Source organism: Schistocerca piceifrons, chromosome X (genome assembly GCF_021461385.2).
Source record: "Schistocerca piceifrons isolate TAMUIC-IGC-003096 chromosome X, iqSchPice1.1, whole genome shotgun sequence".
Lineage (NCBI taxonomy): Eukaryota > Metazoa > Arthropoda > Insecta > Orthoptera > Acrididae > Schistocerca > Schistocerca piceifrons.
In genome coordinates this window covers 190059405-190203583 of record NC_060149.1, presented here as the reverse complement: position 1 = coordinate 190203583, position 144179 = coordinate 190059405, and the positions used below count along the sequence as shown (strand labels likewise).

The following is a 144179-nucleotide window of genomic DNA, read 5'->3' as shown; positions in this document are numbered from 1 at the left end:
TGGTGTCTTGTGTGTCGATGGTGATGTGAACAACACAACATCTGGGCCCACTGCATGGCAGTCAGACAAGCTGACCACTCAGCTAAGGTGGTGGACATTAACCGTACTCATGTATGTGTCTGCACCATAGATTAATGAAATACCTCAACATCTTATGTAATGCATAATGCACTCATAACTGACTTAGGACACCTTCTAGTAGTATGAACATCTCCTTTCGCCCTGATGACAGCAGGACATCATGACACAGGCTCCACAACACACTGCAGGCGTAGGGGCACTATCATTGTCCTTGACTTCTCAACTGCCACTCACAGCTAGTGGAGACTGGGGAGAGCTGTGCCCAAGCTACGCATCTCCTACACAGTAGTGTCTTAGATGTGCTCAATTGGATTGAGGTCTGGTGAACTGAGTGGCCACAAAAGTACCCTCACGAGAAAAGTGTATCCCATGAACTGTTCTGGCAAGCGTTTACTGTGATGGGGTGGTGCATTGCCTTACTGAAACCACAACTCTCTTGTGGAATCCTGTAGGTGAGCAACTGGATACAAATGATCAGACAGTAGCTTCCTGTATCTTAGCTGGAAATGGGTAAGGTAATCATATCAAAGGACCTATTTCATCTTTTAGAAGCATGCTCCTCACAAGAATAATTCCACCACATTTCTGTTCAGTTTTACCCTACTGGTGAGCAGGATGCATCACATAATGTTGTTTATAATGTACTGATATCCTGCCATAGTTGTGTTTCAACACTTACCATGACCCACCAGTTCAGATGACCTCTTTGTATGGTTCTGGCATCCATTGATATTGTTCCTAATCTCCACACTAACCTGTATAACAGGTGACAAGTGATGAGCAGAGGAACATATGTAGCACAGTGGTTTCTGTACCCCATAACAAACAGGTGGTTCTTTTTGGTATCACTATTCATCAGTTGTTGTAGACCAGTTTTCAATTTGTGATGGATTTTATTTGTTGCACTGTGGCCCATCTATCTGAGATAGTCAATGGCAGCCCCATCATTCACTTGTTGTTGCCAAAGCAATTGTCTCTGGTGGTGACAATTTTTCTCAATAACAATAGCCAAATTTAATCAGTGAACACCATTGTGACAAAACTGATGGAATGTTAGAGTTTAATCAAGTGCCAATATAGATGTCAACAGAGGTTGATTATGATAACAAAAAGAAAGAATAAATCACATGAGGAACGTCTTAACACAATGAAAACATGGCTTAAATAAGGCAATATCTAATTCAACACAAACAACTGTAAATTCTGGAGCACAAATAGATCACAAGTTCACAAATCTAATATAATTTACAGTACAAAAGTGGTGTTATAGAAATAGCACAGTCAGATCATGAATAGGTTTAAATTATTTCAACCCTAAAATAAAATCATGTGCAATTGTATTATCATTTATATCAATTAAATACTGTATGCAAAAGCTCAAGAAATCACTTAGATAACTAATCACTTCAGCAATCTTGGAAGAAATTTTTCAAAACTGTTTGAAGAAAGCACCAATAAAACGGAAAGCAAATGCAAACCAGAAAATTATAGACCCATGGCTCTTCTGCTAGTTATACAAAAATATTTGAATGACCCTACACACGAGAGGTCAGGAGATTTAGTTGCATCATACCTGAAACACAGGAGTCAATATAAAGAAATTACAAAAATTTCAGGAGAGTGAATAAAATCTGAAGCAAGAATTCTACACTTTACTGTCCCATATGGATCCATACTTGGGCCATTGCTCTTCATTTTATACACAAATTACATCCTAAACACACCATGCTATTGTGAATATATACACGGGTGATACAGCTCTACTATTCAAGGATAATGACTGAAAATTTGAAAGTAAAATCCAACTTCAATGTAAATAATCCTTGCTAAAGGTTCACTGAAATCAATTTGCACAATAGCATTGCTAAAACACCTTGTTTCAATCTCATACCAAAAAACCAATGGTGCAGATGTCAACACTTCCATAGAATGAGTGCAGAGCAGAAAACTTCACACACACCAAATCCCTTTGGAATGTAACATGTAAACTGGGGTAAGAATACAGAATATATAGGGGGAAAACTCAGCTCAAACCTACATGTCCTGCACAGACTCAGTTACATAACTGACATTCTGTGGGAAATCATTTATACACTGAAGAGCCAAAGAAACATAAACCTGCCTAATATCATGTAGGGCCCCCACAAGTATGCAGAAGCATCGCAAAATGATGTGGCATGGACTCGACTAATGTCTGAAGTAGTGCTGGAAGGAATTGACACCATGAATCCTGCAGGGCTGTCCATAAGTCCTTAAGAGTACGAGGGGTGGAGATCTCTTCTGAACAGCACGTTGCAAGGCATCCCAGATATGCTCAATAATGTTCATGTCTAGGGAGTTTGGTGGCTAGTGGAAGTGTTTAAACTCAGAAGAGTGTTCCTCTAGCCACTCTGTAGTAATTCTGGACATGTGGGGTGCCACATTGCCCTGCTGGAATTGCCCAAGTCCTTTGGAATGCACAATGGACATGAATGGATGCAGGTGATCAGACGAGATGCTTACATACGTGTCACCTGTCAGAGTCATATCTAGACATATCAGTGGTCCCATATCACTCCAAATGCTCATGTCACACACCATTACAGAGCCTCCACCAGCTTCAACAGTCCCCTGCTGACATGTGGGGTCCATCGACTCATGAGGTTATCTCCATTCCTATACATGTCCATCCTCTTACACAATGTGAAATGAGACTCGTCCGTCCAGGAAACATGTTTCCAGTCATCAAAAGTCCAATGTTGATGTTGAAGGGCCTAGGTGAGGCATAAAGCTTCATGTTGTGCAGTCATCAAGAGTACACAAGTGGGCCTTCAGCTCTGAAAGCCCATACTGATTATGTTTCATTGAATGGCTCGCACACTGACACTTGATAGCCCAGCATTGAATTCTGCATCAATGTGTGAAAGGGTTGCACTTCTGTCACATTGAACAATTCCCTTTGATCATCATTGGTCCTGTTCTTGCAGGATCTTTTACTGGCCACAGTGATGTCAGAAATTTGATGCTTTACCAGATTCCTGATATTCACAATACACTCGTGAAATGGTCATATGGGAAAATCCCCACATCATCACTAACTTGGAGATGCTGTGTCCCATTGCTCGTGCACCAACAATAGCACCACATCCAAACTCACTTAAATCTTGATAACCTGCCATTGTAGCAGCAGCAACTGATCTAACAACTGTGTTGTACACTTGTTGTCTTATATAGGCTTTGTCAACTGTAGCACCGTATTCTGCCTGTGTACATATCTCTGTATTCTTTGGCGCTTCAGTGTATGTGTAAGGAAGGTGATTGGGCCCAATATATTTCCCTGGAGGATGCATATAAAATATATATTTAAGATCTGTTAATGTTTTACTACTAGTCTTTTAGAAATATGTGAGATTTCAAGTCTTTGCATCTAGTTTTCCAAGCATGACTTAAACCAATTCTGCCCTGTACACATTATTTCTAATATTTCTAACCTGTGTAGTAAAATTCTGTGGTACCGGTACACTGTGTCAAATGCCTTTGGTAGTTCCAAAAAAATTCCTGTTGCATTCTCGTCTTGTCTAGTGCTTCAAGTACAACTTTAATAAACTGTGCTATAGCTGACTGCGTACTTCTTGTGGGCCTGAAATCAAATTGTTCATTGCTTAAAAGATTGTATTTATTTAAGTACTTCATCAGTCTATTTTCGATTATGGTTTCTATTGTTTTGGAAATGCAAGATAATAAAGAAATTGGTCTGTGGTTTTCTACATTTTCTGGATCGCCATTTTTTTTTTTTTTTATGGTATTACTTTTGCTTGTTTCTGCTATTCAGGAAAGCAGCCAGACCTGAAAGTTTCATTAATTATTATTGTTAATGGGATTTTATGTTGTTTATACATTTCTTAAGGACACTGACTGGGATCTCATCTAACCCTGTGGATTTTTAATTTTTTAATTTGGGTATTACCAGTGTTACCTCTTTCTCTGTTGTTGGAAAGAGCACAATTGAGTGTGGTGTCTGGTCCTGGTGGTGTAGAACATAGGAGTCTGGAAATTCCTCTTGCAGTTTCTTAGTAATGCTGCTGAAGTATTCATTCACAAAGTTCGCTAGTCCCTTTGAGTTGCTTATGTGGACATCTTTGTTTTTAATCTGTGTTTCCACATGTTTTGGTCCAACATTTGCTGTCTCCTTTTTGATTATGTTCCAGATTTCCTTGTTTTTGTTATCTGCCTGCATTAATATTTTACTGTTTGCAAATTTTTTTGCATCTGTCAATACCTTTCTATACGTTCTGTAATTTTTGTAAAATACTGAAAAGGCTGGTTCAGTCTGGTTATGTTTGATGGATGTGTGATACCTTAGAGTTTCAGACAATTTTTTGGTACCTCTGGTCACCTATATATTTTTTTTGATTCTAGAATGAAACACAATGTTTTGGGGAATGTTTCCTCAAATTTTAGTTTGAATATTGTGATGAACTTATTAAACATTTTGTTTACCTTTGTTTCTGCATAGCCTCCCTCCCAGTGTTCATGTTGTAGCTGGAATGAGAACTGACATAGGTTTGGTTCTGAGAAGACCCTTTTGTATGAATTCAATTTAGCAGACTTTTCTATATAAATATTTGCTTTTAATATCTGATAGAGATAGTCTGATAGGCCTAGATTTTGAGCAAGTAACCTGCAGCACTTCCTTTCTATCTCTGTTGTCATAATGTCTATTATTGAGGAAGATTGTTTACTCACTCTAGTTGGACAGTTCACGAGTGACATTATGCCACAGCTGCAGATGATATTCAAGTATATACTACTACAATCATCTGATTTCATTGTGTTGATTTTTAAGTCCCCACATATGAGAATGTTAATTTTTCGACTAGATACCTTGTCCAAGCTCTGACTGAGTTTCGAAAAAAAAAAAAAAGTCCATATTACCACTAGGGGATCTATGCAAACAATATACAATTAATTTTTTGACATGCTTTTTTCTGATATTTCAACCACTGATAAATGAAAATGTTTGTCTTCACTTAATGCTACATGGTCCTTTCTGATTTTAAATGTAATACCTTTTTCATACAAATATGAGGGGGGACCCAAAAGTAACCGGAATCGTAATGCTGCACATCATGCACTTGTAATAGCAGGTTGCGCCACCAGAGGGTTGTAGTAGGAGCTCTGCTGAGTCATTCTGCCATGCAGCATCACCCAACAGTAAGAAGTGTGGTTTATTTGGCAGTTCTTTGAGTGTGCGTACAGTGCAGACATGACACAAGGAAATGGCTAGTTCTTACGAACAACGTGCGGCAGTGTAGCAGAAACTGTTTCGATTATTCAGACAGCCTACAAAGACCATGCTCTTAGTAAAACACAAGTGTATGAATGGTTTCCTTGATTTAAAAAGGGAGAAATGGTGGTTGAAGATCAGCCCCGCTCCAGTCAATCTTCAACTGCTCAAAGCAAAGACAACTTGGACAAAAGCCGTGATCTCATCAGTGAAGATAGACGCAGGACAATTGACCAACTCGAGAACTTGTCCAGGTTGCCCTGGAGCTCAATTCAGCGCATCTTGACCATTGATTTGGGGATGGGAAGAGTGGCAACAAAATTCGGGTCAGAGCTTCTTACTGGAGATCAAAGGGATTGTTGCGGTCAAGCCTGTCTCAAAACGAAGGACGCGTTCAAAGATGATCCACATTTTTTCAACAAAATCATTACAGGTGATGAGTCATGGTGCTATGGGTCACCTTGCTCACCTCGGCCAAAAATAGCTCGACAAGTGAAATCAAATGTAAAAACAATGTTAATATGTTTTTTTGACATCAAAGGGATCGTACACTCTGAATTTGTCCATGAAAACCAGACAGTAAACCAACAATTGTATCTGGAGGTTATGAAATGGTTTCCCAGAAGTGTGTCCCAAAAACGTCTGGCTTTGTGGGATTCTGGCGTGTGGTTCCTGCTTCACAACAATGCTCCCGGGCCCACAGCTTTAAGCATTCGCTAGTTTTTGGCCTCAACAAAGATGACTACCTTGACCCACACGCCCTATTCGCCGGATTTAGCACCCCCGGACTTCTTCCTATTCCCGAGGATGAAAAGAGACTTGAGAGGGAAGCATCTTGCGGATGTGGAAGTCGTAAAACGCAATGTCATGAAAGCGCTAGCAAGTATCAAAGAGGACGAATTTAAAAGGTGCTTTGAAGACTGGAATGAACGTTTGGACAAGTGTATTAATGCTAATGGAGAGTGCTTTGAAGGAGATGAAGGTTGTATTTGAAAACAATAAAGTATATGCTTTTTAGAAAGAAATTCCGGTTATTTTTGGGTCCCCCCTCGTACATGAACCCCCACCTTTCATGAAATTTCTACTATAGGAACAGACCAGATCGTAAGATGTTAATGGAAAATATACAATTTCTTCTTCCTTACACCAGTGTTCAGTGATAAATACAATGGACTGACTAGTGTTTACAATTCTAATTCTAGCTGCTGAACTTTATTCTTTATGGATTGTATAGTTTGATGAAATACTGTTAAACATTTAGTTCTACTTATCGTGGTGGTTTCCTCCTCTTCATGCCTGATGTTAATAAGTCCTTCAGGCGGGATGGTGGTACCATTTTTTGCCTGCTTGTTACACTACACATTTCACTTGCAGTTGTTTCCTCTCCTTCTGTTGGTGTTATTTCTGTGTCTTCTACTGCTGTTGTAGCTGTGAGTGCAGACAGACTTATAGTTGTTTCCTCTTCTTCTACTTGCGGTGCTTCAGTATGCTTTACTGCTATTGTTGTTGTTGTGAGTACAGATGGATATGCAGTGACAGTTTTCTCATCCTCTGTATCAGCTGGTAAAGAAAGTTACTGCAGGCCTACGATGGCCTTGGCTGTGAACAATGTTTTGCATGCCTTTTTTACTGATTGTGGTGTAACAGTGTCACAGTTCTCATTTCTATAATGAATACTCTTCTTCAGGAACACTTTAATTCTCTGACTGAGTAATGCTTTGCCTCTTTTATTCACATGCATGCCATGTGCTGTAAAGTGTGTGGCGACTATTGACCAAGTCGCGGTTAATATCTTTGTTTTTGGCAAGCTCTTTGCCCCAGTCAGTGGTCGCGCGCGAAAGTGTACGGACGTGTACCAAGAATTCAGAATGTAAACAACTGTATATGTGTGCTTACGAGAAATAAAAATAGTGTTTATTACATGTGGTGTAGCGTGCATCATTGGATTCGGCAACCCTACGACGCTTACCCATACTGGTGACCCCGAATTTTGTTCGCGAGTGCTACAACGAAATCTTATACCGTCGAACAGTACACAATGGAGCGCTTGCCGCCTGCTACACCGACCACGTGCCAACTAAGTGTTCCAACGGACGCTTCGGCATGGTTTTACAATTATCCACCGGGCGTCCGCAATAGCTCTACGCAGTTTCCGAACACATCGATTAGCTGTACTCAACAGGACAGTGTTTATACAATTCCACAGCCACGTGTTCCGAGTGCTCAACAGCCGACACAATGTGCTCAAACCCCAGTGACTATGTTTACAGGTTTCCCAAGTGCAAGTGTGAATTTTCCACCCGAATCAGTGACTGTACAAATCGAGCCGGACGCTCAAGACAGGAGAGTTCATATTTCTGCCGGAACTCCGGATTTTGCACCAACCCCCCCTACACCACCAGCATCCGCTTTACGAGTGTTTCCGACGGCACACGCCGTTCCTGCCGCGTGTGTTCCACAAACATTAGGTGATTTTAACTATTTTAATGCACCTGTAGGGGAGGGGCCCGGAAACTGTATTCCGTCGTTCGCCGCACATCGGTCGACTACGGTCGATTCTACCGCGCCGGTCCATTCTACGCCCGTCGGCGTTACTCCGTCGACCGCTCGATTCGTTGATTTCTCGACCAAGGTCGAGCCAGCCGCGCCTACCGTGCCGCGTGCCACTGACAGTGGCGGAAGCTGGTGCACCGCTACTGCACCCGAGACAATTACGTTGCAGAACTATGGACAGGGAGAGACAGTTTCTGATAAACATTTATGTCAAAACTTTCCCACCCGTTGGCCGAAGCTACCACCCCTTCGCAAGGATCACCCACGCACATGGTTTACCTTGGTCGACCACGTCCTGCAGCTACACGGCGTCGCCGACGACAATTCGAAGTTTCTATGCTTACTGTGTCACCTCCATGACGAACTGGATCTGATCTGCAACATTGTGGCTTCGCCCCCCACTACGGACAAATATGCGTTCGCCCGACGCACCATCCTCGAGCGACTATCCACATCGACAGAGGAAGCTATCCGCCTCATCAGTCAGGAATCGCTGGGATCCAGGTCCCCGTCCCAACTCTGGCGTCATCTCCGCGCTATGATTGACATGCATCACATGCCGGACATTACACTTTGGACCATCTGGTTGCTGAAACTTCCCCCGCAAGTTCAACTTCACCTTCTACATGTAACTTCGGCCCCACTAGATGCCAAACTGAAGATCGCAGACCAGATTTACAACATTCTGCCCCCCCCCCCCGCATGCCCCCCCAGGGTGCCCTCAGGCCTCAGGGGTTGGCACACCTGTGCGGCAGTTCCCATCCTGCAGTACAGAGTGCGCACGACTCGCTCCACGCATGCGCGCGGAGCCAACGCCGCCTGGCAACCGCCGCAGTAACTCCTCTCCTACCAGCACTACTACAAACAAGTCCCCCTCCACTGCCGCTTCGACCTCAACCAGCACGACGGGCGACGCCACGCGCCGCCCCGCTTGGTGTTATTTCCACTCCCGTTTTGGCGACGCGGCTAAGAACTGTCGTTCCCCATGCGCGTTCCCAAACTAATAACGCGACCCAATTCAGGCGCTACGGGCCGCGTTGAACCGCACAGACGCCTATCACTAAATACTTCTTCTCCTCACGCGCCAGGACGCTTGTACGTGAAAGATGCAGTGTCTTGCCTTTCATTTCTAGTCGACACGGGGGCCAAGGTTAGTGTGATACCTTTGTCCGCAGGTATTAAATTCGAGCTTCAGCCTTGCCCCCCGCTTTGAGCCGCCAATAATTCCCTGATCCGCTCTCATGGAATAACGAATTTAAGCCTTAAACTGCAGGACATTAATACGCCCTTACAGTGGACTTTCGTTATCGCGGATGTGGATGAACCCGTGCTTGGGGTAGATTTTCTCTTAGCCCACGCACTGTCACCCGACCTACAACGAGGTACACTAACCTTTAACTCGGGAGACCGTACCACCGGTTCAGATATCTTATCCCTCTCATCCGAAAGCGCCATTCTGCTGTGTGAGCTAGCGGAAACTGCTGTTGCAGTGCTTTCTCTTAGATCACACAACGACGAACTTCGGGACAGCAATGGGGCCCTCCGCTTACGCATCGCCGCCGTGCAAGCCAAGCTCACGGACGCGCGTAAGCAGACCGCCCAGCTGTCGCACACGGCCACGCCCCCAACCCCCGCACCACTTCCTCGCACCTGCAGCCGACGCCGCGTGACATTTCTACTGCCGGACAGAAGCTGTACCCGCGACGCTACCAGGTACCCCACCAAGCTCTTCAACAAGGACTACCAGTGGATCACCGCCACTGCTGCTGAACTGCCGGCCTTGGACACACACACGTGTGCATTACAGGTTAGTCACAGTGCAACGGGTGCTGGTCCAGCATCCCCATCGGTGTTCGCGATCAATAACGGTACTGTCCACAGAATAAATACCACAGAAGGCCCACCGGTACGTGCAAAGGCTAGGCGTTTAAATCCGGAAAAACTTAAACACGCCAAAGCTATTGTTCAGGAACTTTTAGATAATAAGACTATCCGCCCTTCTTCTAGTTGTTGGTCGTCACCCATTCATTTGGTGCCTAAGAAAGATGACACTTTCCGCCTCTGCGGTGACTATCGGGCGCTTAACGCCAGAACAATTTTAGATAATTATCCCGTCCCAAATATTCAAGACTTTGCTTCCCAGCTGCATGGGGCACAAATTTTCAGTGTAGTCGATTGTCATAAGGCGTACCACCAACTGCCAATGGCACCTGAGGACGTTGAGAAGACCGCTATCATCACCCCGTTCGGGTTGTTCGAGTATTTGTTTATGCCATTCGGCCTTAAAAATGCTGCACAGACGTGGCAACGGTTCATCGACTCGCTGGTTGGAAAACTGGACTTCGCATATGCGTACCTGGACGACTTGTTAATTTTTTCTTCCTCCCTCGAGGAACATGAACAACATTTAAATACAGTGCTCCAACTATTAAAAGCAAACGGTATCGCAGTGAACAATACTAAGTCACAACTCCGCCGCACCAGTGTCACTTTTCTGGGCCACAGAGTTTCGGGCGACGGCATCCGCCCCCTAACTGAACGGGTGGAGGCCATTAGTACGGTGCCTTTGCCCAAAGATTTTCAGGGCCTCCGCCGCTTCCTTGGAACGGTAAATTACTACCGTAAACATATTCCCCGCGCCGCCGACATACAAGCCCCACTGACGGATGCCCTCGCAGGAAAAAACACATCAGGGTCTCGGGCGGTCACGTGGACTCCAGATATGCGTCGCGCATTTGATAATCTAAAGTCAGCCTTACACACAGCTGTTACGCTTGCTCACCCCATTCCTGATGCTCCCATCTCACTTACTACAGACGCAAGTGATACAGCAGTGGGGGCAGTACTTCAGCAATCCGTGGGTTCTGTTGTACAGCCGCTTAGATTTTTCTCCCACAAACTGACCGCTTCCCAACGTAAATGGTCGACCTTCAACCGGGAACTGTTTGCTATTTACGCTGCTATCAAATATTTCCAAGACGATATCGAAGGTCGCCATCTCGTGGTATTTACCGACCACGAGCCATTGGTTTACGCTTTCCGTAACCCAGGTAAGGACTCATCCCCGAGACGTTTTAGGCATATGGACCTTATATGTCAGTTTATGAATGACATACGTTACGTCAGAGGCGCAGACAATGTCGTCGCTGATTTTCTGTCTCGGGTGTCGGTTTTATCTTCACAACTGGACCTCAGTGAGCTCCCTAAATTGCAGACAGAGGATACTGAACTCGCAGCATTGCGTTCCGATATCAAAACAGGACTCAAACTAGAGTTACGGACACTTCCTGGGTTTTCATCACCCATCTGGTGCGACATTTCAACAGGACGCATACGCCCGGTGATTCCTGCACCTCTCCGCCGGGACATATTTAATAGTATCCACGACTTGGCACACCCTGGCATTCGCGCCTCCGCACGTCTGGTATCTGAACATTTTGTTTGGCCCGGGGTGATAAAACAGTGTCGCAGTTGGGCACGAGCATGTGTGGCTTGTCAGCGCGCAAAAGTAGGACGTCATGCACAGCCCCCCATGGGTACGTTCGATGTGGCAAAAAGAAGATTCCAGCACATACACATCGATATCGTCGGGCCCTTACCCCCCTCAGGCCCCTTCCGTTACATACTATCCGCAATTGACAGGTTTACCCGCTGGGTAGAGGTAATTCCTCTCACTACTATCACAGCCGATGCAGTGGCCCGAGCCCTGCTGTTAATGTGGATCTCGCGCTTCGGCTGCCCAGTCTCTGTCACCACCGACCAGGGCCGCCAGTTCGAGTCTGCCCTCTTTCGACAGCTTTGTGAACTGTGTGGGGTGAAACGATTTAGGACTACAGCATACCACCCCCAGAGCAATGGGCTTGTGGAACGCTGGCACCGAACGCTTAAAGCTTCCCTGATGTGCCACGGAGGTGAGTGGGCCGATGCCTTACCATGGGTAATGTTAGGCGTTCGGGCCGCGTACAAAGAGGACCTTGGCGCATCCCTGGCAGAGGTACTGTATGGAGAACCCCTCACACTCCCAGCAGAGTTAGTTGAGCCTTCACTTCCTCCAGATCAAATCTGCGACTCGACATTCGTCGGGCAGGCCAAGGAGCTAATTGCTAACATCCACGTGCCGCCTCCTCGACCACACACGCCCCCTCCCGTATTTCTGCATAAGGACTTGGCGTCGTGCACTCACGTCATGGTGCGTGATGACACCATCCGACCGGCACTCAGACCTCCATATACGGGCCCGCACAGAGTCATATCACGGCGTACCAACACGTTCGAAGTGCTCATTAACAGCACGCCTCAAACGGTATCCGTCTGCCGCCTCAAACCTGCATGGACTCTGGGAGAACTGCCCAATACCCCTCCCAGTCAGACCCCATCCCCTGCTGCACCCACCTCGCATGAGGCATCTACCGACAGTCCATGGATGAGCGACGCCCATTCTCACACGTGTGACGTTCCCCACTCCCAGTCGTGTGACAGTGCTACAGGTGCGTGTGACATTCCTAGGCAGAGTGATGCGTGTGATGACTTACCCTCCTACAGGCAGCCCCTCGCCTCTCCCCTGTTAGGATTCAGTGATGTATCAGGGACCAGCCTCAGAGCGTGTGATGTCACCGATGACGACTCGTGTGGAGATTCTGTCAACCCGTATCAGGAAGTGGTAGTGAATGTCAACACAGATCTTATTTGCAGCTCTAATGTGTTTTTTGTTATGCAGCCGGGTAATGTGTACATCTTCTACGAACAAGCCAGCTTCCCCAGTGACAACTTAACTCACATTCATCTCCTCCAGTCTGTCCCCTTGCCTGTTGGTACTGACCCATCAACGGTCAAAGTCCTACGTACCGCCACAGGCATTCAGATCCGCTATCCTGGCCCCTCACAACCCACCATCCCCTCCCCAGACCCCTCAACTGCTGTACGAGGATTCACCCAGTCAGGCAGGACCATCCGCCCCCCTCGCTGGCTCGAAGACTTCAATTACTAATGTAATGTAATGTAAGGTATGGTTTCTGATTAAACACCCTCTCCCTCCCCCCTGGGTGTTCCCTTTACATGTATGCCCCAATATTTATGTTTGTGCTCCACACTCTAGGGGGGGGGGGGCTAATGTGGCGACTATCGACCAAGTCGCGGTTAATATCTTTGTTTTTGGCAAGCTCTTTGCCCCAGTCAGTGGTCGCACGCGAAAGTGTACGGACGTGTACCGAGAATTCAGAATGTAAACAACTGTATATGTGTGCTTACGAGAAATAAAAATAGTGTTTATTACATGTGGTGTAGCGTGCATCATTGGATTCGGCAACCCTACGACGCTTACCCATAAGTGCACTGTTTCCAGGTCATCTATGCTGAGGAAAGAAGTATTTGAATTGAACAGGTAAATCTGTGTGTGAATCATGTTGACCTTTTGAATCTCTTTGTTTATAACAGAAGGTGCCATAAGGTCATGCCTATGTGATATGCCTATCACAATTGCCTTTTACTCAACTATTTTACTCAATGTTTCTCTTAGAATTGTGGCTGCAATTTTGAGTTTGTTTTTGTACACATCATTTGCACCACCTAGAATCACAAGACACTGATTTTTTAATACACTGGATGTAACGAAAGTGCTCCATCAGTTTGGAAATTGCACAGAGGTAATGAAAGATTCAGCTTTTGCTTGAGGATTTTGGTTAGAGCTGTCACACTGATTTCTAGAATTTTTTATATACAGTAGTTATAGGTAGTGATTCCATGTTTAATAGATCATGTTTGCAATATCTGGCACTGCTGTGTCAACTGATTTATGCTAAAAATACATTTTTTTGTGAAAAATATTAGCAGTTTTAATTGATATTTACATAATACTTAATCTGAAAGATCAGTCAAAAATGTTCAGTAAATGGTGTCACAAAACAAAGAAACCAGAATTAAAAATTACATTCCTTAATTTGCATTTATAATAACCTCCTTTTTTCACAATACACAATCAATAACATTCACAGAAGCGCTGAAACTTGTCAGCGAAGGTTTGTTTTAGAACTGACTGAAGCATTCATGATACACACGCAGCTTTGTATGACAAAAGAAATGTGGTTGTGACAGGTGTGCACTGTAACTGTGATGGATGTAGATCAAATTGGTAACACCAGGCTGCATTCCCTGTGGTGATATTTTTCAGGGAAAATGTCAATTTTCAGCCCACAGAGTCCGTTCTTCACATGCGCATTAATATCTTATACATCTCTGTCACATTTTTTTTACAATATAACAAAATGTGATGTCTGTGCATTGCTTCCTTGTAGTATGTATAATTCTCCTAGCATATGATGTCTAACTGGCTCTGCATACACATCCCTGTCAGTTCAACATCTTCAACACTATTGGCACTACTCAGTTTTTGTCTCGATGCACTGATGCACTCTATGATTCTGTAGCTAAAATAACTACCTGTAACTCCTGAAACACCTGTCTAAAAGATGCTATTGCATGAACACTGTGAATTACTTTTACTTTTTGCCAGTAAAAACTTCCTCTCTTAAAGATGAGTAACCCCAAATTTAATTATTTTATGGCAATAAGCGAAGTTTTCAGCTTACTGATATTTTTCCTGTCTTATCATTGGAATGAAAAAATGTGAAAGTGACTGAAATTAACATAGTAAAATGTGAAAACATCTGTAAAACATTATTACTTCCAAATTTCAGGTATTTGAAACTGTCAAAAATGAACACAGTGCAGATACAGCAAATTAGAAGACTATAATTTTTTGTATTTTTTTCTCTCTCTTTCCTTTCACAGCTCAGTTCTACACCAGCTGAGAAACACATAAAATGTGATGCTGAAATTCTTCAATATGAGTTACAAGGAAAACTGACCATAAATACACCAATTAATGATCTGTTTCTTTACCATCACATGCACTGGTCCAACTGTTAACTGTGTCTAACAGAGTTCTCTCTAGAACCACTAATAATAAAGAATGTTAAGTCTTAACCCGTATCTGTTTACTGTGTGATAAGGAGCTACCCATAGCCACTCCATCAGTTTGTTCAAGATTTATTGTCATATTCTGACATCCCCGTACTTTTTCATTTAATGGTGATATTTTTGAACAGGCGAAGGATAGCTATACATAGCTCTTTATCGCCCAGTGTTGCCAATTTCTTCATAGAGGACTTTGGGTACAGGGCACTGAGCACTTCAGGTTTGAAATTAAGGCGTTTCTGGAGATACAATGGTGACAGGTTTTTTTTGTGGTCGGCAGCAGATACATGTCCCTCAGGCCCCATTCACGTCTATCAGCCCAACATGCTATCATTGTTATCTGTACCATCCTACAGAGAAAAATTACGAAATATAAAAGCGCCATTAACTTAGTTTGATATAAAACTCGATAAGATTTTTACCGCATCTCTCTCCTCCCATATATAGAAAGCAAGTACCATCTACAGGCCGGCATCAAGCACATGTGACAATCCTATTAAATATACAGGTACTAATCAACTGCACAGACTAGTTTAAAGCTTCATCATCTGTACTGTAGGAGGATGACCGCATCCCACAGACTATCCTGTAAGTCGCTTACTCTAACAAACTTTGTACACTGCCATACATTTTGTTTTTCTTTCATGACTTCAAGGTCTGAGTCAGGTTCTAAACTGACATGAACACGTTCTGATCCATGGCCCGTCGCAGAAAACTAGACCTCGCACTGTGACGCAACTGAAGTCATTCAAGAGGGCTGCTGTGATGTCAGCTGATGATGTGATTGACATCATTCATGATGGCTGCTCTGACGCCAGCTGATGGCGCAAGTACCGTTACCCAAGATGGTGGGAAAGTGCCAAATGTCACCTGCCAAGCGCCCCTGGTGGGCAGTTTGATTTTTGGAGGGAAGTAGGTCAACTCGGCTACCTCTACCTTTAAACTCATCTGTCACAGTGACGAAATAGGTGATGGCTCTGCGTGCCGTTTTGACTGATTCCTCATATTACACTCATGTACTGTTCCGGTGCTAGCCATCCCCAGAAGGTGTCACCCATCCAAAAAACTCTTTCTCCAACTCAAACAAGCGTCGTCCGTCAATCAGGATGTGGGAACCAACTGCGTGTCAGTGAATGGATGGGATGGAAAAGACACCACCGAAGTACTGAAATAATAAGCATTACAGTTGACAGTGTGAACGATTTTAGCAATTTTACAGTAATTTCAACACCAACCGATGATGTGACAGCATGTTTCCCAATTTCAGTATCACAGCTAAAACACTCCTTTTCCTCTTTGCGAGTATCATTGCGAATGTAGATAGATGACTATGCAGTACATCCATTAATTGTTAATTGTCGAACAAAAATGGTTCAAATGGCTCTGAGGACTATGGGACTCAACTGCTGAGGTCATTAGTCCCCTAGAACTTAGAACTAGTTAAACCTAACTAACCTAAGGACATCAGAAACATCCATGCCCGAGGCAGGATTCGAACCTGTGACCGTAGCGGTCTTGCGGTTCCAGACTGCAGCACCTTTAACCGCACGGCCACTTCGGCCGGCAATTGTCGAACACATACATAACCAAAGTATACAAGATAGCGCTCTAAATATTTTAGCACCTCGAGCGTGGTGCCTAATTTACGATCTATCTCTATGCGGATGGGAGTCACAGAGCATTTTCGCAGTCTTAGGATAAAATTAGAGACTAAAACGCCTCCTCACACTGTCTTTGACCAGCCCGTCCTGCAGCACCGTTACCGGGTTTATCCGCAGCAGACTGGAAACAGACCGCTACATTCCACGTCTTGTGAACGGATGGAGCTAGCCAAGTCCTCACCCATCAAAGTACATAAGATTTCTCCTGATGTTGAGGAGGTTAGCAACCCTTATCTGCGTATAGTAACAGATTCGAAAGTGTTGTACCTGGAAGGTATTGGTAAGAGAGAACATAAACACACGCACTCCTAAGGCTACAACGTTCCACACTTAAAACAGGCTATAATGTTAGATTGCTTGAGTTTACGACCTATCAGTCGTGTGGAATTGAGCACTGTTAATATTCCTATGTAAGAAATATATTTCCAGCGCATGACATACATCCTTCTTGTACTTTTCTCTACGATAAATTATGGTATCGAACCGTAGAACGAGAAAACTACACCGACATACAGGAAACAGAGCAGACGCTCTACAAATGTGGAATATGTGGGATGGAGGCGACTGGATACAATCTAGTACAGTCCTATACTATACCTCCCGATCAGTGCATTTGCATTAGGTGTTGGCTTGTGTACTTCATTTACAAGCAATTTTAGAAGATGGAACGAGAGGTTATGTCATCATCGCATGGGTAGAACTGACATTAAAAAAACTGGACAGAATTGCGAAAAATACGTATATATTGAAGGGATATAAAATGTGGCGAAATTGAGGTAGTACTTACGTGTCTTCAACTTGGCGCAGAACAATTTGTACATGGGAACAAGCATGCGACAGCAAGAGGTATCCAAAAAAACATTGACATGGAAGCGAAGGGAACCAGGGAAACAATCACTTTTTTCCGTCGAGGTAGCATTCTACTACATGTTCATTGAGGTAACAGTGACACGCTCGAGTTGGCGACTGTATTTGACTCTTTTCGAGAAGACAGAGAATCATCTGCCCCTGAACTTACTTACATCTGTATTAAAGGACGACGTAGAGTGGTTGGATTGGTCGGTTGAGATGGAGTTATAATGATGTACTATTTAAAGGTAGACTGATGATGCATTCTAGAGAGAGAGAGGGAGAAGTTGCTGCAGGTCATTTGACCATTTTTTTCCTGGTGTTCTGACAGGATGCATCAGTTATTTGACATAGCCTGTGTTCGACTCGTATACAACCGCTTGTTCTGTGTGGGTCTTAGAGCAGTATGTACTTGCGATCGTTAACAGTAAACCTCTCGGTTGTCAGAGGACTTCCATCTGACATGTAATGAAACGTGACACAGTCCTCTAAACGAACCGAGATTTATGCAATGTACTCCATTCCCCTGTCACATGTTAAGTATAAAATCGATACAGCAGATTCATAATTAAGTTAGCAATAGGTAGTTGTGAGACACTGCAATCCCCTGTGTATACATCTGTTGACAGATGTGCTGTTTACAGAGTTAGTGGCGGCATGACTTGTAATTTCACTTGTCGGACACCGCTGCTATGCGTTTATCTGTTTCCTTTCTAAGAGGTATTCTTCGTCACTAACGATCATTTTATATAGGACTGATGTGGGTATAGTATAATTTCTGAACCGTGAACGGATACGGACAGTAGACGCTATACATCTCTGGAAAACTATATTTTGCATGTATCACACAGAGCCACCGTTTTAAGCAAATAGTTTTCTCGTTTTATGGTTGGATACCATAGTTTATCGTAGAGAAACACGCAAGAAGGATGCATGTCATGCCCTGGAAATATATTTCTTACATTGGAATATTAACAGCACTGCATTCCACACGACTGATAGGTCGTAAACTCAGGCAATCTAACATTATAGCCTGTTTTAAATGCGGATATAGCCTTAGGAGTGCCTGTGTTTATGGTCTCTCTTACCAATACCTTCCAGGTACTGATACTAGACTCTAGGACCATACTTTAAAATTGATAGCGTAGTTGATTTATGTAAAATGTTTCGGACTCCATCCGTCTAGAGGTCTATCATGCATAAAAATCACCCGTTTCTTGTTGTTCTTAACCATCTGCTATTACATCGCAACAATTTGGAATCTGTTCCTATACACCGATAAGGGGTGCTAACATCCTCTCCATGGGAGCATCTGGAGAAATCTTATGTACTTTGATGGGCGAGGACTCGGCTAGTTCCATTCGTTCACAAGACGTGGAATGTAGCAGTCTATGTCCGGTCTGCTGCAGATAAATGGCTCTGAGCACTACAGGACTTAACATCTGAGGTCATCAGTCCCATAGAACTTAGAACTACTTAAACCCAACTAACCTAAGGATATCACACACATACATGCCCGAGGCAGGATTCCAACCTGCGACTAGCTGTCGCGCGGTTCCAGACTGAAGCGCCTAGAACCGTTCGGCCACATCGGCCGGCTGCTGCAGATAAAATCGGTAACGGTGCAGCAGGGCGGGCTGGTCAAAGACAGTGCGGGGAGGCGTTTTAGTCTCTAATTTTATCCTAAGACTGCGAGAATGCTCTGTGACTCCCATCCGCATAGAGATAGATCGTAAATTAGGCACTATGCTTGAGGTGCTAGAAATATTTAGAGCACTGTCTGTATACTTTGATGATGTATGTGTTCGACAATTAACAATTAATGGATGTACTGCACAATCATCTATCTACATTCGCAATGGTACTCACAAAGTGGAGAAGGGGTGTTTTAGCTATAATACTGAAATTGGGAAACATGCTGTCACATCACTGGTTGGTGCTGAAATTACTGTAAAATTGCTAAAATTGTTCACATTGTCAACTGTAATGGTTATTATTTCAGTACATCAGCGGGGTCTGGTTCAAATGGCTCTGAGCACTATGGGACTCAACTTCTTAGGTCATTAGTCCCCTAGAACTTTAACTACTTAAACCTAACTAACCTAAGGACATCACACACATCCATGCCCGAGGCACGATTCGAACCTGCGACCGTAGCGGTCTCGCGGTTCCAGACTGCAGTGCCTAGAACCGCACGGCCACTTCGGCCGGCGCTCAGTGGGGTCTTTTCCATCCCATCCGTCCACTGACACATTGTTGGTTACCACGTAATGATTGACTGATAACGCTTGTTAGAGTTGGAGAAAGAGTTTTTTGGATGGGTGACACCTTCTGGGGATGGCTAGAACCGGAACAGTGATCGCGTACATGAGTGTAATAATAGGAATCAGTCGAAACGGTACGCAAAGATATCAGCTATTCCGTCACTGTGACAGATGAGTTTAAACGTAGAGGTAGCCGAGTTGATCTATCTACCTCCCAAAATTCAAACGTCCCACCAGGGGGCTTGGCAGGGGGGCTGTGGCACTTTCTCGCCATCTTGCGTTACGGTACTCACGTCATCAACAAACGTCACAGCAGCCATCTTGAATGACGTCAATCGCATCATCAGCGGACATCACAGCAGGCCTCTTGAATGACTTCAGTTGCGTGACAGTGCGAGATCTTGATGTCTGTGAGAGGCCATGGATCAGAACGTGTTCATGTCAGTTTAGAACCTGACACAGACCTCGAAGTTGTGGCGGAAAAATAAAATGTATGGCAAAGTACAAAGCATGGTAGAGTAGAAAAAAAACAATGTTTCAAACAACGACACAGGGTCACAGGAAGCGTCTCTTGCGACTTACAGGATAGTCTGTGGGATGCGTTCATCCTCCTACAGTACAGGTGATGAAACTTTAAACTAGTCTGTGCAGTTGATCAACACCTGTATATTTAATAGGATTGTCACATGTGCTCGATGTCGGCATGCAGATGGTGTTAGTTTTCTATATATGGGAGGAGAGAAATGTGGTAAAAATCTTATCAAGTTTTATATCGGATGAAGTTAGTGGAGCTTTTATATTCCGTAATTTTTCTCTGTAGGATGGTACAGATAACAATGATAGCATGTTGGGCTGACAGACGTGAATGGGACCTGAGGGACGTGGATCTGCTTCAGACTGTAGTACCTGTATGTAGTTTGGGGACGCACCACATTGCGCCCATTTCCACCGAATGGTGAAAATACGGTCGTGTCGCAATAACTCAAGTTGCTATGTTTCTACACGGGTTGCAGAAGGTGGTGAATATGGCTTTGTCCGACTTCTACACGGTTCTGACTTAAATTGGAACGGTTACATGCGCAAAGGTGTGAAAATGGCAGCAGTCGGAAGATGCATAGGGACTGAATGCCTGGAATTTTACTGTAGCAGATAGCTTCGAGAAAGGTGACTTGTTTCGAGATATGAGAGTGCAAGATATATGATTCACTTGTGGCTTAAGGTGACTCATTTCGATATGAGAGTGCCAGAAATATGATTCACTAGTGACTGTAATTATTAGAGGACTTCTCCATAGGATTCAACGCAGGTATGTGGTTGAATGGAAAGACTTGATTCCAAATCATAGACATCATTTCTAGCAGATAGCGTAACACTAGACATCTAGAAAGCTAGTGTACATTTCTTATGACCTCAAGCAGCACACCATCTACTACTGTTAGTGATCCTTCTCAATCAGTCATCGCCTATAACTCAGTGGATATACCGCAGAACCTCTGACATATCTAGTGGCAGCAGCGTGAGGGGGTTGCAAATAGTGGTTTCATACCACTTTCCTTAGCCAAATCACTTTCAAAATTCAGCGATTTTATGACGAGGTTGCATAGTGGGCCATGTGAAGCTGGACTAGTGGTCTGATAATATACTCTTCTACGATCACCGTCTCAGTATTTGTCTGGAAAAACCACATGATTCGGAGGTAATGTCATACATGGATTTATAAAGCTAGTATAGCTTTGAACATGGATACTTGTGGGCACATGTAGAACCAAGACTACATGTGATAGTAATATACAGTAGCTGGAATCGCGTTTATTAACATCTGGCGGTTTGTAAGACGATTAAACCTCTCTTTCTGTAAGACACGGCAGTAGCACTCACAAGAAAAACTTATGAGACATGTCCACCCATCGTCGATTTTCGGTCAGTACTATTTCGTATCATCAGCGATCAGTTATTGACGAAGTATTATACTAAGTAGTAGGGTGTGCGTGATAGGTTCACCTTGAGCATCAGGCTTATAAAGTATGTGTTTGTGTTCCGTCATGTGCATAGGAAATGACTATGTCCATTCGTAAGGAAGATATGGGTTTGACGTTGAGTACTGTGTTAGCAGAGGGAAGAGTATGTCAGGTCACAAGAATGGTACTGATTTTTCTAATTCCAGAGCCACAGCCGTCAGGGCGTATTTCCGCTACTTTGCTTATTGTTGAAAGTCGTTCAACTGAGACCGCGATTGTAACATTTAGTTGTAAGTACAGGGATAAAATATATATGTGACCAATTTCTTATGATGAGGATTCTATCTGTGCGTGCTTGGCATGCAGCGCCGGTGACCTGTGTGGGGATGATTCACGTTTCCTGTTAACGGTAGGAGCTGTCTGAATGGAGAGGCCTGTTGGAGTGTAGGAATGTAGTTGACTTAAATGTGTTGTCCTCTAGACATGCGAATAGCGAACTAATACTTAGTATGTGTTGGATAGCTTTCGTGATCGCGTGGAAATTTAAGAAGATTGAATAAGGAGGTGTGTTTTCGCTGGATCGTTATTCCCTCGCATGTAAATTGTTCGGTAGACTGCTTCTGCCCATTTCGCGCCTTTACTTAGTTGATAGAAGATCGATTGTGGTGTGTGCATCTAGCATGTGAAAGACACTTTTGCCAGTTCTCTAGACATGAGAAACACCATAGTTGACCTTGTAAATAACAGGGATGATTTGGAATCTGCTACATCACCGACATCAGTAGCGCATTTGTGGCGAGGGGGAACAAGCCCGAATTTTTAGAACAGTTCTGAGAGTGACTTCAGTCTGCTGTGGGCGCTCTGGTCACCCATCGGAGGTGGATGACTGCCGACTTCGCTGGGAAATATCTAGTGCAGTGAGGAGTGTATACAGTGCTGTCTATCTTTGCAGTATATGTATGAATGATGTAAAAGGGCTGATTTTGTGTGGCACAGGATAAAAATTGTATGTTTACTACGAGGTGCATTCAAGTTCTAAGGCCTCCGATTTTTTTTCTAATTAACTACTCACCCGAAATCGATGAAGCTGGCGTTACTTCTCGACGTAATCGCCCTGCAGACGTACACATCTTTCACAACGCTGACGCCATGATTCCATGGCAGCGGCGAAGGCTTCTTTAGGAGTCTGTTTTGACCACTGGAAAATCGCTGAGGCAATAGCAGCACGGCTGGTGAATGTGCGGCCACGGAGAGTGTCTTTCATTGTTGGAAAAAGCCAAAAGTCACTAGGAGCCAGGTCAGGTGAGTAGGGAGCATGAGGAATCACTTCAAAGTTGTTATCACGAAGAAACTGTTGCGTAACGTTAGCTCGATGTGCGGGTGCATTGTCTTGGTGAAACAGCACACGCGCAGCCCTTCCCGGACGTTTTTGTTGCAGTGCAGGAAGGAATTTGTTCTTCAAAACATTTTCGTAGGATGCACCTGTTACCGTAGCGCCCTTTGGAACGCAATTGGTAAGGATTACGCCCTCGCTGTCCCAGAACATGGACACCATCATTTTTTCAGCACTGGCGGTTACCCGAAACTTTTTTGGCGGCCGTGAATCTGTGTGCTTCCATTGAGCTGACTGGCGCTTTGCTTCTGGATTAAAAAATGGCATCCACGTCTCATCCATTGTCACAACCGACGAAAAGAAAGTCCCATTCATGCTGTTGTTGCGCGTCAACATTGCTTGGCAACATGCCACACGGGCAGACATGTAGTCGTCCGTCAGCATTCGTGGCACCTACCTGGATGACACTTTTCGCATTTTCAGGTCGTCATGCAGGATTGTGTGCACCGAACCCGCAGAAATGCCAACTCTGGAGGCAATCTGTTCAACAGTCATTCGGCGATCCCCCAAAACAATTCTCTCCACTTTCTCGATCATGTCGTCAGACCGGCTTGTGCTAGCCCAAGGTTGTTTTGGTTTGTTGTCACACGATGTTCTGCCTTCATTAAACTGTTGCACCCATGAACGCACTTTCGACACATCCATAACTCCATCACCACATGTCTCCTTCAACTGTTGATGAATTTCAATTGGTTTCACACCACGCAAATTCAGAAAACGAATGCTTGCACGCTGTTCAAGTAAGGAAAACGTCGCCATTTTAAGTATTTAAAACAGTTCTCATTCTCGCCGCTGGTGGTAAAATTCCATCTGCCGTACGGTGCTGCCATTTCTGGGACGTATTGACAATGAACTCGGCCTCATTTTAAAACAATGCGCATGTTTCTATCTCTCTCCAGTCTGGAGAAAAAAAATCGGAGGCCTTAGAACTTGAATGCACCTCGTACATCGACATGGTATGCGGTAATATATTGCTGACTTGGAGATCTGTATCACGCTCTAATATTCATGCGCGTGTCCTCAGTGAGAGAGCAGTGTAATTGAGTAAGAGTCTTTCCATATTTGACGATCTGTAGGCCACTTTCCAGGGTTTCATTGTTGGTACAATATGGTGATCTGTACAAAATTTTCATTCACGAGACATCCTTTTTGTGGGGATGTAGGAGCATCTACAAACTGATTCAAACAAGATGGAGGCAAGGTATCTATGGAAAGCTCAGAGAAAGCAAGTGTTCAAAGACAAGTTAAAGCATTCCACCCATCTCTACCGGGGATGGAGTCACTCATCTGCCTCTGTAGCATTAGGTCATCTCCAGACCTGTAGCTGTAGGATATCGAAAATTCTGCCCTTTTTTTCTCTTTTTTAAGACAGTACCTCGAATTCTGTTCATGTAATTGTTCTGATTTCCCCCCGTCTGTGCTTAGAGAATGCTCTCTGTCCAAATGACAAGAATGCTTTTATGATTAATGGTGTTTTTGTAAGCATGCACAGGCCTATGGTGGTGAGAACGTTTAGCATTTCTGAGTCGTATATTGATAGCAGGAAGAACATTTCATGCGATGCATCAGACACGCTCGGTATGCAAGCACGGCTAGACGCAACTTGCATGTCCTGTTAGGATCACTAAGAACAATGCACCCTGTGCTATTCTGTGACATCAGTATCCACAGGTATTACGTCAGCAATGGTAACCGTATATGCTGCCCAGAGGCATCTCACATATGGGACCAGTGGGAACACATCTTGTAATTCTGTGATGTCAGTATAACACTTGAAGAACTCTAACCGTATACCAGAAAATAGACCCAAATTTCACCTGCTCGCTGTAGGCAGCATGAGAGCGATGGCTCGCACTGGCTTGCGTCCAGCGGCAGCTCATAGTGGTGTCGACACACGCACGCCTTTGAAGCATCTGTGCTCTGCAAATAGGTCCTCGCTCCCATCTGGTGGCGTCAGCAACAGTGCCTAGATGATCAAGTATTTCGAGAGGAATTTCTCAGGTGTCAAGTAGGATAGGGATGCTGCTATGTCATGCTTGAGGGACCCAAACAGGCACCTGTGTATGGCTTGGCAGCTGGCGGCTGCTTCACTTCACAGGGCTGCCATCGCATCCTGACTTCTGGGAGTATGTGCGGTAGCCTCCTGTGCAGTCCAGTGGACATGGGGCTGCGGGCAGTGCCTGCGCACCTTGTCTGGGTGTCTGTTGCATTATTTTGCAAGCAGGTCTGTAGGCTATGCTATGCGTCATTTGGACAGTTTATGAGTTTACTTCGCGTATGCACATCAGTGTACTGCATTATTTAGGAGGAGTTTGCATGTCTGAGTGCTGTGTACTGAAATTATTTCGGTAATTTAGGTGTTGTTTGTGTGTCTGCAGACTGTTATTTTGGTAATTTACTAGTAGTTTACAGGTCTGTAGGCTGTATGGCGTGACCCCAAGCATTTCAGAGCATGTGTTTTGTATCAGTGTGATAAATATAGTGTCTAAAATCCACCCCTAAGTAAATTGCTCCAAAATAAATGAAGTACACTCCTTCCTCTCTCCAGCAGCCCAACAAAGACTGAGTCATTTCTTCCCCCCCACCCCCCCCAAACTGCCATATTGGTTTACATCATGGATTGGATGACAGCACCCTCTGGAGGCAGTACTGTGTAATAGGTCAGTAGGACTCTGCACTAAATGGCGACTACACTTGATGGTGGTATTGCCTCTAATTGTTTAAATAAATAGTGCATACAAAATAAGGACTTATGGCCATCACAAGTCAAGTCCTCCTCCTGCCATTTCCTAGGATGAGGTGGCGGTTGGATGACTTAGGTTAGTGGAGGTAGCCCAAGTGACCTACCTTCCTGCCATTTTCCTAGGTTAGTAGAGATAGCCCAATTTACAAATCCTCCCTCCAAAATTCAAAATTTCTGCCAGTTCCTAGGAAGAGGTGGCAGTTGGATGACTTGGGTTAGTGGAGGCAGCCCAAGTGACCTACCTTCCCGCCATTTTCTTACGTTAGTAGAGGTGTGTTGCATTGTCCTGATGGAATTTGAACTTGCCGCCATGTTCTGGGGGTGAGGAGGGGAGGGGGTTAGGTTAGTGGACGTAGCTCATTTGACCTATGTCCCGCCACAATCCGCCATCTTAGATGACGTCATGGCCGCCATCTTGGACGATGTCATGTTCTGTTGCGAAGTCTACTGGCCACTATCTTGGATGACATCATCGCCACCATCTTGGATACATCTGGCAACAATGGAAAGTGTCGCCGCATCCTCATTGTTCCACTACTGTAGTGGCTCTGAGGCCACGATTATATTGGGAATTCATCTGGAAGGAGCAAGAGACCGCCAGTAAGGAGAAGGCAGACGCCAAGAGTGGTGCAGCGGAGTACAGGAATGAAAAGAGTAGCGAAGGCAGTGAATTTTGGACCAGAGTTGCGGCCAGTAGTCGTATTGTGAAGTGGTGACAGTGGCATAAGTAACTGGAGGCAGCCAGGAGGACGAGACAGCACTTCAGCACGGACCAGTGGAGAACAGAGGCGCAGCACTCACAGTCAAAGGTAAAGTACCGTAGTAAACTTTGATTAGTTTCGTTTGGCTCTGAGCACTATGGGACTTAACTTCTGAGGTCATCAGTCCCCTAGAACTTAGAACTACTTAAACCTGACTAACCTAAGGACATCACACACATCCATGGCCGAGGCAGGATTCGAACCTGCGACCGTAACGGTCGCGCGGTTCTAGACTGTAGCGCCTAGAACCGCTCGGCCACCTGGGCCGGCTCAAAGGTGTAACAGAGGCTAGTTTAAACCTTATTTGTCATAGTTTAAAGAAGGAGCGAAATACAGACTAGAGGGGAGACCTTACTTGCGAAATTGTAAAAAGATAGAAACAGATATTAAAGGATACGAATAGAAACTCTTTACACTTGTAATTTACATTTCCATATTCCTTTAACAGTTAGTCTCTCTAACTGTAAGTGTTAAATGACCTATGTGCCATCATTCCTTTTTTAGAGTCCACCATAATCTTTGTATAATGATAGGGTATGTACTTTTGCATTGGATTCGACAATCGTTCTGAACGGACGCTGGGTCTTCGCGACTGTCGGATAGACTACTGATTTCTGTTAAGAATAGTTCCCCTTGTCTCACGTGGTGAATCTTTTATAGTGAGGCTTGGGACCTAAAATAATTAGATTTATCAGTGTTGGGAAAAATGGTATTCAAAGCTGCCGAGAGCAATTGATTTGATCCAGTAGTACACTTAAGGGAGGTACTCTTTATAACTACAGAATATGCGGTCACACACACAAAGAAAGCGTTAATAGAACTGAGACTGACTGTTGCGAGGTACATAGCCTAGAAGAAAACAAACATGACAAAGGTCAAGGATGTGCAGCATATAACTATTTACCAATCGAACGTCTAAACATTCTCAAGATGGGGTTATGAAGTATTTCGTGACTTTAATCGGAGCATTTTAAGAACATGATGGAGACAGAGTTCTACAGCTACGAAAAGAACACACACTTCAACAGAAAAAAGTTTTTATGACAAAAGCAGTTTTAAGAACATGGGGCGTTCGACTGAAATCGATCAACCAAATATGGCACAAACATAAACATTAGGCTACGCCACATGTTAATCTCTTACCACAATATTTATTTGACACATTTATTCGTTGGCGTCGCCAACTCACAACCAGATTATTACCTTTCAACCTAACCTAGGCCCTGGGCTACGCTACAGACCAGTCTGTCACCACAAACTAATCGATCGATTTAAAGTTAATGCTACTTGAATCTTCTGCTCATCTTGCAGCGGCTGCGACTACAGTGCTCACGGGGACAACACATCACATGTGGATGCTCATTGATCTGCTACAGGAAACAAATTCTGACCCCGTGTCTAAACACATCAAAAAATTTTTGCATCACCCTGATTCCCAGAACTCCTGAAGATAAACGTTCACTCTGGATCTTGTATCACAGACTCAGTCTCTTTGACTGTTCAGAGATGTCACTAAACCCGCCCAAAGATGCAAAAAACATGCATGAGCAGCGCCTATTAGACGGAGGGTGTCCGAAAGCCAGTCAGTTCCAATGATTCCATCAGGAAGGAGGTACACAACTCGTGTTGTCCGTAGTTCAGCCATGCCTAGACGGTCAATACCGCGGTTCGATCGCATCCACATTGTTACTTTGTGCCAAGAAGGGCTCTCAACAAGGGAAGTATCCAGACATCTCGGAGTGAACCAAAGCGATGTGCACAATATACTGCATGATGCGCAACTTCATTCCCATGGCGAGGTCCATCTTTGCAACCACGACACCATGCAGCGCGTACAGATGGGCCCAACAACATGCCGAATGGACCACTCAGGATCGGCATCATGTTCTCTTCACCGATGAGTGTCACATATGCCTTCAACCAGACAATCGTCGGAGACGTGTTTGGAGGCAACCCGGTAAGGCTGAACGCCTTAGACACACTGTCCAGCGAGTGCAGCAACGTGAAGGTCCCCTGCTGTTTTGGGGTGGCATTATGTGGGACTGACATACGCCGCTGGTGGTCATGGAAGGCGCTGTAACGCCTTTACGGTACGTGAATGCCATCCTGTGACCGATAGTGCAACCATATTGGCAGCATATTGGCGAGGCATTCGTCTTAAAGGACGACAATTCGCGACCCCATCGTGCACATCTTGTGAATGACTTCCTTCAAGATAACAACATCGCTCGACTAGAGTGCCCAGCATGTTCTCCAGACATGAACCCTATTGTACATATCTGTGATAGATTGAAAAGGGCTGTTTATGGGCGATGTGACCCACCAACCACTCTGAGGGATCTACACTGAATGGCCGTTGTGGTGTGGGACAATCTGGACCAACAGTGCCTTGATGAACTTGTGTATAGTATGCCACGATGAATGCAAGCACGCATCAATGTAAGAGGACATGTTACTGGGTATTAGAGGTACCGGTGTGTACAGCAATATGGACCACCACCTCTGAGGGGCTCGCAGTATGGTGGTACAACATACAATGTGTGGTTTTCATGAGTAATAAAAAGGGCGTAAATGATGTTTATATTGATCTCTATTCCAATTTTCTGTGCAGTTTCCGGAACTCTCAGAACCGAGACGAAGCACAACTTTTTTTGATGTGTATAATCCAGCAGTTTGTATCTGGCCGTTGAGACATTTCTGGACCTGCAGTTATATGGAATTGTGCCTGATTGTGTGCTGCTGTGACAGTTTTCTTTCATAGCTCCAGTTACTTGCAGTCGAGGCGTTCGCTCTTTATGTGGACTGTTAGTAAAACGTCATTTCTGGAATTATTGTCAGGGACATGCAGTTTAAGTAAATACAGACTGTATTCTGATGCAGTACTGTCTACAGAAGCTAAGCCCATATTCATTGCCGTGATTGATATCTCGTTATCGGTGGTTGCTTCCAGCTGCCCACTACATCTAACACGTGTGGGTGACCAAGTGCTATAGAGATACGAGGTGTGGCTATAAGTAACGGGGATGGTGCTGTCACAGAGTAAGTACACATGCACCAAGAATGAACGACCAATACTTGTAAAGTGGCCCTTCTCAATCGAAAGCGGCATCTCTGGTGTCTGTAGACAAACCAGTGTGGCCATGGCCTTCATTCCTGTAAGAGCTGTCAGTTTCTTTTGCTGGAAAAATGATAAGTATACTAACAGAATAACAATTTGTCGTGAAGTTTACCATGAAACTTGGAAAAACTGTTACTGAAACTTATATTTTAATAAAAGAGGTGTATGGCGAAGACTGTTTATCGCGTAAAAGAGTTTTTCAGTAGTTCAATCGTTTCCAACATGGCCGACAAGACGTTGAAGATGAGTCACACCCAGGACACTCTTCAACGTCAAAAACGGATGAAAATATCGAAAAATAAGTAATCTGATTCGATCTGACTATTGGCTGAGAGTTCGATTGACTGCTGCAACTATAGAAATTGAAAACGAATGATAAGTCAAAATTTACATAACAATTAAACATGAGAAAAGATTTTGCGAAACTGGTGCTGAAATTTCTCATGATCAAACAAAAACTAGCTCGTGAAAATGTTTGTACCGAAACTTTGAATACCGTTGAAAGTGATCCTAATTTTTTGGAAAGAGTAATAACATGTAACAAATATTGATTTTTTTCACTTACGATCCAGAAACTAAGCGCCAATCCATACGCTGGAAGGGCCTAACTTCACCGAGACTGTAAAAAGCTCGCGTGAACAAATCAAGATTCAAAGTGATGATGAATGTTTTTTTCGACATTCATGAACTGTGTATCTTCATTGCGTTCCTGAAGATGAAACTATTAGTCAACATTACTGCCCTGAGGATCTTGCTCTATTCTGTAAGATTATAAGAAAAAGAAGACCCGAATTCTCGACGAACAAGTCATGGGTTCTGCATTAACACAATGCGCCAAATCTTACTGCATTATCTGTTAAGAGATTTCTAGTGAAGTACAGCAACCCAGTTTTAGACCACACACCTTATTCGCCTGACCTAGCACCATGCGACTTTTATGTATTCCCTAAGGTCAAATCTGCATTAAAAGAAAGAAGATTTCAGTCCATTGAAGCAGAGAAGGAAAAAGTGGTAGTCGTCACCAAGTAGCTCACAGAGGAAGACAGTAGTAAGGCAAAGGGGATACGAGCACACTTTTGATATCAAGTTGATATCAAACTAATTGTGCAAATTAATTAATTGATCCATTAATAATGCCCACTCTCTGATGACATCATAGGGTTTCCCCGATAGGCACGTTTGTCCCTCCACTCACCACCCCTCTGGGGAATTCTGGCCCCTCGCTCATCCTTTCCCACTCCTCCTCCCCCAACCCCCTCCATCCACCACCACCCCAAACCTGGAAATGGCGTGAAATTCGCTCAGTCTGTTTTGAGAGATTCAGAGGATCAATATAGTATTTATTTAAACAATTTCACCCTGTTTATTTATTAATTTAAACAATTACGAATGCCACCACCAGAAAATGTCCCACTCCTCTCAGAAAAAAATGAGGGGGGGGAATCTCTCAGTCTGTATTGGTCTGTTGGACTGGGAGGATCTCACGACAGTAGGCTGATACATCATCCATCAAATTGCATTAAGCATTTAAGATACTGGAATATTGTTTAAACAATTTGCAGGAGACAAGGCAGTGCAGAATATTGTTTATATAATTAGTTTGCTGGGATGTATTTCACACGGTTTATTTCTAAAGATCACAATACAGCTTGAAATTGAAGATGTCACACAACTTGTGTTTAAAAAAAATCTCAGTACCACCCAAAACTAGTAGCATGCAGACTCAAACACTAAATAGAGCGCCCCTTCACCTAAAACTCGAAGTAAATAAATAAATATCTCTGCAACTCTAAATAGGACGCGCACTTCAGCTACAAATCGAAATAACTATCTTTCTTCAGCTACAAGTCGAAATACGTCTAAAGACACGCCTACACTCAAAAATACATCGCGTAAATCAACTACAGACACTTGCACATATTGCAAATGGACTCTAAACCACTTCTACACGCAGTAAAAACATTGTTAAATACATATATATGTTGTTAACAAAACGCTGCGAGTGGAGAGCTGTAGTTTCCTTTGCAGATGACACGGTTTCAAACGTTCGACATGTGTCATAGGAGATACACTGGAATCTGAAGCACTACCCTACAGACGAGAAACCCGCGTGGCTAATTACCACCACGACGCAGTCGGAAAAAACACCCATTTTATTAATAATAATAATCACCGCAGCCCACCGTCGTGACTGCGTGCTTTGTGAATGGAACGGAAACTGCATGGCGATCTGCTCACTGCTGCTGACCGGTACTGAGTGAACCCCAGCTAGAAGCTGGGACTCTGGCCTTTGTGACATCACGGATTATGCCACTGCATCCAGTACAAAGACCTGCTGGACACAGTTCCTGGCCCTGAAAAGGAAGTGTCACATTACGGATCATGCCATCTTACAGTGAGACAAGGGATTTCGGGAACTTTCCATCGATTGCCCTTCCTGATTGGCTGTGCATTCAAAATGAAGCCCTCTGATTGGCTGCATGTGAAACGTGGTGAATCTATACAAGCCACCCACCCACCCCCCTCATAATCCCTCTGCTACTGTCCACTGTGAAGGCTATAGTTCCGTGTCTGTCATTGCATGTCTGTTTTTAAAAATGAAATGTACTGGTAGCAATATCAACGAGAGTGGTGCCGGAAAACAGTATAGAGAGTCAGAAGACACAGTCTTATCCTGTAAGTAGACATTCAAAAGTGATAAATGAGTTTCATGGCAAATGCTAATGTTTTTTCCTTGTTCCAGCATGTTTCCACGAGACCTTAACTGACCTCGATCAGCAGCTGGAAGCTCAAAGACGGCAGAGAGGGCCTCGAGCAGTTGTTGAGACAGCAGCACATCAAGAACGTAAGTACATATATTTTCTCATAATACGAAGGTAATCCCAAAAGTAAGGTATCCTATTTTTTTATAAACACATAGACCTGTTTATTTCTACAATGGTTTACATCAGTTTATAGCTTGATCATTTAGCTATTTTTCGACATAATCACCATTTCTGTCGATGCATTTTTGTAGACGCTGTGGCAGTTTTTGTATGCCCATGTCGTACCAGCTCGTCGCCATGCTGTTCAGAAAGTTATGAACCTCTTCTTTCACCTCGTCGTCGAAGCTGAATCGCTTTCCGGCCAAATGTTATTTTAACCAGTCCAGAAAGTTGTCCTGTTCGGCTGCAAGGCGGTGAAGAAATGCGCGGGAAGCATCAACTCGTTGCCGCATGTGGTCTTCAGTCAGCATGCGTGGCACCCATCTTGCGCACACCTTCCGGTAGTTCAATGTTTCCGTTAAAATTCTGTGAGCGGTGCTTCGGGAAACCAGAGATCATCCAGGGTAATCCGCCGATCTTCACGCATGCTTTTCTCAACCTTCAACACTGTCTCCTCAGAAATTGACCGTCTCTCACTTCTTTGTTCGTCGTGTATTTCGATCCGATCAGCTGTAAACTCTCTACACCATTTACGAACATTTTTGACATCCAAGCATGACTCACCATACACTTCGTCAATTGGCGATGGATTTCAATCGGCGCAGTGCCCTTTGCGTTCAAAAACCGAATAACTGCGCGCAATTCGCACTTGGCGGTAACGTCCAACGGGAGCTCCATTCTCAACGGCTGCCAAGCCAAGACTGAGCGCCTGAGCGCGGCGTGCGCATGTTTACACACAGCACGTGAAGCACTCCTCATAACAGTGTGACCAACTGCCACACGAACAGAGTTCTGTACTTATAAAAAAAAATAGGAGACCGTACTTTTGGGATTACCCTCGTATGTTGCTGGTAAACATGTTCTAAAATGTTCATCGTTTATGTAGTATACTCTTGTCTCAGTCATATATTCTTTGTTGTAGATGAATCTATGGAAGCAACATATGATGATCTGGGAGGAGTATGTGACGAGGATGAAAGCCAGGATCCATCACTTCCATCTCATAAGTAGTAATTCTATGCAACTGTTTTTTTCATAGATTTGTTATAAGTTTTAAAATAATTGTCTTGTTGTTGTAAGTAAAGATTCTATAGATTTTTTCATAGATTTGTGTATAAGTTTTAAAATCAATATCTCGTAGGCTATTTCAGTGAGTTAGATCGATGGGTCCATGCCGATTTTGATGAGGATGAGATACCAGAATGGGTCAGGGAACTGGAGGCAGATAAAGCGATGCAAAGGCGTCGTTACCTGGCCATTTTAGAGGGGGAGGACTTAATGATCCTCTGGCGCCGGCCGTGGTGGCCGAGCGGTTCTAGGCGCTTCAGTCTGGAACCGCGTGACTGCTACTGTCGCAGGTTCGAATCCTGCCTTGCGGATGGATGTGTGTGATGTCCTTAAGTTAGTTAGGTTTAAGTAGTTCTAAGTTCTAGTGGACTGATGACCTCCGATGTTAAGTCCCATAGTGCTCAGAGCCATTTGAACCATTTGATCCTGTGGCTAGCAATAGCTCCCTCCCTCATCCTTACAGTGAATAACATCAGAATAGTAACACCATACCACAGTTAGAATACTCAGTGACGGAGGACGCCTTTGGCGATTGAATCTCGTTCACTAGGACTGAGAATCTGGCAGGAGGGTACCACGACCCTGTCGGATTTCTAAGAGCGTGCCTTCTTGTCATGGGAATGCAGCTCCTCGAGGTTGTTAATGATCTGCGGCACCCCGCCATTAAATGTAGTACAGTGCTGTGCATCGAACTGTTGCACCGCCCCCCCTCCCCCCCCCCCCCCAAAGTTGCCTCTGGCACTGAAGAGATAAGTCTTCATTATTTTTATGGGGATAATGACGTGGTAACACCAGGCACATCAGTCACCGAACGGATTCATGACACCACCTTGAAAGCTATGCTGGCCCAGTTTTTCGAGATGGTAGTTAGGGGGTCAGCTAAAGCACTCAGCTGAATACTACACCTGGACATTCATACACACGTATATGATTCAGTAAATGGAGGGCCTAACTATATAGGACTACCAAAGGATATAGCTGCCAAGCAGGCATGTATTAATGTCAAAAATTAAACCAACCAGGCTTGTTTTGCATGGTCAATCCTGGCTTGCGAAAGAAATTACGAGATAAATTCACAGGGCACATCTCGATACAGCATGGATATTAATGGTCGCAAGAGTTCGCTTCGACGGTGTCGAGTTCCCTGTTAAACTCCCGGACACACCTAAATTTGAGGCTCAGAATACTGGAATATCAGCTCATGTCTGTGGCCTGGAGAAACGCAAGTCAGATGAACAGAACAAACATATAACCGTTGTCCTCTCCATTTCTCAAAATTTGTCAGTGAGCATAAGATGCATGTAAACATGCTCTTATTATCGGACGAGGAAAATAAGGAGAAAGCCAATTATCATTTTGTTTGGATCAAAGACATGTCCCGACTTCTATTCTCTCAATTGAGTCACCACAAGTGTGAAACGCATATTTTCTTAATGTGCCTCAATGCCTTTTACTCAGACAAGCTATCAGCAAAGCACCTAGTAGACTGCAATTCCAAGGACCAGGTACGTGTTATTATGCCTACTGAGGAAAACAAATCCATAAAGGTTAAAAATGTTAATCATCAAGAGTGATGAACGTTTGTGGTGTACACTGACTTTGAATACCTCCTCGCTCCTGTGACCGCTGTGAAGGTGACGTCACAGCCTCACATACTACCTCCACAAATGTCGTCCTATGACTCAAGTCTAACTGCTACAAATCCTATGTCGCGGATAATCCTGCAGTTTGGCTTGTCACTGAGCTTGAAAAACTTTCATGGGAGGTTGGTAAGCTTTACAGCCACAACATTCCCATGACCAAATCGAAGAAGATTGAAGATTTGTACAAAAACGCGGTTGATTGTCATATTTGTGGATTACCGTTAGATGGAAAAGCGGAAATTCCTGGTAGAGATCACTGACATCTTACAGGGAAGTTTCATGGCGCATCTCACAATACAAACAATTTGAAGATTCAGTTACCAAGGCACACATAATTTAAGCGCGTATGACGCTCACTTTCTTGTTGGGCACTTGGCTAATTTCGGTGGAGAGAAAAATCAGGTCAGTGTTCTGCTTCAGAGCGTCAAGAAATATATTTCATTCTCCAAACGAGTGTCTCCGAGAATTACCCTCTGCTTTCTTGACATGCTACGTTTTATGCAGGCACAACTCCAGAAATTCGTTGAAACTCTACCTCAGGAGGATATGCACATCACTCGAGGTGCATTTCGCTAAAAGGAAAAGTTTCAGCTTGTGACTAGGAAAGTGGTTTTCCCATATAAGGATCTGGCAAAACTCAGCGAAACCACGCTACCCGACATAACTGCATTCTCCAGCAACCTTACACGCGATGACATGACAGACGTAGAGTATGAGCATGCCATTTCCTTTCATATGGACCAATGATCATAGTTGTCCTTTTGGCAGTCTACAATTGACAGAACTGTTGTGGCAACCTGCTTCTTCTTTTTTGACATGTCATCTTTACTCGGACGTCCTCACTTTGAATTTTCTTTCCCCGCCGATACTAGTCCACCCGCCGTTTCTGTTTGTTATTTGCGCAGTGGAATGTGTCGTTCTTCCAGAAATTTGCATTATTCGAGCCAACTGTTGACTACCGCAACTGTAACTATGTGCCAGAAGATGTATAAATACCACCTCTTTGATTTTTTATGGTATTTGTACAGTGATGACAGCGTGTCTATCAGATCAATACCATTCATGCAGGTGTTGTAAGCTGGGTTAACAACTGGTCTTGGGGACATATTCTCTTTGTTATTTGTTCCACCTATTTGCCTTATCCTGGAGCTCAACACCAGCGAAAGACGACAGCAGAGTAAGAGATTTGCTGTCATACCGTCTCACTACAATGAATCGCCCTCTGTGGTCTAGGCTTGCTACTGCGCCTCGTCCTTTGGCCTTCATGTCTTTCTCTTTCGGCAGGTCAAAACCTTTCAGCTTATTTGCTCTTACTGTTCCAATGAAATAGATACCTCTATTCAACAGGTACTGAGCAAGTATATCGCTTGTAAAAAGGTTGTCGGCATATACCTTGAAATTGTGGTTTTCTGGCAACGTGTCTGTTAATTTCATGACCACTTCACATGCGAGCCCTTTCCATGATTCTCTCTTTCTTTTTACATTTTTTCCTGCTGCTCTGTAGTAAATGTCAAGGTCATATAAGTAGCCAGAAGCTCCTGCCCTGCCCCACATTTTGAATCCCCACCTTACAGGTTTGTTTTGTGTAAGTTATTTCAAGGTGCTTCTGATTTTAAATACAATCATTACTTCATCGATACTATTGTGTTCTTCTGGAACTTCTTTCAAACAATTTTTTCTGAATTTTCCAGAGCTTAACAGTAGTTCTAGTTTCATCAGTTGCTAATAAATTATCTTCGAAGTGGAGGACGCTCAACAGAGTTTCAAATCTATTTTGTGTCATAACGTTATAAACCAATGGGTGGGCCATGTGGATCTCCCAGTAGCAGCAAATGGTAGGTATTTGAGCAAGGCCCATATGCCTGACATTTGTTCCAGTTCCAACTTGTTTGTGTTCACTGTTGTTCTGGTCTTTCGTACACTGTACTAATTTAATTGGTCGACCAAGTTGTGAAGCTCGTCATCCATCACCAGAGTTCCGAAATATTCCAGAGGACTCAGTCCAGTTGGAGCTGCCACAGGAAGAGGAACAAATGGCTAAATGACCAGAGAAACATCTCCCTTCTTCCACATTAGTTGATCAAACTTTTCTGCAACATTGTCGTCCCCCTGTATGAACTCTTCATCTTCTTCAACTAAACAATCTTCAGCATCATTTTCAGTCGAAAAAGGAATATTAGGAGTCTCTTGTCATAACTACAATCGTTTCATCAGAGTCATTATCATCGTCATCTGACTACAAATCTTTTATGTCTCTGCCATCAGACTCGTCCAGAATAGAAATATATCTTGAATGGATAACTGCAAAAGCGATAAAGAGTCATTATTACTTTAATTTATCATGAGTTCCACTGTTTCACGAAATGAAATAATTTGAGATTCACCTACAGTTATACGACTCATTGCCCATTGTAACATATTTGTAGCATACATTTTCAGTCCCTGTTACAGCACACTATAGACTAGTTTTCCATTCCCAAACAATATTTACTATTTGTGGTATGGCAACAAAATAGTGTAATAAAATATTCCGAAAAACTGCAATAACATGAAGGCAATAAATGCAACAATCTTACCTGGAGTGACATGACTATTCACAGCAGCGGTCAGATGATAAAACTACCTCGGTGCACTTTTTCCGCACCACTGATTCGTATGAAAGCCACCAGAGACCGCTAGAGAGGCGTTAACAGAAGTGTCACGCCAGGCATTAAGCAGAGATGTAAATTGTAGTCTTTGCAGCACTGTAAACCCAGTGTGACATATATGTCACGCAGGGCAGTAGAAGATTATTTTTGGTATCTCATATTCCATTCACAGATGGATCCTGTGAGGAATGATTGCTTAAATGCGTCTGTGCAAGATGTAATTAGTCTAATCTGGTCTTCATGATGCCTATGACGGCAATGTGAAGGGGGTTGTAATATATTCCAAGATTCATCACTTAAAAACCAGTTCAAGAAACTTTCTAAGTAAGTTTTCACGGAACAGTTTGCAGCTATCTTCAAGTGCCTGCCATTTCAATTCTTTCAGAATCTTCATAAAGCTCAGCCACAGGTCGAAAAAAATTGTGAACTTTCGTCCTGCGCTTCTTGTATCTGTACGATATATCCTGTTAGCCCTATTTGGTATGGGTTCTGCATACTTGAGCAGTATTCTAGGAAGGGTCACATGGGTGTTTTGTATGCAATCTACTTTGTAGACTGATGGCATTTCCCTAGTGTTCCACCAATGTAACGCAGTCTCACACCTACTTTAACTTTAACTGAGATGATGTGATCATCCCGCTTCATGTCACTACAGATTCTTATTTCATTTCATAAACACTTTTTATTGAACTTTATGGCATCTGTAGCATTCAATAGTCTGTCTTTGATGTGTTGATACTGTAGAACACTACCCTGCGCTTGGCTGGCTGGGGATGAAGGCAACCATGGTATTTACATTGGTTGACAGACTCCAACACTGCTTCTTCGATTTTATAGTTGTTGAATACTACGTTTTTTCGTTTTGTGAAGTGTACTGTTCTGCATTTCTGAACATTTAAAGCAAGACATCAGTCTTTCAACAACTTCGAAATCTTATCAAGATCTGACTGGATATTTATGCAGCTTCCTTCAGACAGTACATCATTAAATATAACTGAATCATGTGCGTGCTACTATTAGTGTTATCTGCAATATCATTAATGTACAACATGAACAGCAAGGGACCCAAAACTCTTCCTTGAGGCACACCCAAAGTTACTTCTACATCTGTCAATGACTCCCCATCCAAAATAACTTTCTGCGTCTTCCCTACCAAAACATCCCCAAACCAGACACTAATTTCGCTTAGTGCCCCACATGATCGTGCTTTTTATAATAAGTTTTTTTTTACAAAATGTGTAACACTGTGCTGTCTGTGCTAATTATATTTATTCTGCTACCGGTTTTGGTCTTAAACCATCTTCAACGTCAGAAAAATTAAGGAAGGTTTGTCACATCTCATTCACAGTTTGATAGATGTTACTACTGAAAACCATAACTGCCAATGAGAAAGAAAAATCGTAGCAAGATTACAATACGATGGCCCACTGACAAAAGGACAACATGTGATGTGTAGCAACAATCTGCAATAATTTTTCTGCCATTGAAGATGGTTTAAGACTGAAACCGGTAGCAGAATAAATATCATTATCACAGACAGCTCAGTGTTATGCAGTTTGTAAAATTCGTATATGCTGTTGACCAACGCCTAAACAAGATGTTTATTTTATAATAAGCATAGATGTGGTACTGGGATTCACATGATTTTCGTTCTCAGAATATATGCTGGCTGGAATGAAGATCATTCTGTTACAGATGCCTCATTACTTTGAGCTCAGGATATGGTCTAAGATTCTACAAAATATGGATGTCAGGAATACTGGACAGTAGTTTTGTTGATCACTTCTGCTAACCTTATTGTAGGTGGATGTGACCTGTGCTTTCTTCCAACTACTGGGTGCAATTTTTTGTTTGAGGCATCAGCGTAGATTATAGTCAAAAGAAGTGTTTGATTTGTATGCACCAGTATCCTACACAGATATCTGACGAAAAAACAGAATTGTAGATTTTTGAGATATTGTGCAAAATAACATTATTTTTTACTAGTACAAATTTTAGTATTCACACTTCTAAAATGTTCAGAGAAGCATTAAAATAACGTTACAAGGAGTCCAAATTTGAAAAACACCCTCTCAGGTGGTTATAGTACTGGGACATATTTTTTACAAATCAAGTACATGCTGTGTGTGTTGCATATTCAGTACAAAGGCTGATAGGGTTCCATCAGGCTATGGAGTTTTGTTCAGTTTTAACGATTTCAGCTGTTTCCCGAATACAGTGACAAATAATACATATTCCAGCCATATTTTCAGTTGTACAACAATTAAACTGGGGCAATGATCCTGAATTTCTATCTTTGGTGCCACTAACTATGAATTTTCTAAGTATTTTCTTATTTTTATCATTTCAAACAGTGAGCTACAGAATTTTCCCTGACAAAGACGACTCAAACTTAACCTATTCATTTATCACCCACAATATACAAGCCCAACGCAATGTGACTGCTATACAATGACAACATGGCTTCAAATAATTTGCAAAAAACAATGGACCAGCATGGCCCTGAATTGGAAGAAATCCTAACAATAACCCACACTTTTCATAACTCACTTACCTCACAGCCGGCCGTGGTGGCCGAGCGGTTCTAGGCGGTTCAGTCTGGAAATGCGCGACTGCCACAGTTGCAGGTTCGAATCCTGTCTCGGGCATGGATGAATGTGATTCTTAGGTTAGTTAGGTTTAAATAGTTCCAGGTTCTGGGGGACTGATGACCTCAGATGTTAAGTCCCATGGTGCTCAGAGCCATTTGAATTTACCTCACAGCAAATCTTCATAACACGAACTACAGCAATTACCGCAAGCAGCTAGTACAGTCAGCAAAATAAAAGGCTTCTAACTACTACAGGCTTTAACTACAAGGAGGCATATGATTAGCAAAAAGGGTTTTGTTGAAGAGCAAGCAATGTATTTAGTAGATTTTACCTTATTCATATGACACCCAGTTCCAAAAATTATATAGTTGTCAATTATTCCACTACCCAAACATTACCAACTACATCCATCCTCATTGTACAATGAATGTCCTACCAACACTGAGTCTCCATGAAGGGCACATGTCCAAGCCATCTGTTCGCTAAATGCTAATCTGTCCAACCACAGAGTCTCTTACCGAGGGCACAGAGTGTTGTCAGCGATATTAATACAGTCTATAGTGCTGCCAACATACAAACATATAAACAGACTACTTACATTGCCCCCTGCTCCTCTCAAAAAATATTATGAAGTGTTTTGGGCAGTGGGCAAGACTAAGTTGTTAAAAATTTTTATATTAACAATATCAAATAGCTCAGATGCATACAAAGATTAAGTAATAAGCCATTGATCAATAAAGTAAAAGTTCTCCTCACAGTACCTGAAGATAGCTCTAATAATACAATAGAAGAGAAGTCTACACCAGTTTTATGCACAAAGGCTGAGCAGTCTATGAAAATGCACAAGTAAGTAGTGGACAACTATGCAGTCTTGAAGATGTAGTGTTGTCTACCCCACAAAAACACATTGCTGACTCTTGACATGAAGATTTCAGTTGATATCGTAAGATTGGTAATGAGCCACAACAGAGCCGACCCACAGCAGTATCAGTCGAGGTCTTAAGGAATATTGGTAGAATTGGTGGGTCACCACAGAGCAGACCCACAGTAGTCATCGTAGAGATTATGATAGTAGTGGACCACCAAAGGTGCAGATCCACTATAGTCTTTGTAGAGATGGCCAGCAGCCACCCATTGTGACTATGTGGGTGCACAATCACAATTGAAGAGTCCTGTAGGTAATATAGCAAGTCCATGAACCACCTCACTAATTTTTTTGCAATATCCGTAGAACTAGCAATGCTGTTAACCAGTCCCTTGCTGAATTATCAACATGCATGCAAGCACTAACACAGTCATATAATTTCTGAGATTTGATACATATAGTATGACCAACAGACAAATGTGTGCAGTATAATGATGCCCTACTATTTACCTAACTTGGACTGGTGTCCATACAATTACAATCTTACAGCATACAGTTACAAATGTAAAGAAAATATCATTATAGTAAAGAACATGATAATACAAATAATATTTTTAGTAATACAGGCTTTACAAAAAGAATAAAAATAAACATATATAAGAGTATTACAGAAATTATGACATAAGTATCCTTAGAACCAGCAATTCTATTAACCAGTCCCTTGTTGAATTGGCAACACATGCGCAAGCACTAGCACAGTCATATAATCTCTGAGATTTGATATATGTAGTATGACCAACAGACAAATGTATGCAGTAAAATGGAGCCCTACTATTTACCTAACTTGAACTGGTGTCTGTACAATTACAATCTTTCAGCATATGAATACAATTACAAATGTAAAAAAAACATCATTATAATAAAGAACATGATAATACAAATAACATTTTTAGTAACAGGATTTACAAAAAGAATAAAAATAAGCATATATACAAGTATTACAGAAATTATGGCATAAGTAAATAAACGAATAATGAGAATATCAGTAGAAGCATAACAGAATAAAGAATGTCTAAGCATCTTCTGAACATGGTACAAAACCAGAGATTAGATTTGAGGATAACAGTATTCATCATAGTCTTATCTGGTAAACATGAAGAGATAGGAAGAACACAGCAACACAAGGGTACACATAAACATAGTGGAATAACACAAAAGGAAAGGACAGGATCTGTTTTCAAGTGTAAATGTGTCAAAGTGCAAGTGTAACATTTGGTACTGCATTACTTGCGGTGAGCATTTTTTACTTCTGTTTCAAGCAAAACTACTTCATTTCCAACCAAAACTTCATTTAATTCCTGCAGACCTCTCTTGCTTCAATATTTGTTACCACAAAAAATCCTATCTATCCGTATTTATACTTTCAACTTCCATATTTTTCTTACCTCATCATTCGTTTCCAAGAAAATCCTACCTAAAACTGTTGTCACCACACTCTACTTATATCTGTTCATTTCCACTTTCAAAATAATTTTTCCCCATTATACAATACTTTTTGACCAAACGTTTTCCTTATAGCTTCTCAATGCATTTCATCCCAACTCATAACGCATTTTCTTATATGGCATGCCCCTCTTAAGCTAACTTAAATCTACTGAGCTCAGATGCATAAACTAGAGAACGAGGCAATGCAGCAGCACAAAATAATTAACACAAACAACAACGAAAAAATGGAAACTGGCAAAGCAAGCAGTAACATATCCAAATTAGCAAAGCAAATGCAACATTGCAACTAATATTAGGCAATATACAGCAAACAAGAGAAATAAACCAATGGTAAAACTACGTTTCACAGTAATACAAAGTAAAATTCAGTAGGACATTGCCTGACAAATAGCAGCAGCAAATGCAATAACTTATACCTAAACACAAGAAAGCACAAGCAGAAAAAATATTACAGTAAAGACAGCAATGCAGATAAGGGAAATATACATGTAAGCTTACCACAGCATGTGTGTATCTGTGATCATCAAAAGTATGCAAAGCGCCAGCACAAGGAACAATGCAATGATTCTATGTCACATATTAACTAAAGTGGTGCACCACAACAAATTATTCTACCAAAAAAGTTACCAAGTCCTTGAAAATAAAATTATGTGTGCAATTCCTGTTACTAGTCCCTTCTCCTTGTTGTTCTTTGATTTCCAAGTGCTCTGTTTTTAGAATGTGGATCATAAAATTATTATTTAATGGCTCTTGACAGTGTTCACATTAGCATATGCATTAAATTTTATTTTATAAAACAATTTCTGCAGCACAGCTATAAACCAGATATCAAATAAAATAAGCATATATGTAAAAAGCAAAACATAAAAACATCATTCACCAGGCATGTGGCATTTCATAAGTCAGTAGAAATTATCTCTCCTCTCCTAGAAAGACCCTTGTCATAATCAGGAGTGCAAGCATAAGAATATTTCTCATCAATTCATACGCATTTCAGGAAATACCACAAACTCCAATGCGTGGTCATATGTTTACAAGTAACAGTGTATGTTGTGTTTGTGGTGTGTTCTGGAAAGAAATGTTAAAAGCGAGATCAACGGCCTCTCTTTTCTACAGCTGTACGAGCGCTTGTGGGAGTGCAGTGAGTTTAAAAGCGGCTAAAGCAACACCATTAAAGTTGATAGGCGACACAACAATAGGTATTTCCCACAGGCTAGCACGCAGGTCACATACAATATACATCACTCAAAGCTCTCACTGTATCACAATGGTTCCTAAAATGTATGTGAACAATTCACAAAATATTGACAACGTACAACTTCATAAGTGCAAAGTAATCTAACTGTGTAATTACCTAGACATATGTCAGAGACGTAGCAAAATGTTTATTTCTCTCTGTTAAATGTCATATAGCTGTGTAATTCTGTCTCAGGGAAATATGGTACCGATGTATAAAACTGTATAAGCAAATACCATATTAGGTAGGGCTCCTTGCACTTGCCAAACGCATGGTACACAAAGTAGGGAAATCCCATGAGGGATAATGTAATTATACCTCAGATCTTACAGATTAAAACTGCGGAATGAAATGTATCACCGAAAACCTCTGCATCACTGTAGTTCAAAAATATTTCTAATGATGTTTCAAGTACAAAAAGTAATCACTCAAATGTGTGTCATGTAGCGCTAAACTATATTTCTTGCTGTAAGAAATTTCTGTCGTAAGAAATTTCTGTCATTGCTTAACGGTAAAAATGTGTCAAGTGTTGCTGTTATCGTCGTTCATACGCAAAGTTCTCCAGGTATCAATATACTTACCTTGTCATGTACAAAATTAAAATGCTATGCGTATAAATGTCGTAGTTATTACGTTCATTGTCGTGACCTTGAAAGTATTGTACTGTAACGTATTGATATGAGACTGTGCAGGCATAAAACATATACAGCATAGAAGCAATAATGAAAATTGTGTCACTCATAAGTAGCATCATAATATAATCGTGTGTCTGTCAAACAAACCAAATACTGTGTCATCTGTGACCTCTCAGAGAGTATGTTAAATAAAAAATGTTTTTTCAAGTAAACCAAAGTGTTGCAGTAAAACCTCATTAGTAGTATATGTTCCAAGAATGTGTTTCGAAACAATGTAACGATACATGGAACCGCTTCAGTGTCTCGAAACTGCCACGTTTCACTGTTTCGAAACAGTTGTGTCCCATTCCGTTGAGTGTCGGATCAGATTCGAGAACGATACAGGCAGAGGAACTGCATTGCCCTCTTATGTTCAGTTGTTGCTAAACAGTGCTGTTTCAGTCCACTTATGCTCAAAACAGGCCTGTTGTATCGAAACAGTAGTATTTCATACGGATCAGTCTCAGACAAGATTCAGACTCGGCCCATAGACTGAAACATTTAACATAGCACTGTATCGAACAGTTTCGATTAAAACGTAATATGACACACATGAACGTACAGCTTAAGACTACCGAAAATAAATCTTCGTTTCTACGTGACTGTAGTAGTCTGAAATGACATAAGAAACAATATAATAACGAGCACTATTTGAATAAAAAAAGAGTCAAAATATTCAGTTAAATTACACTCCCCTTATATCACAGGCTTATCTGTAAATGTACTATAATAAAATTAAAAATGCAAGTAAGCACATAATTTTAATATGCTTAAACGTAAGGCCTAGAGTGACAGTTGTATACTAACAAAGAGAATCTCAGCAGAATAACAACTTCAAGAGTAAGGATGTTTTTCTATAATTTCTTCAGCGCAAAAATTAAAACTATATCATCTGCACATATCTCCCCCAAGCACTTATTTAAAAGAAAAAGATTGAAATATATGTAAATATCATGTAGGTATAGTAGTAGGAACTGTGAACCCAGTTGTTCTAGCAGTATAATGGTCACTGTGTATAGCCATTATTAACAAATAGTTAGTGTGCCTATAGTATCCCTGACGAATATTTTCTCATATTTTGTTATTTCTTGGAATTTCTGGGCATTGCTTGTGATTCAGCATTCAGTGTGCCTGTTGCCCACAATGATTCCTTTGGTGTAAACAGAAATTAGCTATTTTGCTCCCTCAGCGCAGGATGGGTATTAACCATCACCAATTTTTAATGGGATGTAGGAATTACAGTGCCCATAATTTCCGCAGTTTCCTCCCGTTCAGTTTGTGTCTCTTCTTGTTTCTGCAGCTATGGCGTTAACCGCCCCTAGATAGTTAAGTTTAACTTGTGCTCAGCAGCGTTGTCGTTTAAAAATAGATCCACTTCTTGCTTGAACAGGTATTTGTGGCATAAGGAGCCGATTCCCTCAGTTAATTTAAATATAACTTGTTCTGCATCAGTTTTTGTGAATATGAACAGTGGCGAAGGCAGTTCAGCTTTATCAGCAAGTGTTCAAGACTGCACCATTTCAATGCCTGCATGGCAAGATAAACAATGTGTGCACAAAATTCCCAGCACTTCTATTAGTTCAGTTGTGGGCAGGTGTTAAATGCAATCAAAAATCACAGGACTTGCATCAAGACCTGTGACTTCATCCAGACGAACTGAAACAGATTTTAAGACGTGTTATTAAATAACGTATTTGATGTAGAAAATAAGAAACACCTAAGACATCTGACTAAAAGTTTCATACATTCTGCACTATGGGTGCTGCTCCCATACCTCATTTGTGTTTATATGAGTGTATTTATGCAGTACTCATTGAACATGATATAATATATGGACCACTAAACACTAACTGTTTCACTGTTTCGAAACAGTGTTTTGAAGCATGGCATTTGACTGTTTCATTTCTTTTGAAACAGTGAGGTGCTTCAGTTTGCCCAACATTAATATGATTACATGGGAGCGAAAATCGATTGTAGAAGAGTAAGTCTGGAAACCACAATCAAATTTCCAAAATCGAAACTGTAGTCTTTGCATGAGCAACCAGAAATGGTACCGGGAAATCGGTTTTTGAAAATCAGTTTTGGGATCCCATGTAAATGTAGAAATACACTTATCATTTATAGACCTTTATGGGCACTGACTGGGTTTAGTTTGTCGCTCACTTTTAATATTGTTTTGTATCTGCTAATCCTTCCCTGGAAGATCAGTTCCGCAATTATTCTTCTCTGTTTACATTTGTAATTTTTGTGTCATCAGTAAAGATAGTCCAAAATTACGCTTTTCAAATATCTTCCTTCCGCACACAAGAATTTTTGCTTTCACTTTTCGTATTTAATTCCTTAAAGACAAGATAATGTGGTGACACAAAGTGAGCAGAGCGTTGACAAGGGAGTTGTGTAATGTTTAAAGTTGCTAAACCATAGTTTTGTTTCTCATTGCAGATATTAAAGTAGCTACAAACAGAGGGATAAAGGCTTAGTCACGGCAATGAATCATTCAACAGCTCAAGTTATGTTGACAAACTGCAGAAAAGAATCTTATGAAAAGAAAAAGTAACATATAAAAAGTAGATTTTATTTTATATTTATTATTTTATTTTGCTCAGTATATATTTACAACATGTCACACATGCGCTAATAAAGATATCTTACCTAGTCGTTGTCTCATACCAGAATAACTGCATGCATGTACATCCATCCACTGCAAGCCACTGTGACCTGATTTTCAGAGGGTGCATCCCATTATACCAGTTATTACAGACTGTGGGAAAAATGATTGCTTAAATTCCTCTATGCATGCTGTAATTAGTCTAATCTTGTGTTTATTATCCCTATGGGAGCAATACATAGAGAGTTGTTATCTATTCCTACATTTTTCACTTAACACTAGTTCATGGAACATTCTAAGATTTCATGGGATCATTTGTGTATATCTTCAAGTGTGTGCAAGTTCAGTTGTTCCTTTTGTGGTGGCGTTCGTAGCGACAAACAATTCGCTGTAGAAACGGCTTACGAAGTCACCGCCACACTTTTAATAGCGGGCCGACCGGTCCGCTGGAACAGTGAACAGAAAGATGAAAACCCAAACACTCTGATTAAATAAAAGTCGGTACTTATCTTTATTAACGAAGATACAGAAACACAGTAGTGAACTCCGTGTCTACAGAGATCTTTCTAGTTCGAGTCGGAGCGGCTAGGTCAGCGTCGGCTGACGACAAACAACAACTCTGCTGCAATGAACACACAACTGACTAGCAAGTACACAATTCGGTGGCGAGTATACAACTGAGCGGCGAATACAGAACTGTCCTAGCGCTCGCGACTCCAGCGCTTAAGAAACCAGAAGCCAGCGGTGGCGCGCGCAGACTTGCGGCGATTTCCTGTCTCGCTGGCGCTGCTTATGCGGACGGCGTCCGGACTTTGATGCTGCCAACCTTTTGGCAGCGGGCTCGGGTGGCATTAGTGACTAGGATATAACAGTTCCAGCATCTTTGTGACACTCGACCATGGGACAAACAAACCTTGACCACACGTACTGCCCTTCTTTGTGTACATTCAATATCCACTGTTAGTCCTATTTGCTATGGGTCTCAACACTTGAGCAATATTCTAATATGAGTCGCATGAGAGTTTTGTATCCATTCTAGGCTCTAGACTGAATGCATTTCCATACCATTCTAGCAATGAACCACAGTCTGCTACCTGTTTTTCCTGTAACTGGACCATGTGATCTTCTTGTTTAATATCCTTACAAATTGTTGCACCCAGATATTTGTATGAATTGTCCATTCCAGCTCTGACTCATTGATATTGCAGTTATAGGATACGAGGACTTCTGTTTTGTGGGTTGCACAAAGTTACTTTTCTGAGCATTTAACCCAAGTTCCCATTCTTTGCAGCACTGAATGAACATTTTCACAGCTTGTTTCTGACAGTACTTCATTACAGATAACTGCAAATCTGCGAAAAGTTTGAGATGTCTATTACTTTTGCCTGCAAGATCATTAATATACAGTATGAAAAACAAGGTTCAAGATAACTTGCTGTGCCCCACCTACTAAAAAAATTCTCAGTCCACTCACAAATTTCGCTTCATATCCCATGTGATCATACTTTTGATAATAAGCATAGACATGGTACCAAAATCGAGAAATACTGCATCTATGTGACTTCCGTGATCAATGAAAAAAGTGCAACTTGAATCTTTGTTGGCTGGCATGGAGGATGTCATTCTGCCCATAATGTCACATTTCATATGAGATCAGTATATGTTATAAGGCTCTTAAACAAAGCAGTGTTATGTGTATTTGTCGGTATCCTTGTCAATCTCTTCTGATACACTTCTTGCAGATATCTATAACCTGCTTTTTTTCCTATCACTGGGTAAGAGAGTTCTATGCCAGATTATAGTTAAACGAGGGGCTAACTCAGCCGCAAATTCAGCATGGAATCTGAGAGGAGGGAATGATCACCTTAGCAGTTAAGTCCCACAAGATTTCACACGCATTTGAACATTTCTGAATCTGAGAGGAATTCCATCAAGCCCTGGAATTTTGTTTAGTTTCAGTGATTTCAGCTGTTTCTCAACGTCTTTTACACTAAAATCTGCTTCCCTCAACTTTTCAATGGCACAACAATTAAATTGGGGCAACACTCCTGTGTTTCCCTATGTAAAGGATCATTTGAAAACGTAGTTATGAATTTCTGCTAAAAGATCTTTCTACAATGTTCTCCTACATTTGTCACTGAAGTCTTTATGCGTTGTTATCTTGACAGTCTAACATGTTTCTTTTAAAATTACTTTATCTATAGCCCTCTGTTTTTTTTCACCTATTATGCAGTAGTCTCTGTTTCTTTAGGGGCGCCTGTGCTGTGGCTGCATACCATGGAGGGTTACTCCCATCATGAAGTGTTTTACTGGGTACATATCTGTCGAGTGCATGGTCAACTCTTCTTTTAAACTTAAGCTATAGTTCCTCCACATGCTCCTGCCCTGAGCTAACAGTTTCAAGTTCCTCCTTTACATATAACACTAATGTTCCTTTGTCTAGTTTATTGAACATACAATAAGTATTTTTAAGAGTTTTAGATGCCCTTTGTACTTTGATAATCGCTGTAGCTACAACTGCAACATTGCCAATGACATCCTCAAAGGGGTCAGGTCTATTTATCGCTATTTGATCTAATATATTTTCGTCATGAGTTGTGTTCCATACTATTTGTTCTCAGTAGCCTTCAGAGAAACGAACAACTTAGTAATGCATGACAGGATATCTTTTCACTCCCACCACTAACGAAACTTTAATTATCCCGATTGGTTGTTGGATGATTAAAGTTTTTCTCATGATTACAGTATAGCATAGTGAACGCATTATTGTGGCCAAGATAGATACGAAACCCATACCTACCACAGCAGTACAAGTTTATATGCCAACTAGCTCCGCTGATGACGAAGAGATTGATGAAATGTATGATGAGATAAAATAAATTATTCAGGTAGTGAAGGGAGACGAAACTTTAACTGTCATGGGTGACTGGAACTCGACAGTAGGAAAAGGAAGAGGAGGAAACGTAGTAGGTGAATATGGAATGGGATTATGGAATGAAAGAGGAAGCCGCATGGTAGAATTTTGCACAGAGCATAACTTAATCATAGCTAACACTTGGTTCAAGAATCATAAAAGAAGGTTGTATACATGAAAGAAGCCTGGAGATACTGGAAGGTCAAAGACAGATTATACAATGGTAAGACAGAGATCCAGGGACCAGGTTTTAAACTGTAAGACATTTCCTGGGGCAGATGTGGACTCTGACCACAATCTGTTGGTTATGAACTGTAGATTAAAACTGAAGAAACTGCAAAAAGGTGGGAATTTAAGGAGATAGGACCTGGATAAACTAACGAAACCAGAGGTTGTACAGAGTTTCAGGGAGAGCGTAAGGGATCAAATGGCAGGAATGGGAGAAAGAAATACAGTAGAAGAAGAATGGGTAGCTTTGAGGGATGAAGCAGAGGATCAAGTTGGTAAAAAGACGAGGGCTACTAGAAATCCTTGGGTAACAGAAGAAATATTGAATTTAATTGATGAAAGGAGAAAATATAAAACGCAGTAAATGAAACAGGCAAAAAGGAATACAAACGTCCCAAAAATGAGATCGACAGGAAGTGCAAAATGGCTAAGCAGGGATGGCTAGAGGACAAATATAAGGATGTAGAGGCTTATCTCACTAGGGGTACGACAGATACTGCCTACAGGAAAATTAAAGAGACCTTTGGAGAAAGGAGAACCACTTGCATGAATATCAAGATCTCAGATGGAAACCCAGTTCTAAGGAAAGAAGGGAAAGCAGAAAGGTGGAAGGAGTATATAGAGGGTCTATACAAGGGCAATGTTCTTGAGGACAATATTGTAGAAATGGAAGAGAATGTAGATGGAGATATGATACTGTGTGAAGAGTTTGACAGAGCACTGAAAGACCTAGGTCGAATCAAGGTCCCGGGATTAGACAACATCCCATTAGAACAGGGCTTAACAACTGGCCGGTTTTGAGCGCGAGTACTCGCGTCTGCTCAGGCATGTGCTCGCGAGCAGGTGCAAGGTCCCGGAGTAGGGCGGGAGGGGAGGGAGGGGAAATGCACGCGCACGTTTGAATAGGGCCGCAGCTTGCCTATTGAAATCGCGACGACTGTGTAACGTTTAAAGTACTACGATCAGCTCTAACAGTCACTTCGCTGGTTAAGAATCATGTCAAGTCGCCGTTGTATAACACCAACCATGCTTTCGCAGTTGGGAGGAATTGTATCTGTTTACAGAAAAACATGGTGTTGCAAAATGTTTAGTATGTCACAAAACGCTGAATTCTTTTAGGAAATTTAATTTGCAGCGACATGTCGTACCATGTGAAAGACTACGGAAGTGGAAAATGTGATCGTGCACAGGAAGTTATTAAACTTAAAAGAAACCTATCCGAAGAAGATCTGGACGACGAAGAAAAATAAACTGAGGCAGCTCTCAGAGTGAATTACAAAATTGCTTTGCTTTTAACAAAATCCCTGCGCCCCTTCACTGATGGCGATTTAATAAATGAATGTTTGATACTTGCAGCGGAACATTTGTGTCCATCTCAAGTTGAACAGTTTCGGATTGTGCCACTATCCAACATGATCATTATGCGTCGTATACAGAACATGGCAGACGACGTCCAGAGCAAGCTTGCAAATATCTGCAAAGATTTCATGGCTTATTCTATAGCTCTGGACGAAAGTGTTGATATCACTGGAACAGCGCAGCTTGCCATATTTATTAGAGGTGTTAAAAGAGATCTTCAGGTTAGGGAGGAGCTCCTCGATAACTAGGTGATATTTTAAGTAGTATTGAAGAAAGTGTTGAAAAAATAGGATTGTCATGGAATTCTTTAGTTTCATTGTCTACAGACGGTGTACCAGCAATGGCAGGGAAATAATCAGGTTTCGTTGCGCTGTTGAAGGAGAGAATGCAAAAACTGACCGTGCCGAATGAAATATGGGACGTTTACTGTGTGATCCACCAGGAAAACTTATGTGCATAGAGTATCACTCTAAAAAATGTAATGAGTGTTGTTGTTCGTACAACCAATTATATAAGGAAGCATGGGCTACAACACAATTTAAAAGCTTTCTTGAGGATATAGAAAGCCAGTGTGGCAGCCTGCCTTATTACAGCGAGGTCCGCTGGCTTAGTCGTGGCGAATTATTAAATCGATTTTTTTGCCTATTAGATGAGATAAATATGTTCATGGAAGTAAATAACATGTGTGTTCCTGAATTGAAACAGCCTTCATGGAAATGTAATCTCGCATTCTTAGCAGATTTAACTAGCCATCTGAATGCTTTGAACATTCCACTACAAGGTAAAGATCTGCTAATTACTCATTTCATAGATCGAATACGAGCTTTTAAAATGAAATTGACACTTTGGGTGAGTCAGCTGGAAACAGGAAATCTAGGTCATTTTCCTAAATTATCATCCATGCAAGATGTTCACAAAGACTGTGAACGTTATTCCCATAGTTTAGTTGCCCTTAAGGAAGAATTTGATCAATGCTTTCAAGATCTGATGGCACTAGACAGTGATTTTGATCTGTTCTCCTCTCCATATTCAGCGAATATTGAAGAGATTCGTCCTGAGCTGCAACTAGAAATTATTGACCTGCAGTGTGACAGAAATACAGAGACAAATTTCAGAACAAGAAAAACATTTTGGAATTCTACAAACACTTTGCTCAGGATAGATTTCCTCGTTTGCACAAACTGGCGGCTACAATAATATCAATGTTCGGTTCCACGTATGTTTATGAACAACTGTTCTCTGCAATGAAATGTAACAAGACGCGCCTGAGAAACGCATTGTCTGATTAAAATTTAAACTGCACGCTGCACCTACGATGCACAAGAACAATTACTCCGAACATAGACACAATTGTAAAGGGCAAAAAGTACTAGATAACCGAGAATCTCACACTTCAGTGACACCTCTTATTGTGTAATAGTTCACTAATTAATACGAATGTAGAGGCATACACTAAGCTAATAAAATTATGTGGCATGTGTACATTCTCCTTTATTTGTTTCAATTGTTGCAGTAATAATTCGTGAGTGATATACCTGCAGGTGGCCACGGATTTATATTGACTGCCGGCAGCTGTTGTGTGCCCCACGTGACTCTCCCCACTCTCAGCTCTGGTCCGGTAGTGGGGGTAGCGTGCTTGCGCAGCTCCGTGCTTGCGCCTTGCTGCTCACAGCTTGCTCCGCGAGCACATATGTTGTGAAGCCCTGCATTAGAACTACTGACAGCCATGGGAGAGCCAGGCATAACAAAACTCTACCATCTAGTGAGCAAGATGTATGAGACAGACGAAATACCTTCAGACTTCAAGAAGAATATAATTATTCCAATCCCAAAGAAAGCAGGTGTTGACAGATGTGAAAATTACCGAACTATCAGTTTAATAAGCCATGGCTGCAAAATACTAACACGAATTCTTTACAGACTAATGGAAAAACTGGTAGAACCCGACCTCAGGAAAGATCAGTTCGGATTCCATAGAAATGTTGGAACACGTGAGGCAATACTGACCCTACGAGTTATCTTAGAAAATAGATTAAGGAAAGGCAAACCTACGTTTGTAGCATTTCTAGACCTAGAGAAAGCTTTTGACAATGTTGACTGCAATACTCTCTTTCAAATTCTGAAGGCGGCAGGGGTAAAATGCAGGGAGCGAAAGGCTATTTACAATTTGTACAGAAACCAGATGGCAGTTATAAGAGTCGAGGGACGTGAAAGGGAAGCAGTGGTTGGGAAGGGAGTGAGACAGGGTTGTAGCCTATCCCTGATGTTATTTAATCGATATATTGAGCAGGCAGTCAGGGAAACAAAAGAAAAATTCGGAGTAGGAATTAAAATCCATGGAGAAGAAATAAAAACTTTGAGGTTCGCCGATGACATTGTAATTCTGTCAGAGACAGCAAAGGACCTGGAGGAGCAGCTGAACGGAAAGGACAGTGTCTTGAAAAGAGGATATAAGATGAACATCAACAGAAGAAAACGAGGATAATGGAGTGTAGTCGAATTAAATCGGGTGATTGTGCGGGGATTAGACTAGGAAATGAGAGGCTTAAAGTAGTAAATGAGTTCTGCTATTTGGGGAGAAAAATAACTGATGATGGTCGAAGTAGAGAGGATATAAAATGTAGACTGGCAATGGCAAGGAAAGCGTTTCTGAAGAAGAGAAACTTGTTAACATCGAGTATAGAGTTAAGTGTCAGGAAGTCGTTTCTGAAAGTATTTGTATGGAGTGTAGCCATGTATGGAAGTGAAACGTGGACGATAAATAGTTTAGACAAGAAGACAATAGAAGCTTTCGAAAGTGGTGCTACAGAAGAATGCTGAAGATTAGATGGGTAGATCACATAACTAATGAGGAGGTATTGAACAGAATTGGAGAGAAGAGAAATTTGTGACACAGCTCGACTAGGAGAAGGGATCAGTTGGTGGGGCATATTCTGTGGCATCAAGGGATCACCGATTTAGTATTGGAGGGCAGCGTGGGGGATAAAAATCATAGAGGCAGACCAAGAGATGAATACACTAAACAGATTCAGAAGGATGTAGGTTGCAACAGGTACTGGGAGATGAAGAAGCTTGCACAGGATAGAGTATGGAGAGCTGCATCAAACCAGTCTCAGGACTGAAGACCACAACAACAACAACAGTATGATCTGGAAACTTACATACTAGCAAAGTGAGGTTTTCTCTAAAGTTTTCGGGTACATAAGGAGATGAGTCTGGCCGTCCTTGATACTGAGTACTGCTCAGACAATCTTACATGCAGCTTCAGTTTCTATCTTTGTGAATTTAAGTTTCTTGTCTAGTGAGACAAGTACACTAGCTCCATTTCCCATTAGGCTATCCTTTCAATATAGTCTTCAATTTTCCCCATAAACCTCACTGCTGTGCCCTTCGTGTTTTAACCAACTTTTTGTACCTACTGTTATGTGAAGTTGACTGCTTTTTAGGAGCACTTGAAACTCTGGCAGATTGTTGCAACTTCTTGGTAGTTAACCAGTAGCATTTTCGTACTTTAAGTCACAGTCTAGCTAATCACATAGGCTTTGCTGTCTTCATCATCCGAAATTGTCCTAAACGCATTCCCTGAAAATTATTTCGAGCAGTTACTTCATGAACGCACACGAACAGTAAAGACATGTGGAATCACACTTGACCTGTTAGCATCAAATAACCCTGAGTTAATAACAATCATCAAAACCGATACAGGAATTAGTGAACAGAGGGTTGTCGTAGCGAGACTGAATATGGTAACCCCCAAATCCTCCAAAAATAAACGATAATATACCTCTTCAAAAAAGCAGGTAAAACTTTACTTGACGCCTTCGGGAGAGACAATCTACAGTACTTCCATATTAACAACATGTGTGTATCCCAGATGTGGCTTGAATTCAAAGAAATAGTATCGGCAGCAATTGAGAGATTTATACCAAATAAATTAACAAACGACGGAGCTGATTCCCCATGGTACACAAAACAGGTCAGAACCTGTTGCAGGAACAACGAAAAAAACATGTCACATTTAAACAGACGCAAAATCTCCAAGATTAGCGATCTTTTACAGAAGCTCAATATTTAGCGTGGACTCCAATGCGAGATTTTTATAATAGTTGCCACAACGAAACTTTGTCTCGAAACCTGGCAGAAAGTCCAAAGAGATTCTGGTCATGTGTGAAGTATGCCTTCTCAGCGCGACAGCAATGGAGGTACTATCGAAGACAGTGCCGTCAAAGTAGAGTTATTAAACAGAGCCTTCCGAAATTCCTTCACCAAAGGAGACGAAGTAAATATTCTAGAATTCGAATCAAGAACAGCTGCCAACATGAGTAACATAGAAGTAGATAACCTCAGAGTAGTGAAGCTACTTAAATCACTTATTAAAAGCAAGTCTTCTGGTCCAGACTGTGCACCAGTTAGGTTCCTTTCAGAGTATGTTGATGCAATAGCTCCATACTTAACAATCATTTACAACCATTCACTCAACGAAAGCTCTGTCCCCAAGGACTGGAAAGTTGGACAGGTCACACCAATATTCAAGACAGGTTCTAGTAGTAATCCACTAAATTACAGGCCCATATCATTAACGTCGATATGCAGCAGGATTTTGGAACATATTATTAATTTTCTCGAACAAAACGGCCTATTGACACACAGGCAACACGGATGCAGGAAACATCATTCTTGAGACCCAAACTATCTCTTTACTCACGTGAGGTGTTGAGTGCTATTGATAAGGAATTTCTAATGGACTCAATATTTATGGATTTCTGGAAGGCTTTTGACACTGTACCACACAAGTGGTTTGTAATTAAATTGCGTGCTTATGGAATCCAGTCACATAACTGTGACTGGATTCAGGATTTCATGTCAGAGAGATCACAGTTCGTAGTAATTGACAGAAACGTATCGAGTAAAACATAAGTGATTTCTGGCGTTTCCCATGGTAGTGTTATAGGCCCGTTACTGTTCCTTATGTATATAAACGATTTGGGACACAATCTGAGCAGCCATTTCAGGTTGTTTGCAGATGATGCCGTCGTCTATCGACTAGTAAAGTCATCGGAAGATAAAAACGAATTGATAAACATCTAGAAAAGATATCTCTATGGCGCAAAAATTGGCAATTGACCCTGAAACATGAAAAGTGTGGGGTCATCCACACGAGTGCTAAAGGATATCCCTTAAACTTCGGTTATACGATACATCAGTCAAACCTAAAGACTGTAAATTCAACTAAATACGTAGGAATCACAATAACAAACAACTTAAATTGGAAAGAAAACATATTAAACGTTGTGGAGAAGGCAAACCAAAGACACTTGTCTGTCCTCTTTTAGACTATAGCTGTGCAGTGTTGGATCCTTACCAGATAGGACTGACAAAGAACATCGACAAAGTTCAAAGAACGGTGTAACACTTACATCGATTAGAAGTAGGTTTACATTATGTAATTGTGTATCTGAAATTACGAAGTGTGTGTTCTGATTCATTTAAACTCTTTGATGTCTGACAAGAAAATTAGAGTTTTGTAATGTATGTATGAAACAATCAAAAGGATATGTTAAAATGATAAATTATTATAATATGTGTATGTTCGTAAAAAGAAAATGTTTATTGAAAGCCGGTTCATGCTTAGGCCACTTGTGTTCGTAACATGTAAAGGCTGTAAGGAGATCCCCCCACAACGGAAGTGGAATGGCATGACGTAAAAGGCGGTTTTGGTGGTCGAACTGAGCGGCTGCTTGGTGTGAATGGTATGCAGTATGTGGTTAGTCTTAGCATGGTACACTTCGACGGTGCTATGAGATTCAATTGGAAGCCGCTTTACAACAGATTGCCACGGATTTGGATCAGGCTATTATTTGGTATTATCGGCATTAAGGAATGGCTCTAATATGTTGAAAATACGACGCCATGAAGAGATTTTATAGAGCATTCCAACATCAAGAGCTGTGAGTACAGTTAGCAACCATGTCGCTTGTCACAAATCTTTGCCACAGCTTCACGAACTTAATACGTTCATTAATGTATATGGGCATGGACCAGTTAATTTGTGTGTTGTTTTAATAATAATCACAATATCATAAGTCCGTGTCCAGAACCATATTTTCTATCTTGATCATGAACCTATGCAGGATCCTCACCTAAGTACTACTAAAACAGAGTATCCTAATATAAATGAACAGTTTTTCCATTCAAGTGTTTAAAAGTGATTTTTAGTCTAATATAAAAGGAATAATAAAAGGCTAAAGTTAAAACCACAAAAGTGAAGTTGGATAGTCTCTTACTAAAGTATCCTTAGTTTATTACAAAACATAACTTTGTGGGATTACAGTACTAGATTGTGTAAACATAACTCTCTAGAATACCTGCTTCGCAGGTGTTAAAAAAGGCAAATAAGTCATTCTCATTTTAAAAATAGTGTGGTTGTGATTTCTATAATGAATGCTTCTTTTTTGAAGTTAATTAAGCCCAGTGTTGTATTTTATTGTCTTGCAAAGTAAATTATGAACTTCTCCTAGTGAAGTGAATGATTAGATTTTTGCATGGGATTTTTCTACTGTAATAATTACAGAGCATTGACTAGTGAAACTATACTAGTTTCTGGGTCCCCATCATAGTCTCCACCTATTAGAAAGAAAATTGAACTGTTGCTGTTGGTAAGGAAAACTGGTGTATGTAGAGGAGTTTAAAGAACGTATTTGTGATATTATTCACCTTTATTTGTTGTTTTTTTTCATATCAGTTAAGATAAAAGCCCGTCATGTCCAAATTTAGTTCTGCACTTCATGCAGTAACATTTCAGTATTTGATTGAGTATTGCTTTTAAGTGTAGCTGTTTTTAGTGTGAGCTTGATGCAAATCTACTCCATATAATTTACTGGTGTGTGTGTTATTGGTAATTGCTGCTAAACACAGTTCAGTGCGCACTGTGTCAGTTTGTATCCTGTTTGCTATTCACAGAGAATCTCAATGAAAGTAAATACAATAACCAATATTCAATTTTCTTAAAAATGTATTTCCCAATTAATGTGCCCAATTGGGCTGGCGACCGTTCTTTTTTTTCATTCGCTTATGATCTTACCACTTTCATTAACTCCCAAGGTTAAAGTCCGTTTAGTTTTTCTGTTAATTTCACCACATTCAAAGGGTAACATTAGCATGTTTCACGTTAGAGTGATATACGATAGTGTTATAAGGGCAGCACATTTTATATTATCGTGAAATAGTTGAGAAAGTGTCACTGAAATTATACAGGATTTGGAGTGGACATCGTTAAAATAAAGGAATTTTTCGTTTCGGTGGAATCTTCTCACAAAATTTCAGTAACAGATTTCCTCCTCTGAATGCGAAAATATTTTGATGACACCGACTTGCACAGGGAGAAACGATTATCTTAATAATATAAGGGAAAGATATAGGTGTTTGTTCTTTCCACAAACTATATGAGATTGGAATAATACAGACTGTGATTTGCAGAGTATGTACGTTGTTGTAGATGTACATGGTTCAAACCTTCCACTCGACACAGAACCAGGGGCCACACTCTGTTCTGTGGTCAATGCTGTAGATCGTGAACTTCATTGAAATGCCCTGAGCGAAGCCCATTTTCTCAACTTTCTCTGGCAGTCACTGGCGTGATACAAGTATGGTCTCAGAGCCAAGTTGATAGGCATTGTGCTCCACACTCTGTTGTTGGTTACACTCTGTTCCCTTAGTGGCTGCCAGAATAGACTCTTTAACATGTTGTATGAGGTCCCCAGGCACAATGAGTACATGTGGTGTTCCTTCCTACCCATTACTGTTGCCTCCCAAATGGATAGCATTTTTTGCTGCACGTTTGACTTGCCAACGATTAATAGACTTCTCTCCTTTTGTATTTGTCTCCTCTTAACATGGGACTCAGCACATTACCCAATAGGTGAAGTGAGTCTTACTGGCTCAGTTTCGGTTTCTGTGGAAGACAACACCTAAAATTAGTTGGTTAAGGGACTGGGTGAAACAGCTCGAGTTCTCCCTGATCCCCATCTCCTCTGTAAACGATTCCTAGACCTATCATTGACACGCTGATTACAGTGAATTGGTCAAGTAGTGACAGGGCCTGTATTTCCTGCAGGAGAGACAGTATCAACAGTAGAGATTTGTACTCGCGGTACCTTTAGTATCACAGGCACATAACTCATTCACAGCAGCTTCCACTGATTTGACAGCAATCAGGGTGATTTCCAGCTGCTTATGGATGGCGACTAATTCAGCACATGCTCGAGAATACATAATTAGTGGGGTTGCATTATGATGCATAATTGTACAGAAAAGTAAATAAATAATTTTAAGCTAAGTTAGCTGATTGTCTTTTAAATTATAAGCCTGACACATAGCAAATATCACGAATGTCCTCTTAGAGCTGAAGTGATCAACAGCCAAATTGAGATATCTATTACAAGAACAGAAAACTTGGTACAAAATGTATTGCTTCTTTGTAACGTTTTTCAGATTATGGTCGCTAACAATTTCGACAGCAACGTTATTTAACGTTAAATGCAGGCAGTATAATTTTCCATTATAAGAGAAAACTGATGTCGCACGATTTTTTGGTTATTCATAGTAACTATGAATCACAAACGCCGATTTACTATGAAATACGTTATGCACAAGACTCACAACTTACGAAAATTATAGAAAATTTACGGTTCCATGAATCCGAAAATTCTGAAAGATATACTTATTTTCACTTAAATACGTAATGAAAATAGGGAATAACTAGTCCTGAATGAGGACATTGTGACCAAACGCTTCTAAAAAGCACGAATTAAGTTTACAATTGACGATATAGTACGAGTTTTTCCCGGCACTCGTAAATGTTCGAAAAAACACAATGTTTTACAATACACAAGAGTTTGGACACAATCAGTGAATGTTTATGAGAATATGACATGAATAGTAGAATGTTAGACTCTAGAGTTTCGAATCAGACCTATTTGGCACACATTTTCAACCAAAGGAAAATTCAGAAGCCATTTTGTATGGGTTTATGTAAATAAATGTGATAATTGCCCTTTGTAGCTGTGTTGCTTTTTATGTGCTCTGTTAATCTAATATAAAGGCAGTCAGTAGCAATATGTCAGACTAGCTGTGATCCATGTATTTCTTCACAGTCAACTGCTGAGATCAGCATGTGTGCTCTCCATCTGAAGTTTCGGATAAGATTATCTCGAAAACTATACATCGGGTAAAAATAGTGGCTAAGACAAGTTCGTAAGCTCAAAGGGGGACATCAAATGATACTACACGTGACCTCCAGCCCCTGCCCCCTTGGGTGGGGTGGGGAGAAACTTTTAAATCTTAAATGGAAACACCCATTTTTATTGCAGATTCGGATCTCAATAAAAAAATAATCAAGTTTTGTCTGAAACATTTATTAAACCATTGACAGATGGTGCTGAAATCGAGAAAAAAGTAAAATTGGGGAAGAACTCTGATTTATTTAGAATTGTCCAAGAAAGACGCATCAAATCGATAAAAAAAATGTGCACCACTTCTTTTGTTACGCCAAATTAAGCAATTTTTGTACAAAATGTAGTGTATCCTATTTTTAGCGTTACCTAGGAACAACAACATGGACGTAGAAGAATGATGTTCCCACGGGGTGCTTCATTAGTGTGAGTCCACTTGCCTCTCACATGTTGGGGTGCTTCATTAGTGTGAGTCCCCTTGCCCCTTCGAATGCGTTGCTCCATATTTTTTCGGGTTGTGGGCTGCCTTTCACAAACAATATTCTTTTAAATAACCCCACAAGAAAAAACCAGGAGATGTTAGGTCTGGTGAACGTGGAAGCCACTGAATTGGTCCACCGCGTCCTATCCACGGTCCCCGCACATTTTTAGCATAATGGGGAGCTTGTCTGTCCTGTTAGAAATACATTCGTTGCCTAGTTTCTAAATCAACATCTTCCATTAGCTCCGACAAACTATTGTGGAGAAGTTGTAAATAACAGTAACATTTTGGTGAAAAAAATACGGTCCTATCAAGTAACCATTTCAAATTTCACACTAGACCATTAACGACCATTTGTGTTGATTGTCAACGGGTCTGTGCTAGTGTGGATTGACAGTGGACCAATAACGACAATAATGACGATTTAATTCGCCATTGTTTTTGAATGTGGCTTCATCGGTGAACATAAAGTATCTAAAATAAAAAAATCAGTCACCTCTTATTATTTCCAAGGTACATTGGCAGAAATGCACGTGCATTTGCATATCTTTCGCTGTTAATGCCTGCGTCAGTGTGATATGATACGCATGATAATTATGTGCCTTCAAAATCCTCAGAACAGTTGATTTCGGTATTCGTCGTATTCGCGATGACGAGGTGGACGTTGCTTGTATCCATTTCGAGCTCATTGAGTGCAAATGTCGAATAATGTTTTCGCTTGGATGTCTTCTGTTTGGGAAACGATCTCATACAATGCACAGCTGAAACGTAATTGTTGTGGCATTCACCTAAAATTTACATCATATCAATGATATCTGTAGGAGAATAGTGAGCCATATTTCGCTAAAGAATAATTTACTTTCATCAGTTGATGTTTATGGTTCACAATCTGAAAGTTAAGTGACGGCTGGTCGCATTGCACCGACCTTTATACTGAGCCATATTTCGCAGTTTGGCCATGGTAGCGCCACAGTCGGGTGAGTAATGTAATTGTGAAGAGTTCCCTAACGAGATTTTGACACCATTCCGCCTCCTCCCTTCAAAAACTGTGGCAGGTAGGATACTTTTTGTAAAAAAAATAGCTTAATTTGACGTAATGAAAGAATTAGTGCACATTTTGTATTGATTTCATGTGTCCTTCTCGGATCATTCTAAAGAAATCGGAGTACTTCCCCAAATTTAATTTTTCTCGATTTCAGCGACATATGTCAATGGTTTAAAAAAATTTTTCAGGCAAAACTTGATTACTTTTGTATGGAGAATCGGAATGTGCAGCAAAAAATGGGGGTTTCCATTTAAGTTTTAAAAGTTGAACCACGCCCCACCCACGGGGGCCGGGGCTGGGGGGGGGGGGGTCACGTGTAGTATAATTTGATGTCCCCCTTTGAGCTTATGAACTTGTCTTACCCACTATTGGACCCGGTGTATAGTTTTCGAGATAATCTCATTTGAAACTTCAGATAGACTACCCTGTATATATTGATTTGTTCATCAAAGAAGCAACTCACAGCATTAATATGTCTGGCATAGAAATCTTTTAGTTCAACATAAATGTCAGAAGAGAGGAATAACGACATTTTTCTGTTTGCTGCACAATTCTAAACACTACTTCAGATGCATGTAGCAAGGCACTTCTGTAAGCCTTCATAATCAAGGGATTTTCCACAGTCATCTTGCAGTATTAGGGGGTCATATGGCCTCATGTGGGGTTCACTAATACGTTCTTTGTACCTGATATCACAAGAATCTTTTGTACAACACATTGTGATACAATAATTAATATTCTTCTGATATTCACTGTGTGTTGCTGAATCAAGAGCCTCCAAATAACTACTATTTTCACTAACCTAACTGTGCTCATCATTTTGTCTGTAATGGCACATGAATCAACTAACATAGAATGAGCTCACTTTCTCAGTATTATCTGCATTACTCCAATCACTCATACTAGCACTGTTCTTGAGCACCAGTGTACTCAGAACACACTGCCACTTTAATGTGTTTGGTTTATTGTTCCAACCAAACCTAGATCTGATGTAGCTGTATATCAGCTCCAGGTCAAAACATGTAGCTGTCTTGCGTAACATGATTGCAGCAAATGACGCTACATTTAGACAGCGTCCGGTATTCCCTTCATACTGTATGCACCCATTTCTGTAGAAGCTATGGGTAGAAGTGCTGAAACCTGAAAAGATTTTCGTATGGTACATATCTCTGTAGAAGTATTTGTGTTTTTCAAATATCATTTTCTTTGCATTATGTTATAGGCCAAATAACACAAGACGTCAGTGGTCCATCATGTCATCTCACAAAATATCAAACCAGGATGTATTCACACTGCGTATCATGTCACGTCACATCAATTGACTTAGCCCAGAACTGAACGGTGAAAGTGAGGTTATGGGATACCACATGTCATACAAAAAGTTGGAGTGTAGTATCAGAATTGAAGAACTAACAGTGATAAAGTTTATTAATGCCCAAATGAAACTTCATAGCGGATATTCTTGATCAGTTTTATATGGTAAATTACTGAAAAGTGAAACGACATTTCAGAACAAGATTTTTGCTAGCAAAAACATACGCATACCAATATACCAAACATCGAAATACAAAGATACTATGTGCCATTTTCATTACGGTTCACCTTTCCTATGGAGCAAATGATGTCATAAACAACTCTATTTTTGTCCTTCAATAAAACTGACTTTTTCACTTAAAAATTTATTTAATGAAAATCGCTTCATCAGTTTATGTTCTTATTTACACACAGTGTGGATGTCAGTTCTTTTCTGTTATTGTAAAACGTATATGATTTTCAACTTTCAGATGTGTGGCCTTGGTTATGGAATGGAAGAACACGCAACAAGTCACGAAAACAAAGCAAAATGATAAATTAAAAATTAAGAAGACATAAAAGCAGGAAATAAACTACCTTAAAAGGAGTGAGGGAGTACAAAGTATACTACTACAACAGGGGTGAGAGTGGGGAAAATAAGTTAACTTTCGATGCTAGCAGATAACACATCCTCACTGTCAAAACTATTTTCCTGAGGAAGCTTGATGAAACTGAATACCGTTTCCTGTAGTACATTCAGTACTATATCCAGATGCAACACAATTTTTAACCACTTTTGTTTAAAAATATGACAGAATCACTCTTAAGTTAGAAGCCCTTCTCTAATATAGCAGCCTCACCAAAATCAATCATGGTTTTGTAGAGAAAGAAACCTTTGAGTAACCACTCCAGCTTAGGAGCGATCTCACTATTACATAACTAACTAATCTGAAACACATGAACCTATGCCTACTTAATCAAAAAACTGGAGGACTAAGGAATAAGTTTTATTATGAGGAACAATTTGTCACTGATCTTCTTCCTGACACTTTCGATTTACAGAGCATCAACATGGTGTTGACGATCTAAACATTTTTAAGTTTAAGAAATGTACTTTGATCTTTTTGTCCTGCAGAACTGCATGTAAAGGTGGCGGAGTTTCACTCTATATGGGGGATGCTCTGTTAAGTTTTATTTCCGAAATTTGAGGAGCGAACAGTTATTGTGTGGATCTATGATTAAGTTAACAGTCTGTACGTTTGCATCACACATTCTGTGGATATACAGTTCCCCAAATGGAACTTTTTCTGTCTTTAATGATAACCTAGAAGTTGTTTTGTGTAATATATGTGAAAATATTTGTGTATGTATATGAGGAGATTTAAATGTTGGATAACAATGATAGGACTATGTTTCTGAATCTTAGTACATCTTTTGGCTGACTCACTGTCTTGGCCACCTGCCAACTACAATTACACATAGTAGTTCCTCTTCTATTGATCATGTAATTACTGACACAGATTGTTTTGAGGCTACTGCACTAAATGATTTTGTAGCTGACCACTAAACTTGATTTCAATAATTTAATACCCCAAGATTGTTTTAAGTTATTTTAACATATGAGGAAATTTTCAGATGCAAAACTTGCACTTGTTAAGTGTAGTTTAACCTCAGAAAGCTGGGACACTGTTTTCTTTAGTCAAACGGTAAACAATCAACAGAAGGCTTTTTTTTAAAAAAAAAATTCTCATGTGGCACTAAGATGTGAATTGTCCTCTTACAAAGATTTGTAAAAATAATAACATATATGACAATCAAAAGGTAGGATCTTTTTAGGCGCTTACACACATAGTTTTCCATCTGACATGCATATCATGTGTGACCTCTTTGTAAATACTGGAAATAAATTGTACAAATGTAGTTATAACATTTATGAATCACTAATTTGTAAGTAGATAAAACAGCAAAATTGAATGTACACAGTCTAAGATTGTATCATCTGACAATGTGTCAAAGAGTTCCTGGGAGTTCTTAAATAACATTAGACACATAAAGGAAAGGTTTTTTATAGTTATAAAGGATTAAGACATTTATGACCCCAATATTATTAGTGACAAATTAATTTCTTTGTTGATTTTGTGAAAAATGGCCCATTTCATAACGACCTACTGTAAATGATGACATAGACATTAGTATGACTACTGAAAATGTTACTGAGGTCATTTAAACTATTAATCATGAATCGTAATCAAGCCAGGGCAATTTTTCTCCAAATCTCTTGAAAAAATGTGAACTTGAATTGGTTCCTGCCTTGAATCACCTGATTCAGTTGGTTTATGTAAGTGGTATAATCGCAGGCTATTAAAGATTACCATAGTGAAACCAACTCATAAAAACTGAGCCAGAACCGAAGTTTGAAACTGTAGGGCAATATGACTTACATCTATGTTCAGTAAATTAATTGAAATAATTTTAGCCCTTAAATTAGATGATCACATTATCTCTAGAGGACTCATAGTTGATTTACAACAAGGCTTTCATGTGGGTCAGAGGACAATGTTTAGTGTCATGGAGTTTGTATGTGTAGCACTTGATAAGCTTGACTCCGGATATAAGGTAGTGAATATGTGCCTTGGCTTATCAAACACCTGTGACTGGGTCAACCATTCTTCTGCATAAATGTATTGCCTATGATGTTGATGGTTGGATATTAAGACTTATCCATTTCTCTCTTCAAAACACAACTCAGTGCACTGAAATTCACTTCAATGATGGTAAGGCAATAAAGAGTGTGTGATCTGCTAATTGCATTGTCAGTTCAGGAGTTCCTCAATGCTCCCAGTGTGGTTGGTATCTTGACATTTACTACGTCAATGACCTCCCTGCAGTTTGGGATGTATCCACCTGTATGTAAGTTGACAACAAGTCTGGCCTGTGCTGGTCAAGTAACTATTTAGAATTAGAGTCTGATGTCACCACTTTTGCTGTTTTCACATTTCATTTCTTTGCAGAAATAGATTTTAAAGTAAATGTAAGCAAAACTGAACTAGTTAACTGTGGCATAGGAAATAATGTTCCTTCCTTATCAATTGTAAATGATAATGTAAGTTCTGAGAGAAAGGATCTTTGTATAAGTTTTTAGGATTTTTTTTTGCATAAATTTTACTGGAACAAGCATAGTGAATATTTATGCTGAAGGATATCGAGCAGTATCTACCTGCTATGAGGGTTTTCCGTTATTTGGACAGGCATACTTCAAAGTGGTATATGTTGGGTAATTTATCTCTACATTTCATATAGTTTGGCATTGTGAGGTGGCACTTCTACCATTACAGAAATAGTGTTTTCTTGTGGAAAAAAAGAATAATTAGCCTGGTTGCCAAGGGAGATACAAGAAGATGGTGCAAATAATTATTTAAATTTGGCCAGAAATTGCTCACATTTTATGTACTCTATATTTATCTAACTGTTATACTGGTGAAAGAGGACAAAAAATACACTCTTGTCAATAGTCAAGTGTATGAATACAGCACCATACATAAGAATGATTATTTTAGAATAAGAAGATATTTTACCTGTATTGTAAACAGTCCATATGTGAAAGGAGCAGTTTCTTATAATAAATTACCAAGATATCGGAAAGACCATGAAGATTCAAAATTTAAAACCAAGCTCAGGAACTGGCTTGTATTAAAATTTCCCTATTGCCTCGATGGCCTCTAATTATAAGTATTGTTATTAGATTTTATATGATACCCTGCATGTTTTGACTGTGAGCACTGTACAATCTTTTTTGTATCTTATTTATCTTATCATATAGTAAGATTTAACTTATGCTATAGTTACCATCACTAATTGTAATGCATTAAGTTTATGTTTACTACAATAAAGAATAAATGAAACAAAATGAAATGTTGTTGTCTATTACCTGCAGTGGCCCTACAGCTGATATTTCTGTAGAGTTTGTCAACCACAATTTTTACGGTTTTCATGTTGTCAAAACTCTAGGACACTAATCGCGTACAGATACTGTATCACTGTTTATGAAACATTCAACTTATTTTTTAAAGCAAACACATACACAGAAAAATCGCTTTCACCTTGACTGATAGTGATTATCATTAATGGTAAAACCGTTATTTCTTGTTAGAGCTTGATTCCAGATAAACAAAACTGCCAATTTTGTCAGATGTGTAAAGAAGTGTTTTCTCCTCAGTTTCCAAGAACTTGTGGAATATTCAATTCGCTGATGAAGAAAGGCTTTTTATTTTGATTCCTTGTATTATTTTTAGAAAACATGTATTCTTACAAACTAACGGCATCTGTATACCAATTTGAAAACAATGCATTTTCAAATTAATTTACTATCAATAATAGTAAGAATTTTACGAAGATTTACGGCAGCAGAATGGTTATCGCGGACACGTACAACTATAAACGCTTATTGTTTTCTTCGGTGAGACTGAAAATGCAATGGCCACGATATTGATGAAGTGTACCATTTTTTCAATTGAAGGCTACCAACAGACTTTATTGATTTTTGGTTTCCCAAACGTGTAGTCCACAATGTAACATATCTTGACGTAATCCAAAGATATTCGCATCGGAGTTATTAATTGCCTGAGTTGTCAAAGAAGTAAGTGAAGCTCTACTCGGGACAGTTACGGAGATATTTGCATTCATGATATTCATTTAATTGTTTTGTTTGTCACTGTTAGGCGGGGGATGGTAGTTTAGGATTTCTCGTTGGACAGTTAATAGTTTTGTCGTAGACTGAAAGCGTGTTGCGATATTCACCACCTTAGGTTCAGTGAGGTGTGGTCTCCAAGTTCAGCCATCTTTTTAACAAATATTCTTCCAAGTGAATTTACGAAGGTAACGTTGACGATGTATAATTGTGATTTGTTACTTATTCGTAGATTTAAACGTTTTATCTCTTTTTGTACCGTTCGGTAAGTGATAAAACTTACGTTAAGCTCTTATCTGCCCATTAACGCATGCTAAGTTTGTAGTGTCATTTAGTTCTTAATAATTTACATCTCAAAGTAGAGCCAAACATTTGTGAAAGAAAGGATGGTAATGAATGGTACTGTGCCTATATACGTTAGACACTGATGACAGTGGTGTTTGTGCGCGTTCTACATCACAGTTACGAAGGTGTAATCAGCGATTCGTTTTGGTGTAGCCTGTTGCGTTAACTACCTTTTGCTTTATGGTAACAGCCTTTCGAATATTAGATCTAAGTTATAGCTTCTTTTGATGCTGAGTATTCATAAATATCTTAACTATTCGTAACCGGACCTTTTTGGGGGGGAAATGCCTTGTTTCCTGTGAAAGTTTTCAAAGCTTGTTACTAACAAAGGTATAATCATTCATTTGATTGGTTGTCGTAGTGTGTTACAGTAATACAGACTGAATGATCGCAGATACTATTTATACTTGCGTCCCACTTGTAAGCGGATGATCACAAGAAGCGTCAATCAGGGAATACTGTTATTGAAAACAAATGTTGTGCGTAAATACGTAGTCAGACTTTCGCATTAACACACCTCGCTTTTAATATTGCATCAAATAAATATTCATATTAGGTATGGTAGGTCCTAAATATTTGACGTGAGATTCTTTTCGTAGAATGAATTGGCAGTTTTAAGCTATTTTTACACGATCTTCAAACATGGGCTGTATCTCCTAACATTAATGCACTGGTTTCTGAAGAACTAAACGAAACTCTATATTCCTGTTACTCAACTCCCACACTCCCTATCCACAAACGTTCGGTTTTATTTGGATTATCTTGTAAATCGTTAAGGAAAAAAATTGCGAGAAGGAAGTTTTATTTGTAAAAGTACTTTTCAGTATAATTTGTCACTGATTAATGTAATAGATATTTCACTTAATTTGCTACATGAAATAAAAGATTAGGGTTTCTTTTTTTTTGCATCCACTATATAAAACTTTAGAATTTAGTTTAAAGGCTATTCTTTCGATACAGTCAACCATAACTGAAGTAGAATTCAGTATAGGAAATGTTTTGGAACTGGTAGTTTGAAGTGGGGAAACTAATTTTTCTCTTCAGGGCTGCTTGTAAGCAATTTCCATGTTTGTGTTTGTTTACAATTAGTTTGTAACCATTCTGGTCAGCATGACACCTGTAAATCCCCCCCTCCCCCATAATAAGATTAGTGGAATAGTGGCAACTTGGACATTCTAATTTAAGTTTATTTGTAACTTAATATGTAGGAACCTTTTCAGTTTTAAAATTCTATGTTCTTGGACAAGAAATTAACTAGACTGAGGTGAACCAGATGGTTGTTTAGTGTTGGCTAGATTTCAAACAGGTGCCATGTTAAGGGAACTTGTCAGTCATTCCAGATAATGAAGTCTTCTGTGCCGAGTGCTTTAGTGTTTGTTCTTTATACTGATTCCAAACAGCCATTCTTCATACATCATTTTGACTTAATATCTGAATATTCACTGTTGGGTGTAATAGATAAACGTTGTAAATTAATTGAGACTTTACTTTCAATTGCTTTTTGTTGCCCAAGGATGTATTTATGATACAGTAAAACTACTAAATGGTTTATTGGAAAACGTGTATCAGCCATGTACTGTGTTAAATGAATGGTTGTTCTGGTCACAGGTCTATTTTTATTTTTATCTTGGGAAAGGGATGTGGTAATATGGTGTGAGGTGAATATAATCTTGTGCAGCAGCTAGAATTTTTTCGTGTTTTATAATTAATGAATAAGTGCAAAATTAACAACTATGATTAGGAAAACACCGGCAGTAGTGCATAAAGTTGTTATTTCAGGGTACAGTTGTGAAATTTATAAATTATGACAAGTATGCAACCAGTTTTCTGAAGGGTGGCAGAGTGAACAGTCTTAAGATTGTCTTCAGGTAGGAATAGTAGTTCCTGTGGAGAAACTGAAAGTAAACATTAGTGACTTGCCTTAAAAGCAATTTAGCTCAGGGGATTTGGGGGTACTTGTGACAAGGAAAATAAGTAATACAAGAGCATATAATATATTTTTTTTGTTATTCCATGGGACTCACTTTTATGTTTTAAGACTTCTCATGTATTATCTTTTGTCCAACTCTAAAATAAGATACCTACAATTTGTAAGTTTGTTAATGGGGATTTACAGTTACATTAACTAAATTCATGAGGTTTACGTAGTAATGGACTGGAGAGGAGAGGAGGGGGGGGGGGGGAACTGAGCTCGTTCTAAATTTTTCAGAGGTGTTCTAAAGTTTACTTTTCATCAATAATGCATTTAATGAGGGAAATGTGCTGTTTCAAGTCACTAATACAGCTGAATTTTAGTGCAGATAAATATGGAATTACCAGTGTTTATTAATAGTGACTAGTATCCCATTCTTTGTGCTGCAATCTGCAATGTTTCCTGTGACCTGCTGAGATAGGCCTGGTGAAAGAAATTGTGCCACATGTTTGTATATATTTGTCTGAGGCATGTAACACTAAGCCTTAGTTCAGTATGAACTGATTGTACTAAAAAGGGAACATTCTTTGTTGTATGATTGTGTGTTAATAATAATAAAAATAAATTGCATGTTCTGAGTAATAAACTGCTTGTGGCACAAATATTAGACACATGTACAAATGAGGTAAACTGTTGTTTGAATTGTACTTTACTATGTCTTGCCGTGGCACTGTAGATCATTGTCACATTCCAGATTCTCCTTTTTTTGCATGTTAATTTGTTAATGGTGTGATGAGCCTTGATAGTTTCTCAAATTTCCGGTTTTAAATATTTCGGGCTGTATCTTTTTGTTTCTACTAACTTTGAAACTAATAATTATGTTATTGATGAGATGCAGTTGATGCAGCACTCACAAGGGACTAAGGTAATTAAAGGTTCAGTAAGGATGATTTGTGATTAGCAGTCTTTAGTGTTTCGCATAGATGGAGGCAAGTATTGACTCCTCTTCCACAGTCGAATGATAAAATTGAATCAATATTGAGGAACAGTTTTCAGTGACCTGTAGTGTTGTGGTGTGTGCCTTCAAAAACATCGAGTGTCCCAATAACAATTGGATGCCTAATACACACATCAGATGATACATTAAATTTTCAGTACAGTCCCAAGTGATTTACATGTATGTGTGGGTTACCTTTCTCTAATCCTTTTGTACTCCACCTACTTTACCATTCATACTTGCTTCCTCCCTCGCCCCTGTTCAAAGATCTTGCTCCTGTCAGAGTGAACAGATGAAACAATGAAATCAGTATTTGAAGAATGGTCTGAAACTCTTGTATATAGCACTATAAGTGAAAGGTCCAAAATCACTGTCATTTAGGTAACATTCATGTTCAAGATGTCAGCGGTTTTGAAATTACCACCTCCTCATGAACCAGAAGAGAAAAGGTACAGTAAATAATGGAAAAAGGAATGACAGGCATTGGGAAATCCAGATTGACTGCTCAGTGGAGGCTCATTAGATGCCATTAGGTAACTGGCACTAAATTTGTGGAAACTTCATCCTACATTCTTGAAATTGCTTCTTTTCTCAATTGCTCCATTGTAACTGTCTGAGTTCTATTGTAACAGAAGTTTGTACATTTCTTCCTTAGCTTTTTTGTTTCTCAGTTTGACAGTTTTTCAACCCTCTCACTTGTCACCATGTTTATCTATTGTTGTCACGTGACTAAAGGTGCTCTCCGAATCTCACCATTTTTTGTGATTTGAACATATTTTTGTGTGATTGTTTTTACTTTAACATTGCTTTTTCTCTTCTGGTTTTGTATGAAAGAATGGATCAAGGATAGTTAGCTACCTGTTCTTTGTTCTACTGCCCCATAGTGTTCTCATAATTGAAATTCCATTTTGTGTTATTGTTGTTTAATTGTGAATATTAATTGAATTTGTTGTAATTGGAAGTTCACCACTTGTTTCTTTCATCTTCTATCTTTATGTAATCTTATGGATATAGATATGATTGCAGGCAGTCATTGGTGCTTAAAGAATTAATGGTTTCATCAGTTTGTTGTACTGTATTCTGCTCAGTGACTTAAGTTTTTGTTTTCTCACTTCCTTACTCTGTGCTTTCTTTGTCTATGCTCAACAAAAGCACCAACAGATTCTCTCTCTCTCGCGTAGTGTGTTGGAACACACACATCCATGTGGTTATTCTGTTCTTCAATAAGCTATCAAGTTAGGTGGGACAGTTCTTAAATGTATTGCACTGATATTTTTGTATGGGTGCACAATTTCTATTTGCTGTGGTTTCCATTTATAACTAAAGGTGAATGCCTGTCTCAGTAAGTGGTTTACAATTGACTTTTACCCGTGCCTTTTCCAATTGTGCCGGTAATAGGTTTCTTGTGACCTTGATGTTGACTGGACATAGTGTCTTGCTTTCTTTCCTCTTCCCAGAATTTGACAGTGCAGTAGTATGTTGATGTAAGGCATGATAGATATGAGAGACCAGTAGATTTTGCAGGTGTATGATATGTCATCTTTTGTAATGGCACAGTTTTAAAATCTGTCTTTCAAAACTGTTGAGTATCAGAATCTGTGAATAAACAGGCAGGGGCTTATTAATACTGGGACTTCGTGTTTTTTCACTGTATTACATAGTTGTAAGTAAAATCTTTCTGCCATTTGAATAGTATCACTTCAGGGAGCCAGCTGTCTAGAGTTAACAGATGTAAATGAAACCACCAAAGTATCAAGTGCATGTGTTACTTATTGTCTTGCAAAATATGAAAATTATGAAATAGAATGGTTTATACTATAACTTGCACATCATTCACTGCAGCTCTTGAGTTGTTGCACATTCTTTCCTCTGTTTGTGTTGTCCTGTTAATATAAGTACTCCTGAAAATAACGTTTCTTCACGGTGACTATATAGGGAACAATAACCCTCATCTTATAAAGAATTATGTCTTTCAGTGCCTGTTAAAATTGTCAGTACTTGGCAATTTATAACTATCAAGATTCACTTTTTGGTGGAAGAATGAAACATTCTGTGACCTTCTGGAACTAAAAAAGTTTCTATTTCAGAACATAATAATATTTAATGTGATTTTTAAACACGTCCTTGAAGGCAATAATGTTTCATCAGGAATCTGTGATGTGGAAGATGAAAGGGTGAAAAGTGCAGTATTGTCATGTAATCAAACACAGTGGCACAGTGTTTAAAACAATAGGACCTCATTCTGAACCAGTACAGTTAAAAGAACCTGGCTGATTCCCATTCCCAGTCTATCATATTAGAACTGTATCTCTATTATTATTGGCCACACCATTTATGGGACACTAAATGCTTATTTTCCAGCATTCAGAATGTAGGATATTTTCATAAGAGATGGTTTGGTGATTATACCATTTCCAGAATAATATGCCTGTTAATTTGGATGTGGTTTCCAAATTAGCCATTGGTGTAACTGGACGTTCAGGCTTTTTGGGAGGAAACTGCTCATGCATGTGAAACAAATAAATTTTTACACACACACACACACACACACACACACACACACACACACACACACACACAGAGAGAGAGAGAGAGAGAGAGAGAGAGAGAGAGAGAGAGAGAGAGAGAGAGAGACCATGTTTGCCCCCATAGAATTTTTAGTCTCCGCATCCAGTGCTTGAAAATAAACTAGTTGTCAAAATAAATTAATATGAATCAGTCACATTGACAGCAGCACTCTTCAGTGGAAATTTGACCTATTATTTAAGACCATTAGAGTTGGCTGAAAAGTAAATGTGACTGACAAAGATCTCAAAGAAAAAGGTGATCAAAATTAATCAATCGTTTAAAAAATGCAGCTAACAAAAATAAATGGAATGTTTTCTAATCCCATAGACTGGCAAGATAAATGTTAGCAAAAGTGTTGAAATGTACAAGGTGCTACATTCTAAAGCAGTTTCTTCCCAAAGCTACTTTCTAGAACGGTTTAGTCCAAAAAATTGCAGTGAAAGTCTAAAATTTCAGTTTAGAATGGTAAGTCTTCAGTTGGAACAAATTTTAATCCTAAGAACAGCAACATGCTGTTTTTGAGATGTCACCCTTATTTCCTCAAACAGTAAAGGTAGGAAAATTTTTATATATAAAATGAAATTTAGGGTAATAGCTCACAGAATTTTAGCAGAAGCTGGTACAGCAGTAGTGTGTGTGCATGTGCACAACCTATATTATTATTATTATTATTATTATTGTGTAGGCAAGGGAAGATACAGTTACAGAAGTAAATGATTATAAACACAAAATAAGGAATTCTTGTATTTTGCATAAATTCAAGAGGTGTTTTGATGTCATATGGCTTACAAATAAGTTAACTTTATTATGGCTGATGTACCAATGCAAATAAAAATTAAATTGGCAAAAACTGACCTTGCATTAATGTAATCACATTTACAACCAAATAAAGTAATCTCAAAATATACGGTGGATGTGACATATTAATTTAATATAGAAAAGGACAAATTAGTAAGTGGTATGCATACACATGTTTTAGTAAGAAAAGAAAATTTTCTCCTCAGAATATAAAAGAAATAGAGTATGGTAAAGTTTCAGCTGTTTGTAGCATAAAAATCTGAGTCATCCTGCGAGATAACTGACTTTAATTGGTAAATAGATGACTCAGTGAATTACTACCAGTATAAAAGATACATGAATAAATGTTTATAAACCAGACTTTAGGCTGTCATTCCTGACATGTTGTTTCAGGTCATTACTCATGAACAGAGGAAAGAGTAAATAAATTCAATTACATGTGGGAAAAGTGGCAATCTGTTAATCCTTCAGTCCAAAAAGATGTAATTGGTGTCAGAAAAGTCTTTATAAATAAAGCAGCAAAAAAGTGTAGCGAAAGTAAAAAAAATGCCTTGTTTACTGCTAAAGGAAATTGGTTGAGGAGATATTTATATAATTATTTAAATGTTTTTAATATACTGTATTTTTCAACTGGTCTAAAGTAGAAAATAATTTCTCTTAGTCTCATATAGATTCCTAATCCCCTTACAGATAATCCTGAATATTTGTGCTTGTAAATTTTTAATAGCCATGGAAAAACTGAAAAGATTTAAAAACAAAAGCATTGGTTGCAAGCAGTACATAATTTATGCATGACTAGTACAAATCCTTACTATTATGTATTGCATGCAGTCTGCATTTTTCATTTTAAATCATACAACTATTTTCATAACTATTAAAATTTCATAATTACAAATTGTCAGGACTATTTGTATGGGACTAGAAGAAATTATTTTATAGTTTTTGGTCAAAATTAAACACCTATCTTCAATTAAGTAATTAATTTCTACTTTTTAGTTGTGCGTGTGTGCGTGTCAGAGAGAGAATTTTAAGAGGTCAGACATTTTGACGAGATTACAAGTGAGACACATGCTAAATTTCAGGTTTATATCTGTTTATCTTATCTGAATCAGTGTATTGTTTCCTCCTGCGTACCTCTTGCAAAATTACCATGAAGATAAAAGAGAGATTAGAGCTCACACAGAGGCTTACCAGCGATCATCATTCTTGTGAACCATTAAAGACTGAGCAGGAAAAAAGTGAAATGGCAGTACCATACGAAGTTCCATTTGCCACACACTGAACAAGACAGCTTACATTGCATTGTCATCCAGTTCTGAGCTATGTTGAAATTTTCTAGTCTCTAGCTCATCTGGACGTTAGTTTAAAATCAATTGCAAAATTTGTACTCGACGTACAGACAAGAAATCAAAGTAATGAAAACTTATTAAAAATTGGTGACTGGCAGGAGTGAGTGCAAGTCAGTTTGCTGCTGTTCTGCTAGCATTAATTACTATTTATGCATATTTCCTAAGAAAAGGTGAATGTAGAAATGCAGAAAACATTACACATTAGGTTGTTTTGTATGACAAAGGTTTTATGTAAAATAGGTAGGAGAAATAAGCAAGCTAACTAGACAGAAATCACTTTTGTTAAAAAATAAACTCCAACTATAGAGAAGCAGTTCTGATTGTCCAAAAAAAGGAAAGGATCATTGTTAAAAATTAAATGTACATGTAACATCCTGCATCAGTCTTAAGTGTACATTTTACAGGATACTTACAATCGTTCCATATATTAATGTTTCTTCCTGGTCCGTTAATAGTTTTTTTTTTTTTTGGGAGGGGGGGGGGGAGATATATATTAGTTTAACTGTTGGTGTCTTGAGAGATATGATGAGGGAAGAATTATGACTTATGGAACTGCTTAGTTCCAGGTTTTGCTTTAATAATTTATTCATGATGGGGCACCACAGCTGATCGGTAAAAATCCAGTACATTGTTTGAGAGAGAAATATTATGTAGCTGTGATGGATAAAAGGTGTACCCTTTCCATTCTATCTGATAAGTCATTGAAAGTATAAGTAAATTTCTGAAATATGTTAGGGAATGTTAAGTATGAGATCAGATTTTCTCTGGCTTCCCCATCTGTCAGATCTGTGACCTGTTGTCATTTTTTATTGCAGAATCAGATTCTACATAAAAAAAACTATGTACATTTTGTCTTAAACATTTGTTTTGATTCTTCGTAGTTTGTGCTGTAATTCAAGAAAATGCATATTCTCATTTTTGCTTGGAAAATGGTTACAGATAAATAAAAAATACTTATTTACTTCATAAATTTTGATTTGCTAAAACTAAAATTCTCACTCTCTCCCCATAGGGTGGGGTTTGAGAGACATGAATTAGTTTTACAAATGTTTGGGAAAAAATTAATATTTGGGGCAACATTTGTAAAACTCTAATTCCTCTGTCTTAAACCCCACCCTATGGGGGGAGAGGGGAGTTTTAGTTTTAGCAAATCAAAATTTACGAAGTAAATAAGTATTTTTTTATTCATTCGTAACCATTTTCCATGCAAAAATGAGAACGTGGATTTTATTGAATTACAGCGCCAACTACCAAGAATCAGAACAAATGTTTAAGACAAAATGTATGTAGTCTTTTTATGTAGAATCTGATTCTGCAAAAAAAATGGGGATCCCATTTGAAATCTTAAAGTTGCCCGACCCCCAGGGGGCTGGGGTGGTGGGCTAATTTTAGCACCAGCAGATGTCCCCCTCAAAAATAATCAACTTGGGATTATATATATTTTTTGTGTGAACCTTATTTTTTGAGTTATTCTGGTTTGTCAACTTAAAATTTACACCCTGGATATTGCGGCCTCTTTAATTGTAAAACAATCATACCATGTGTCAATCATTTGAAGGAACAAGTATTAACTGGGGAATGTAGGAATTTACTACAAACCCCTATGTATTGGTGTCACAGGGGCTGTGAAAAACCATTAGATTCGTTATAGTGCAGTCTTTTATGGGCGGTAGGACATCAAACAGGCTGACTTGGAGCAGGAGCGGCACCACTGGACATTTTAATTACCACTGTCTACACTTTCACAAATAAATTCATAAAACTTTGTCAGCATGATCAGGAAGGATTCAGAATTCACACTCATAGCAGTGGAAGTTCAAAAACATAACAAAATACATTTTGTGTGTGTGTGTGTGTGTGTGTGTGTGTGTGTGTGTGTGTGTGTGTGTGTGTGTGTGTGTGTGTGTGTGTGTAAAATCTCATCATTTTTTACTTGCTATTGGCTGCATTTGTTGCTGTAGGTACACTTTTTTTCATAAGTAAGAAGTAAGAGATTCTTCAATGAATTTTGCACAGCATACAAACCGTACTTACAGGTGTATGAAACTCTAGAATTTATTTAATTTTTGAAAAAATAATTGAGCTGTTAAATTTTTAAACTTCATGTTTAGAAAAAATTCAAATTTTATATTTAATTCTCAATTTTTACCACAATTTTTAATAGATTTGGAAAATTCTAGAGTTTTCATTAAGGAGTTTGTGTGTAATAAGCATACCAAGTTTGAAAGTAACAAGATATTTATTTTGGGTGTTACCTGTACTTAAGTACAGAAATTTGTGTTTTTGGGTAAAATGGCCTAAGTTTCTGTGTGTATTTGGCATTCTTTTAGAACTGTCCAGCACCATAAGCAGGTTCTTTTTCATTTTCTAAATCAGTCTTATTCCTCTCCACATTCCTATGATGCACTCTTCTTGATTTTATCACCTCCAAGAATTATTTATCTGCTTTCACTACACGCTCTTTATCATGTACAAAGCTTTGATGCAGTTCACTCCGGGCTTAATTCCATTTTCTCTAAAACATATTTTCTGCTTTGCACACCATTATTAAAACATAAAACTGCATCATAAACACCAATAGCAAGTGCATTACTTCCCACAGTAAAAGTATGGTTTGGTTAAAATTTTCATTTGGGTTTTGGATACTGCCATGAAGACATTTCTTCAGTAAGTTTTCATTTGCAAAGTCCCTGAATTTGATGGCTTCCTTTACAGCAGTTGTTACAGAATTCCTGTGCCGATATTCTTCACTGCCAGCAATTGACTTTTGGTAGCCACACCATGATTCCCTTTCTTTTGGGCACAAGTTGCGGACAGGGTTATTATCTGTGGAAATTTTGTGGAAGTGTAAGACCCAAATTGCTTGCTTCCTATTTTTCAAGTCCCTCTGTGTTATTTCTCATCTACAAGCCATAATATCTGTAGGTTGTCAGTTTCTGCATTCGTCAGTCGCCCTCTCCCTTTTATTCCATTTCCATCAGGTAATTTTTTTCCTGACAAATCTTTTCTCAGCCTTCTAAGTCTAGTGCCAAGTCTTTTCTGTACATGTCCCACACATTCTAACTTCTGCACAATAATTTCAGCTTCTAATGGAGCTCATTCTTGAACCTCAAGCAAAGCTTTATATCACTATCACCAAGGTACTTCCCATATAGCAGGCCACGGGAGGCAACAGATCTGGTAAACAGGCTGACAATTCCGTGCACTTCCATACCTCCACTTGAGCCTTCATAGTCCATATTACATTCATGATCTGGAATTCCTTTCACACAACTATGACAAAATTTGCTCAACACTTCAGCATCAAGTGCCTTGCCAGTGTCAATAGATGTTGTAACATTACCATTGTAGTGTGCCCTATTTTTTGCGAGGTACCATCAAAAGTGGCCACTTTGTCCGTATCACCATCATGTTTGATCAGATTCTTCTGCAGCACTTTTCGTGGATGAGTCTGCAACTTCTTTTCCATCTCCAAGCAGTAAGCCATAATATCTCTCAAATTTTGCTGGAGGAGGTGGAAAATTCATCACTGCACAAAGTGTTCTTGCTGCATTTTGTCCCCTACCAATACAGTGCATGCCATATGCTACCCTCAAATTCACATCATAACATTTGTATACAATTTTAGATGTCATGCAAGATGCACCAACATTGCATTTGCAGCATGTTAGAGATAAGTTCATATTCCACCACGGACACACTACAAATCAAAGCAATGCTTGCACATAACATTGTCCAATGTTAACTGTGACTGTAACATCGATAATGTTCCACAAACATTCAGATTCACAGCCTCCATTTTCATTATTGCAAAAAAAGTTTTCTTCTTGAAGCTCTTGACAGCTGTTCGTTTACCGGCTGTGAGAGGTTATAGTCTTGAGCCCCTGGTGTAACATTTGGTGTAGCACCCTTTACTGTGTATCTGTTGCCCTGGCGGTGTTGTTTATGGTTGAAGCAATGAATTCTAGGCATCTTATATGATAATATGCAACAAACGAACACACAACACAGCCAAATGAAACTCATTTCGAAATTCTCATCACCAAACTGTAAGCTTTTCAAAACAAAGAAAATCAAATTCACGCTGATAGCAGCAAAGAAAGTATCTATATCAGTAGTCCTTTGTTTCACGTATCTCTGCCGCAAATATAAACATTCAATTTCTGCTGAGGGAAATACTTATATATGACAGAAGAACAGTGTGCAAAGGGGTGTTGCATTGCATCTCGGTACACTTAAGACCACACAACATGGCTTATAATCTCTCAAATATGTATTTTCTATATCAAACTATTCGGGAACATGTTCACTACCAAATGGCATATTTTTGAAAAATCTAATTTTTCAAATTTTTGATATCTTACTCCCCCCCCCTTTCAAATGGAATGGGAAGAAATGCTTGCATTATAATGGGGTGTACACTCTGCCGTGCACCTCAGTCATTTGTAGAGGATGGATGTAAAGCTGGGTAAAGTTGTGGCAGTGTGGTATGGAGCTACCTATTGTCAACTTCCAAAATCCTGACACTAAACTATGGGTGGAGAGACACAGATGGAGATAAGTGCACATCAAAACAACTTAAACTTTACTTACTTCCAGCATGCTGGAGGGTAATTGGCAGCAACTTTCTGTGATTCAATAAAATTACAAAACTCTTGAGTATTAAAAATGGTATCTGATAAGTAAAAAGTTCATAGGGTGTGTCTAAACATTTATATCAAACATGAAGTAGAGGGAAGGGCAGGTTACAAGGATAAGACGTGTTGCTACTAAGACACTTCAGTCATTGAATTGTACCGCACCACATGGAGCAGGAAACAAACCTGCTTTTCTCTGTAGTATACAGATGGCACTTTGACATGAATTGTGTTTGAGGAATGACAATCAACAAGCAGTTCATCATGTGTGGAACGTAACATTGCTCAGGCCAAGAGTAGAGAGCCAGACTCTTACAACGAGAGCATTTTGAAAAGTAATGTATGCGAATTTTGTGTGTGGTAACTCTCACAGCTTTTTAAATAAAACAAACGTTATTAACTCTCTACATCATTATTCTCCGTGTCTAGATATTTGCAACCCTCTGTCACTAGATGGCTCCGAATTGTACCATGAATATCAGGAATCCGGTAAAACATCAAATCTGACATTTCTGCGGTCAGAAAAAGATCCTGCATGAATGGGACCAATGAAGACTGAAGAGAATCGTTCAACATGACAGAAGTGCAAACCTTCCACAAATTGCTGCAGATTTCAATGCTGGGCTATGTGAACCATTTAATGAAACGTCATTGATATAGGCTTTTGGAGCCGAAGGACTGCTCGTGTACCCTTGATGAATGCATGACACAAAGCTTTATGTGTCACATGGGCCCATCAACACTGACATTGGACTGTTGATGACTGGAAACATGTTGGACGAGTCTCGTTTCAAATTGTATTGAGCGGATGGATGTGAACTGGTATGGTGACAACCTCATGAATCCATGGACCCTCCATGTCAGCAGGGGACTGTTTGAGCTGGCGGAAGCTCTGTAATGGTGTGGGGTATGAGCAGCTGCATTGATATGGGGCCCTTCATACATCTAGATAAAACTCTGACAGGTGACACATACAAAAGCATCCTCTCTGATCCCTTGCGTCCATTTATGTCCATTGTGGATTCCGTTGGACTTGGGCAATTCCAGTAGGGCAATGCAGCAGCCCACACATCCACAATTGCTACTCCATGAACTCTCTTCTGAGTTTAAACACCTCTGCTGGCCACAAAACTCCCCAGACATGAACATTATTGAACATATCTGGGATTATTGAACATATCTGGGATGCCTTGCAATGTGCTGTTCAGAAGAGATCTCCACCCCCTCATACTCTACAGATTTATGGACGGCCCTGCAGGATTCATGGTGTCAGTTCCCTCGAGCACTATTTCGGACATTAGTAGAGTCTATGCCACATTGTGTTGTGGCACTTCTGCATGCTTGCAGAGGCCCTTGGGGAGGAATCTTAGTTTGAAACATCTGATAAGGAACTCTGCAGTTAAAATTTCAAAATTAAACAAATTAAAAGAGAGAACAGGAGGTTACTTCCAAATAAAATCACTTAATCATCTTGAGGTCATCCTCACCCCAATGTTGGTTCCGTGTCAAAAAGGTAAAAGGGGCCTAAGGAATCTGGAAAAATGGACATCATGAAATGACACCAAAAGTTACCAAAATAATGTAATGTAAAATGCAATAAAAGTAGAGCAGGGGGATGGGGGAGATAACATATTGCATGAAATTACTTACAAAAATTCTGTAACAATAATTCCCCGTGCTACACGACCAGGAACACACAGGAAAACTAGTGATAGTCAATACTAGCCATGAGTACTGAAGCCACACAGGACCAAGTGCAGGTGCAGTTCAAAAGAGATATGAGATTGGTGACTTGTTTAAAGAGGAAAAGCAGGAAGTAACAGCAGAAAGATGGAACCATGTCAACATTGAGAGAAGAGGACCTCTACATTTTTAAAAGAAGGAACAATATTATGTTATGTGGCCACCTTAATCTTTCTGGATAATGTGATAGTTAACTAAAATATTTTTGTGATGCAGGTCTGTTCATTCATTAATTGTATTAATAGGATGGGAATGAAGACATCTTAAGATTTCAATTTCTTTTTAGCATTGAGTATATGGCCTTTTCGGCAGTGTGTAAGACAGCTATCACTAACCTGCTGCAGCTGATGCCGGTTGTCAGACCCGTTATCAGAGCTGACCCAGAGTTGGCCAGGTCTTTATGGTCTTTAAATCTTGTATAAAAATTCCTGCAAGTCTGGCCAATGTATCTGCTCTTACACAACTGGCTTTTACTGCACTGATTACAACACACTCCAGTTTAGGAGAAAGAGTCCAAAGGAATTTGAGCAGTAGATTAAGGAACCATGAAGTCTTCTAAAAGGATCCGAACCCAGGAAATCTTTCATAGCTCACTACTTTTGGGGAATCCATCTGATATCATTTTCCAGTTCTGATTGGGTTCACTAGTGTCAGCTATTTGTGTTCCCTGGATTGTAATAACATAAAGCTTAAGTTTGCATGCCAGCTTGCTAACTTATGCATTTTTCTTATGGCTCATCCCGTCGGTGTTAATTCAATCTATTCTGATTTTGAATCCAATTGTCAAATAGGCCTGTGAAGAACTGTTGGAGTTTTATTTGCTTTGTTCTTATCACAGTTTGTTCCCCAGGAGAGCAAAAGAAAGTGTGGCAGCAATGAAGTACTGGAGTCTTTGCAACATATTACACATTTTTCTGCAGTTCCTGCAGTGTGGTACAGTGATTTTGTGCATTCCTCCTTGTTTCTGCTGTTAGATGTGTGGAGAATATCATCTCAATCTTCTGAGTGAGACATCACAGTAGTGTCTTAAGTAAACCATGCAGTACAGACCAGGATAGAACTGCGCAGAATGGAGCTGTGTTCGTAGGTGCACAGCAATGTTCGTGTGTGTGTGTGTGTGTGTGTGTGTGTGTGTGTGTGTGAGAGAGAGAGAGAGAGAGAGAGAGAGAGAGAGAGAGAGAGAGAAAACATTTCCTTCGATGTACCGACAGAGTGGAACCTGTTCATTGTTGTGCGGAGCTGCACCTTTTGGTGTCCACACTAGCCATTCCACACTTCGCCAATCGTCTCTCCTTGGTTTTGTGCTGTGCCCTCCGATGCATTTCCTCTGGTGTTTCAGCAGGTCTTCACAATTTTGTTTTTGCATTGTGTAGCTGTAGTCCACTCAAACAAATAGTGCTTATAACATTTTTCACATGACTCCCGGTGTCAATGGAAAGTGTAAGTTTGATTTCCATTACAAAAAAATTAAAGCAGACCACACTGAAGTGCCTTTGCTGTCCCTTATCCATATAAATGATTTAAGAGACTCTCTGAGCAGACGTCTTAAGTTGTTTGCAGGTAATGCTGTTGTTTACAGACTAGTAAAGTCATCAGAAGATCAAAACAAATTGCAAAAAATCTAGAAAAGATATCTATGGGGGCAAAAATTGTCAATTGACCCTAAATAATGAAAAGTGTGAGGTCATCCACATGAATGCTGAAAGGGATCCCTTAAACTTTGGCTACACAATAAATCAGTCAAATCTGAAGGCCGTAAATTCAACTAAATGCATAGGAATTACAATAACAAACAACTTAAATTGGAAAGAACACACAGATAATGTTGTGAGGATGGCAAACCAAACTGCGTTGTAGTGGCAGGACACTTAGAAAATGTAACGATATACTAGAGAGACTGCCTACACTATGCATGTCTGCCCTCTTTTAGAGTACTGCTGTGTGGTGTGGGATCCTTACCGGGCAGGATTGACAGAGTACACCGAGAAAGTTCAAAGAAGGGCAGCACATTTTGTATTATTGCGAAATGGGGAGTGTGTGTCATTAAAGTGCTACAGGATTTGGAGTGGACATCATTCAAACAAAGGAATTTTTCATTGCGGTGGAATCGTTTCATAAAATTTCAGTAACAGACTTTCTCCTCCAAATGCGAAAATATTTTGTTGACACTGACCTACATAGGGAGAAAAGATAATCATAATAAAATAAGGAAAATCAGAGGTTGCATGAAAATACATAGGTGTTTGTTTTTTCCGTGCACTGTAAGAGACTGGAATAGTTGAGAATTATTGTGAAAATGGTGTGATGAACCCTCTGCCAGGCACTTAAGTGTAATTTGCAGAGTATCCATGTGGATGTAGAAATGAAAGCTTGGACCAACACTTGAATTTGAACCTGCAGCTCCTGCTCACTAGACAGATGTGCTAACAACTAGCCACCGTGGCACAGTGGCTTACTCAGCTGCACTGACTGACCTTGCATGACTCCCTCCTGAGTCCAAATTCCTATTCTCACCTCAGCCCACTCGGTATTCCCCCTAAACTCAGTTTTGCAGAGGCTCTCAAAGTGTATTGACCTCTGCATTCAAGTTTGGGGCTAATACCAAGTGGGTTCAGGTGACAGTGGGAATTTGGTTTGAGGAGGGGGCATGCTAGGGTAGTCCATGCAGATGTGCAAAGCCACTGTGCTGTGGTGGCTTAGTGGTTAACGCATCTGTCTAGTATGCAGGAGATCTGGGTTCAAATCCCAGCCTTGTTTTCATTCGTCACATCAGTCTGCATCATAGACCTTTGAGGCTAACAGTCTCAGGAACCATTTCATGGAGTTTGATGTGCCCATTCGATAGAGCAGGCCCACATTGGTCGTTGTTAGGTTGCTGTTTATTCATTTATTCATAGTGTTTTAATGTCCCTGATAATACATATCAATAAAATGATTATCAGATTAGACTAATTTGGGAGTAATCTATCAAGTGAGCATGTGAAATTCAGATTTAAAAATAATTTTGTCCGTAAAGGGAAACAAACTTGTGCGTTCTGTTGATCCTATGTGTCGCATCAAAGATGTGATGAGCCCTAATTGTTTTTACTTACATGGAATGGTGTCATATCCATACAAGTATATAGTTCTGGCAATACCGACCATGACCTCCTCCTCTTGTGTAGATTCACACACATTCCCTGAACTCTTACGGGACTTGGTAAGAATGTCTTCCACGAGTAATGAGTGTGTTGGGTGGGACACTACGAGTGTAGTGTGTGGACATACAAGGTGAGAATATGGGTCTTGTAGGAGGTGTACGCGAGATAGTTCCTGCAGTAGCATTATCCTCTGTGCCCTTGGTGGCTCAGATGGATAGTGTCTGCCATGTAAGCAGGAGATCCCGGGTTCGAGTCCCAGTCGGGGCACACATTTTCAGCTGTCCCCATTGATATATATCAATGCCCATGAGCAGCTGAAGGTATTAAAATTAAATCTAATTCCAAATTGTTTAGGTTTACTTCCAGTACATAACATAAAAAAGAAATGGTAAATATCTGCCAAAACACTAGAGAAAATGTGCCGATGACCCTTAGGAGAAAGTGCATTATATACACTTTCTCTTCTATGGTAGGTCATAGTTTTGTGCCTGTCTAAGCTATGATGGTCAGTCTGCTATGCTGTCTGTAGTAACTGTTTCTACACTACTAGGCCTCTACTGTTCATTTATCAGACCTACTCCCCAATTATCTGTACTTGATTTTGTGTTGTACTTGTCTTACCAGAAACCTTGTTGTTTCTGTAACTGCACATCACGAATTCCCATCATATCTAACTTCAACCTATTGATTTCTCTTTTAAAGTTCTGTGACATACCTACTTAAGGGACCTAGAAAGCCAGATTTATTTTTTGAGATCATCCTCCTGAATAGTCTCTGCTTAAAGATACAGATGGGGAACAGTTTTAGCTCTGGAATATCTAGCACAAAGGAATGCCATTAACATTAAACCATACACTACTGCTGCACGTCATCAAGAAATGTGATGCTGTAGTTTCCTGTTCCTATCAGCTTTTTGCAGTACAAACCTGTAGAGGCCTTGTTGGTTAATGTTACAGGGCTAGACCAGTCTCCCTCCAACTACTGAAAAGGCTGATGCCACATTTTGGTAATTTGTCCTCTCCGCAGATAACCCTCTGCTGAACAGCTGTCTGCATAACTGAAGCGAATGAGCCACTCTGTTGCAGTAAGGTCCACGATTCGCAAGAGGAGTTTGTGTGGCAAGGTCCGTGATTCACGGAAGGAGTTTGTTGTATAGAAGCGCGCGCGCGCGCGTGTGTGTGTGTGCGTGTGCGTGTGTGTGTGTGTGTGTGTGTGTGTGTGTGTGTGTGTGTGTGGGTGTGTGTGTTTTTACAGTCAGATGTTTAACTTCAGTGAACTCGCAGAATTGTCGTGTAAGGTTTGTTGCGAGTGAAAATTCAAAGCAGTTGAAGGCTTGTAAGGAGTGTGCTTTTTCATTTTCAACAGTTGAGAAATGGGTGACTAGATCCAACATTGCTACATTGCAGTTAAAGGGACACATGATATAAACCTAAAAACTGCAACTGCAGGAGTGGTGCTGACTGTCTCGAGCAGATTTGCATTTTTTGTCTGACATGTCGTGCAATTTTTGTGAGATATACTGAAGCTGCAGTGCTCTTCTTTGTCATGCTAATGTAAAAGGGATAGAGAATCAACTAAGTGGCAACATCTGTGCACTTCACACATTAATATACTAACTTATATAAGCCGATTCCCATCGTTTCCTTTGTCTTCACATGCATTTCATAAATTCACTTCAAAAACTTGGGTACAAAAACTCTACATAAAATGTAAACGTATTTTTCGTGCCTATTTTTCTCAACACACATGCGGATTTTGAGATATAGTATGTAGAATTAAATCAGCGATTGTAAACCTAACCTCTACGTTTCAGGAACATGTTATAACATGTGGTGGTGTGCCATCGGCCATAAGCTTAACTGTTCTTTTCAGAAACCTTGGCTACAGTATTCTCATTCAGAACTAATGATTCCAAAATTGTGTTACACGAGCCATTCAATACCAAGTGCTCGAGGGGGGGGGGGGGGGGGGCGGGGAAATTGATTGCTCAACCAGCCTAAAAAAAGTGATATGTGCTGGGTGACTGCTCAAGATTGGTGGACTATGACTTGGTTATCATTTAGTAACAGCAGCTGTTTTTGTTTCAGGCCACAAGTGGTTTCTTGCATTTACAAACTTCTGCTGTTTTTAAGTTATATATTTCAACTTTGAGACTCAGTGGGAAGTTACGAAAAAAAATTTACAAATAAGTCTTAATTTCCTTGATATGTAAAATATCTGGACTGATGGAATAAAGCGTATCAATGCCTTCATTTAAACACACAAAACCACATGAAATTAAAGGTATGAATGTTTCTTTGTGGAAACAATCCTCTGCAGAAAGTTTCAGCAGGCTAGCAGACAGCATCTGCAAGCCTGTGCAGGTTCACAGGCAAGCCTGTACAAGTATGTGTATTGTCTTCCACCTTCCACTATCTGTTCACTCACACTCAGTTAGTAATGAGCTCTTGAAGTGTTGTTTAACAATGGATCCTATGTTCTACGGGTGTTCTTATTAATCAAGTTTGCCATAAGTGTGTGTCAAATGTTTCCTAGAGGCAGCCACTTTAAGTGAAGATTACAGTGAAGAAAAAAGTGTTGTTTTTTTACTTAAAAGTTGGCTCAGAGGCTAACTCAACCTACAAGTACCATGGAATTAAATAATTAAAGTAATTCCATCACCTTTTTGGCCAGTCTTGCTTGGACCCTTTTATGAAACCTTAGCAGCCTATAACAAAGGTCTGAGAGAAATAATGTTTGATTATTATTCAAAAAATAAAAGCCCTTTTATCACTGTAATACCAGGAAAGTCATTGTTTCCAACATGTTATCCTAAGATATTGGTCATTAACAAAGAAAGGGATAGTGATAGTTCAGATAAAGAATTTTGTGATTCATCAGAAACCATAAAGTGGATGTGGCTTGTGAAATCATAGGTGTGTTGGCTGCTAGTAAAATTAGAAAACTTGAGTGAAGGAAAAGACCTTTTGCATTGAACGCAAAAATTCAGAAAGTGGCAATTACTGTTAAAAAGGTTTTGGAAGTTTCATGTAAAAAGAAAAGTTGCACTAGACTATATGGAAGTTCTAAACATTCTGTGACCAAATATGATTTCATAGGAAAACTAAAAACTAAATGCTGTATTTCAAAGAAAGAGGATAAAGTTAATATTGTCAGTTTACTACTAAATTCTTGGAATCTAGCAAAAGTGATGAATTTTACATGTCAGAATGTTTGGTTAACAAGTCAGTCAGTAAAAGAACAGGGAATTTCATCTGCATTACAAAAGAAAAATGAATCTTGACTTCGTAGATGAAAACACAATTGAAAAGATTATTAGAGTTTATGAAGAACTTGCTGTTTGATGCTTGGAAAAAAGATTGGTTTCTGTGAAAGTAAATGGTACTAAGGTTCAGAGATAGAAAATATTAGTATTGTGTAATTTAAATGAATTATTCACTGAATTTAAAAAAAAAACAAAATCCTAACATTAAAATTGGAAGTTCGAAATTTTGCGAGTTTAAACCGAAATGGTGTGTTGTTGGAGAGGCATCTGGCACACACAATGTTTGCATTTGTTTGTATCACCAGAATATAAAGTTGATGATAGATGGGGCCAATCTTAAGAGTTGACTATATCTTTTGGAAGTTCTGGTTTACAATAAGGACAGTTATAATTGTGTGATCATGGGAAAATGTTAAGACTATCCAGGCAAACAAGCTTTACTTGACATGTTTGAAGAATTGGAAGATAATGACTTGATGCCTGACAATATAGAATACAAACAGTGAGTGACACAATACAGAATGGAAATGGTGACAATTACAAAACCATGAGAAGAGTTTTTTGAAATGTTGGTAACTTACTTGAAAACCTGAAAATGCATCTTTTATTGCTCAAGCTCAGGTTAAATTTCTGAAAGACAAAAAGGAAACGACGGCAGTTGAGAACTGCTAAGTTCTTACTGACTTTCCTGACAACTATTCCTTTGTTGCTAAAACTGAAAAGCAAGGGCACCACTGGGTAAACAGACAGGCTAAAGTTCACCCATTTGTATACTATTATAAAATAGTCAGTTTTTGTGTCATGTGACTACCTGGAACACAGCACTACAGCAGTGCACACTTTTCAACTGCAATTAACAAACTACATAAAACAGCACCACCCTTCTGTAAAGAAACTGATCTACATTCTCAGATGGTGTTGCAAGCCAATATAAAAACAAAAAAATATTAACATCTATCACAAAGACCATGGACTTGATTCAGAGTGGCCCTGTTTTGCATGCTGCCATGGGAAGAATGCATGTGGTGGCATCAAGGGGACAACAGGATGAGCTGTCACAGAAGCTAGTCTGCAGTAGACATATGAGAACCAGATCTTGACACCTCAAAAATCTTTATATTCTGTAAAGAACAGGTAAGAGGGATTACATGTGTTTTTGTAAAATATGTGGATATACAAGAACTCTGCACCAATGTCTTGCAGGAAACATCACTTGTCAAAAGAGTAAAGGCACCCAATCTTTTCATTGTTTTAAACCTCAAGACACACATCTTTCTCAAGTGTAAGTTCACACTAACCTCCCCTGACCGTGAACTTCACCAACGTCGAAAACTTGCATCACTGACACTTCCAAATAAGGCCATAGTGGCTTGTGTTTATGGCAAATAGTGGTGAACTGCTGAAGTTGATAATATTGATCGTCAAAACCAAGAGGTGTATGTTACATTTTACCACCCACCAGGACCAAGAACCTCATTTAAAAAACCTCATTTTAGGAGATATCCCATGACTTTAGTCACCTAAGTGTAGAATTTAATGCTATATTAATGACATCATTGGTAATTGGGAGGAAACCTTGGGTCTCGAAGTCGTGTGTGCACCACAAGCATTATACATCAAATGCCTCACTGTTGAACCATTGCCAACACAGGCAATAAGACAGTGCATTGTTAACTGAAGGAAATGATTAATGGAAGTATATTATTACTCCTTAAAGTTAGTGCTGTAGTGCAAGACTAATTTTACTTACTTCACTTGTCAGTGACATCCTCACTGTGGACAGTGCCATGTTGGTATATGCAGTCAGCAGCATTCGTTGTTTCCTGCAGTTGGGAAAAACTTCGGCAATATCTCTGAATATGGAGAGTTTCAGATGGAAGATATTTCCATGGCAGGCATAAGTTACAAAAATAGAACTGGAATATATGCAGTTCACAAATTACCCCTTCTCCGGACGACCTTCTCTCATAATAGGTGACTTCAAGGATTTCTGTAAATGCTCAATGTATTGTGTGTGGACAGATGGATCATTATATGAAACAAATTCTATACAGTGGTTGATACGATCATAATCAATACCTTCTTTTCAATAATTATGATAAGATTTCCACCCATGACTCTCGTACCAGGGGAAATAAAATGCTTTATCAAGGGCACTACAGTGACCTTACTCTGAGAGTACACATGTAGGTTAAAGCACTTTTTCAGTTCTCTCTCTGTGCCACCAGAGACCCAGATGTGTTAGATTTTATTTTTCAGGAGACGTCCTTTGCCATAATGAGGAGTCACGAGGTGTGCTTTATCAGTTTCTGTGATTTTTGTCGTGGCAATTGATGCGGACACTTGCATTTGAGACAGTGACATAACACCCTTCAAACAGAATGAGTGAGAGCCACACAGTCTTGATAGACACTTTACTTTCAGAAGCAGTGCCTTCTGATGTATAGCTCCTCATCCAGCAGGAAACGGTAACAACACTGTTTCTCATTGCTCAGTTTTGACGTGTGAGACCAAGTATTCCTCTTAATTGATGTCCTTTTCTTACATTTTGTGTAACACAGTTTGAAAGGGAATACAGTGTCACAGGTTTTCTTGTAAAGTTTAACACGGCTATCCATGACATGGCCACAATTTCTTAGTTCTGCGTTTGGCAACAAGCTATACCTCCAACAAAATTCTAAGAATTTTCCCACTAGGTTAGGTTAGGTTAACTACATATTAGAAGGAATTAATTTCTGCCACAAAAGAGTACCTTTGCGAGATATGAAGACAGATTAAGTCATTACTCTTCATACTACTGTATGATACTCCCTTGCCAAAACAGAAAACAGCATCCAAATTTGCTACTTCGGCAGTGAGGCACTGGATATGTCGCTCATATTGTATACACAGCTTTGATATCCAAGACTCTTCCAAATTACTGCATTGTCTTAATAGAAAAAGATACCAATTTCATTTAGAACAGCATATGAGAACGAATTTACTTCGTGTGGAAGACATTTAGTTTCCATTGAGTAAGTGATTAGGAAAATAATGAAAATTTAAATTACTGTGAAAGAACTAAGAGACTGAATTTTGGTATGTCAATTAGTTCACACTGATTTACCTTTTGCTATGCATTTGAACACATTCCTTCTAAAACCTGTATGGCGGAGAGCTGTTGATAGACAAAGAAAGTCGGTTATGTCAACTGAACCAAATGTAAGGAGCAGATTTAAATGTAGGAGCCTAAACCTGATTGTAATCATAATTTAATTTTATCAAAAAGCTACCCTAGTTAAAAGCACACTTTGAAAAATGTATGATAGAGCAGAGAATAGAAAACGATGTAGAAGAAGCAAGTGCTGCCCCAAAAGAAAGTACTGCTAGACTGCAGCTGATTAGAAAATATAAATACATCAGCAAATTAAATGTTTGGGTAATGTAAGTGGGAAACAAAATAATTGATAACAGGTGATAAGATTCAAATATAAAAGGAAGAAAACATGTAAAATATAAAAACAATACTCATTTCAGGAATAACATAAACAAAGATGCAAGGAAGAGTGGGGGAGGAACTTCCACAAAACGATCTTGATAACTAAAAACAAAAATTAATGAAAAGGCACTTTCAGATAACTTGTTCAGAAAGCTTAGGAGTAGGTGTAGTGACCTTAAAAATGAAGATGGAATTATGTTCCAACATAAAGGTATTGGAATAATGACAAACTATGGATCACGATAAAGTGTGTTCCATCATTGTGGATGAATTTACAATACACTAATACTATCAAACAACAAATATCATCAAGGATTGATAAAGTACTGGAAGATTTTGGATCCCACTATAAATAAGGTAAACAGTGAATTTTGTAAGTCAGTATCTGTTATCAACAAAAACCTTAGTGGGCTTTTGTAAATGAACAGCAGTTATAGTAGGCCTGGTAAAGAAGATTGTTAAACACTTACAGGGCTTGACATAAATATGGAAATACCAAAAACACGAAACAAAAATAATCATGCCTAATATGATGTAGGAAATTAGTTAGTATTTGAAACAGTATCCTACCATCTCAGAATGGATAAATATAGGTGTTGTACAGATTTCAAGGGAATCTTATACCATTCTTCCTGCAAAGTAGTGGCAAGTTCAGGTGGTGGTGGATTGTGATCATGCACATTTCTCTCCAAAGTAGACTACCAATGCTCAGTAATATGAGGTCTGATGACTGTGGTGGCCAGGGGAGATGTAACAGTTCATCCACATGTACACAAAACCAGTCATTGATGACGCGAGCTGTGTGTATAGGGGACCCCAGTACACGGCATCACTGCTGTGGAAGAAACATTGACCCATGTAATGGACCTGATCAGCCAAAATGGTCACATAAACCTTGGCAGTAATATAAACTTGCAGAGTATTCATGGAGCTCATGGAATACTAAGCTGTGGCTGCCCAAATCAGCGAACCCACATTGCGTTTCACTCTTGGAACATAAACTTGGCTGGAAGTTGGAAACAGTGTGAAGACTCATCTGAGCAAATGACTGTTTTCCATTGCCGCATAGTCCAGGTTTTATGGGTGCAGCAGTACATTTTCCTGTTAAGAGCATATGCATTAGTGATGAGTGGTTCCCTTACTTTTTCCTACAATCCTCTTTAATACTTGTTTGTCACAATCACTCAGCCCACAGTTTCGTCCTTGTTGTATGCAGTCTAAATCTGTGATACAATGCCTCTTCAAATGTCAAACACTTTGGCTATGTTTGCTACAGAAGCACCCACCATAGGAGCCTCAACAATTTGTCCTCATTCAAATTCACTTAGCTCCAAATAAATGCATCCACAACTGCACAAAACAGTGTTCTAACTATGATATTGAGGAAAGTGCACAAGTGCCATTCATGTTCAAATAAAGCAGTGCAACCTGCAGGCTTGGTTAGCATCTGGATTTATGGTCAAGCATTCATTTCTTGTGATTTTTCGTATGTTTTTATCAAACCACTGTAAATATTGTACTTTATATTGAGCATACTATCTCGGGGATCTAAAATGAAAAGATGCAAGGGAAAAAAATCTTGAAGGTGTATGCTGTAAAGTCATAGTTTGATATGGAAGAAGCAGAGGGAAAAGAGGAGCAGTTATTGTACTAAGTTTTGAAAAATGGTAAATAATCCTGTCACCACCACCACCACCATCATATAGAGCTGTTAAGTTAAAATGAGCTGCTGGACATAGCTGTATGGAAACAAGACGAGTTACAGCATTTGAGAGAAACAGTGCTGAAATAATTTTCCTCTGCATACACTTTGAATATATATAGAGAAAATAGGATGGTAATAACAGCCCAAACGAGAGTAAGCTTTTTATCACCTGTCTTGTAGAATGTGATCATATTGACATGTTCTCTAGAATAAGGTTCTTAATCAAGAATAACAAAAATTTGCTGCCCTAGGATGTAAAACACCTGATGGTAGGAGTGAGAGAGAGATCGTAAACAAAACAACCAAGCAAAAATAGTGCTCAATAAGCAGAGAAAATGGTTCATCTCGAATATTAGGATTAACAAGATGAATATAATGAAGGTATATGTTTAGAGTTTGCTATGTGCCATTGGAGCACTGGAATAAAAGTGCTCAAAATTGTAGTACTGTAGGTGGATGCTAAAAACATATGGATAACCTAATGTTGTGGGTTTGAGTGTACCAGATGGAAGATCTACAGAGAGCAGGTACCATGCAGAAAACAATAGTGGAAGCAAAAGATTAGGAAAATAGCAGGATAGTGTCATGTGTAGTATATACAGTGCCTGATGGGTTATTACCAGCTAAAGGATGACTGCAATCCAGTTGAAAGGTTGACTACAGGGTTGGTTATATGGTTATAGTGACGATTCCTTTCTGACTGTTACATACTAAGACTTGGCTAAAGTGTGTGTGTGTGTGTGTGTGTGTGTGTGTGTGTGTGTGTTTTTAATTGCATTTGAGTTAATTCTGGAACCAGTTGACTGGGCTGGATTATAAATTGTCTGGCAGCGGATATTGAGGCAATATGCATATTAAATCTCGCATTTATTTTCCTACAGATGCTGACTGCTACATAAAAACTACACTTGAGATTGTTGTATATACGTACAAAACTGTGTTCTGGATGTATCTAGATTATGTCAAACTGTTAAGTTTCGTGATTAACATCTTGGAGTGTCCCTCTTACTGCATAATGCATGTCTTATAACAATCAATTGATATGTTTTCATGTATTTGTTTTTGGAGGAAATGAGTGTACAGTGTAAAACAGTTATGATCAATCCATAAATAAGGGCTGTAACTGTTACCAAATGCCTGAATTTAAGATACTGTGGACTAAATGGAATGAATTTTTGATATTGCAAAATGATCAGTTTATGTGGCACAAAAAATATATTTGTGTAGAAACTGTTAAGGGTAATGAATATTGTATTTATGATAAGGACAGTCTTAGGGATTTCTGCTGTTCTGAAACTGTAATTTTTTTCCCTCACACTAACCGGTTTGAGTAGTGTCGTGAAAATTAAAACAAAAGCCCATAATGATACTAATTAACAAACATTTCACATTTACTTTATGATGTAAGATAGAACAACTGTAGCTTCATTTGTCTAGCCGTCTTCTACAGTTAATTTTTCAGTTATGAGGCTGACCAGAAACTGTTTTGTTGCTTTGTTTTATTCTTTGTCATCACCCAAAATGTATAGCAAGATTTCACATTTGGAACCATTACAGATGGTGATAAAGAGTAACACAAAACATTCTATTTAGGCACTTTCCCCCCTCTCTCACTACTCTAATTTTGTTCGCCTCTCTCACTACTCTAGTTTTGTTCCAGTGAACTTCACAATTTTGCTGAGAAGATATCATTTGTTCTTTCTAATATTGTTGGAACAGGCAGTACCTACATTAAGTCCCTCGAAGTTGGTGCTTTCTTATTGATCATTGAAGAAATGCGTACTCCTAGAGGCAGTGCTGGTCTTCTCTGTGTGCATTATTTTCATGTATCTTGAACCCTTGCTGGATGTTTTGTTAAGCTTGGTCGTAATATACTCACGCAATCAGGGAAGGTCATATTATTTTGAAGGTGCACTGCCTCATTGCGCTGCGACTTCATTGACTTCATCCTCTTTGGTGCTATGTCCAATATGCAGTAGATAATACTCGTCCAGCATTGCTATGTCCAAGATGTAAAAATAGATCTTACACCACTTGCATACTTCTGATAAGTGAGGACAGAGACAGGCATTTATATGATCTCCACTTTGTCTGCAGCTTATATTGTAGTGACATTGGACTGTTTCTTGGGCAGCACACTTTGTGTATATTGGTTCCCCCATCATCCAAAAGACAGTTTTCATCACATTCAGATGTATCACATGCATTGACATAGGCTTTATTATCACTAAAATCAGTATCTTTGAAGAAAATGCCTGATTCTCATGGTGTCTGCTACAGAAAAATTGCACAATTAATCAACAGTACTGGGATGGTAGATCCATACATTGCATGACTGTGGTACAACCATGAAAATTATGGGTAAATGGGTTACTTTTATATATCAGACATTTGAGGAAATTGGGATTCAGAGCTATCCTAATTTAGTTTTCGTATTCTTTGATTAATAACTGCAAACTTAAGAAATAGTCATTGTGACTTTATTCTCTTGTCAGTCTCCAACTGAATGAGCTAGTGTTTTCTCTAAGAGATTGGCAAATCTGTTCCATTCTCATTTTCCTCTCTTCAGAAAGCTGTTTGTTTGCAGTGGAATTTTCTGCTGTTGTAAAACTAGTGGACAGTGTGCGAAGTGGAAAGAATTGAAGGACCCTTTGTAAGAAATAGTCATAATGAATTAATTACAAGAAGGCTTTTGTTGAAAAAAACCTTATGCTGCAGTTTAAAGTAGCTAACTGTTATAACAAAAAAAAAAGAAGAGCTTAATTATTAAACTTACAGATTTTGAAGCTGTCTGCCAGAATCGGGACACAGAGGATCTGGCGTCGTAATTATTGATATCGCTTCATTCTACTGGCAAGTTTGAGCACAGAGTACCTGCTTTTACTGAGTCAGTTTTTGTTCTAAATTAGTTAATATTCAGATATTTCTGCATGTTTGTTACTCAAAGGCAGAAACTTGAAATTTTGGTAGATGATTTTAAATTTAGTTTTCATGGTAATAGAGTACTAATGGGGTGGGGGGGGGGGTTATCACTCAGCAGGTGGCAAGTTGACCTCAGTATTTTCTAGCGTGAGTTGCACTCACTGCTTGGATCTTTCCTGAGTTTTACTGGGGCATAGTTGGGAGTGTAGCTTGTTGCCAGATACAGAACAAAGAAATTGTCAGTGTCATGGATAGACATGTTAAACTTTACAAGGAAACCTGTGACATTGTGTTCCCCTTAGAGCGTATTCAAAGGAATTAATTTCTGCCACGAAAGAGTAATTTTAGTAGATATGAAGACAGTGTCATTACTCTTTATACTACTATGTGATATTCCTTTTGCAAAGTAGAAAACAGCATCCAAATATTTTACTTCGGCAGTGAAGCACTTGATATGTCGCTCATATTGTATACACAGCTTTGATATCCAAGACTTTTCCAAATTACTGTATTGTCATAATAGAAAAGATACCAATTTCATTTAGAACAGCATATGAGAACTAATTTACTTCATGTGGAAGACACTTAGGTTCCATTGAGTAAGTGATAGGAAAATGATGAAAATTTAAATTACTGTGAAAGAACTGAGAGACTGAATTTTGGTATGTCAGTTAGTTCACACTGATTACCTTTTGCTATGCATTTGAACACATTCCTTCTAAAATGTGTATGGAGGAGAGCTGTGGATGGACAAAGTATCAGGTTATGTCAACTGAACCAAATGTAAGGAGCAGATTTAAATGTAGGAGTCTAAACCTGATTGATTGTAATCATAATTTAATTTTATCAAAAAACTACCTAAGTTAAAAACACACTTTGAAAAAATGTATGATAGAGCAGAGAATAGAAAACGATGTGGAAGAAGCAAGTGCTGCCCTGAAAGAAAGTACTGCTAGACTGCAGCTGTTTAGAAAATATAGACATATCAGCAAAGTTAATATTTACTCATTATTTCTTGGTGGTTCTCAAAGATGGCTTCCTTCTGATATTTAAAAGCTTGGGGGTGGGGAAGGGGACTACTGCATGCACAGAATAACTTTATTTACTGTGTTTTTTGACTCTTAATTAACTTCTTACTCTTCTCAGTAGTATTTCTTGTAGTGTTCATGGTCAAACGTCTGAGATAATTGTGTCATTTTAAAAAGTCAGAGCCATTTGAGTTCTGATTATTTGGCTATTTCAACAAGCCTGTCCACCTGAATTATATCTCGGATTTTTATTTTCATATTTGTTTCTTCGTCTTCATACCACATTTATCAAGAATCTTGTGTAGCCTAATTGTAGTTGATTTGCTCTTACCTATTTTTGTTTTATGTGTAATAGAAACACATAATTTCGTACTGCATTCATATTTATGTGGTACTTTCTTTTCACACGATAGTAGAATTTGGTAGCTAATGTTCTCTCTTCTTTTAACCTCTTCATTTGACATTCCACGGTGTGTCCCATGCAAAGTACCTGAAACGTCCCATGGTCTCCAGAATCTGTTGTTAATACAGCTGCATTCAATTATCTCTCTTCAGTTCACTAAAATTAGTTTAATTTGGTGGATTTAGATTACTATTGATGTCACTTGTATCAGCACCATTCATTGTTCCCCCACTCTTTGTTGTATTAAATAAGTTTATCGTAAAGTTCCATTTCTCATACGTGGTGGCACTTGTCTTTCATAGACACTCAAGACTGTAAGGCTTATGGTGGTCTGTGGAAGTAATATTAAAATCTCATAAATATTATTTTTATATATATTTGTACAAAGTGGCAAGCAACAACTACAGTGGGTAGTACTTTCTTCTCTGAAACTGTCATTCTTCTTGCAGCTCTTATTCTTGTAGAGCTTTCAGTTGAAGAACATTACCCTGATTTTATAATTCCCTATTCCTGTGCATGTTTCAGCCTTTCCCAATGTTTTCCACCTTCACATTTTTCATTTCCTTCTTTGCCTCTGGAATTGTTTTAGTGAGCTCACACCATAATATTGTTTCAACTATGTTAGTAGCAATTCTTGTTGAGTATTAATCAACTTTAAAGTATTATTTCCTGGTCACCTCTGCAGTTAGTTCATTGCTGTTTTCATTCTGAAATCTGTACTGAAATAGTATCACAAAGGGGACCTACTTTCTTTAGCCTACGGATAATATTGTAGTTCTTCTGCAAACAATGGCCACAATTTCTTTGCCTTTTCATTTGCCGTCTTATAATTCCTGTTGTCTTCATACCATGTCCTTTTCCTTTCTGTTCCATGTCCATATCATTGTTTACCCCTTTCATTGCATCCAGTGTCATCTCATTAATGATGTTAGTGAATTTTCATCTTTACTGCTAATTCTTGCACATCCCATTTACATTCTCAACATGAGTTGGTTGGAACATATTTCCATCATTCCTTCATTTTTTACCTGTTTGTTCCTCTTTTTAGTCTCTTGTAGAAGAATTTGAGTATGAATGTTGACTGTACATTACTGAAGTATTAATCAATGTATGATTTTTTGAAACACTTAAATGTTAAGAATTGTTTTTGTGACTATAATACAGAGATCATCAGTACGACAAATTGGTTTGAAAATGCTATCAATTATGCACAAATTTCTTTGAAAGATCTTTAAACGTATCAAATTACTTGGTTTTTGATCAATACTGAGGTGGTTGATCCTCTGGTTTTTCTTTCGGAATATTGACGTTTTCCAAGCAAATGGTTCCAATAATTTATGAATACTATGGAAGAAGACAGAAGAAGTAGGTTTGTGCTTAACAATTTTAAGTAAAATGACAAGGTAGTTTTTTACAGTTTCTAATATTCAAGGTTTGCTCCTCAGTCAAAGCAGTTTTCTCTCACAAAGAGTGGAAGAATTTTATTTTATTTTATTTTTTTTACAAAAATTACATCAATCTATACAGATGCAAAGCTTGTGACAAAATTCTTTTGTTCTTCCACTCTATTTTCCTTGGTGATACTGGTTTTGGATGAAATTTGGTTCATAGCTGTAACCATACAGTCTTTAGCGACCACATCATTTTCATATACACACTACCAATAACTTCCTTTTCTCTTTTTAATGGCGTTTATGTAGATTTTGTGGAATACTTGCCACAAAGTAAATGTACATGAGCGCATACTAAGTAAAGTTTGTGATGATTATGTATTATTGACAATTCATAAGAGTTGGGTTTCTGAGGTTAGTACAGCCCTTTTATATTTTTGTTAAAACACGTCATGCATAATATATTTGTTTTGGTTTGTTTGTGTGCGTGTGAGACTAACTTTATAGCTCTGATCGGAATACATACATTCCAGGAGCTACATAGATGTTTTCAGTTGACTGAAAGCTGGAATTGAGCCCAAAGTTACAAATCCATCTCAGTGGCATTTCCTTATGGACCGGTTTACCCGGCTTATTTTTGGAAATTGTCAATTTTCGACAACATCATCATCTTCAGGTAAGAACTTTCCGAGACCTCAGTGACTGTTTGCATTTTGTATGTTAATGGAAGTATTTAGCATGTTATCGTTTCCACAAGGAATGAAAATAGACTGCACTTACCTGTGGACTTCCCACTTTAGTTCTTTTCCTTACCCTCTCCTTAGTCTTGTCAACAGTTAATACTGTGGCCGTTAGCACTTTCTTGCAGTTAAATGCTTCATTGAGGTTGTTAAATTTGAATGTATCTGAAGTTCTGTGTAGCTCTGGTTTACACACATCCATGTTATCAGAGGTACTTGAAAAGATACATAACTCATTTCACAAAAAAAGGCAAGTAAAAGATCAGCTGGATTGTAGCTTTGCACTCTTTAGATCTTTATTATAGCATCGGTACCTTACTGTCTTTGTCTTGCAATTCAACTCTTTCATTACACTGCTTGTGATTGTAAAACCTCAGTTTTTTTTGAGTGTGGTCCTGGAATAATAATGTAGTTTTCAAGCTCCCATATGTCTGGAAATAGTAACCCCAGCACAAAGCTTGCTGCTGTTAAGGACAAGTCATAAGTACTAGTGTTACACCTGAAAGTGATCAATGTGCTGACTTATAGTTTGCATCACTGTGTAATTCCTTCTTGTGGGTAATATTCAATGTGACACTTAGAATGGCTTTTGTGGACTTGCTTTCTGTTTCTATGTACACATTAAGTTAGCTTAAAAGAAAACTAGCTAAAAAGTGAGCATGTAAGCATAATTAAACAGTGCTGTATGTGTTTGAAGCATGCTTAAAGTATAGAATGTTATGGGAAAGAACTAAGTTGTCATTTTTGTTCTATTGCACTAGCTCCTATAGCAGCCAAAAAATATATGTTGTGTGTTACTAATTTGTTGTCTCTAATGATTGACATTAATATAAAGTTCTGTTCAGCAGTTGATATGACAATGTGTGAAGAAAATTCTTGCTATAATTCAAAACTACATCTCTGTGGATGTAGGAATAATCGACTACTTACAGTAGACTTGTCAACTGATTAGTTTTAAAAGCTGACATGTCCATTGTAAAAACAATCATTTTCGAAACTCAAGTTATGCTACGCTTGGGAAAATAAATTGGATGAGAAATTGTTACATTGGAGCATCAGTGGAAAGCGTGGGATTCATTTACAAAAGTATGAATATTGCCTTTTTTATTTAAGCACTCAACTTTTCAGTATACCCACCCACTTAATTACTACATAAGTATTTCAGATGAACACATCTCATAAAATGGGCCATTCTTAAGTTACATTAACATTTACGATAAAGGCAGACGTGTGTGTGTGTGTGTGTGTGTGTGTGTGTGTGTGTACACCCAAAATACCTAATGGGCTCATTTGGTAATACAGCAGACTAAGGATCAGAAGGGTGTCCTGGGTCTGACTTTGGGGTTTCTCACACTGGATGTGCATCTTGTCACGAGGAAATTAGTAGGCCTACACAGGAATGTGAAAACTTTGCTGCATTATGGACTTCTAAAATGTAGAATCAGCTATAAGTCCTGTGGGTGAAGAGAGGGTGTTAGGAGGAAAGGAAAAGTATAGGTTGTATGTTTGGCATGTAACTCCATGGGCAGTTTAACTTTTGCTCTTTACACACACTACTGTCAGTGAAAATTGTAATACTGGGAGGGGTATGTTTGAGTGAACTAAAGTTTATACAACAAACTATATATTTGAGAATACGCAAATGATAGACAACTGTGCATGATTTGACTTGGAGAGTTCAGTGTGGTTTGAAGCCTTTAAACATACGTTCATGGAGTTAGTGTGTCTGAATATGTTCATAGAGAATCTTTTACACAATTTGTAAATGCCCACAAAACAGCAGCAGTGGTTGCTTTAGGACTGTGGCAAGTTGCTAACAGACCACATCCCAGATATATTTAATGAGTGATGTAGCAGATGAACAAACAATTCAAACAAGAATTGGTGCCTGTCTCCTGTTAAAATATTGAATGTGGAGTTATCTAAGGAGCACTATATCAGGCCCAAACATCACTATGTCGATGTGGTTCCTGATTAGATCGCCTTCAGTATGTAGTGGCCAATAATGCATGTTATATCCAATGAAAGTCCAGTCCATGTCACCTTCAATTTTTCCACTTAGCTGTTCTACAATGCAGCTCCAGATTGTGGTCACCACAGTGGCATCAAACACATACAGGTTTGGACAGAGACATCTAAACACTGTGAGCTATGCATTTTGAACATAAATGCATATGCTAGCCAAGCCTGCAGATTGCACTGTTATATTTGACCATGAATGACACTTGTACAATATCCTCAGTACATTGCAAGTGCCAGTCATGGTCAGAACAGTGCTCTATGCAGTTCTGATAGTGAAACCTGAACAGTGGAGCAAGGGAAGAAAGTCACTTGGTCAGATGAGTATTGTTGCACATTGTTTCCAACTTCGGGCCGAGTTTACTTCCCAAGTGATGATTTGGGTAGCCACATCATGGTATTCCATGGTCCCCATGTTTACTCTGAAAGGTTACATTACGTGCAAGGGCTATACGACCACTTTAGCTGATAAGGTCCATCCCAGGGTATGTTTCTTCTACAGTGGTGATTCTGTGTTCCAAGACATTGGGGTCCCTGTTAACACAGCTCACATTGTTAGTGGTTTTGTGAGCATGAGGATAAATTACAGCCTCACTCCTGACCACCAGTCACCAGACCTCAATATTATTGAGCCTTTGTGGTCTACTTTGGAGAGAAGGGGGTGGGGCCACTATTTACATCCCTCATTGTTACCTGAACTTCCGCAATTTTGCAGAAAGAATGGTGTAAGATTGCTTTGAAAACCATACAGCACCTGTATTTATCTGTTTCAAAACAATTTCAAGTTGGTTTGAATCTCTCTAGGTTTCCTAGATTGAATTAGACCAGAAAATGTTTTTTGTGTTTCAACATTTTTATTCCTTTTCTGTAAATGATGATCAGTGCAGAATGGGCTGAAGTGGGGCTTTGTGGAAAACACTACTGTTTATCACTTAGTACAGTGATGGTGGTAACATGCCCATTGCATTCTGTGTTTTTCCAGGCCAATGGAAGATGATGCAGTGGGCATGTGAGCCACTAGTTCCAGTGTTAAAATAAAACTGTAGATGAAGCTGTAGGTTCTGTAATGTCCATACAGACAATGTTGTGATCATAATATACAGTGACTGGATAGTCTCGTCCAGTAATCTATCATTGCTTCCATCCTGTACAAGCTGAAATATTGCAATATGACAATTTTTCTTGAAACTTGCCAATGTACCCTATTCAAACTCACATTAGTATTAATGCTCACTGGCTGTTGTCTTCCCACTTCCTCTTTTTTTGAAATCTCTCTTTTGTGACTGTAAAGGTCAGTGTTATGCCATTGCTCAGCAGTCTTAATCACTTGCAGACAAGCTGTTTGACTTGAAATACATTTAGGCCATTATTTCAGGGTGTTGCAATTTTCACGAATGTTAGTGCAGGGATATTCCATGTCAAATTGTGCCGTTCATGTCTCCCATCATCTCAGATTTTCATGAAACTTTGTATATTTGCTTATACTTATAACATAAAAACCGGTGCAAAATGTTTTTGCTCTCAGGCAAAATTTTTTTTTTTTTCCCCTATCGAATTTTAAATGTAATGATACTTTGATAACTGGGCTCTGCACGAATTTCAATGCAAAATGGTACTTACCTACATAAATGCCGATAACTCGGGTGTTTATGAAGCTTTTGATTTGGAATTTTTGTCATAAGTAAAAGAAGCACATACTTAACTGATATGTAATTATTTAAGCAGTAAAGTTACAAAGAGTGATACAAAAAATTTAATGTGGGTCACTTTTCAATTTGCGGAAAAAGGGACACACACACACACACACACACACACACACACACACACACATATTCAAAAATGCTTATCAGATTTCTCCAACCTGGTGGGAACTTATAATCATTGGTCTTAAGTAATACCCAAGACAGTACACAATGTAATGTAATAAAATTATTAATGGGTTTCTACAAATGGATACACAAATAAATCTGAAAAATCACAGTACTTCATGCTGTGATGAAAACAAAATTATGAGTACCTTACACCAGCTTCTCCAGATTTTCACAAAACTTTTTCTACAGAAGAAGAAGAAAGTGTCTTATTTTCAACACATTACTGTCACATTTCCCAATATGTCACAGAAGGGCTGTATCTTTATTAGGAAAAAAATTAACTATTCTTGACTTATGGTAGTATAGAAAATCAACTTAAGCTGTTGTGGTCCAAACAATGATTTTTTTAAATATGTAAAGCTTTCTGACAGCTGATACAAGATTTATTTTTATTGAAACTCTGATATTATTTAAAAGCAAAAAAAAAGTAGTTTTGATAGATATTGGATGTTCATTTAACATTTCACATCATTGTTCAGAAGATCATTCAGATCAAACTATGCAAACTGACAACCTGTAGTATTGCTGCTTCATGAAACTACAGAGCCAAAATGTATAAATTTAATTGAAGCAGGAGTTAACTTTATTTAGGGAGTCAAATTGGCATCACGTACATGTTCAGCAGTGATGATCCCTGAAACTATCAATGAAACTGCTTAAGAACATTTCTGTTTTTAAACCACTGTGACAAATTATATTCTGTTAACTTCGTAAATTTTTCATTAAAGTAGTACATTCTGCCTAATGATGCTGATTTAGGTACACCAACAGCGCACAAAATGTTTTCCAAAGGCACAAAACAAGAGTCTTCATTCTCAGGCCAAAGGAGTGACACTATTGGTCCAGGTGGGTGGAGAAAAGGTAGATAAACATCGCCTCCATCACAGACTTTTTGACAAAGGCAAAGTACCATCTGTCATTATATACAGCTGCTACAAAAGAATTTTGTTAGGAATGAGTGCATGTCCATTGTGGGGCATTTTCATTGTATGAAAAAAATCAAGGAAGGCTTTTCAGAAGTAGTTACTCTTCTGATGTCTAAAGAATCACAAGAAAGTGATTTGTAGTGGTGAAAATTCCCGGTTGCGGGTATTGTACGGGCTGTCGAAAATCTCTCCTTGAGGTTGTTACTTAGGAAATCTACATTGACTTTCTCTAAGAAGTGGAAAAAAAGGCCAATATTAGCTTTGCAGTAATCGTACACACCAGATGCAGTTATTTGTGCATCATCCACTAGATCCTCTCAGTATACATTTTATAGGTCCTCCCAAACCACAGTACACAGATTTACCATGGCTAATAGCGAAAAAGGAATGATTGGCATCAATAGAAAAATCATTTTTGTGCTCACACAAGTTTTTAAAGCTTTTCTGTTCTTGTATTGAGCAGCACATCAGTGAAATAGTGTGCTTTCTTCACTTGTGGGTAATGCTTTGCCAGCCACGTAACCATTTCTTCCTGGACAGCATTTACAAATCCTACATCATGTTTCATATCATCACTTATAAAGCAGTGGTTAACTATTACCAATTTACTTTCTTCCTTTACCACATGAACACCCATGGGATGGATTGTATAGCTAGCTCCTTCTTGTCCAGTGGTAACTCTGAATTTCATTCTGAAGTACAGAACTAGTTTTTAGTGAAGTCCATTAGCAGAATTGCTTTTTCTGGTGTTTGATTTTCTTTCAATTGGTTCAACAATTTTTGACTGACACTTATCTATAATGAGTGTGGTTTAAGTGCCTGTAATTTTATTACCAACAGTTGCAGACTTCTTTACCAGTTCTGCCTGATCTGGCGGAACTCAATTTTTTCATCAGCCTGTTTGTAAGCTAATTTCTCTTTTAATAATTCTGATAGTTTGCCGTCATTGGGAGAATCACAGTGATTAAGCATGCAGTTGTAGTTTTCAGAGCCACATACATGAAATTTTGTAAGTTCTTTGTATATTTCTTCATTGTTCCACATCCAAAAGCAGTTTACACTTTGGTGGAACACACACACACACACACACACACACACACACACACACACACACACACACACTCAATCTCTAAATGATTGCTGGCAGCCCTAGCTAAAACACACCAATTCAGTTTTAAAGACCAATGTTAATGTTTGGATTCTGTAAGAGTACATTTCTCATAAGTTGCAAAGAATGAGTCTTTTTGCATATACACATTCTTCTGTATTCTAACTATGTCTTTTGTTCCTGGTAACATTTGAGTATGTTAATCATTTTGGTCGAAATTGGTGACAATCTTTAAGATTTAATCAGCAATAACTTCCCCCTTTTTGGTTTAGGAATTGCTAAAATACCCATTTCTGTTTTCAGTTTCTTTGCTTGTCGAACCACATACTCACTAACATTGGATTCTGACTTTTTCTTACACTACTTTCTCTTTCATTAACAATATCTTGGTATCAAAATCTTTGGCTTTCTTAACAATTTCATAATCAAATTTTTCTTCTCTACTCTCAGAATATTCAATACTGCAATCTAATGCCTGGCCCACTTTTCTTTCCAAAACACTCTTAACTTTTATAGCTTCTTTTTGCCATATGAAGCCTCGCTGTGATTTCGAATGGAGTGAAGTTTTAAGGGGGAGAGCGCCCCAAATCGTGTAAAGATTAATTTGCATCCTCAATACTTTGACTTTTTAGTACTGATTCGTGAAGTATCACTTCTGGGTCATCTCAGTCTCTTCCATTTGTATCAGTGATGTCAGTTTTCTGTTCACAAATCTTACAACATGTGCACAGTTTTTGGCCTGGTTTTACATACTGTAGTAGATTCCTTTAGTACTTAATGTTTTAGACAAAGACAAGCAAACTGACCTCAATGATTTTTAACTGTTTGTCTGTGTTTTTTGATAGACTCACAAGCTCTTTGATGACTTTCAAAACCTTTTAAGTAATAGTGTCTGTGATGTCCACATATCATAGCACTTTCTTGATCTTGTGGACAGCTAATCGCAGCAATATCAAATCTCGTTGGTCTTCACTCAGCTCTTCTATTTTTTTTATAGTTTTTATTAAGGCATAGGTTGTCAAATGACATGGTGTGTCAGTAATTTTCCAACAGTGCTTTAATTCACATTTTCCATTGCTATTAACTGAGCACCAGTTGACTAAAAACATACTTTATACAGCTGGAATGATACAGCCACGCCACAAACAGATATGGCCTATCTCACAGAAAGACAAAGCAACTGAGGCCAAATAAACTAATTGTTGCATTCTCAATAATGAATTTTAGCAATTGTTGCATTGTTTCCATGCCTATAAAGGTTTCAGACAAACTACTGCAGTCTAAGAACACTTTATCACTGTGAGCAGGTGATGGGCTGAACAGACAAATCATGTATATCATAGTCTTTAAAAAATTACTGAATTAGTCAAATGGAAGGAAATAAATTTTCACACATAAGGTTAACTTGCCTGCCTAAAATGAGTTGTGCTTAAATATGCCAAATTGATACCCTTGCATCTGAGGCAGTGAGACAGTAAGTGGATGAATTACTTAAAATGACCCTTTTCCATCCCAGCAAAAAGTATTTAGATTTAAGATGTAAGTGTCAATTAACAGAAGACCCATTAAAATTTTTATTTTATTTGAAAGCTTTACAATCTAGGCTATTATTTAAGACCAAAATGAGGTTCCCAGCAGGTTGGACAAATGTGAGATAAGCATTTTTCCACACCCTTGCAATTTTTCTGAAATTGAAAATTGACGTATATTAATATTTTTAAAAACTTTCTTTGCAACTTGATTGCTTCAGTAACTGGATATCTGTTAACTATGTGCTTTACTTAACTCCTGAAAAAAAATCTTCATGAACACCTGTGTTATGGGCATATATGTAGATAAGTACCATTTTGCATTGACATTCTTGCAGAGCCGAGATATCAGAATATCACTACATTCAAAATTTGATATAAAATAAAGTTGTAGGCTGAGACTAAAAAGACTTTGCAGAACTTCCTATGTTATAAGTATTAGCAAATGTGCAAAGGTTTGTGAAAATCTGAGATAGAGGGTTACAATTCATTGAATTATTGTGTGTTTTGATGTGGAATGACCCAGCAGTAACCTTAAAACTGCATATTGCTCCAAGTAGCATTTTTGGTTTGTGTAGCCTGGGAAATTCAGTGCCATGGTGTTTAGTAAGTATATGTAAAAGATCTCATTTCTGTGGAAAGAATTGACTGATGCATGATTTGTTGAATTGTCACAATTTTTAATCTCCTTTAGATGTCGTGGTGCACTATCTTGAGCTGAAAATTTTACAATTTTATATCAATCTGAGGACATTGAAAATAGTTGTAAGAGTACCTCATTTTTTGCACAGTTATCTTAATGCTTTCTGAATTTGCATGAAAGTAATCCACTGTGGAGTAATACAGTTAATTCTCAGTTTTTCAACCATGGAATGGCTATTTCATTTTATACTGCTACTTTTTCAACCAAGCCATTACATTATTAAGCAAGTAGAATGGGAGTAAAATAAAGATTTCTTTCAATTAGTTGTTACCCTACAAGAAAAACAAGAGTACGATCAAGCCACATTACCACCAGTTGCGTATAACAAGTAAGATTATGCTTTTATGCCAAAATTCAGTAAAAGGATAAAATATGTAATCATATACCAAAATCTGCTCTACAATGGTATGTATAACAAATTTCATAATAATTGTACCTTCAAATCAATATAGTGAAAAGTTGAAAGTAGCTACAGAAGGATATTTGAAGGGATATGAGCGTAAGAGTAGTTTGCAACCTTTAAAAGAGAATATTGGTCAACAGGTTTTAACAGTGTATATTACTTAAACTGCTAACAGTAGAATCATTCTGTGCCAAGTGATCTTGAGGTCCCTGCATGACCATTGTGGATCCTGATAAAATTTTGTATGAATATTTGCACATTTTCCTAAAAAAAAAAATGGTAGAGTTTTAATTTTGCCAATATAATTGTTTGACCCCACAGTGCAACTTTCAGTGGTGCACCCCCAAGTTTTCAGCAACTTTGAGATCCAATATCTCTGGCAGTATTTTCTTGAAAGAACTAGGTCATCCTGTACAACTTTTTGCACCCTCTTAAGCAAAATAATGGATTTCTTGAGCATTTTTAATAGTATAATTTGAAGCAAAATTGGCCAGAAAAATAGACCCTTTAAACACGAGATTTTAGCTTTTTGTATGTCTGGAAGTAATTGCGGGATAAACCTGAAATTTAGTGTTTAATAACTTACCAATACAATGTCATTCCCTACGGCTTCCCAGTAGTTTACAAATTGAGGGCAAAGTTGATGGTTTCTGTAAAAATGCCAGAAATGGCTATTTGTAGCCCACGTTTACAATAAAAAGTTCTCTGCAAACTCTTTTGAACTGTTTTCATTAAAAAGATTATGTCCTAAACCATCTAAATAACTATATTTGGTCTGGTACTCCAATTAAATCTGATATCTTTTATGTTCTACAATTTTTTTTACTACTCCCTGGGGCAGGTAATATCAAAAGTCCTGATGCCTAGGAAGTGAGATAGTCAGAACAACTCACTCCAAAAAGGGATGTAAGTTGCCATGACTCATTGTGACATATTTGAGCCTGTTTGCCGTAATAACTACAGTATCAAACTGGTTATAAACTTCAATATTTAACTGTGCATTGCCAAGGCACTGGACCATCATGATAACAAAATTGTTGCGTAACAGCTGCAACACACATCATATAAGTTGCCTTAAAGTTTTACGCCATTGTCTGCCTGATATTTTTTGGAAAGGGTTCTGTTGTAGAGAATCTTGAGTATTGTGCTATGCTATTGATGTGCTATTTTGAATTCCGGTTTAAAGTGTAGCATATTTTGTGTCCATATAGTTTGTGAGGAACATTAGTGTACTGGTGGAAAAGTTGTGTAAATGTGTTGCTGTTGCGCACGATGGTTTATCCACTGCTTGTTTCATTTAAAGTGAGGAAAAACTAGCATCGCCATCATCTTAGGGACCCGCATGTAATAGATGTGCAAGAGCAGCCACGAGTAGATTTCCTTACCACAGGTTCCCAAACCTGATGATACATTTAAATGTTAGGGACCAAAGCTAGATGAGGTGCCTTTTAGAACCCTAAGCTTATGTTTCCTTCAAGCTGTTTGAATTTCTTATAGGTTGTAATTAATTTGCTATAGAATGTCATGAGAAAAACTCTATATACAGCTCGCAAATGATGTCACGGAGCATGTTGCAATAGCTGCAAAATGTGCCGTTCTGGAACAGAGTACTTGTCACTTCTAGATAGCCAGTAAAATGGATTTTTTGGGCCATGTGAATGCATAAATCTTATTAAAGCATCCTTCCGCTCAACAGAAATATTGCCGACATCTCCAATCCTCCTCCCACTTTTACATAAATACATGCAATATATTGTCATGGCTGTAGGTGTGACATGATTTTCTGCCTTGTGAGCCCATTAATGGCATTAAATTTGTTTGCTTTCAGTAGCGAAGAAGAAATTGAACAAAGGGGAAGTATTACTAGAAGAGAGGGTTTAAGATGTGCATACTCTAGCAGGAACTAGAAAAACCATCAGTTTTTTGCCAACTGATGAAGCAGCAATTCAGATAGGTGGAGTTTCAAATGTCACCTTTTCTGACTAAAATTAGTGACAGTAATAAAGTAGATATATTAACATTGCATCACCAGTCAGGACAGTATGCTGCATACATATATGAAAAATAGTTACGGATTGGAAATATCAGTGAGACTTCCACTGAGTAGGGTGCTTTAATAAGTGTTGTGTGGGTTCTGGATCAGTACATTGTTGCAGTTATTCCCGCACCCTCAATGACATAATTGGCCCAGCAGTATTGCTTCCCTCATGATGTTGTATAACAAATTTATGAATCGTGTAAAAAAAATTAAAGTAGCTTGAAGGTAACAAAAGCATCCTAAAAGAGAAGTCTTCTAGCTTTGGCCTCTGACACTTAAGAAATGTACCATCAGCCTTGGGATCCTGTGGGGGGAAAAAAAAACACCTGCTGCTGTCTGTTGCTCTGCTATGAGGCATGGCCCTTGTGGTGATTAGAATGCTGTGTTGCAGGAGCAAGCTTCCATGGACAATAGCATTACATTTATACAAGTTTTCATCAGTACACTAATGGTCCTCTTACACTGCAAACTAACCGAAAGCAAAATATGCTTTACTTAAAACCAGAACTAAATTAGAATGTCATAGCTGTGTACAGTAAAGACATATTCAGAATTATCTATAACAGGATTCTTTCCAATAAAAATGTCAGGCAGACTGCTATGAACTTCACCTAAATTTACACAATGTAACAATGGTGTGGGACTTGAAGGCAGTTTTATACAATGTGTGTTGCAGCTGTTACACAAAAATTTAACTATCGTGATGTGCAGTGGATTGGTAATAAATTTAAATTCTGAAGCGTATAAAGCAGTTTGATTCTGTAGCTACTAAAGCAGGAAAAGAGGACAAAATGTCAGGATGTGTCTTTGACAAGACCCTCCTTGAAGTTTTTATAGTTCTTATGACTCACTTTCAAGTCCTCACAATTTTCGATAATATCTTTCCCAGACAGTACTAAACAATTGTAGAACATAATAAAAAAATAATAGAGATTTGAGTAAAAGTGGAATAGGGCATACTTTATATGCACCTCACCTTATCTGCTTGCATTGCAAAACCAAAGCCAATGACTTGGTCTTTCTAATGAAAATAGTTTAAGAAAGTTTACAGAAGAAGTGGGTTACACCAACTTCTGCCATTTTTACAAAATCAATTACTTGGCCCTCAATTTGTAAACTATTTGGAAACAGTATGAGAATAAAATTGTGTATTCTAAAACCTTGTATTGGTAAGTTATGTGTGAAGTTTCACGTTTATCCTGCTATTACTTCCAGAGATATAGAAAGCTGAATTTCACCTTCCGCTCCCCACCCCCACCCTGAGCACCTATTTTTTTAGCCTACTTTGCTTCAAATTAGCCGTATGAAAATTGCTCAAGAAATATTTCATTATTTCATTATTTCATTTAAGAGAGCTCAAAAAGTTGTAAAAGTTGGCCTAGTTCTATTTCTTTTAAGGAAATATTGCCAGAGATATTGCCTCAAACTTGGCAAAAACTCTGGTGCACTTTACTGTAGGGTAAAACAAATCACTGCTATGTTGGTGAAAGTAAACTTCACTAATGCTTTCACAAAATTTCAGCAAAATTCATTATGGTCATGAGCGAACTTTCTCTGACATTTGACGACTCGGCATGGAATGTCCCAGTGGTGTCATTGCGCCCCCCCCCCCCCCCCAAAAAAAAACAAAACAAAAAAAAAAAAACTTGACACTATTAGGAAGGATAGGAAAACTGAATATAGTGTACAAAAGTTGAAATTTCATAAAGAAACCTGTGATCTTCCAGGTTAGTCCCAGTCTGGTGTACAGTTTCAATTTGTTAGCAAGTTTCAAAACAGTTCCACACTTCACTGCAGAGTGAAAGATTTCTTCTAGAGTACAAAATGTAATTGGAAGCTAAGAAAAGGGCTGCTTTTGTGATTACTTGTTGTAAAAGTGTTGATGGAAATATTCTGCGTTTTTTATATTTTTAACATATTTTTATTGATGCTGTTCACTTAAAGGAATTTATTAGACTTTTCTTCATGGATAGTCTTAATTCTTCTAGACAGTGTGGGCCTTAATGAACCATGAAACGTGTCGAGGGGATGGGGGTTGGTGCTCCAGTTACCCCACTTTTAGGAACCAAACATTTTTGGCTTGAGTTGTGACCGTGCTTTGTGTGACTAATTTTTGTGCTGTGGTTCAAATTTTACAGAATGCATGGATGGACACTGAATGCACTCAGTGTATCAGTTACATACATCGGCACATACATAGTAATGATCAATTCATTGAGGTCTAGCTGTGATTTATTTTTGTTGTCTACATCATGAAGGGGCATAAAATGTGGCATCCTGAAGCTACACTTGTGTGGAGGCTCAGAGTACCAGATAATATCTATTAGCTGAGTTTTCTCTCGTTACCATATAACCCTTCTTTGTGTGCCACTTATTTGTCAGAGTGGAACTGATGCTTTGTGAGAAGTTTTGTTCTTTCGAGCAATATTTGATGTTTTATGTATCTAATATAAATAATAGAAGTGTTCTACTGTGGCACTTAGTATTTTGCCTTGGAAATTTTCACATTTTTTTTGTCACACCCTGTTTAAAATTATATATAAAATAGGCATAATGTAGTTAATGTACACACTTTGTGGAATTAAGATTTTGTGTGCTGCATGTTAGTCTTTGGCTTTCTACTAGCATGCTTTGGTGGCATGGATGAAATTGGAATTTTTGTTTTAGTGCTCAAACTGGTGCTGGGTAAGACTGTTACTGCCACTACCACCAAAAATTAAATTGCCCATAAATTACAACATGATAATGATAAATAAGATCATACACTTTTTCATATAAGTGAGTCTTGAAATGGAGGCACTGAATAATTTTACATGTGTGAGAAAATTTAATGATAATCTTTTTGTGCATATTTTGTTAAATTTTGGGTGACAGTGTTACTACACCTTTGAATTTAGCGTTACATTTTACACAAGGGTGGTTGTGTGAGTTGGTTAAAGATATTGGCTTCAGATCCAGGCACCTTTCAATGTATAGAACTTTCTTGAAAAACTTGTAAGCATATTGAGTATTTTCAGAAATTATTAGATATTTCAGGACAGGAGAGAGAATCTCAGACTTGGACTGTGAAAAACGAAGTCTGGATACAGTATAGTTACGTCCACTAGCAGAACTGTGTAACTTTATGAATGAAAAGGGCGTTCATAAATAATAAGTTGGTAGTGTGCAGCATATTTACCTGCTTGCAGCCAAACTCATATGGAATAGTTGGCCATACAGTGGGCAAATGGTAATAGCAGATGGGACAGTTGTCACACTGCAGGAATGTAAGCTGTCTGCATCATTATCAGTGACATCAGCAGGACTACCAGAGATTGAAAAGACAATTGTTGTTATACTTCCAATTAAAAACCACATGGTATGCACTTTAGTTGTACATTTTTTAAATATGTTTTCTGAATATGAACAGCTTCCCATTGTTTTTATATTTGTTTTCTGTGAACACTCTAGATCACTCGAGGACAGTCGAAAACGTAGTAAAAATGAACATTAAAAAATCGTAAAAATGTTAATATGCCATGCTAAAAAGTACTCTGGAATGTTCATAAAGTCTCCAGTACTCTTAAATCCATTGAAGTACCCAACAGTACCCTAATCTGAAGTAAAGTACTCCCCCAGTCACTTCTTTATATAACACCTAGAACATTCCAAAATACTCGAGAATGTTAAAAAAATGTGTGCAAAATAGATGGAAGATGTCCCTGTGATCACCACAATGCCATAGTGACCACTTCACTTGTTTATCTCCAGAAACACAGCAGCTAACACTGCACAACCATTGTAGTACACAACAAGGAAACCAAGGGTAGTGCCTGACACAACTGGTGATCGTTGGTAAAAGGATCAACCTTTAAGTAGACAAATTTTAAATCTATACTAAGTCATCAAATTCTGAATGCAGCTGTGTTTAATTTAGTGAAAGAAAACTTTCCTTCCTTTTCACTACATTTTATATTCGATTAACTTCCTCATCACAATACTTTCTTATGACCTACATTTATCATCTTATTGTTTGGTGAGTAGACACACAATCAATTTGGGTTTTCCATTCTTAGAGCAAGCTACATATAACTAATAGTGAGAAGAGCATGATTCTTTCTAATAAATACCAAAATATCTAAATGTTTGTCTTTTTGCCTTGTTCACACTGATTACTCAGAACCTTATGACCACCGATGTACTATAGATATAAACCAGCCCTGGTGATAGCAGTGTTACCTGGCAATGAATGACTGCTAGTCAGACACAAACATGGTGCCTGTTTTATTGGTATTTGTTATCTGTGTGTAGAATGGGGAAGGTGCACAATCCCTTTGCCACTAGCATTTCAGAAACTGCAAAACGTTTTGGGTGTTCGGGAATGCTGTGGCGTCATCAACATGTGACAAAAATAAGGTGAAACAACATCCAGACGTGGTGGGGTTATAAAACAGGATAGCTGATGAACTGTTGCAGAACTAACATAAGACTTTTGCTGGACAGAGTAAAAGTGTGTCTGAACACACATTGCACCAAACACTTGTAACAATGGGCCTCTGCAGCCAGTGATCCATGCATGTACCAATGTTAACACCACAACATCAACAACTGAAATATGCCCGTGACCATTGGCACTGGACGTTGGTGCAGTGGCAGTGTTGCATGGTCTAATGAATCCCGATACCTTCATCATGCTGATGGAAAGGTGCGAATCTGTCATCTTCCAGGGGAACAGCTCCATGCCACCTGTACTGCGGGACAGAGACAAGCTGATGGTGGCTCCATTATGCTCTGGGGAACATGCATGTGAGCATCCATGCACCTAGTGGAGCTCGTGCAAGGCACCCTGACTGCCAAGGAGTATTGTACATTGGTTGCAGACCACGTACACCCCTTTATGACAATCATGTTTCCTGATGGCAGTGGCATTTCTCCACAAGATTATTTGCCATGTCACAATGCCAGGAGTGTGATGGGAGGACACAGTGGTGAGTTTCATTTGATGTGCTGGTCCTCCAACTCTACAGATCTGAATCCGATCTAACACATCTGTGATGTGATTGAACATGGCATCAGAGCTCATTGTCCCCTTTTCAGAAATTTAGGGGAATTAGGTGACTTGTGCATAGTAGTGTGCCAACTCTCTCCAGAGACCCATCAAGGCTGCACTGCTTCCACGCCAAGACATGACCTTGCTGTCACCCTTGCCGAAGGTGGACGTACCGGCTATTACGTAGGTTGTCATAATGTTCTGGCTGATCAGTGTATAGTGATACTAAATGCTAATCATATTGAAAACTGCAGTCCTTGGAATTGAAATTGACATGGAAGTTTGGTAGAGATCAACATAATCTTCATAATAAATGCTGTTTTTCCTTTACTTTTTCCTGATATGATTGGTGTTTAAATTATATTGATCGATAGCTGTTCATTACCATTTCTTGTCTAGTTTACAAATTAATATTGTGAACTACATCATTATCATTAGTAAGTTCAGTTTGATGAGTTGCACAATCAATCGGGTGAGTGCCTTCACTAGTTTGGAAGAGTTTTCAACAAAATGTTTTGCTTTCTTCATTGGAAAGTTGACCTCTCATATTTCTTCTTGGCTGTACTTACCTCATTTGAGGCCAAAGATGATTTCTTTAAGCATGCATTACTTTCATCTGTTGGAGTTGATATTGGAATAACTGCAACATTTGCGAAAATGCCCATAATGTGTAAGTAATGTGCTTCCTATTAATTCCGTGTTACCTTGGAGATCTGAAACATTCTCGAATCTTCAGGAAAATTGTATAACATTCTCGAACATTGTCCAACGCTGTCAAAGGAACGTTCTTTCCAGTCACGGCCACTTCAGTACTCAATTCCAAGCTGCTTCACTGTCTTCCCATCTTCCCACAAGAAGTCTATTTATTGGTGTGATGCCTTTTTTTTTCCACTCGTGTCTTTGAACCCAACCCCTGCAGATCCAAACCTAACTTACATAGTTAGGGGAAGGAGCACTACCATACCATGTAACCATGTGGGGATGTGAGAGACTGTAGCAGAGTTATAGCGGTATGCAAAGTCAAAGCACGCATACATTATCATTGTGTGAACAAATTAATCTCATATCCTAATCTGAAAAAAAGGAAGATCATGACTTAAAAAGTGAAATCTAATATGGGGTGGATAAGCTCTCAAATAAGATAATAAAAGTTTGTACCAGTAGTATGTAATGGTTTTTAGTCACTTATGTAATGAGTCATTAATTCAGAGAATTTTACCAGTCAGATGCAAATAGGCCATCGTTTTGCCCCTCTATAAGATGGTTGACTCCACATTACTGTCCAGTGTCACCCCTTACACAATTTTTTGGATTTAAAAAGGTCCACTCTACTGAAACAGCTATTTATACATTTACTGAGCACATGATAAAAAAATCTTTAAATTGTAAAACATCTCACCACTCTGTATCTTCTGTAATGTATTGAAGGCATTTGGCTGTGTCAGTCATAAATTTTATTAGAGAAGTTAAGTTCCTAGGGGTTATGTAGTTCAGTAAGTGCATGATTTAGTGCCCATTTAAGAAACAGAATGCAAAAAGTTGCCCTAAGCTGTTTGAGTAGTACAAAGACAAACACCACAATCCATATGGGGAGAAATTACAGCGGGAGCCCCACACGGTATGATCATTGGCCCACTACTGTTCTTGTTTTATGCTAATGAGCTTGATTTTAGAGTTGGGGCAAAATCAGTTATGTTTGCAGATTACATAAGCATTGATGTGAAGCAAAGCAGAAAAGCATCAACAGGGAAAATAGTAAATGATTCTTTGTGAAAGGTACTGACTGGTTTTGCCCAAATGGGCTAGTATTAGAATTTGGAAAGAAAGCAGTCCATCCAGTTTTGTATTGTCAAAAATATCCCCCCACAAATTATAGAAACAAGAAATAATAAACGTGTTAGAAATTATAAGTTCCTAGGTATGCAAATTGATGAAATCTTAAATCTGGAAAAAAAACTTTAGTAGATTTTCTAAAACGTTTAGGCTCAGCTGATTTGCCATAAAAATACTTGCAAATTTTGGGGATAAAGAAGCCAGTAAGTTAAATATGTTAACTTATTTTCATTCATTGATGTGTTATGAGATAATATACTAGTCTGACTACTGTTACTGAAAAAATATTCATCAGACGAAAGAAAGCAATTACAGTTATTTTGTGGGATTCACACACATCCTGCAGGGATCTTATTAACCCATGAACTGTAAAAAGGGGGGGGGGGGGGGAGGCGTGTTACACTGCTACTGAACTCCACATTACTAATCCACATTTTATTCACAGTGTCATAATTTATAGAGTCTGTGTTAGTTAATCGTCATTATTAGATCTTCAGTGGTTCACGATGTGATCGAGAGTATCAGGACACCTGGCTGAAAATGACTTAAAAGTTTGTGGTGCCCTCCATCAGTAATACTAGACTTCAATATGGTGTTGGCCCACCCGTAGCCTTGATGACAACTTCCACTCTCACAGTCATACGTTCAATCAGGTGCTGGAAGGTTTCCTGGGGAATGGAAGTCCATTCTTCACGGAGCGCTGCGCTGAGGAGAGGTATTGATGTCGGTCGGTGAGGCCTGGCACGAAGTTGGCATTCTAAAACATCTCAAAGGTGTTCTATAGGATTCAGGTCAGGACTCTGTGCAGGCCAGCCCATTACAGGGATGTTATTGTCATCGTCATCTAACCACTCCTCCACAGCCCGTGAATTATGAACAGGTGCTTGATATTATTGAAAGATGGAATCGCCATCCCCAAATTGCTCTTCAATAATGGGAAGCAAGAAGGTGTTTAAAACATCAATGTAGGCCTGTGCTGTGATAGAACCACGCAAAACAACAAAGCGTGCAAGCCCCCCCCCCCCCCTCCCCCTCCTCCTCCATGAAAACACAACCACACCATAACACCACTGCCTCAGAATTTTACTGTTGGCACTACACACGCTGGCAGATTACGATCACCAGGCATTCGCCATACCCACACCCTGCCATTGGATCGGCACATTGCGTAGTGTGATTCGTCACTCCAGACAACGTTTTTCCTCTTTTCAGTTGTCCAATGTTTACGCTCCTTAGAACATGCGAGGCGTCGTTTGGCATTTACTGGCATGATGTGTGGCTTATGAGCAGTTGCTTGACCATGAAATCAAATTTTTCTCACCTCCCTCCTAACTGTCATTGTACTTGCAGTGGATCCTCATGCAGTTCGGAGTTCCTGTTTGATGGTCTGGATAGATGTCTATTACACATTGCAATCCTCTTCAACTGTCAGTGGTCTCTGTCAGTCAGCAGACGAGGTCAGTCTGTACGCTTTTCTGCTGTGTGTGTCCCTTCATTTCCACTTCACCATCACATTGGAAACAGTGGACCTAGGGATGTTTAGGAGTGTGGAAATCCCACATAAAGACGTATGACGTCAGCAGCTCGTGGTCTTGTGGCAAGTGTTGCTGCCTCAGGATCACGGGGTCCCGGGTTTTATTCCTGGCCGGGTTGGGGATTTTCTCTGCCTGGAGGCTGGGTGTTTGTGTCGTCGTTGTTGTCAGTGCAGTTGAGTGCCCCACAAACCAATCATCAAACAGACGTACGACACAAGTGACACCCAATCACCTAACCACATTCAAAGTCCGTGAGTTCTGTGGAGCACCCTATTCTGTTTTCTCACGATGTCTAATGACTACTGAGGTCGCTGATATGGAGGACCTGGCAGCAGGTGGCAGTGCAATACACCTAATATGAAAAACATGTTTTTCAGGGTGTCCGGATTCTTTTGGTCACATGGTGTGTTTTATGTGCTAAATTAAGTACAAAATATCCTATTTTTTTATACCCTACTGCAGTCATAATTTTGTGAGGGTTTAGTAATCTAGGGTTAAGAAGATGGGAATATTAACTACAGCATCACTGTACAGATATTCACTTACAAAAGTTTGTGAACAGCAATCCACCTGAGTTTGAGAGTAATAGATATAGTAACACTTAAAGGAAAAATAATCAGCATTACTTTTTTATGAATCAAACATTGGAACAGAAAGGTGAAATATGCAGTTATAAAATTCTGTGACTGACTACCTTGGGAAATGAAGTCTGACAGGTAGCAGAAGTATTTTCAAATGTAAATTAAAGATCTTTCTTCTTAATGGGTCCTTCTATGCCAAGAGACCAAGCAAGGTGGTGCAGAGGTTAGCACACTGGGCTTGGATTTGGGAAGACAACAGTTCAAATCACTGTCCAGCCATCCAGATCTATGTTTTCCATGATTTTCCTAAATCACAAGATGAATGCCTGGATTGTTCATTTGAAAGGACACGGCTGATTTCCTTCCCTAATCAGAGCTTGTGCTCCATCTGTAATGACTTTGTTTTCAGTGCGACATTAAACACTAATTTTCCTTCCTTCCTTCCTTCTATGGCAAGCAGGAGTTTTAGTAATTCATACAGAAAAAAGTTTGAATGGCCAGCATGTGGTCATATATTTTTGTCGTCCTTGTTTTTTAATGTCTTCTGTTTGCCGGTTTTACAAATTCCACAGCATAACATGTACCATGAGTGAACGACAGAACATCAAACTTTTATATAGTACTAAATTCACAACTCAGTTGGTCTTACATCTATTATTTATACTGGATTGATAGTGATAAGTGCATCTCTCACTATAGTTGGTCAGTCTCACTTTAATTTGCATAATTATGAACATGTATTACTAGTTTGTGTCTGAAGTCTGGAACTTCATGATTACTTGCCTCACAGTACACGCACTTTGATCAAAGTCAGCACAACTTTCCTTTGGCCAATTGTAGTGCAAAACAGTGCGTAACTTTATTCTTGAAAAATGTTACTGACAATGTCAGTCAGGCCGGTACCGTGTCTCTTGAAGTTTGAATGACTTTAAGTAGCTACACACTATTTTTCAGCAAATAAATTATACACACAGAATTATCCAACAAAAAGTGCAGTTGCAATAACCTATTGCATTATAAAGTCTTCAAAATAATGACGTGATGTGAAATGCTGGGAATGACTTGAGGAAGTGTTAGTGTAACAGATTTGTGGATTTTACAATAACTGTATTGGGAAAAATAGTGTTAGTGAAGACAGACAGGAGCTATACTGCTTGGTATCTACATAAAGACGTAAAATAACTTACCTTAGTCCAAAACAGAGTCCATTATTCAGGAACACTCCCATTAAATAAATTGCCAGCAGTCTTTAAAAACTGTTTCAGATAAAGCACAGTTTAAACAGAATTTGAAAATCTTGCAACTCAAGTATGCTAGAAAGCTTAACCCATCAAATTAGTCAAATGTGAGTGAAAATATTTAGTTTGAGATTTTATTTTAGTATCACTGCATGTGTAAGTAATGATAATCTGCATGCTGTTAAAGAGAAATTGCTGAATATTTGTGATACAGATAACCAAATCTAAGGTAATAGTATTGTGTATGTTCCTTGCATGTGTATGACAGTTTATGTGGCCACTGCATGCCAGTTCTGTCACCCTGTATTTCATGTCTGTAGTTCTACCAAATGTATCAACCCTGCACAAGTCTGTTTATGTATGTTTCTCCAATTACTGTGCAGGCTAAAATGAAGGCAGAGTAATAACTTCAGTGATATGTTCTTAATTGATTCTAGCCGTAAGAGTCAAGATCTTTGTAGGCCTTTTTTCCCCCTATTAACCATGCACAGGAAAAATATTGTCAATAACATACTCTTTTGTCTCATAAATGTGCTTAGAGTTAGGATCAGTGTGATAAATAGCATTAATATTTTTTATGAAGGAAAAGATGAAATAGAGCAAAAGAACGTGTGCAATGGTAGTGGAAATGAGTGCAGTGTCTTAAATTTTTGAGCTTAAAACTTAATGCATATTACACATTTGTGGTGCAATATATTTGTTAATCACATTAGTGTTTTACAAATGAAAGCACATTGTCCGTTAATTCGTTATATTAGCTCTTGCCGATAAAAAGTGTGACTCTAATAGAGTTAAAACAATAGGAATATACAAAACAATTATGCTAGTAAATAATTCAGTTTTTTCTAAAAAAAGTGGGAACACTTTAAGAAATTAAGTATTATGATATGTACTTCAGTTTAGTGTTTCTTTGCTGGAATTTATAAACTGAGGTGTCTTCTGCATAATCCATACAGTCAAATGCCATATATCAACTTCTCTATAATATCAGATATCAAACAAATATGAACCATTCATCTTTTTGAAGTGCAAGTTTTGTGATATGTGGAAGTGTTCATGTGGAAAAATTTAGTGGGGACTTCATGAGTATTTAATCATTGCCAGGGCCAAAAGTTGCTGTTTAAGATTCTATCCTCTCTAAGTAAAAAAGTGATGTTTTAAGTTCCAAATCAAAAATATTGTGACAAGAATGCAAGTACTTATGCACGAGTTTTCAGTTAGATATGGGGTGGTAGTTTCCTGCATTATTTGTACAGGGTATGATTAAATATTTACAAAAATCTTAAGAGTAAGAGAATTATTTTAATATTTTCAGAATTTATGGCTGCCATCAGGAAAAAGTTGGTTATAGTTGGAGATGGTGCCTGTGGTAAAACTTGCCTTTTAATAGTGTTCAGTAAGGATCAATTCCCAGAAGTGTATGTGCCAACAGTTTTTGAGAATTATGTTGCAGATATTGAAGTGGATGGAAAGCAGGTGAGTAAATAAATATCACAGGGCTTTTGTTAAAGATTTCAGTGAACTGCAATCTGTTAGTTCTAGGCAATGCATATTAATAAAAGCTTGGTGTTGTCACATCTTTCCTTTCTTTTAAAAAATTAGTACTCTATGCCTTTTAATCTGTATTGTTTGTTGCACATAATGTGACAAATGTCTCACCAGCAGCACAATTTAGTGTAATATGAAAGTGTTCCTTAGCTCTCATTTGGAGGGCTTGGAATGTTTTTCCCCAACTAAGTTACGGAAATATTAAAACTCAAAGATTATTGCTAGCATTCTTCTTCATTCTGGGCCAGCAAAGTTCCATGAGCTTTGACTTGTTCCACTTGTTTGGCAGATCAGTTAAACTATAATCTGCAGAATAAACATCAAATGTAACCATGTTAATTCTTCTGTAAAGTATGTCTTCTGTATTGTGTTTTTCTGATATGCTCCACATTAATGAGGAGTTTATTCCCCTGGGCGTATAGAAAGGACAACGTATCTAATATTGAAATATACGTATCGGACTGATTATTAGTGTGCAATCTCTTATGGTTTCATTGCAACAGGAATAAGTATTATGCATGTAAACAGAGGAGTTCAATAAGTAATGCAGCACTTTTTTCTCAGCCAGTCTTTGTTGAAAAAATGCGGAATTTGTAGTGGGATATAGTGGTTATTCCCACTTCAGCCTCCACAGTTTCATAAAATTCTGATAGGTGGTGGCACTATGCACAGCCTTCAAAATGGCCTCTGTAACGAAGGTGTGTTCCAAGCAGAGAACTGTCATTGAGGTTTTTTCCCGGAAATCCAGACGATCAGATACGAGGGCTATCCACAAAGTACATTACATTTTGGAATTAAAAATAAAGTAAGTATTGGAAATTTTTTTTATTATATACAGATGAAAGCCACACTTAAATACTACTTTTCTACATAGTTGCCATTTAAATTAAGGCACTTATCGTAGCGATGGACGAGCTTGGAAATTCCTTCGTCGTAAAATTCGACCGCCTGCGCCTTCAACCATGTGGCAACTGTCTTTTGGGACAGAAAAGGTGTGATTTTTGTGGATTTCCTGGAAAGAGGCACTACAGTAAACTCTCAAAGGTATTGCCAAACTCTGCACAACCTCAGAAGAGCAATACAAAACAAGCTCAGGGGAAAGTTGGGCTCGAAGATCTTGCTGATTCACGACAACTCCCGGGCCCACACGGCAAATGCCACTTGTGAAGTTCTCGAATCTTTTAAGTGGGAGTTGTTCCCTCATCCGCCGTACAGTCCCGACCTGGCACCGAGCGACTTCCACTTATTCCCAGCAATGAAGAAGTGGTTGGCTATGCAGCGTTTTGATGACAACGCACAGCTTCAAGAAGAGGTAACCACGTGGTTGAAGGCGCAGGTGGCAGAATTTTACGACGAAGGAATTTCAAAGCTCGTCCATCGCTACGATAAGTGCCTTAATTTAAATGGCAACTATGTAGAAAAGTAGTATTTAAGTGTGGCTTTCATCTGTATATAATAAAAAAAATTTCCAATACTTTATTTATTTTTAATTAAAAATGCAAATAATTACTACTTCTCAATTACAGCACAAGGCCTCACAAGTCTGTGCACCTGTGAGGAGCTCACAAAACTTAATTGTACTGTTATGTCATACATGCTACAGCCCAGATCTTGCACCTTCAGACTTCCTTTTCTTTGGTCTGATGAAGGGTGACTGTGTGGGAAGCAGTATGTGGATGATGGGGAGGTTATTGTTGCAGCAAGACTGTGGCTTTGTCGTTGACCAGTCGAGCTGTACCATGTGGGCAAACAGGCTCTCACACTAAGGTGATATAAGGCCCTCACATGAACAGTGATTATATTGCAAAATAGGGTTTTGTAGCCAGAAGGGTGGGGAATAATATGGTGTATTGTAATCCTGAATAAAGCCAACCTGTTTTCAGGAAAAGAAAGTGTTGCATTATTTGTGGAACACCCCTTGTTGTTGATCATGAAAAGAGAACTTTTATATATTCCTTTGTTATGAACATCTCCTGAATTTCAGGTGGAGCTTGCACTTTGGGACACAGCAGGCCAAGAAGACTATGATCGCCTGAGACCACTTTCGTATCCAGATACTGATGTAATTCTGATGTGTTTCTCAATAGATTCACCAGATTCATTAGAAAATATTCCAGAAAAATGGACTCCAGAAGTAAAGCATTTTTGCCCAAATGTTCCAATAATTCTGGTTGGGAACAAAAAGGTCAGTTTGATTTGTGTTCTGTGTCAGTTCAATTTTTTAAATTTTCAACGTCATATAGGAGCAATTCAGATGTATTTCTTCTGCTTTTTATGATTTTGTTACAAATTTCTCACCACATTTGAAGTTACTTAGGAAGGTGCAAAGTATGGTATGCGTTGTTGGCAGAAGAGATAGTATTTTAAGTCCATTAAATTAACTAGCTGATACAACCCTAGTCGTATTTGAAATTTATATAGTTCCCATTCCAGTGTTGCCAGGGTGCCTGGGAAGTATCTTTCACTTGGGTGAACAAATATTTCAGAGGTCTTACCTGACCAGTAAAGTATTGCTGAAGGTGACTTGTTCCATAATCTCAGAAATAAAGTAAATAATGCACTTGCTCAGCTGCTCTGTCTAAAGTTAGTTAGTTGTGAAGGAAAAAGAGATTCACAAATAAATTAATAAGCCAATACTATGAAAGACACAGATACATCACATCTGACATGTACATGTATTGTACAGTCTCATGTATGGGGCATTAATATTATTGTGTTGCATACTCAGTGTGTTCTGATCAGAGAGGAGCAGGTGCATCATAAAAAGCTAAAATGCATTTGTAGTGTCCCTAATGGTACAAAATGTCACACATACTCATATTCAAACTGACATTAGTTTCCAGCAGTTTGTCATGAATCGGTTTTTGGCACTTAAATCTTCTGTTTCATCACAGTGCATTACGGCATTTACATTCAGCAAGATTGATAATTGACCCAACAAAGAAAACTGTGTCTGGTTGTGGCATTCGGATAACAGTGGTCTGTCACAGCAACCTGCAATTGCAGAAAACACTTAACAGATCAATTTGAAAAACACAAATGAAAGATTCCTTAACAAGGTATATGATAAAGCACTTTAAAGACTGTTATATACAAATATTAATTATTACTGTCCTGCATTTTTCTCATTAATGACTAACTTCCTATCCCCTTATTTAGGTAATATAAATTCTGATGAAGACTCCCTTAGTTTAGGAGTCAAAACAATGCTCAATTAGACTATAAAATCCATTGCCAATTTCACGGTTGCTGCACACAGCTATGTTTTAAAGTTGCACTTTGATGTACTTGACTCATAAAGTGTGGATGTGATCTTAGGAATAGACTCTTGTTACATGTAACTACATAATGGGATAGGTAACATCTCAACATTAAAAAAAACTGTAGGTGTAAAGGAAACTGAACATGATATGTAATATCCTGCTGTTGTTTCTAGTATAGTGTCTTTTTACAGCCTGTAGTAGTAACAAGTAATGGGCAGTGTTGTCGTTGTTGTTGTTGTTGTTAAGGATTTTATTTTGTGTAAAATAATTTGTACAATTATAAATTTGTGTTTAATTTACCTTCCTTACTATTTTTGCATTTTTTATTCAAAGGATTTGAGAAATGATCCCAATACAATAAAAGAGTTAGGCAAAATGAAGCAAGAACCTGTGAAACCAGAGGAGGGGAGGGCAATGGCAGAAAAAATCAGTGCCTTTGCATATCTTGAGTGTTCTGCAAAAAGCAAGGAAGGAGTTCGTGAAGTCTTTGAAACTGCTACGCGTGCTGCTTTGCAAGTAAGTTTAAATTGATGCTTAGATAGTTAAGATTGCCTTTTGTGCTTGTCAGTTAACAGACAGCAAGAGGTAACATTCTTGCAGAGCTTTCTTCATGAGCATGTTATTCACTGCTGATTGCAAGGTGAAATAGCTGACAATTCATATTATGAAATTGCTGATGTTGTAATAGATCAACTTGCATAGTTGGCTGTAATTTGTATGTGTATATTTTGTTAAAAATGAAAAAGTTCATGTGTACATGTGTACTAGGTTTAGATTTTAGCATTTAACGTAATTCTTCACTGTTGCTGAGCTTGATCTCTCTCCTTCTAGGTGAAGAAAAAGAAGAGGGGACGATGTAGATTGCTTTAAACATCATATGTTACTTATGTACCAGTTAATTTGTCTGATAATCAGTAAGTACCTTGTATAGCATGGCAAAAATAACTAGAAAATTTATCGTAAAGAACATTTCAGCTATCAGTTCCAGATGTCTTGGTTTGCCATACAAGACAATTCATTATTGCTTTACAGTTGGAGAAATACCATATACTAAAAATGATTTAGTTTTAAAACTTATGTATTTGTGTGATGACTTTACATTTTTGAGTATTTAGTTTTTGTATAGGGTGCCGATAAGTTGCATAAAAATTTAAAATCTCTTGTTTTTTAAGTGATGTGTGGTCCATTTGAGTTTTGTGAACAGAATAGTAATGGCAGCTGTAACATACTGGCTGATAGGCTGAAAAAGTTAACAGCGTACAAAATTGTCCCTGTGCAACATTAATGAACTTGCATTCAGGTGCCTGATAATACCCTGCGAGCAAAGAAAGCGAGCAGTTTTATGTTGAATTCTCATTAGCACTGATTTAAAATAGTATGGATTATTCCTCCATTATTCATTTAGATATTTTTAAAGTAATTTTGAACCCAATATTTTCATACGACATATCATTTCATTTTTAGATATTTATATCTGTACTGACATAAAGAACTGCTAGCAGAAAAAAATGCTGGATGTTCCAAATGTTTGATATTTAATTCATTGAAGTGTAAGACATGTCTTTAAGTTTCTTTAATCAATAGTTGCAAAAAAAAAGTTTCAAAATTTTCTTTTAGTGGGATATCTATGTAACAGGTTTCAAAATTTTGTTTTAATGGTATATCTGTGTAACATAGTTAAATAATTCTTTGTATTTTGATTATACATAAATGGAGATATATATTATATATATATGCATATAAATATGTAAATGGTATATTCAGTCTAACAGCATTTTTGTGATCTAACTAAAATGTTGATAAAAGTAAGCATCTGTGTACTGTATGTGATTCTGTTCTGAGATTAGATGAAATAAAATTCATTCTGTTCCAATTGTTTTTTATTTCAAAATTGTTGTTATAATTGGATTTGCAGTTTGTCCTACAGAAATGTTGTTACTGATTAATGGTAACAAATTGTAAGGAGCAAATGCCTACTAGCTGATCTTACAAGGTTAACGAGTCAACAAGAAAGTCGTTTAAATTTGTTTTTTAAATATTCTGTCTATGCTGTCTGTGATGGCCCCATCAACAAACTTGCAACATGGTTTGGTTTAATTTGGTTAGGTAGCTGCACGAGTTTCTAGTATATTCAGAATGCCATTTTATCTGACAACGTGTATGTTGTGTGGTTTGGGCCTTGGTTGGATAACAGAGAGAGTTGAGGCTCATTTTAAGACAATCAGTCCCATCTATGGCATTATTGTGAATTAAAGTATCTCTGAATTTAAATTTATCATTAGTTTTGCTGTAAGCAGTTATCAGTTGTCATTGAAAGTGCATACAACACTCCTTTACTGCACTGCATGCATTCGAGAGCATAGAGAAGTTAAAAAGTATTGTGTGTTTAAATATTTCAGTTGGATCAAAATTTTACTTATCTTTGATTTCTGTTGCTTTACCGTCTCCAGGTTGGGTTCAAATTAAGTCAAAACAATTAATGTATATTTTATATGCGTATTGACTGTGACATAATAATGGTGGAAAAAAATCATGGAAACTGCAACAAGATTAAATTACATAGTTACTGTAGTTTCTTTGATCAATAGTTGCAATAGATGCTAAATGAAATGGGCTTTGTGCACAAAGCCTATTTAGACACATGTAAGCTAGTTTCTACAAAATTACAAATGAAACAGCTAGGACATGGTACATAGTTATGTTAAAGACATGAAAAGAGTGATACGCAGTAGGCAGAAATTTTGATCAACAGTTAGTTCAATGTCCTAAAATTGGTGGTAATAATGATGATTCTATTCTGTGTAGTGGAGGTTTTTGGTGTGCATCAGAATCCACAAATCTTGCAAAGATTTTTCTGCAAACTTATATTTTCTAATAGTTATGTCATTAACATGTTATTCTGGTAACACTATACATTTTTGGAAGCACAAACATTAGCGGTACAATACTATGACACTAGACTGTTAAAACAAGTAGGTTTTTAGATTCAAACATTCTGATAACTGACAGTTTTTAATGAAGATAAGTTTTGAAATACACAGTTTTCCGAAAATAAAAGATTTGTAGAAGTATGAGAATGAGATCTTTCATTTGAAATATGTCAATCTAAAAACTTGAGTTTTGAAGTGCACATTGTTTTAATGGATCAGAATTTTTGAATAATTCCTTAAATAAAATGTTTCTGGGTGACATAATTAAAGTATTGATATTGGCAGGCTGTTAACTATATGAGTATAAAGTTTAGAAAAATAAAGCTAGAGTAAGAACGTGGGTCCATTGATAGTGACCGGGCCAAATATCTTGCGAAATTAGCATCAAACGAAAAAATAAGAACAAAAATCTGTTCTAGCACGACGGGGGATGACGCTATGGATGGCCCACTAGATAATGCTGTCATATGTCTGATTGATAGAAACTGCACTTTTTTAAATAGGTTCCCCCATTTTTGTTACATATTCATATAGTATGTACATAAATGTGAATGTTTGATTTGGAACATTTGTTTCACTTTGTGATGGAAGGTGCTGTAATATTCAGACACTTATAATACGCCTCACCCATTTCAATGAATAGTTTGTAACAATAGGGTTTTTTAAATTAAAACACACAAAGTAGTTAAGTTTGGACTTGATTTCTGTTGTCCCAGTATGATACTCACTTTTGTGACCATTATCATAAATGATGGGAAAGCATGCTGTTACTGTGTGAGCAACCATAACCACCTCATTAATGTAATAAATGCTCAAAATGATGTCCTTCAATTCCAATGCATTTGGAAATACGCGTAATGAAATTCCTCTCGACATAGATTAGATCGCCTTCAGTAACTGTTTAACATGCATTGACAATGCATGTTTTCAGGCATTGTCTGTGGATCACGGTAACAAATATCTTTCAATTTTCTCCAAAGAAAAAAGTTGAGATGTAAGGTCCGGTGAACGTGCAGGCTAGGGTATGGTGCTTCTACGACCAATCCACTTGTCATTAAATATTCTATTTAATACCATTTCAACTGCACACGTGCTATGTGCCGGACATACATCCTATTGAAAGTACATCACCATTCTGTCATGAAGTGAAACATCTTGTAGCAGAATCTGTAATACATTAATTAACAAATTGGCATACATTGCTCCATTTACACTGCCATCGATAAAATAAGGGCCAATTAGATGTCCTTCCATTATTCCGCACCTTACATTAAACTGCCAGGGTTGCTGATGTTCCACTTATTGCAGCCATCTTGGATTTTCTGTTGCCCAGTAGTGCACGTTATGCCGGTTTACGTTACCTCTGTTTGTGAATGACACTTCGTCAGTAACTAGAACTCTTGAAAGAAACCTGTTGTTGTATCGTAATTTATTTTGTGCCAAGTGGCAAAAATTTACACGACATTCAAAATCATCACCATGCAATTCCTGGTGCATAGAAATATATGAAGGGTGAAATGTATGATGATATAGAATTCTAAAAACCGACGTATTTGAAATTCCAGATTCCCACTCTGTCTGCTCCTGATGTGTGGACTAGCCTCAGCTGCAGCTGAAACACTTATTTGGGCATCTTCATTTGTCACAGTTCTTGGTTGCATCTTCTTTGGCTGAAAACTTCAGGTTACTTCAAATACATTAACTGTCCGATGAAAGGTCTGGACAATTGGATGCTGTCTGTAAGGACAACAATCAACATACATAACACAAACCTGTTGGGCATTTTGATCACAATAGCCATAAATAAACACCATATGTACCTTTCCTGCGACTGTTAAACGTTCCATTTTAACAAGATTGTCTTCCTCGTAATTATTATGACTGGACAAGTGTGTTATCATACCTATTTTAAGTAATGAATTGCACTCAGTGATACTAGGTGTGTTGCTAAATTTGTGAGAATATTACACCACCAGCCATCACAAAGCGAAACAAATGTTCCAAATCAAACATTCCTATTTAGTTATGTACTATATGAATGTATAATAAAAAATTGGGGTACTTGTTGAAAAAAAGGCAGTTTCTATCAATTTGACCTATCTAGTGGACCAGCCGTAGTGCCCTCTGCTTTCCCCCGTTATGCTCTAACAGATTTGGTCTTCTTATTTTTTTTGTTTGATGCTAATTTAAACAAAAAATAAGAACAACAAATCTGTTAGAGCGCGATGGGGAAAACAGATGGTGCTATGATGGATGTCCCACTAGATAGCACTGTCATAGGTAAAATTGATAGAAGCTGCATTTTTAAAAATAGGTATCCCCATTTTTTATTACATATTTGTACAGCACGTAAATAAATAGAAATGTTTGATTTGGAATATTTGTTCGCTTTGTGCTGGATGGTGCTGTAGTAGTCTTACAAAAGTAGCAATGCACCCAATAGCACTGTGTGCAGTGTAAAGACGGCATTGAGTGGCAAGCAAGCACACTTGACATTTGGAGAGTATTAGCTTTTAGACAAAGTACTTCATTAAATATCTCTCTCTCTCTCTCTCTCTCTCTCTCTCTCTCTCTCTCTCTCTCTCTCTCTCTCTCTCTCTCTGCGCACCCTAGCCTTGTCACAAAGTATTGTCTCTCAGTACACAGAACTCATCGCGCGTGCATTCTGACTTGCACACCACACCACACCACACCACACCACACCACACCACACCACACCACACCACACCACACCACACCACACCACACCACTCCAGGACTGGCTAAACATTCCACACTTGATTCCCCACTCCCTCATTTGGAATTGTAATATTCTCACTTGTGGGAAACCTTGTGAACAGTTTTATTACTTGTTGGTTTTCTGCCCTTCATTCACTGACCTTGGACCCAAACATACAAAAGTTTCTTAATTCCATTTTTTCTGACTGTTGCTGGAAATATGTGCATAATGCTTCTCAGCTAAGATTAGAAACATATGTTGGCCAATCGCCCTAAGTTCATTTGCAAACAGCCTCAATGACATGCTCATTAGTAATTGTTGTGTGTTGTGCAACTCTCCGTGGGATGTACTCTGGCATTAAGAGAGCATAACTGTGCTCCACACCTTCTCCACTTGATGAAATCACCTTGAATTTGTCTCCTGAGGGGCACCAAACTGAGTGCCTGATTAACACTTGTATGGTAGAGAGCTCTTGAGGCATAGGTCATTTATAAATTTTGAAACACATGAGTGTTATCGTTTGACACAGATTTGATGAAAACAATAAGGTTTCATATAAAGTTCCAGTTTATATGCAAGTTAATGATCTAACTACATGTAGAGAACTCTGCCACTACATGTAGTTGGGATTAGTACCTAGAGAGTATAAAAAAAATATAGGTATGCATTTATTAATGGAATGTAACTTTCAGGCACTGTTAAAATTTCATTTCACTGGACTGTGACTCTGACACCTGAGGGGTGTGCTCCACTGGTTGGACATCAAAGTGTCACAACCAGAATAAAATAAAAGCTTTAAGGTAAGGGTCCACTTTGCCATCATTGTTTTGAAAGACTTAATGACACTGTTCATTTTGTGTGCTCCCCTCTGTTTCAGTATGAATTGTCAGAAGAGTGGACCACATCCAAAAACTTGTCTCAAATTGATTGATAATGGATAATTAAAAATATCATTTAAATTGAAAGTGTTATTAATACTATTTCCAGTACATACGAAGAGTGGAAGTGGAAAATGTTCTAAATGGCAAATCTGGCGTTTGTCAAATGAATCAAAGAACAATGTATCTCTCTTTGTGCATAACTTACTTATATTCAAAATATAGTAACTAGCGGAACTGCAGTCAACAAACTCTCATATTTGAAATTTTTTGGCAAAAGAATTACAAAATTAAATTAAAAAACTTCGTATTGGATGCTGTTACTTAACACAATTCCATTCTTGGAATTACATGTTGCAAGTTCACTGTGGAATTCCCTGTGGCGTTGAATAGTTGGTGATAGAAACAGGTAATTCTGTTTTGAAATTGATAAACATGGTTGGTCTTTCAGATGGAGTACAGCATTTCATACATCGGCCATGGCCTTTCCTCTTTTGAAGACTGACATTTTTCCATTTTTTTTTTTTTTTTTTTTTTTTTTTTTTTTTAGTAAGAACCTGTAATAGGTACTGAGATGGATGATCGTGACACTCTTCTTGTCATACTGCATTGGATCATACACACCTTTATTGTCAAATGTCTCGGGAGCATCTTTAAACTCAAAGAAATCAGTTGTATGCATTGGAGTGGGTTCATAGCTTTACATGACTCAATATTCATGTGTAGTTCTTGTAGAACAAAGGCCTTACCTACATATCTTCATTTTTTCTGTAATTGCAAATGGATGATTCGACATAAACTCATCTAGGCCTCCCTGCTCGAGCGCCACTGGTTTTATTGAAATTTTATGTGAACGTTCGCACATGTTCCCGATGAAAATTGCTAAAGTGCGATGTTCGTTGAAGCAATACAGGCAGAGATACAGTCACTTGTTTGACTCTGTGCTAAAGCGTAGAGCGAGCAAGAATTTTTGGTAAATTTGAGCTGATACATCTCTGGCCCTCTTTTGTTGATAGAAAAGAAACACTGATATCTTGTACAACTTTACGCATTTTCTTAGAAATAATAATGAAAAGAGCCATATTTAGCCAGAAACTTTCAGGCAAAATCGCCCAAAAAAATTGGCGCTGACAAAAATTTCAGTGTTTGTTTCTCGTATATTGGGGCTAAGAGTATGACGAATGTGAAACTGGTTCTCAAGTATAAAATTTCATATATATACCACATTCCAATATTGAATAAATTAAGTGCAAAGTTGAATATTTTGTAAAGAGGTAAAAAAATGCGGCTACGTGGGATAACAATGCTAGCTAATTTGAATCGAAGTTGGGCACAAAAATTGCTATACTAGTAAAATGTTACCTTCAGATTCTCACATCTTGTATGTTATGTTCACAGTTTCAAGTATACAGCATAATTAGTATGTTTTTGACAGATAGAAAGATTAGACGTGTTTTAGTGTGCTTGGCAATTTTAGATTATTATAAAAATGGAGCAAAGAAGTTGCATCAAATTTTGTGTGAAAAATGAAATCAAGTGCTCTAAAACACTTGAAATGTCGACAGTGGCATACGATGGTCAGCTCTAAGTAAAAGAAAATGTTAACAAGTGGTACAAGTTATTCCAAGATGGCTGAAAAGATGCCAATGACAAACCTCACTTTGGACGACCCAGCACATCAACAGATGATAAAGTTGAAGCTGTGAAGAAAATTGTTTTGGAAAATTGTTGAATTACCGTAAAAGAATTTGCTGAGGGTGCTGGCATATCGGTCGGCTAGTGTCGTGCAATTTTTTGGATGTTTTGGGCATGAGACATGTCAGCGAAGTTTGTTCCAAAACTTCTAAATTTCGATCAGAAAAACCGTCGCATGAGCATCGCTCAGGAGCTGTTGAATGACATCAATGATCATCTTGATTTGCTCAAAAAAGGTCATAACTGGTGACGAAACGTGGGTTTACGGTTGTGACGTCGAAACCAAAGCCCAGTCTTCCCAATGGAAGCATCCCGCAGAGCCAAGACCGAAAAAAGCACACAAAGTTCTATCAAATGTCAAAATGTCAAAGTTTTGCCATATTGAGTAGAATGTTGTGACGTATAGTTTGCACATTTGTAGATGACAAGAGTTAGAGGAGCAATGCATCTGCATTAAATTTTGTGTGAAACTCCAGAAAACCTTTACAGAGACTCACCGAATGGTGCAGGAAGCTTACGGTGATGAGTGCTTGAACCGTATTTGGTGTTACGAATCATTCATACAGTTTAAAGATGGCCTGACAGAAGTTAGAATACCCTCATTCAGGACACCCTTCAACGTCTACCAATGATATTCGTGTCTGGTCTGTCAGTGAAGTTGTGCATGCCAGTTGAAGACTGGCTGACTCGGAGAGATTGCAGAAGAATGTAATATTTTAGTTGGATCATGTCATAAAATCCTGACACAGGATCTTGAGATGCATCTTGTTGTTGCCAAGTTCGTCCCATGGCTCATGAGTCAAGACCACAAAGACCTGCGCCTAGCAATCTATGAAGAGCTTTTGGATTACACAAGTGAGACATGTGGCCCCTGTGGACTTTTTTTGTTTGTTTTCAAAGTTGAAAACCCCATTGAAAGGACAAAGATTTGTGGTGATAGATGAGGTAAAAGAAAATTTGCAGATGGCACTTCAAGCAATCCAGCAAGAGGTGTATCAGGACTGTTTGTAGAAGTGGAAACAACGTTGAGAGCGGAGTATCAGTTGTGGAGGAGAGTATTTTGAAGGAGAAAGATGAGCATAAAAAAATTTTGTGCACAAAGTTCCAGAATTTTTTGAACAGACCTTGTATATGTATTATGAACAGCTGAGGTGCTGTAACACCCCTTGTGGCATTTGTCAAGCTACTCTCCCGTCTGATGAGTCCTGCCTTGTTCAGAATGACCCATGCAGATTAATGTGGTCTACATTCTATTCTTTGTTTCCCAAATGAGATGGACAAGCTCTAGGTCCCTCATCCATGTACCATCTGTCTTGAGTATTCCTTCCTCGTTGGCGGGTAGTGGGTTTTGCTGTTGTCATGATTTGTAGAGAACCATTAACATATATAAATGATAGTTCATTTTGCACGAGCACTCCACTAACATGCATTACTTCACTCCAAGTCAACCTTGACATATCTTTAATTTGATTGGCTGTGCAAAAGAAGATAAAATATAAAAAGTAAAGGTACCAGGGAATGTAGAGTGTATCAATACTAACTAATTACTGCTAGACACTCATTTGGAACAGTATAAATATGGTAAGAAAAGTGCTGGTGCCATATGTGACCTTCCTTCCATGGAAGGTCAATTAGAGTAATGTATGCATAACCCTTCTCTGATTAAGTCAGAAAAATTGAAATAGGTAAAAGCTGAAACAAAACTTGCATTTTTAGTGACTATGTTTATATTCAGCACCCTAAAATATTATTTATGGTCTTCATTGAACCACTCTCAATTACACAGAGGTTTGTACAAAGAGTGGTTGTTGTTCAGTAATACAGGGTGATCAATCCATACCGCAGCTGCCTGGCAGGGATTTCTTTCCCCAGTCGCCAGCCAGCCAGCCAGCCAGTGATGGTGTTGGCAGGGAGTAATATTTCTCCTCCCCTGCAAGGCCTTTGTTTGTGTAGAAATCTTGCACAGGTAGCATGTTCGTTAGGTGACGAAATGCAGTGCATTGAGGGAAAGGACTTCAAGCAAAATGTGGAAACACAAAATTCTATTCGTCAAAGAGTATTTATGTATGATTCATAGGTGCACACAAACAGCGTGTGCAGTAAGAGGCCATTGCAAGGGAGATTTCATGTTCAATTTTGTGTTTGCAGTAAAATCTATTGATGGATCAATAAATTTTGTGAACTTAGATGACCACGTACAGTACTCTCAGAAAAAAACTGTGATAACATTGTAGATTCTCTAGGACGGTCTCCAAGGAATTCAGTTTGACATCTTTCTCAGAAAATGGAAATTCCCTATGCCTCTTTTAACAGCTATGAAATGACATTAGCTCCAGCCCTATAAAGTAACAGCAGTGCAAGAACTTAAATATGATGCTCCTGCAAAAAGGTTGCAGTTTTATGAATGGCTTTGAATAGGGTGCATGATGGAGAAACTGACCCTCATCTAACTTCCTTTTCAGATGAATCATGGGTATGTTAATTCACGAAATAATTTTTACTAGAGTTCTGAAAAATGTAATGTGGCACAAGAGGCACCTAAGCATGATCAAAAATAGGAACGTAAGACGTTATTAGCAGTGAGAGAATAATAGGCTTTATTTGTGTGTGTGTGTGTGTGTGTGTGTGTGTGTGTGTGTGTGTGTGTGTGTGTGTGTAGGAAACAGTTAACAATGAGAGATATGTGGTAACCATTTTGCGCCCTTATTATGACCGATTAACTGAGAGAGAACATGCTTTCATGACCCAGCAGGATTCTGTGACCAGCACTAGAACCAACTTCTCAGTACAGGAAGTTCATGACTTGTATCAAGATAGTTATCACTAACAAAATATGACCTGTTAGCCCTATTTAAGCCCTTGTGAATGTTATCTGTGGGGAGTATTAAAAGAGAAAGTGTACAAATCAAATCCACACACTTTAGATGAACTTAAACTAACATTCATCAAGAAACTGCTGCCATTTCTCAGGGGTAACTGCAGATCCGAATGAACAATTTCCTAAGCAGGTGTCAGAAGTGCTTGAATAATGAATGGAAGATGTCAGCATCTCCTTAGGAAATGTATGTGAAAATTTTGCTTTTCAAAGTGTTTATGGTACATATGTTTTACAATAAACCATGCTATATTTAATGCGAACCTGATGCCACCCGTGCCACGGTCATATTAGCTGGCCTCACCGGCTGCCCACACACTGTGAAAATGATGCATTAACTGTTGATCATTCTGTACAGTTCAGTTCAATAATATTTCAGTAATACATTGGTTATAATCAGTGTCATTGTACTTTATTATTATGTAAAGGAATGTTTGTTCTTCTGTATGTCCAATATTCTTCATTCTTTCAGTTATTCTTTTTCTTTCTTCATTTGAGATCACCTTTCCTGTTGTCCTTTTATTGATCAAATAAAGGCACAAATTAAAAAAAAAAATCATATGCATGCATTTATACATATAACAAAATAAGTATTTGGAAACTGTTTTAATCCATGACAAGCAGTAACATAGAGACTTGCTAAGCCATTATATTTTGCCATCCCCACTTAGCACTTATGTGAATTGACCCACTTTAAAATATTGGTGCAAAATTGTCTGCTTCACCTTGCTTTCAGTCACTTTTAGCTGTATTTTGTAACAGGCAGTGGCTGAGTTCACAGCCTGAGACACTGTGGTGCTGTGTTCTTTGTCAAGATCAGTTTCAAGAATGATGTTCATTCCCAGCTCAGAATGAGAGACCGTATCCGAGTTCTTGGTAATTACTTTTTGGCACACGGTGGTCTTTGGCTCTGTCTCTTCTTCATGTGCTCATTCTGTTTGTAACTGGCTCAGTTCCTTGTTTGGAACAGGTTCTTTGTCAGTGTCTTGAAGGTCAATCAAATCATCTTCTTCCAAAACCAAAATGGCTTCCTAAGTTTTAGTTCAGAAAGAGAACGGACTTTAGTTTTATTAGTTTTTATACATTAGAGCCAGATTTTTTTTTCCAAACTCGGTTCAGTCTAGTTGATTTTAACAGTCTCCAAGATTCCCTAATCACCTACGGCAGTAGCACCAAGAAGCAAAGTCAATAATTCTTTTTTGACACCTTATATTCAGATGCAGATTTTGCATGTTCTGAAATATGAGTTCTTTAATGCCTTCGCTTGCAATAGAGTGCTGTCTCATCTACATTGAAACCTTATTCAGGTCAGTATCCATTTCAAAATGTTGGGATATTCTTTAGCTGTGTTTTCAGCTCCACTAGTTCTTTCTCCTTTAATTATCAAGTTGTGCAAATTGTAGTGATTTTTGAATGTTTTTAAACCAACTCCTGCTTCCTTGAAATGTTCCGTACTTCACAGATTCATCACTATTCTCACTCTTTAAATTTCCAAAATACTTCTAGCCTCTTGTTGGATAGTACCAAATGTTCTTGGAGTGGGAAATCCAAAGAACCGAATATGGACTCAGAATCACTCTCTAATCTGCTGTCAAGCATCACAGGAAACCACAGAAAAAATAGAAATGCAGAAAATGTCAGGTCAACAGTCGAATAAGATGAAACAATGTCGAAGTAGAAAATTATCAAACTCGAGCCCACTGATCAAACACACAAAATTACCTGCCATCTTTGTAAGAAACAGAAACCTCCATCAAAAAGTGTGGTGCAAAATAAGCCAAAATATTCTGGTCTAATGTGAAGGGCAGAATGAGAACACACACACACACACACACACACACACACACACACAAACACAAACACACAAACATTACTAACCACATAGACAGGGCAATACCAATATGGACAATAAAAAGACCAATAATTAGAATAATAAAGAGAAATGGAGTGGAGTTTAAGAAAGTGGATAAGAAAAAGAGACAAGGAATGGGGGATGCCTACATGTAGACAAGGACGACTTAAAGGACACATTCTCAAATTCAGAAAAAGTTAAAAGTGCAATGAATGCTAGGTGTGACACATCACACATTATTGTAGCACCGTGCGATAGCATACAACAGCTAATAGAGAAAGAGTACGAAATTACGCAGGTCATACAAAATACTCATGGCAATGGGAATTATGAAAATGGTACAAACAGTGATGGACATGACATGAAAAATTGAGTTGATTCACAGCTGGACCTGTGGCCTGTTCACAATGTGTGTGAAAACGCAATCAAACTAAACTGGAGAATATTCATGTGTTAACCATAGCAATAAGACACCTGATTAGGCACATTCATCCAAAAGGCTGTACCATAAAGTTTCCTATAATGGAGGAAGTTGATCATATTCAGCTCAGTGTCAACTTGCCTAAAATTCAAAGATACTGCAGACTCTACTCGACGCCATCTTGAAGAGGCAGAAGACACGTGATATTGAGCATCGACACAGACAGTTAGTAATGACTAGAGACCGGATTATGTGCATCAACAAAACCTTAAAATATACGTGAAAGAATGCTTAAAAAATACATGAAAAGTGTCTAAATGTGCAAGATAAAATAATCATGGTAGTTACTGAGTGTATTATATCTTAAAATCGAACCTGTGCATATCAATCACGAGGAAGAGCGAACAATCGGCACATTTAGAATGCTGATATTTTGTAACTGTTTTCCGGTAGAGTTTAGGAAAGGGGCCTTTTTGGGATTATTTCCTAAAAAAATTGCAAAACGGGGACGTATACTGTATATCAAGAATTGTTCCTTCTTTGCTATTGTTGACTGTAAAAAGCGGATGGGATGCGAGTGAGTCGCAGCGAAACAACTGATATGTACAGAACCAACTTCGAGATATATCGCACGCAGAGGGGCACGCTCTAAAACTCCGTAATATTTTATTTAAAAAACAACATAGAATAATGAATTTTTTGGACAGCATTAACTTTTGATTAATACTATTGGACCAAAGCATCATTTATAATTTGTTTTAAGTTTTTCTACTATTGTAAACACAAATGACCAAGTACTGTTCCAAATGTTCGATAATAAGATAGTGTCTTTGATCACTCAAAACATTTTTATAAGCAGAAAAGGACCGTTCGACATCAGCTGACGTAACTGGGCAGTATTTGAATTTGGGTGCTATTTTGGCACTTATTGTTTCATGTAAAAGTTCACCTGTCCCATCAATAAAACTAACAATCTGGTACAAGGGTCAAAGCGTGGTTATTGTTTAAAATGTTTTCAAACTTTTATTTATCTTGGGAATACCTCAAGCAATGAGGAGTTCACTAGAACAATTTCATTCATTAACTGGATAGATTCATTCAACGCCAAACCTTGCGTTTCAACTTTTTTAATACTTGCACGTATATGGGAAAAATGAGTGCTAATCACAGCAAGAACATTAAAAGCTTCCTTGCACTGGATATTCCCCTCCTCTGCCTACCCCACTCCCTGTCGCGTCTGCCCCCCACCCCTCTTATGGGTCCTCATCCTCCTTCAGCTCCTTTCCCGGCTCCCCCCTTCGCTTTCACTCTCCTTTCCCCCCCTTTTTCGTTTTCCCATCTTCTGTCCAGTTTCCCCCCACCTGCTCTCGACTGTGGTGTCACATTTGCCAACTGTTTAGTGCAGTGTTCCAGTGACTATTCAGTGTTGTTTGTCTTTCTCGTGTTGCGAACAGACACCATGCTGTCGCTCGGTGTGAATTTTATTTCCTTTGCGAACAGAATCCAGACTGTCGCCGTGTTTTTTAATTGTCTATTGTTTTCCCTGTCTACTTCGTATGTATTTTTATTAGCGTCATCATCCCTGTGTTGTTGTTTTAAGTTCCACGATTTCTTTTCGCCTTGTTACTCTCTAAGTCTCCGATTTTATCGCCTGTTGTTTTTCTTATTTGTTCTCTTGCTCTTTGTCACAATATCTGTCGGCTGAAGAGCGGCGTACTAAGCTGCTGCCAGCCCGCCCCCTTCGGGGGGAATTGAAATTCAATAAATGAAAAAAAAAAAAAAGTTGCACTGGCAAACTGCCAAAGCCTCTGTACTATCGAAGTCATTTACTATCCTTCGAATGGCCTCGAAATGTTCATTGTAAAACAACACAGCTTCGACCCACGTATCCCAACGAGTTACCACTGGTTTGGGTAGGTGGGGGGGTTAAAGGCACATTTGGTAGTTTGGTAGTTTTTCTTTATTGGTCTTGACGAAAGCAGGAGCCTTTAGAAACACTTCCTTTGTGGATGAAATCAGTTGATTTACGTTCACAAACGTGGAACGTTTCAGCAAGGCGATGTACTCCATGAGCAAATCACGCCACATGAATCAAATATGGATAAAATACTCGGAGGGCTTTTCCTGCTATGAAATAAGCAGCATCTGAAATAAATACACTCCTGGAAATGGAAAAAAGAACACATTGACACCGGTGTGTCAGACCCACCATACTTGCTCCGGACACTACGAGAGGGCTGTACAAGCAATGATCACACGCACGGCACAGCGGACACACCAGGAACCGCGGTGTTGGCCGTCGAATGGCGCTAGCTGCGCAGCATTTGTGCACCGCCGCCGTCAGTGTCAGCCAGTTTGCCGTGGCATACGGAGCTCCATCGCAGTCTTTAACACTGGTAGCGTGCCGCGACAGCGTGGACGTGAACCGTGTGTGCGGTTGACGGACTTTGAGCGAGGGCGTATAGTGGGCATGCGGGAGGCCGGGTGGACGTACCGCCGAATTGCTCAACACGTGGGGCTTGAGGTCTCCACAGTACATCGATGTTGTCGCCAGTGGTCGGCGGAAGGAGCACGTGCCCGTCGACCTGGGACCGGACCGCAGCGACGCACGGATGCACGCCAAGACCGTAGGATTCTACGCTGTGCCGTAGGGGACCGCACCGCCACTTCCCAGCAAATTAGGGACACTGTTGCTCCTGGGGTATCGGCGAGGACCATTCGCAACCGTCTCCATGAAGCTGGGCTACGGTCCCGCACACCGTTAGGCCGTCTTCCGCTCACGCCCCAACATCGTGCAGCCCGCCTCCAGTGGTGTCGCGACAGGCGTGAATGGAGGGACGAATGGAGACGTGTCGTGTTCAGCGATGAGAGTCGCTTCTGCTTTGGTGCCAATGATGGTCGTATGCGTGTTTGGCGCCGTGCAGGTGAGCGCCACAATCAGGACTGCATACGACCGAGGCACACAGGGCCAACACCCGGCATCATGGTGTGGGGAGCGATCTCCTACACTGGCCGTACACCACTGGTGATCGTCGAGGGGACACTGAATAGTGCACGGTACATCCAAACCGTCATCGAACCCATCGTTCTACCATTCCTAGACCGGCAAGGGAACTTGCTGTTCCAACAGGACAATGCACGTCCGCATGTATCCCGTGCCACCCAACGTGCTCTAGAAGGTGTAAGTCAACTACCCTGGCCAGCAAGATCTCCGGATCTGTCCCCCATTGAGCATGTTTGGGACTGGATGAAGCGTCGTCTCACGCGGTCTGCACGTCCAGCACGAACGCTGGTCCAACTGAGGCGCCAGGTGGAAATGGCATGGCAAGCCGTTCCACAGGACTACATCCAGCATCTCTACGATCGTCTCCATGGGAGAATAGCAGCCTGCATTGCTGCGAAAGGTGGATATACACTGTACTAGTGCCGACATTGTGCATGCTCTGTTGCCTGTGTCTATGTGCCTGTGGTTCTGTTAGTGTGATCATGTGATGTATCTGACCCCAGGAATGTGTCAATAAAGTTTCCCCTTCCTGGGACAATGAATTCACGGTGTTCTTATTTCAATTTCCAGGAGTGTACAAACACCATTTCATCTGCAGAAGATTCTGGAAATATTTTTCTAATACCCTCATTCACAAATCTGGCCATCGCAGAATGATTTACTGTATAAAGTTCTTTGCAGGCCGCTAAATAGATCGGAAAGAGGAGGCTCGTATTCTAAAGCGCCAACAATTTAATTTGCAATGTAACGGCCACAAGTGTCTGTAGTTTCGTCAACTGAAATCCAGATAATGCTGTCGTTGAGTTAATTGCGTATTTCTTCCAGAACATTTACGTAAATTGTTGGCATGCAATTTTTACGCAATGTTGATTCATCTGGTATATTTTGATTTAAGCAATAATTTCGCAGGAAGCCTTGGAGGATAAGGTTTGTAAGTTTGTGAAGGAGAATATTGCTTGCAATGAATGCTTCACGTAGATCCATGTTAAGTCGACTTTTTTGGTTACCTTCGGACAAATCCCCTGCTACTCCAACCTGCTGTTGTCAGAAGTTGTTGCTGTGGTCCTTTCTTCTCTTGTCTTGTCTTGACATGCTGGTCTATTAGAAACTTTTTTTTTGTGCACGGGACGTTTTTCTCTC

At 39.0% G+C, this 144179-nt stretch overlaps 1 protein-coding gene across 2 annotated transcripts; it reads left to right on the top strand.

The window, feature by feature from the left end:
• Nucleotides 1-68537: 68537 nt before the first annotated feature.
• LOC124721713 (ras-like GTP-binding protein Rho1) lies at nucleotides 68538-128538 on the top strand. Of its 2 annotated transcripts, XM_047246800.1 has the most exons (6): nucleotides 68538-68808; nucleotides 100835-100977; nucleotides 123170-123330; nucleotides 125387-125587; nucleotides 126999-127181; nucleotides 127497-128538. In XM_047246800.1, the coding sequence occupies exons 2-6, from the start codon at nucleotides 100914-100916 to the stop codon at nucleotides 127533-127535; spliced, it is 648 nt and encodes a 215-aa protein (XP_047102756.1). In that variant the 5' UTR covers nucleotides 68538-68808; nucleotides 100835-100913; the 3' UTR covers nucleotides 127536-128538. The 2 variants fall into 2 exon arrangements, with proteins under 2 accessions (XP_047102756.1, XP_047102757.1); XM_047246801.1 differs by lacking the exon at nucleotides 100835-100977 and having other exon boundaries at nucleotides 68540-68808.
• Nucleotides 128539-144179: the final 15641 nt, after the last annotated feature.

Excerpts from the sequence above, each read along its gene's own strand:
- LOC124721713 (XM_047246800.1), top strand. The coding sequence starts at position 100,914 with ATGGACCGGTTTACCCGGCTTATTTTTGGAAATTGTCAATTTTCGACA. Across the intron at positions 123,331-125,386 it reads TTGAAGTGGATGGAAAGCAG|GTGGAGCTTGCACTTTGGGA; the intron begins GTGAGTAAATAA and ends CCTGAATTTCAG. Across the intron at positions 125,588-126,998 it reads TTCTGGTTGGGAACAAAAAG|GATTTGAGAAATGATCCCAA; the intron begins GTCAGTTTGATT and ends TTTTATTCAAAG.